This window comes from Apostichopus japonicus, chromosome 8 (genome assembly GCF_037975245.1).
Source record: "Apostichopus japonicus isolate 1M-3 chromosome 8, ASM3797524v1, whole genome shotgun sequence".
Lineage (NCBI taxonomy): Eukaryota > Metazoa > Echinodermata > Holothuroidea > Aspidochirotida > Stichopodidae > Apostichopus > Apostichopus japonicus.
This window is the reverse complement of record NC_092568.1, coordinates 5341506-5470186: the sequence shown is the minus strand read 5'-3', so window position 1 is coordinate 5470186 and position 128681 is coordinate 5341506. Positions and strand designations below refer to the sequence as shown.

At 37.0% G+C, this 128681-nt stretch overlaps 7 protein-coding genes and 1 long non-coding RNA gene across 20 annotated transcripts; 2 read left to right on the top strand and 6 right to left on the bottom strand.

Moving 5' to 3' along the window:
- Positions 1 to 21252: 21252 nt before the first annotated feature.
- On the bottom strand, positions 21253 to 28622 carry LOC139970400 (uncharacterized). 2 transcript variants are annotated; one of them, XM_071976046.1, is made up of 2 exons: positions 28343 to 28622; positions 21253 to 25504 (listed from the first exon to the last, which is right to left on the bottom strand). In XM_071976046.1, the coding sequence occupies exon 2, from the start codon at positions 25470 to 25472 to the stop codon at positions 23931 to 23933; it is 1542 nt and encodes a 513-aa protein (XP_071832147.1). In that variant the 5' UTR covers positions 25473 to 25504; positions 28343 to 28622; the 3' UTR covers positions 21253 to 23930. The 2 variants fall into 2 exon arrangements, with proteins under 2 accessions (XP_071832147.1, XP_071832146.1); XM_071976045.1 differs by having other exon boundaries at positions 28338 to 28621.
- A 1926-nt stretch (positions 28623 to 30548) lies between these two features.
- Positions 30549 to 34556, bottom strand: LOC139970401 (small ribosomal subunit protein uS12m-like). Of its 2 annotated transcripts, none has more exons than XM_071976047.1 (4): positions 34416 to 34556; positions 32885 to 32973; positions 32181 to 32362; positions 30549 to 31510 (listed from the first exon to the last, which is right to left on the bottom strand). In XM_071976047.1, exons 2-4 carry the CDS (start codon positions 32964 to 32966, stop codon positions 31268 to 31270), a joined length of 507 nt encoding a protein of 168 aa, XP_071832148.1. In that variant the 5' UTR covers positions 32967 to 32973; positions 34416 to 34556; the 3' UTR covers positions 30549 to 31267. The 2 variants fall into 2 exon arrangements, with proteins under 2 accessions (XP_071832148.1, XP_071832149.1); XM_071976048.1 differs by lacking the exon at positions 34416 to 34556 and adding an exon at positions 33923 to 34226.
- A 72-nt stretch (positions 34557 to 34628) lies between these two features.
- Positions 34629 to 39053, top strand: LOC139970402 (sperm-associated microtubule inner protein 10-like). The gene is made up of 3 exons (XM_071976049.1): positions 34629 to 34946; positions 36076 to 36169; positions 36621 to 39053. Exons 1-3 carry the CDS (start codon positions 34909 to 34911, stop codon positions 36843 to 36845), a joined length of 357 nt encoding a protein of 118 aa, XP_071832150.1. The 5' UTR covers positions 34629 to 34908; the 3' UTR covers positions 36846 to 39053.
- LOC139970399 (uncharacterized) lies at positions 37146 to 62456 on the bottom strand. 2 transcript variants are annotated; one of them, XM_071976043.1, is made up of 23 exons: positions 62358 to 62456; positions 60592 to 60657; positions 59289 to 59322; positions 58433 to 58515; positions 57651 to 57719; positions 57424 to 57522; positions 56657 to 56712; positions 55858 to 55975; positions 55460 to 55594; positions 50783 to 54858; positions 49757 to 49941; positions 48805 to 48914; positions 47956 to 48052; positions 47057 to 47164; positions 46320 to 46407; positions 45626 to 45779; positions 44798 to 44959; positions 44254 to 44348; positions 43724 to 43783; positions 42873 to 42976; positions 42189 to 42289; positions 40485 to 40604; positions 37146 to 39629 (listed from the first exon to the last, which is right to left on the bottom strand). In XM_071976043.1, the coding sequence occupies exons 2-23, from the start codon at positions 60636 to 60638 to the stop codon at positions 39524 to 39526; spliced, it is 6207 nt and encodes a 2068-aa protein (XP_071832144.1). In that variant the 5' UTR covers positions 60639 to 60657; positions 62358 to 62456; the 3' UTR covers positions 37146 to 39523. The 2 variants fall into 2 exon arrangements, with proteins under 2 accessions (XP_071832144.1, XP_071832145.1); XM_071976044.1 differs by lacking the exon at positions 62358 to 62456 and adding an exon at positions 61991 to 62306.
- A 3573-nt stretch (positions 62457 to 66029) lies between these two features.
- Positions 66030 to 85876, bottom strand: LOC139970645 (presenilin-1-like). 7 transcript variants are annotated; one of them, XM_071976512.1, is made up of 11 exons: positions 82096 to 82230; positions 79627 to 79763; positions 78004 to 78245; positions 76732 to 76873; positions 74913 to 74980; positions 73428 to 73648; positions 72969 to 73067; positions 72584 to 72694; positions 71684 to 71896; positions 70883 to 70995; positions 66030 to 70102 (listed from the first exon to the last, which is right to left on the bottom strand). In XM_071976512.1, the coding sequence occupies exons 2-11, from the start codon at positions 79735 to 79737 to the stop codon at positions 69947 to 69949; spliced, it is 1476 nt and encodes a 491-aa protein (XP_071832613.1). In that variant the 5' UTR covers positions 79738 to 79763; positions 82096 to 82230; the 3' UTR covers positions 66030 to 69946. The 7 variants fall into 7 exon arrangements, with proteins under 7 accessions (XP_071832613.1, XP_071832612.1, XP_071832614.1 ...); XM_071976511.1 differs by having other exon boundaries at positions 79627 to 79876; positions 82096 to 82215; XM_071976513.1 differs by having other exon boundaries at positions 78004 to 78242; positions 79627 to 79876; positions 82096 to 82214.
- Positions 85877 to 87367: 1491 nt separating this feature from the next.
- On the bottom strand, positions 87368 to 107659 carry LOC139970983 (sodium-coupled monocarboxylate transporter 2-like). Of its 4 annotated transcripts, XM_071977098.1 has the most exons (17): positions 107503 to 107613; positions 107035 to 107127; positions 106119 to 106322; positions 97127 to 97346; positions 96676 to 96793; positions 96010 to 96077; positions 95352 to 95506; positions 94907 to 95047; positions 94248 to 94333; positions 93648 to 93704; positions 93323 to 93381; positions 92374 to 92462; positions 91368 to 91510; positions 90832 to 90985; positions 90303 to 90408; positions 89479 to 89618; positions 87368 to 88790 (listed from the first exon to the last, which is right to left on the bottom strand). In XM_071977098.1, the coding sequence occupies exons 3-17, from the start codon at positions 106244 to 106246 to the stop codon at positions 88718 to 88720; spliced, it is 1737 nt and encodes a 578-aa protein (XP_071833199.1). In that variant the 5' UTR covers positions 106247 to 106322; positions 107035 to 107127; positions 107503 to 107613; the 3' UTR covers positions 87368 to 88717. The 4 variants fall into 4 exon arrangements, with proteins under 4 accessions (XP_071833199.1, XP_071833200.1, XP_071833201.1 ...); XM_071977099.1 differs by lacking the exon at positions 107035 to 107127 and having other exon boundaries at positions 107503 to 107659; XM_071977100.1 differs by lacking the exon at positions 107503 to 107613 and having other exon boundaries at positions 93323 to 93378; positions 107035 to 107202.
- Positions 97401 to 104817, bottom strand: LOC139970984 (uncharacterized). The gene is made up of 4 exons (XR_011794275.1): positions 103793 to 104817; positions 102217 to 102326; positions 101290 to 101405; positions 97401 to 100042 (listed from the first exon to the last, which is right to left on the bottom strand). It is a non-coding gene; the product is annotated as an uncharacterized lncRNA (long non-coding RNA).
- A 5004-nt stretch (positions 107660 to 112663) lies between the features above and the next one.
- LOC139971651 (putative sodium-dependent multivitamin transporter) lies at positions 112664 to 128282 on the top strand. Its single transcript, XM_071978312.1, has 16 exons — positions 112664 to 112949; positions 113388 to 113524; positions 114189 to 114408; positions 117771 to 117888; positions 119050 to 119117; positions 120211 to 120365; positions 121124 to 121264; positions 121517 to 121602; positions 121909 to 121956; positions 122487 to 122551; positions 123045 to 123133; positions 123579 to 123721; positions 124546 to 124699; positions 125620 to 125722; positions 126833 to 126972; positions 127506 to 128282. Exons 2-16 carry the CDS (start codon positions 113397 to 113399, stop codon positions 127585 to 127587), a joined length of 1740 nt encoding a protein of 579 aa, XP_071834413.1. The 5' UTR covers positions 112664 to 112949; positions 113388 to 113396; the 3' UTR covers positions 127588 to 128282.
- The last annotated feature ends 399 nt before the right edge of the window (positions 128283 to 128681 follow it).

Here is a 128681-nt window from a genome sequence, read left to right as displayed (position 1 = left end):
GAGCAGACATTCTATGGAGATACGACTAGAGCCGGGCACATTCGCCCAAAAAAGCTTTGGCGCACGATCCTTTGCCTTTTTTTGCACCTGATGTATGGAATGCACTCCCCAATGACATCAGGGCAGCTCCATCATTAAATGTTTTTAAGACACTCCTTAAAACTCTCCTTTTTCGAAAGTATTATTCTTTTTAAATCTCCAGTCATATTGTTTGTGTTACCATCTTGCCATCTTTTGATTGTTTTATATTGAAATTTATTTTCTATTTATGTTTTGATAGTCTTATTGTTGCTAATTTTCGGCTGTAATGGTTTAGTATTTTAGTTTTATTGTATGCTGTCATATTTTATTGCTTTTGTCTTTAATTTCTGAATTTTCTTGTGTTTTCAAAATTATTGTTAAGTTATTTATTTCTGTAATTCTTAAGATGCAATATTTTTAGACTGTAATATTTTTAAGCTTTAATATTTTTTAAGTTGTATTATTTTATGCGTTTCTGTGAAGCTGCTTTGAGATCATTCTTTTGATGTAAAGCGCTATATAAGAATAAATTATTATTATTATGATTCGTTGGGAGCATCAAAGTTTAGCTTCAATTAACCAGCGGTGTCGATCCTAAGGGTCTAGGGTGATGGGGGGGGCGAGTGGGGGGGGGTAAACATGAGAGTAGGCCAACAATCATCTGGAGCTGGAACCCGGCGTACCCTGAAATGATTTATTATTCTAATTGATATGATTAGTTCGCACCCTGAGAATTAATTTGTCCTGTACAATGATAACCCTTAATTTATTGTTTACAAGTGAGTGCTTGATTATATTCACGAAATTATTGGAATAGCTTCCATGTGAAAGGTAACTTACGTTAGGTTACTGGATAACTGAGGAGGGAAGGGTGGGAGGGTGTGTGAGAGAAGGAGGGAGGCAATCAAACAGTAATTTTGTGTATACTTCTGTTCAGGGGAGCAACCACGCATATATCTGGGGTAGGCTTTACCGCAGTCTCCCCATAAAATTAGGGGAGGCTCATAGCCCACCCCACCCCCCCCCCCGGAGCAGACAGAATATTATATACAACAACAAGAAATCCTATTGTGTAAAGATCATCAATTGGATGCGCGGTACAACCTAAACATAAGAATTCTTCAACATTGTTTTGAAAGCCTATAGTGCAATTTTGCATCTAAGAACACCCATTTAAAAAAAAAATTCAAAGGACCGGACGGCAACACCTCACTGTAGACCCCCATCCTGGACGACATACTCAGTCTTAGCACTAGTACAAATGGTGGTTGCAAGCCATTATCCATTGTTCATATGATCATATAAGTGTGAAGTAGTCTATGCTAAGATCCTTATAGTTATACCTTCTCCGATCCTCAGTTTCGCTACCGACATATATATTGGTGAGATCACACAGGCGCGTAGCCAGGAATTTGCCAAGGGAGGAGCGAAACTGTAGATTCGGCAAAGCGTAGCGCCACCATGATTGGCGCGAAGCGTACAAGAAAATTTTGGCTGAAAATGCCTCCCAGATCGCTGGAAATGGCACTTCCCAGGCCTTGTAAGTTGCATCTTAGCATTTTCTCTTTTGAAAATACTAGCGTTATCATAAAAACATTAAAACAATTTTTTTTTAAATATGCTCCTCCCCCCCCCAGCTACGCGCCTGATGGGATCACAAGCGCAATGTAGCGCCATATGAATGGCATTTATATTGTATATATATACGGACGACAGGAAATAATTCTCACGTTTTTGAGGATTCCGTATATAATGAGTTTCCTCTTAATTACTGCATACTATTACTTATCAATTAATCTTTTCAGTTTAGCGATTTTGTCACGTCTTTTGTCTACACCTATGTGGTAGATTGAGAGAGAGAAAAGGGAAGGGGCATGGGTCGAAGGCAGTGGCGTAGCCAGCATTCTATTGTTAGGGGGGGGGCAAGATTTTTCTTAAGGGGGTAAGCCCGTGATGGTTGATGGTAGGAATTACCAAGAAATAAATGTATTAATGGGCACCTCGTTTGCACAAATACACATCCAATGGTTCAGTGGAACATGACACACTTTCACTTAATTTACCTCTGTTGCAGATATGAAATTGAATATAATGATCTTTCAATTCCATCGTTTCGAAATACGCTATAGGGGCCTATGGTTTAACAAATAACAGTAATGCAGCGTGTGTAAATGAATAAATAATTCCGCACATTATGAAAAGGATACAATGAATAAATTAGCTACTCTAATTCACTACATGCCCAGATTTCCACACAAACAAGTTTCACTAGGCCTATAGGGCCTATACGTGCAGTGAAAATTCTCAACGAGTGGCATCATTGGTCGCTGAAAATGCACATGGGTTGCTAGCGCTAGTTTGTAATGGATATACAACCGGCCAAATTATTGGTGCTTATTCTGTAGGACGATATTGATCAACGGTCTCCGTATGTGGGTATGATGAAGGCCCAAAATGTGTAATATCTCGGTCTGATTACCAAGTTATTATATGAAGTATGAACATTAGCCCTGAGGTATGAATACTTGTGATTAGAACTCGACAAAATGTAAAAAGAGAAGTATTTTGAATACATCACTGGATTTCATTGGGGGGGGGGGCAAGAGTGTAGCACAAAGCAAATTTGGGGGCATTCCCCCCCCCTGGCCCCCCTCTGGCTACGCCACAGGTCGAAGGATGAGGTATCTCTTCCAGAATGGAACTTTAGCTTGCTTTAGAAGGCAGAGCCGTATATTCTAAATATACGGCTCTGTTAGAAGGTCAAGAAGTGCGCCCTCACAAAGATCTATGTCGTAGAATTCGTCAACTTTAGAAACCAAATGTCAAGGATCTAAAGTTCCCTCAAAATAGATAGAAGATGGATTTAGAGCTGCAAATAATAATTATCTGAATGAGCTGATGAGTTATGGAGAGATCCTCGGAATTTAATCTCAGTTCCAAAGGTATGTATAGATCGTGTCTATAGTGTGGTCCTTGCTCTTATGTCTGCATGAAATGGAATTATATCTGTATAGTAGTGTTGCATCGACCCGCTGTCACTAAAATTTAGACTTTTAACAGAGAAAGAGAGAGTGACAGAAAGTTTGTGTAGGATAGGGTTAAAATCCAATAGTTTGGGACCACGGAAGAAAACTTTGCAAAGACTCTACACTGAACTTTCGACGATGCGTTTCAGTGTAACAAAAACATAGATTTAAATAAAGACAAAATATACATTTTGATAATTTGTTTCATTGACCTAACAGTCAGACTATTTTAATATATTTTCCTCTCCTTTTAGCAATGGGTTCGGGGAAGGAAAGCTAAGTCAAGCAATAGCGCCCTTATCTATCTGCCCCACCCTCTCCCTCCTCTGCATGGTCTATCACGTCAGTAAGTATATGACAGTGTTTATAAAGAAGTGCTGTATATGCTATAACTACATTCTACTGAAAAGACATCCTTCCTCGCAGTAAATTACCGACTACGCTGAGTGTTTCGTGACTTATGCTGATATGCGACTATACATAAATATCAAGACTTCCGGCAAAGGAGGAAGATGACATAAAGAGAGTACGTGATTTTTCGATATATCATATATATATATATATATCTATATATTTATACCATCCCTGGTTATATATTCCAGATCAGCTGGATCCTATCAGTCGGTCTTCCGTGACTGTCTTCGATAAACCATCGTTTTAAATATCTCAGACCGTCTCCTCACCATTTTCCGGGTCCAGTCGCATCTCTTCCAATTAACAAAATACCATTAATAATAATAATAATAACAATAATAACATAATTTATTCTCGGACAACTATAACTTGATTTACGACACATAATGACGAGGGAAGGACACACACAAACACACATACACACACACACACACATACAAAATGAAAAATCATAATTTCACGGATCAGTGTCAATGACCAGAAATAATTCTCGCTAATTACGATCGAATCGAAGGGTAAACGAGTAGGCTATTTCGCACCGAGGTTACCAAGGTATTTATTTCTCAACTGGCAGGACGACGAGTCCCGAGGGAGGATCCAACAATCCTGCTGGGATAACTCAACCGTCAATTTGCTTCGGCGCGTGCCATGCATATTTGACGCGCCATCTGGAGCAGGGGGCCAGAGAAATTCAAAAAGAAAGAAGCAAAAGATAGTTCTAACGCCTTCCATTGATCTCACTTACAGTTACAAATAGGAATAAACGCTACTTGTAATTTAGACTTTGTGGTTTATCGCGGTCATAATGACAGACTGATGAGACCATGTGTCCTTTAAAACGCAATAAGGAGCAACTTGAACAGGGTGACTTTTGTCATCGAAAAGTGGCAGGAGGGAACGCTTGTTATGATTGCACATCGTGGCCCACTCAGCCTATACTCCGCGCCTTTATATAAATTTATAAAAATGAAGTATGGAGATATCTTCGCATACCAGGCTAATGTTGGCTATTTAAGTAATGCCTCTACACTTCAAAATAAAAAGAAATAACAAAATATTATTTAAAGGTCAATAATTTGTTTTCTCAAATATTTCGTAAATGAAAAATATTCTGCTTTAGAAATACTGCCGTGTGATGATTTGGAAACAGATTTTCAGATGAGATTTACTTTTTTTTTGACCAACAACTTGCATCCGTCATATTTTAACCATTTCTTGTCATTTTCTATGACAAACGCACATTCTATTTTTTTTTATTTTGTTACCATCTTGGTACCAGACGTTTTAATTAAATGTACCAAGATCTCGAAAACGGCATGTAGGAATCGAATGAAAATTATACCAAGATGGCGGATGGTGTCTTGAGTTTAACAATGGCTGCTTGTTTTGAATCATGATCGACAAGTTTAGTAAGTAAAATCGCTTGAAAATACAAGCATGGCAACCAGGCTCAAAAATCGACTTCATCTTTACGAGAAAAACATATCAATGAAACCGTCAGAAACCCTACTTTATTTATGCTGATCACAGACAGTTGAAACTCAAAGGAAAGAAAGGAGAAAAAAATCCTTGTTTTAATAATAAGACATTCTTAGATAAAGTGGTTAAGTTTTGGACATTTTACTCTCCTTTGAAGTCTCTATAATAAGGTGATTATATAATATTATACATGTCTTTGTATTTCTGCATATTTCTGAAATATCGCTGGATTATGCATTAAGAGCCATACGAAATATGTTTATTCTTATTAATATGGCACTAATATCAACTATACCTATATTATATGCACGGACATTGAGTGAATAATGGATACACAAATTGATGCATTTCTTTATTAAAATAATAAATAGTTTCGTTAATGGAACCCAAGTACTTCCTTCAAGTAAATACTGTATTTAAAATTATTATTCATAAATCATCATTTTCTTTTTCAATCAATAGGCTAATTAGTCGATTTCAATTGTCTCTCGTTTGATCATAATAATTTTACATGTCAAATTACAGAAGAGAATTTGTTCACGTGGCAACAATAAACTATGAGATGAGGATAAAATTGTCAGGTCTCCTCATTTTCACAGAAATGTGTAGCAATGAAATGTAAATAAAAAAAATACCATAGCTTCACAGTAGTTAAAGGTTGGATACACTAATTACCTATTTGTTCAATCAACGTAAACTTCAAACAAAAATTCTTTGTCGTCCCGATCTAAAAACAAACACAAGAGAAAATGAAACATCTCAAAAAGCTGAGTCATGCTCTAAAACACGGCTATAAAATTTGCGAAATGAAAAGAAGATTCCTCGGTGACAGCTGTAATTTATTTGGTCACTTGAAAGAATTTTAATTAGTGATGATAGCGAAAGACTAAAGAGCAATTTATTAGCGAGGAACAAAAATGTAATTGATTCTGGGTGACCAATATATAAATACCCGCATTCGGAAGGAACATTACGAGCGGCAGGTAGAGACTTTGTAGTGATCTTAAAACCCCCATGACAGCGGCAGCAGCGTTAAAATGGCGCGCTGTAAACCCAAGATAAATTCGAAATTTATCGAGCTTGCGCAGGCTTAAATGACATATGTATTTAGCGATGATGCATGTAGGCTTCTCTTTAACTGCTCCAGTTTACTCGTCTCTCAAGAGAAAGGCATTCTTTGACTCCATTAGCCATTGAATGACAATTGTCGCATTAGTTTAGTGCACCCGAACATAAGTGGAGTGTCGAAAGGTTACCTGAGCCATTCGTTTGTCTTAACTTTTAACCAAAGCTCTCTGTTTTCGCCATGTGGGTGCCCCGTTGCCGTAACGACCAGGTATCTATGGCGCGCTAGGAATGACGCGTGTAAATAGTTGAATGCGCACCGGAGGACAAGCGAGGCGCGTAGGATGAGAAATAGGAAGAGTGATAGATTGGGGGGAAGTGCGGGGGCAAGAAGAGAGGTAAAAAGAGACGGCTAGGGATATCAAAGTAATGAAGATACATCCTAGTGAATTACATAAAATGGTATCAAAACGAAAGAGGATAGCCAGTAGACGGGAAGCTCGACAAGTCAGTCATTAAGCTTTGAACAGGTGCAAATGAATAACTCCACGCGCGAAATTGGTTTAAATAGTGTTACGACATCGATCCTCTATATAATTATGCAATGAAACGATGATCGATAACAGTATGTCAATAATAATTGGTCAAGTTTGCATATGCATTAGAAAGTTAATGAGTTAAAGTGTGAAATCTACAAGAAGTTTATTGAAGATAAGAGAATTTACTCTTGCAACTGCATAGCTATCATGATCAAGTATTCTGGTACAGTAACTCTCTCCAACCAAGGTTTTGTTTATTTATAGGTGCTTTATTCGTCCTGTCTTCAGGACATCACAGTTTTGTCACATATCTTTCTGAGGAACAAGCTAACACAATTGCCTCTCAGTTAGTGTACCTTCAAAGTGTTTCTCCTTGATTTCAGTTAACAAAGGCTATGAATATCGGGCTACGTGACTAATTGAATATACGGGGAACCTGACAGACGTTTGGAGGTACCCTCACTAATCCATTTTGTTTTTACTTCACTGTCTCGCCATACACTGCCATATACGTAGTTGTATTTGGTTCATGTTAACGGTTATATATGGCATATTATTCGTTACCATCCCGGACATAATTAATCATTAAATGATGCATTGTATTAGGATATTTACAGTCTAAACATTACTGGCACGAATTCCTCGTTTCAATGATACCAGTGTAAGCCCCTTCGTGGAATGATGATGGAATTATAACTTCCTAACCGAGGCCTCTTGGCATTTCGCTGGATTATTGTTTGGATTCAGTTTGATTTTCTTTCTCCTGTGTTGTGTATGTTGTACTTGATGTATATGCATGTAGGAGCGATTCCATCTGTAACTGCGTCACATATATACTCGGCAATGTCATCCTTGTCTGGAATAGTCACTAGCCAAAACAATCATAAACATTTTGACACTTTTGGCGTTCGACGTACAGTAGTCACTGTTTCAACCCTGCACTGGTTTTTTTTTTAATGAAATGCATCATCGTCATTCATGTAAACAAACTGATTGTACAACCTGAGAGACAATGTGTTACGTTTATTATGTTCCAATACCTCGAATGAAACATTGCGAGATTAAAGATGTCTGACTAAATAAACAGACTGTAAGGTAACGATGTCGTCGGAGGAAATAAGAAACACGACGTATAGAGACTTGAGAAAGTGTCCTTTTTGCTTCTATGGCTCACAGGATAGACCAACTAATCGCTGACATAACATTTTTGTTATATCTCTAACTGAGATCTTGCATTACTTCTTTAAAGCATACTTCTCCCAAATCCCCTGCCCCAAACGCGTATTGTATGGTGAAGAAAGTGGGAGGCTACCTCGATGGGGTGGGAGGGTGGGAGGGGTAGGGAGAAGGGTAAGCAGTGGATTCAGGATGTGAAGGAGGTGTGGAATGACAGTCCACGAATTCCGATGGGTAAAGTAGTGACAATATACCGCCCAACCCCCCACCCTACCCTATTGGTCTCCACGTCCCTGATTCCATAAACCATTCTTCAGGAATTGAAAAGATACCTAACATCGAGCAACTTAAAAATATATTCAACTATATTTTGAGTCACTGCAGTATATCTCTAGTGCATTCATATTAATTAATGCGAATACAATACACTTCATGAACAATACCTTACATAATCTTCAATTGTCATAATATGTTCTACTTATATACCTAACTACACACATGTTTTACATACACTCACTCACTCACTCACACACACATATATATATATGTATGCAGTTTTCTGCTTTTAATATATTTCGATTTATTACATATTAGCAAATATGGTTACCTTGATAATGGAAAAGTTGATACATTTTTCGGCTACGTACGTCGACCCTCATCCCCCCCCCCCCCCCCCGCTTCCATTTTTCGATGTTCCACCCTCACCGAAGTATCGTTTCCTGGTTGAATTAAAGTAGAATATAGAATATAATACATCATTTCTTATTGATAGTTATAACTTGAAGGCAGCTTTGGTGTTTCTTAATAATTGTCGATAAGAAGAGATACATTATAATAAACTGTCACTAAACCTTAATTAGCATTGTCTTGAAAACCACATCGTACAAGATGTATGTGTACATTTGTTATGGTATAGCTGCAATGTGCTTAAATTATTATAGTCCATTTCACACCATTATTCAATTGTTAGCCACCGCTTAACTTTACAAAATATATTCGCATTCACAGTTTGAGAAATATTGTTAATTTTTGTACAAATATTACAAATTTGTTCACGTATAGGCCTATATGAACAGCCACAGTAGATGATAGGCTGCAAAAATTAATACAAACAAACTTTAAAAAAAAAAAGTTTTAAAGTGAAGTAGCCTGAAGGTAATCAGTGTTGGCCAGTTTAGTATGCTAAAATATGGCTGGAAGTTTTCTGTTCTGAGGTTTCACCTTCCAAGTTTATCTCGAAATAAATGCTTAGATGGTACACGGCTATAAAAATGAGTGTTGAGGTTTAGAAAAATCTTATACGTTAGCTCTGACACTATTCCCGTTTACTGCAAAGACTTAAAGATCTGACGGGATGAGCAAGGGGATAGGAGCCGGGGGGAGGGGGTGGGCACTGGGGGCACGTTCCTCCCTTTTCCCAAAATAGCAAATGTGCCCCTTTGATGAAGAACTGTCTTTTGAATATCTTAAGCCTTTGTTTATATAATATATTTTTTTGATTGTTTATATTTAGTCTTTACATGCTATTTTAAAAATGGCATCCCATATCTTTTTGTAGCACGGTTAACAATAAACAATCTCAATAAATAGTATTGATAGCATACTAACACATCATATATATTAAAGTGCGATGGCCGGTTTGTATCGGTCTATATCATAACGAGTGGTGGTTGTGGAATGAGAAAGTGCCCCTCTGATGTTGTGCCCCCCACTTTTTGGAAGCTTCCTATCCCCCTGGGGATGAGTATAGGATACAATATCAGTTTCCCAATACAGATATAGTAAATAAATCCATATAACTGCATTACTCAGAGTAACTCCATACACATAGGCAATTCAACCAAAGGCGTTAATTACACCTAGTGTGTAAAACATGCTTCTTTCGTACATTACTATTATAGGGATATGTAATATTAAACTCAACAATTGGAAACATTATTTATCTTTTACTGAATTTGGTAAACATTTCTATACTAAACACAGCATCTTCATATTCAATCAGAGTCGTATCTCATTATGTACTTGCTAATATAAATGTGTACGTAATGCAACGGTCTAGAGGGTGGGGTGGAGTGGGTTTGGTGTGGGGGTCAGGGTGGAGAAGAGTGGTCAACCGAATTCCAGTCTTTTGACCCCATCCACTAAACAACTGACGCCTCTGCACCTAGTAAATTTATTAGGCCCCCATATGATACAAGGGATACATTTTCAAATATCCTCACCACAGCATTTTTTTTTCTATATGAAAGTGATTTCACTCCCTAATACACTGCTATGAGAAAAATAAGGTGCAAAACAATTATACGTTTGTTATCATGGTCGTTGCAAAAAAAATCATAGTAACAAAATATCATCCATAGAAATTTCTTACGAACACGTTTTATCCTTGGTGCGTTTTCATGCAAAGTTGACTCACCATTCCATTGGATATTAGATATGAAATTATATATAGATGGAAATGGTTACTCATAGCTATCTCACGTCAAAAGATGGATGAAACGATCTGGAAATATTCGATAAATGCTTCTTTGGAACAGGTCTCACGACACTTGGATTAAAATGTGAAGATAACGGAAACAATGGGGATACATTGGTTTCCATTGGAAAGATAAATCGAGATCCGTAATTCGAATCGATGACCTCATCATGACGTAACAAATCGGGATAATATGGTGGAAAACTCGGCGGATATGGCATTCCTAAGACATTCGCATGGCGTTCATGATTACTTGAGAAGGCATTACGTGCAGGAAAAGGTAGAGACGCACCTTGTGTTGGATGCAGGAAAGGGTAATCATTTCTGGGATAAAATGGCGGGAAATCCCTGAAATGTATCTCCTCGTGTTGGTTTTTGCAGTGCATCAGGACGCAAGGATAACTAGGACAGCGTCTGCCGCTGATCTCTCGAGTGGAGCAAAGATGATTATAACTGTCTCTCTCGAGTGAATTTAGTCGAAGTAGTTCCAGTTTCTCTGAAGCTGATAAATTAGAACCAAGAAAGTCCTTCACATACCTTCCAAAAGACGATGATTGTCGTGGAGTTATTGGCAGGAACGCCGTTTGACGAGGCGAACTTTCAACCGTCTTTATCGGTGGCTTGATTTCGCTTTTCCCCGGCTCTTGCCAAAAAGATGCAGGAAGACGCCGTTTCCTGAGCGGTAGTGGGTTTGTCGCTGAATCTGTTTTGTCGTTTGTCGTCGAGAAATTAGCATCCTTATCTTTAGTGCAGGGAGCTCTTTCTGCTTTAGGGCTACATGTTGCCCTAGAAACCATGTCGTCCTTCGAAACATGAAAAGTTTTATCCACTTCGAAGTTACCGGATATTTTTCTTCTTTTGCAAGGTGGAGTTATTTCGTAACCTTTTCCTTGTGTTGATTTTTCTTTTTGATAATCGCTTTGCTCAGACGACACGGATCGACCGTGACGATTTCCCATGGGTTTGACCTTAACGACATTCAACGGTTCAACTTTAAGAACTTTTAAAGGATTCGTTGCCAAAGAATCGCGATTATTAAAGTAAGTTTTCTTTCTTTCCTCCCGTACACAATCTGTGGTCTGATTGAATAGTGAACTCGAATCAGCAGAGCAAACAGCTATCAAAGATGAACTCCGAACTGACGATTTATCGATCGCTTGCTTAATATCGTTTGACGCCGAATTAACGAATTGAACCAAATTACGGACATCTCGACCGTTTTCGGATGACGGTGAAAAAGAACTCCATTTCGTGTCCTTATATAACTCTGTAGGATCATCCGTGCGGGACATTATTCCGTTGGTTGTATCCACACTAACGGTACAAGACATATTCATACTATCATCGCCATCATCTGTTTCAAACTGTCTTGCTAAGGTATCAGCGACCCTCGGTGTCGTATGGCTGTCACACGACCCGGGAAGGATGCTTCTCTCCTTTCGTTTCACATATTGATCCCTCTTGAAAGATTCACCACAAACGATCTGATCTTGTTCATTTATGTTAGAAAACCAAGAAAGCAATTTGTCTTCTTCTTCTTTCTTCTTCTTCTCCTCCTCCTCTTCCTCCTCCGCCAAGATGTCGTTGGTCAACATTGTATCTTCTCGCTTCATCAGCTGGAACGAGATGCCCGTGCTCTTGACAGTCTAACAAGCTATTTCATGTGTTAGACTGAGACCCCGACTGACACTTCGGTGGCCCCCTGTTGACGTAACATACATGTTGACATTTTGAATCACATTTCTCGACGAGTAAATTGATGATGAGTTTAATTCCCAATTGCAGAGCGACGTATCAGTCAATGAAAGGACACGGGAGCTTCGAATGAAAAGGTTACGCGGTCAAAGCCCGCTTAATGAAACAATACCAAGTCCACCCCACTGGGAAAGAGCGATTCAGCTGTTGGGATGAGAGAAGAGCTATTCTAACAGAATTACATTTAATCTTCCGTAAGATCAGGCTAAATATAAACCATATCGTTTAAGTACAGCCTTCTGGTTCTGAAGACAGACTATACGGCTGCAGGGTGAATGAGGGCTCCCGAGTTATACTTGCTTTAAAGTTCATTGATAAACAGGAACTCTAACTTTCTTCAGAGTCGTAAACGGCGCTGACTCTCCTTGCCTCAGACTTATAAAGACGGAGAAAACCCATCTATGAATTATGTTAATAAATAGTTATAAATAGTTTGTGTCATTAATATTCCGGGGAAGGGAGGGGAGGGGACTATCGTAAGTCCCTTTTTGATAATGATGAACATATTATCGGCTGCTTTAAAAAAAAACTGTTATGTATTAATACAACACTCGGTCATATTTTATGGACTCAAAGTATTAAGTATTTCCGTAGAAATATAGTCACTTGAAGATAAAATGAATCTGGGGCCGATCCAGCGAGGGAACCAAGACTTAGAATCGGGGCGGGAAATGCGGGAAGGGAGGTGATTAAAGAACCAACTATTCATTTCAAGTTTATCAAGATGTATGAACTGATGGAACACTACAACCACCTACTCAAGATTCCCTCGCTCTAGTCGTCTTGGCTATTACTGGTACCGCACCACAATTAGAGTATAGTGTACATCCGCTCGAAAGTTTAACCATCGTCAGAGAAAAGGGGTAAAAGTACCTAAGGTAATGCTTCTTTAAGCATGTTATCGGTTACTGTCATTGTTTGTTCTGCCTTTATAAGAAGAGCATAATTTAAATTACAGATGATGTGAAAATAGGGAGGATCGAATGTGATATAAACCATTTCAGAAAATCTTTGGTTAAATGCTGATGTTACTCCTAGCGAGCAGATGGAATGGTTGGGGTTCAGTATGCTAAACTTGCTCCTCTTCTTGCTCAAAATCTAAACGGTCATGATGTGGAAGTTTGCAAGTGCCATGATAGGCCAAGATCTCAGCTATCATGTGATGGGTAGGATATACCAGTTGAAAACTTCTATCTATGCTTTGGCAGGTCTTGAAAGTGACGAGTTTAGTGTGTAAGTCAATGGAACAATTAATTGTGGCGCGAGACCTACTCTTTATTGATTTTGCAACTGCGTTGACCTATTAATGCACTAAACAGTAATATATCGAGATAGCCTATACTGAATTCGATATATTATACCACAGGAAAGTATCTAAAAGAAAAAAACAAAAACAAGTTATTTAGACCGTCGAGATTGAATGCACAATGAGGTTTCAATATTATTCTTTATGCGATGATAAACTATATGATGGAGTTATTCCATTTTAGCTCCAGGACCAGATGAATCTTATAGCAACTGAAAGAAAGCAAAGAAAGACAGCTATAAAATTTACAAAAGTTTTCCACATCAGAGAAACATTGCGTGCCTAAGTTCCAATAGAGGGCGCACTGTTGATTTACACTAAAATTCGAAACTACGAGTTCACCGACGCGAGAGTAACGCAGTTTAAAGTTAATCTTTAAAACTTTTTGTGGGTCGGGTAACCAAGTATCACTCTATTTATTGCCAAAATATTAAAGAACAGAAGCGACTGAAGAGGATTGATTCGGTGTAAGGGGGGGGGGGGGGGTAGGGGAAGCACGGAAGCAATGGGGAGAAGGGCACCAACTTTAAGGGACAGTGAGACATGTGACTTGGATCTGTTGTGGCAGACTTTCACAAAATTTCTTCCAAATTTTCCGACACAGAGAAATCTTCTGTGTATTCCAGTATTTCAATGTTTTTTCAACAAAAGGGCATTTTTTATCTAGCAGAGGTCACGTCTTTAGGAAGTTAAACACAAAAAGGGGCATTTGTCAATTCTTTTCATCAACAATAATACTCACCTCTTATATTTGAAAAGCGGTATTTTGCAGTTTTCTATCCCAGGAGGGCACCATCTCCCCTGTGTCCTCCCCTCTCCGCCGCCCGTGTTAATTAGAATTGGCCAGATCTCTATATACGGCTCTGGAAATCGCCGGTTGTCACTACCCCACGAACTACACAACGTGAAGGGACTCAATTATTAATATTGGTCTACCGCCATCACATTCGTGATGTTTTCCTTGGTAGTCGACGGTAATGTCACCAGTATACCTTTGACCCCAAATGTCAGGACTTCTCCGGTTCAACGTTTCTCAGCCCTTACGACACCCTCAAAAGGCATCGCAAGCTGTTACCTATGTACAACAAATATATTATAAACGTACTTTACTTTCTTAACAGGGGTATCGAGGCTTCGTTATAGTTACCACCTTTTGGACGAAACAAACGAATAAGCCAATACATAATAAACTTGGATACACCCGTAGCAGACATAACCAACACTTGAATGTTTAAAAATATAATGATAGTCGAAAATCCCATCTTAGTATCCCTTACATCCAGATTTGGTTGATTTGATGTAACCATTTTGACTGAGTAAGCCCTCCGTTACTCAAGGAAGTGGAGTACAGTAATTATTTTGTGATGTCGTCATATCAGATCTATAAAAGCTTTACTTTCCTGACCTATAGTCGAGGTGATTTATCATTAAAATGCGGTAAATTTGGGATATTGCTTAGCTCTTTTCCGCACTAAGATTGTCATAAAATCCCATTATGTTCCTCTTTGTAGAGAAACGATTTTAATATGAAAATAAAAAACAATAATATTTAATATTTCAGGTAAATGGCCCTGTTGCCAGATGTTGTGATGATGTCGTGGGAGGGGGGGGGGGGTGCAAAACGAAACAAAAAACAAAACAAAGCAAAAGATAATTTTCCTCTGTGTGGAGAAAGTATTTCAAAATGAATATAAAAATCAAACAGATTGCAGCTAAATTACCGTGTTGCCAGATGCCATTGTAGCAAGAAGAGCGCCTTAAGTAATTACGTAATATATGTTTATATTGTGAAATCATGCTACACTATGATGATGCGGGAAATTTGTTAAGAAACCCTCTGTAGGATAAATGATTTCAATATGAAAATAAAACAACAAACAAACACATTTCAGCTAAGTTACCGTGTGCCAGATGCTATAATGATGGGGAAATTTCTGTGTGAATAAATTATTTCAATATGAAAATAAAACCCCAAAACATTTCAGCTAAATTACCGTGTTGCCAGATGGGTTAGGAGAAAAGATATGTGATCAACTTCAGCCACAGGAATGGCTTTAACAACTTATAGTTTCTATACGCTAATCTATCCCAACTTTATCTTTTTCCTCACATAAATCAGCGTATTTTTTTGTGTGTGCTTTTTGTTTACGAGATATTGATTTCATTTTCAAATGAAAAAGTAAAGGCAAACGTCAGTCGTGAATACTAAAATGACGTAGGTAGTTGTTTGTCTTCAGGGGCTTTATGTTGACCACCAAGACGTTATGATGTAATCATGTTCTCTTTGTTGTTTCAGGTATAAATTGGTTATTTTCGTTCTTTTGTTTTACAATCCTCTGCGCATGGATAATAATTTACCGTCATAAATTTCATCTGAAATAGAATAGTTAACTTTTATCGTTGAACAGAATAACTATATGTCTAACATGCTATTAGTAAAGATAAAGAAAAACTATACATTAGCGGATTTGTTGTCAAAATTAAACAGGGAGTTTACTATCCATAGTATTAGCTATACAACAACAAGTATAAGTCCCTCTACTATAGGTTTATCAGTAATCCACTCAATTGATTGGGTTCACTGTACGCCCGCGTTATTACGTAACAAACACATGCAACCGAATAGCTCGCCGCTAAATAATCAGCTCGCTATTGTTGTGAGATCTTGAGAGTGGTCAAAAGTCCAGGGTCACGGGGTCAGGAGTGCATTCAAAAGTGAAGGTTGTATAAAAGCCCTTAACTGTCGAGAAGGTGGTATATCTTCCAGTAAGATTACTGATAAATCTACTTATATACCCGCGCATCAATCACGGGCACCTATTAAAATCAAGATATGTATACGCCTTGTTAAAACCATAAATTATTTTTCTATATTAGTGATGGAAAGAGAAATGAACAGTAACTAACGAAAAACAAAAAGTTATGGATTTATAAGATCTGTGAATATCGAAGTAACTTATCTTTCCTTGACCACTGAAAACAAGGCAAACTTTTAAAGTTGGTATAATACCTTCCTCACCCCCTCCGTCCCCCTTCCTGCTCCGGGTTGATAACTACTGAAATATTACATAACTAGATGAAGGCCTTTTTCCTTTTCTTTTTAAGTTTGTGAAGCCCAACCCATGGACAGACTTCCGAGGCATTGTCACTGGTATTCATGCATATCTATATAGCAGTTCTATATTCATGTTTGATTAATAATTTAATAATGTGATTTGTTAGAAGAATGTACATGGGAAGTCGGGTAGGAAGAGAAGTGGGGGGGGGGCGGTGGTGTCTGGTAGTGATAAAGCGTGTCTTTTGTGCAACATGACTATACTGGTTTATGGACCTCGCACAAGTGCAAAGTGATTTATCAGCCTGGCCATGGGATTTTTTCCTCTACACTATAGCTGTGTCTGTCATCTAAAATACAGAAAATATGTTTATTGCTACACTCACACATTGCCTAAAACAGAATTCTACACATTTGGATATAGAAACCTACATATTCCAGTTAGAGATGGGAGGGGAGGGAGGGAGGGGAGGAGAGGGGGGGGGGTTTCCTCTGCCCACATCTTACCATTGACTAATGAATTTCTGACAGTGACAGTTGGACCTTGACATAGCAGAAATCAACATCATGTTAGCATTGTTTTTATATTCTCCCTTTATTATTCATGTTAACAAGAGCTTCCTCTTTTTTCACTATTGAGAAAGAAACTCTATTCGAAGTAAAATTCCATCTTACTTGATTAACGATGAACGATTACGTAATACAAACCACCCGCAGCAATACATGATTACTCCTTAAATATCTGGCCAATTAACCTCGGAACGAGGACGCCGATCCCTTAGACATAAGAGGTGAGCATATATCCTTGGTTCGCTCTGGGGTCGCGCCGTATAGGTCACGGGATGGACTGAAGATGTGGAAATGTAATTCAATGATTCTAAATTTCAAACCACTAAACGTTGAAGCTGAACACAATCTTATCTGTTGCAACATCTATGAAGGGAAAATTGCGTTCTGTTATAACAGTAACGGTTTGGTTGTGAACAGAGGTTGGCGGATTAAAGTCACACTAATTTAAATCTATAGCCATTGAACTGATTCGGATTCGTTTCAGTAAAAAGCAATGGATTAAATATATATTTTTCTTGGGGGGGGGGGGGTGGGATATTTGTTAACTGAGATAAGTCTAAAAATAGATAATAAACACTTTGGTAACGAATTCAACTTCAGACTGAATGGTTTGGTCAAGTATATACCGCATGCAATAAACAATGTCTTTATCTTTATCTTGACGTTCGGGAACATGAGTGACCATATAGTGAGACTTACTAGCAGATTTGGAGCTAATACTGTATCCAGTATATACACTACAAGAGCAATGGTACTAAATGATTATGTAACCCACACAGGGCCGTTGCCTTTCATTTAGGAAATGAAAATCTCACGGGGCAGCTGCCCCCGCCACCCTCGTATCCCCACCCCCCCCCCTCCCCGCAGGCTACGGCCCTGCCTACAACAACGTTTCATTGCAAGTATAAACTATTATCAGCCAATGAGCCTGTTCATGTCACGTGTGTCAAATATGTAATTCACATATCAATTTTTATGCAAATCTGACTTCGTTTAACTGAACTGATAAGAATCTCTATCGATTTGAGAGTGGGCTATTCTTTCGTCTGCGTGTCCGTATTTAATTCGATTAAAATTGTTAAGAGTGTCGCTTGTCCCCGCACCCATTCTTCAAATTCAATCATTTTGTAACTCGCAGATTAAAGTATGTTTGCTCAGCGTCTTCCTTCTAACTTAAACAATACGAACAGTAACAGTATGGCCAATATAAAACATAGCGAAATCAAGTAGGCCTAGGCCTACATATGTAACATTTAATCCTCTCACTCCCACTGCCCTCTCTCTCTCTTCCCATCCCCATTTCCGCGGTCTCGAGATCCCATGGTGGTCTCGGAGGTGTGTGTGTGGGGGGGGGGGGCGGGGGGAGGGGTAGCTATTAATTAGCGAGCCACCATTAATCGTCAAGCATCTCTTAACTGTACCAAATAGTACGCGCATTTTAATGAACTGTAATATACTAATGTATTCAGCTTCCAGTAAATTACGTAACTATATGAAGATGTGTGGCGCTGTGCGTCGTCACAGAGCCCATTCAACCAGCGGAAGATGAAAGAGTTCATACCGTCTCCCTCCTTGATCAGATAAGACGAAACAATTGTGAAAGGATTACGTAACTCTCTTACCGGTAGAACTATATACTGTTCAAATCATTCTAAATACATTGCAAGACTCTACAAAGTTGAGTAGGGCCTAACTTGAAAGTATATTAACTACTTACATCCCTTTCTGTCCCGTCCCTTACCATCATCTTCCAGGCCAGAGGAGGGCACGGGTGGGTGGAGGTGGGAGGGGAGCGGGGTCAGGGCATTCAATCCGGCGGGTATCGAGTCAATAAGGGGCCCTGAAATGAGGTAAATAATAATGTATCCTCAAATTTCTTAATATATATTCTTAAGAAATAATTGAAAACTTCCAAACAGTGGGCCAGGTGATTTATTGCAGCTGTCCCCGGGGTCCGACCTAGCTTCCACCACTGTCTGCCACAGTTACGGGTTCTTACAGAGGGAGGGAACGACTCCCTTGGTAAAGGCACGTGCTCGTGACCGTAAAGATGTCTTGAAAGATTCGGAATTAGCCAAACAAATTCAACATAGTTGAACCACTTTACTGATATCTACAGTGTATGCGGACTGTATATCGAAATCAAGGAAACACTCCGTAGTAACCGCTACACCCCATCCTCCTTCTTCCACACAGAGTGTTTAGTAGCATCTTGAAAAGAAAAAAAGGTAAAGCAAAACAAACAGGTTTTGGAGGGGAATGGGGGGGTCCCCCGGGGGAGGTCCTTTAAAAAAAGTACAAATGAGCTGTACAGATCGAATAGCCTAAACCGGTTTTACTCTTCATTTACCAACAACAAAAATAAAAATATAATCATATGAATACTAATTACTTTCGGTCTCTCAGTGAAAATGTAATATCCGATGTTCTATTTTTATTTTATTTGTTTAAAATTAATTACTTTCAGGACAAATGCCGCAGTATGACACTCATGACCCGGTATCTTAAGTTCTTAACTATTGCAGGATATGTTTGCATATTTCATCATGGTCAGTATACGTAGGTATAAGTTCAAGAAATTCAGTCCGACCGAGCAGGAGAACGGACAAATGGTAAATCTCGGAGCTCTCAAAATCGCCGGTGCGGATTCGGCTAGCACAGCAGTCCAAAAAGAAAATAATTTTTATTTAATTTAGGTCTTGAGTTTGTTAGAAAAATAATCGCTGTAATAGCTAGGAATAGCTATAAGCAGCCTAATTATTATAGCTAATGCTTACAATGCTTTAACAATTTGATTTGTTCTTTCAGCTTACAGTAGTATCCATCGAGTGCATATGTGATGATGGCACTGTTATACAATAATACAATGTTCTATTATAAATGTTTTGGCATCCATGGAGTCTCGGAAATATATCTAATTGTATAATAAAATATAGTATATGTTGGTAAAACGAACATATTTTTAATCCAAGATCACGATTAATATTGAAGGAAGGTTCCATTGCAAACTTTGGAAGATATTTATATAAGCTAATGTAAAATGAAACTTGTAGTTTTTTAATTTACTTTCAGACCTCAGCAACTGCCTGCCTGATTGGTGAAATAAATGTAAATGTACAAATTCTTTTAATTGTGACATTGTCCTCGGAATGGTTATAAAGAAAAATTAACACACACAAACACACACAAGTAAAAATAGTGTATAGTTAGAGACAGTGTAGTCTAATTCAAAAGTGACGCAATCGAAGGCTATAAGTTAGATATGTTACGTAATCAAGCGTAATCACCCATGAAAATCGAAGGAGTTTGTAAGTCTCATCTGCGAATGTTGATTATTTACCACCGATTCGCCATAGTTGAAATGGCGCGTTTTCTTGTTTCCTGTTTAGTGGAGAGATTATCTTATTGTGTGCGGAGGATGAGGAAGGGGTAATTGCGTAATAGGACGTAAAGGTATACCGAAGTGATTACGTAACATATGTGGTTTTTCATTAGCCCTCCACGGTCAAACAATAAGCATTCCAATGAGATTCTATTCTCTCTTCCAATGAATTTCCAGTGAAGGAATTCAAGCACCAGTGTTTCATGTTAAATTAGTCACATTACATGCACAAAGAAAAGGAGAACAAAGGTGACTGTGTGGAGATTCAGAAACAAACAAATAATGCAAAACAAACCCAAATAGTAAACCAAAACAAAAGCAAGACAAGTATTTCCATGGAATACTTTGAAACGAAAGTTCCTGCGGGTGGCGTGATACTTCTTTTGGACCTGGTATAAAGTAAACAAAATGTATAGCATATTTGATTCACTTTTTCTTGATACATTTAGAATTCGAAATGATCGCAACCCTCTCATTGTATTAGCACAGACGAAAGAGGCGCGAAGGGCATGCATCGAGGGAGGGGGGGGGGGGGGTGAGGGGGACCGAACTCGTGATAGACATCGCCTATTCCTTAAAATTCTAGATAAATGACAGTAGTCCCGTCAGTATCGGCCTTTTTGAAGTTTGCTTACAATAACCAATCATGTGTTAATTTGACATTACAATCAACCAGCTAGTGTGTTGTTTATTACTACTATACATGGTTATAATTAATTAATGACTCTTGTACATTGTAGCTACTAGCTAGCTCATGTCATGACAATTGCTATCCGTGTGTTTACACTACGTATTTATCTTCCAGAAAACTTCCTACACGGTTTTAACTAGTTTTAATCCACTTCCGTTCTTTTATATTTCAGGGGAGATTAGCTTTACGCTAACCGAGTTTACCCTTTAATGTTAAATAATCAAAAATATATAAAATAAATAAATACCAATAATATGGGAACATATTTGTAATTGAAATGAAAGAAGACAACGAAGATCTTGTTCGACATTTATTGCAGCGGTATATCTAGGCGTCTTCGAAATTTATTTACAATACTACCAATCTTAGTATCAAGGCGTCCTAATGGTTAATAATATATTACATATGTATACAATGAGCAGAAAATAATTGAGCGATATGGAGAGAGGAGAGTAAGAGGAATATAAACTAACGTCATAATATGAAAACAAGCTATGATCGTAATTTTGCAGCATAATTTTAGAGTTCTTCTTCAGAACATACCATCTGTAAAATGTTTCTATTTAAAACACATATTTTACCAAAGTGCAAGCAATAACAATACCTGACACAGATCCTTGTAGGATGGAAATGGGGCCGAGGGTGGGCCGGGGAAACTTATAGGGCCAAACATTTGCCTTAAACGCTGATGTATGTAAAATAAACACCAACAAACAAAACCCAAGGAAACTATAGTTATACTAAGTTAGTTCTTCCAGCATTGAATAGTTGTTGGTTTACTAGAACCAGTCAATGCATGTTATGGAAACTATTACCGATATCCTCTTTACCATTAATCTATCAAAGTTTGTATATTTTTTGGAATAATACGACTGATAACAACGATATCTCATTTGCATTGATTCAGAAACTTGGTTGCATCACATAATCAGCTTAAACTGCAAAATGAAACCCTTCAAGGGGTTTGAATTATAAGGATTCTCCCATATACAACACACTTTAGTTAACATAACTTAGAGGAAAAAGGGGGGGGGGGCAGACACATATTTTCTTGGTAAATTGGCAGAAAGCAGATCTCTCTGGACTTTTGAATTAAATAAAGACCATCAATATTGCCCCCAAATTAGCTAGGCAGTCAAAAAAACGGTCACTCCTTTTTGGATTAAAATATCTTTTCACCGCTATATCCTAAAAGCAGCCCCCCCCCCCCTCTTTGAGACATTGAATTACTTTAATCCAACTCGGTGCTCGGAATTACACTTAGATAACACTTTTGGACACATTGCTAGCATTTCGAGGTAATTGTTAATAACTTCTATCGTTTCGAACCATTCGGAACATCAAAAACAACATAGCAAATAGTGTGCACTTTTTTTTATTATAAATAAAACTTATCGATGTACAAGGTTTACGACCTCCGTAAATAAGCCACTAAATACTTCTAAATTTCAGGAAATGGCTCCGATGCATTTACAAATCGCGAGGTAATGGAATGAATTGACAAATAATAGGGAGGGGATAACATGAAAGAAGGGAAATAGGGAGCAAGAACTAGCAAAGTCATTGATGAAAATGAATATAAATATTCGTAAAGTACAACATAGCTATCACAGCGAACCCCCCCTCCCCCACCCCCCTCACGGCGACTGCTATTCTCCTCGCCGGTACAATTACAGTGGAATAAAACCATATATTACATACAACATCGTTTTAGATACCCCCCTACCCCCCCTCCCCCGATATAAAAAATATAAACTTTAGTCAATCGCAGCTAGAAAAGTTAATTGAACGTCATCTCATTCAGTTCTTATTGTAATCTTCATAAAAATGGTGCTCGAATTTGCATATAATAGGAAAAATAAAAGTGAAAAGATACAACTTGATGGTTTGATTTCACTCGATTATTCACACTTTGCAATTTAATTGTCTTACCCCACCCCTTCCCTCAAAGAAAGAATAATTAAAAATATTTAAAGTAAATAATTTAAGAAACAAACAAATACCACGTTTTAAAAATAGTTGTGTCAGTTTGGCACACTCACATCTAAAATTATTGTAAAACGCTGCATATCAATTTATATATATAATATATATATATTATATATATATATATATATACATATACATATATATATATATATATAACTGAAACTGCTCAGTGCTGATTCGTAGAAATAACAAATGCCAAGAAATAATTCTTATATTTGAAATAAAAAAAGATAAAGTGAATAGCACTTTCAAGTGAATTTCAAGTCATACTTGTACTGTGTGTGTCGATTATGTGCATGGTTTCAACGTTTTATGTCACTGTGTGCGATTGCATGACAATTTTATAAACAGCATTAGAATGGTCAGCGATATATACCAGATAAATTGTTCACCCTTGACACAGACGAGTTTCCTCACAGTCTCTGTTTGCACTGCATTATTCAATCAGTACACAGCCAGTCTGTTCAATCACGTGAAAAAGGGACACAAGCCATTTCCAAAGTTCTGTTTGATCAGCCCAATCCCCCCCCCCCCCCCGTGCCTCGAGCTAATAGTACACCTACTGAATATACCTACTGCAGCATGTGTAAAGTGGCTATAGTGTCTCAATTAGTCTTAACCACACCTACACTCATCCACCCCCCCCCCCCACCCCACCACCAACTGCTACAATTTGAAGACAGTTTGAAGACAGAATATATCCAGAATGTTGATCGAGGGAGGTTGAAGTGTAAAATGAAAACGTTACTATACCTTTGTCGGACCCTTTACGGGGACACCACTTCGCCCTCCAAACTCCCAAGTCGCATGAGAGAGCATATAGAAAAATGTTCATTCTATTTATGCAACATGAAAACGTACCGCTAAGATCAGGAAGAAGGAACATTAAAACAAAAATCAACATATATTGATAAGTTTAAAAAAATGGAAAGTTGTGCAACATTATTGGCGAGCGATTCTGAAATTCCGTCGAAGAATGGAATGTTCTACTTAGGATCCGATTTTTTCCGTTCATAAATCTCAGCTCTGAGTTTGGCTGTTTCCTCCTTCAGAGCTTTCAGTTCGATTTTCAGCCTCGTGTTCTCGTGTTCTAAAATGGCAGCCCGAATAGCGATTTGGTCCTCCTTGGCACGCCTAGCATCTCGCGATCTCTTGGCGGCCTCGTTATTTTTTCTCCTTCTTTCCCAGTAGTTGGGTGTCTTCAGAGATTCCGGGAGCTGTTGTCTTTTCTTGGATTTCTTTGACTTTGGTTCGTCCAAGTCTGTTTCGGGCGTCATAGCGATTTGTTGTTGGATGAGGGCAAGTCTTTCGGGAGAAGTGGCGTCGAGGGTGAGTTCAATGGTTCCGTCCTCATTGACGTGACCTACGGCTGGGGTACTGCCATCTGACGAGGCAATAATTAAAGGTACGTTCGTATCTTTCTCAGAGGCGTCGTCGTCGACGTCCTGTTCCTCTTTCTTCCCCTTTAAAATTTTATCGGCGGCCGTCGCTAAAGTCATGAGTCGCATAGCAGACGATGTCGTCGTAGAAGTAATGACGGAAGTAGCGGCGGAAAGCAGTTTGCCGTTACTTCCCGCGGTGGATCCGACCTGTGAAATGGTAGTCTCAGGAACACCGGTCGGTATGGTAGTCGGTATAAGAGGGTTCTTTACGTTGAGTGGTGCAAAGGCGGTTATCGGTAAAGAAGCGGTAGAACCGACAATCGTCGAAGAAACGAGAGGCCTTCCTGACAAAGCAGCTGCCAATGTGTTCATATTAGTCTGGTTAAGACCAATCCCTGCTAATAAATCACGATTTTGCGTGTACAGTTTAAAAGGCCTCATCGGTTTGGAATTCGATCCCAAAATAGTCGTGCTGAATAAAGAAGACTGTAATTGCGCTAATGGAAGTTCTGCGGCGTCTCCGGTGGGTTTCGATATTTCAGTTGTAGCGACTGTCACTGTAGGAACTTTAAACGGCAACGAATCGCCTTCTTCTTGGTCTTCCTCTGCTAGCACCGCGATAGGTTTGCTGGTTTCCACTTCTAACTCAGTGTCAACATGAACAATGTCTCCTCCTCCGTTCGAGGCTTTTGTAATAATAAGACTGGCATTATCGGCGTCTGTAGTTTCAATGACTATCTCTTCTGTGGTCGTCGCTAAGTCGCGTTGCAGAGCTGGCTCGGTTACGTAATCACTAACTTTACAACCTTGGATTATCTTTTCAGGCGATTGTTTTCTCTTTTTGGCACGTTTAGGGCGTTGCGTCGTTGGCACTTTCCGTTCAATGGTGGCGTCCCCGCCTTCGTGAACTTCCGTGTTTTTCTTATCGGCGTTTATGATTAGTTCGCTGATTTTGACTTCAAACGCCGACTGTATCATCTCTACCTTCACTGCATCTCCTTTCACTTCTCTTTGCTCATCTGAATCATCATCCCTTACTCTCTTTTTCTTCATCGACAAATCCATAACGACTTCTGTTCGATCCCCAGTGGAGACTTCTTCTTCTTTTGCTGATATGACGTCGGCGATCTCCTCCGATACTGACATGATGATCAGGCATGAACTGACCGCGAGTTGTTCTAAAATGATAAAGCAGAATCAAATGTGAAAAGTTCACTGGTAGACGCTAATCAGAAAGTTTTCAAATCTTACTTTGTTGTTGAACTTTACATGTCAATTGGCCTGACGTAGCAACAAACGGCGCTTTATATATGGGAGGTATACGTGTATTTTATAGAAACAATTTTCTCAGTTCTTGCACATTTTTCACCAACCCGAGGTACTCGTGGTTCATTAAAATCCACTCACATCGATTTTTCAAGAGGGAGGATGAGTGGGGGGTGGGGTGGGGTATGGGCTGGTGGTGGGTGGGAGGGAATGGATGGGAGAGAATGAGACAAGAGCAGGGTTAAAATCATGTTATAGCCTAGATACAGCCTGCAGGGCATGCTAATATCCAACCACTTTGCCCCATCATGGAAGGGGGGGGGGAAGGGTAGAAACTCCATGGGAAGGAAATCTAATCTTACCTATCCATCGCTGCTTTCGCTATTGTTCATTCTCAGATTCAAAACTGTAGAGGTTGAAAGCTTATCAAATCTTCCATGTAATAAATTAGGATTTTAGATGAACAAGGTAAAAACACACCATCGTCATCACGGAACAAGGATTCATATCACACAGCACATTTCTGTTCACTTCGGTCGAATTATTGTACTTATTGTACCTATTGAAACCCCATCCTTCCCATGACCAGGTCCTTCTCCCTGATAGTGGTAACCTAGGAGGGGAGGGGAGGGAGGGGGCTTAAGCTAGAATCCAATATCACATCCATTTACTCAAAATATTTCTGCAGGTCAAAATGCTGTATGTCGTCTATAATAGACTGCACCTCCCCCCACCCTCCCCTTGCAAAGAATACAAAATGGAGGGGAGGTAAAGCAGGGGCAGAAAAGAAAATGGAAGTGGGGGGGGGGTTGGGTAGAAAAGGAAATGAGTGAGGGAGGAAATATATGAAGCTTAACACTCTGTCTGTCTACCTATGGGAAAGATTCTAAGGGCCTTTTAAATATTTGATTCTTGTGAATTCTTTTCAAATCTGTTTGGGTTTTACTTGAAGGTAGGATGGCATGGGGTGGGATGTCAAGGTAGAACAATTGATTCGGATATGAGATGTCTAACTTTTTCAAGGTTTCTATTGCAAGGCATTCATTCCCCTGAAGGATCTTCAGTTTTACATAACTGTAAAAAAGGAACACTCTCAGCAGCTTTCTTGTGTGATTTTATAAACATTTCATAACAAAACAAATTCAGTAACATGACACATCATTCTTATTTTCAAGCAACTGTTAACTTTACCAAAATCCACAGCCTAACAACGTGGCTGGTTTAGCTTATATCAGACATTTACACTTTATAATTTTTTCTTTTCTTTTTAAGGGTATAGACTCCCTTCTGAATTTTCCAGGGTAGTATATATATAGGCCTAATTCTGGTTTTATTCATTTGCTTATGTGTCTCTAAAGGCTTTACTTTCTGAATTACAAGCATGATTGATTAAAAAAAGAAAAAGAAAAAGAAAAAAGGAATGAATATTACATGCAGGTTCAAACATATTATCAAACTCAACAATATAAAATGTATTTCAAACTTAAGAATAATTAACGTAAGATATTCTGGTGGTGGCAGCAGTTGTAAATGTGCCAGATCTTTGATCTGTTCTACAGTATGTCATATTCGAACTGATGAAAATTTACAGATAACATATTTTATGACAAAAAATATGAAATTTATAGTTTGGGGAAATATAATGAAATAAATGTTTGGTATCTTGTATAGTGAATGATATTATCATGGCATATGATAGGAAAATGTCTTTTGTCTTTCTATAACATACAACATTGTGAAGATGTTTGTTTCTCAAATGAGGAAACAAAAAAAAATCCTTGTAAGAGGAATTAATTTACCGTGAGTGCTGTCAATCTGCTATACAGCAACCAAGGATATTTTCACCAGTTTTGAGAAGAAAACTGTCTGTTTGGCAACTGGCAGCTTATTTAAAATTGTGTTGCATCAAAAAGTAGTCTATCATGCCAGTGTAAAATATCCCATCAAAATACAAATTCTCAAAATTGGTTTAAAACCATGTCAATTTAGCTATTACTGGCAGAATGCTCATCTGGCATTTTTCAAATACATCTGTCTGGGTTCCAGAGCGGGGGAGGGGGGGTGAAAACTAAGCTGTAATAAACAATAACCAATAAAAAAAATGGAAATGGGTCAATTAAATTTAGAATAATATAGAAACTAGTACTAGTACAGGCCAAAATCCAATACATGCCTAACATTGTAATAAAGGCCTATAATGCCGTTCCTTAACATATGAACAATTGAACTACCAATACATCATAGGTCTAAACTAGCCATTGTATTCAAGGCACCCTTTATTTGATGGAATTATTTCTTCAGATTTTCGCGAAAATTTCATCTTGTTAAATTATCAGCAACGAAAATTATTACAACTTTAAACCAATGTAGCTGCCTTAGTAGTACTGTTGACAGACCGACCGGTCTATGAATATGCAAACCAAACATACGGGTTCCTTGCTAGCTCAGGCTTTCGTCATGCATTTGAAAATGGCTTCCACCCGCACACCCGCCTGCTCTCTGTACAAATGCTGCACTTTGTGCTATGGCGTAATACTACGTAACCCAAGGCAAGTCAAAATTACGCGATCTTACGTAACATCTTTCGCACCAGATTACTTCTTTTACAGCTCATATTGATCTGGGTTAAAACTACAGCACTAACTGCAATTTTATTAGCTTCCTAACAATACCGAATTCAAACCTTAAACCTTTCAAACGTTCAACTATTAGTTGAAATTGTCCTAAAAATAACTGAATACAAACCTTACGTAATAGCACCGTAAACTAATGATTGACGCAACTCCTGGCCTTAGCCTTTCGAAAAATTCGATCAAAACACGGTATTTTTCCAACCCGAGAGCTCCTAAAAATTTGTCATGCCTGTGATAACTACATCCAATTCGTATCAAGCCGTCCAAATTTTACCGAATCCACACAAGCAAAGTTACCAAGATGAATATAACGGTACGAGTATACGCTACACATAGCAGGAAACAAAGCGCTCTAACAAAGCACGCCAACCTCCGTACTTGGCCTTGTCGGGACAATAACCTGTACGTGAACTCGACCGCGGTTTTCAAGGTATGAATAATAACAAGAGGCATACACCAATCACGCTGCTCGTTATAAAAGGTGGGTCGACCTAAGATGATAATAGATCAAATATCATTGGACGCCTCCGGATAGACGTTCTCCATCGATGACGCAATGCCATTGGCCTTGTTGGGGGAATTTTCTTTTAGCGGCGCTGACTATAACCGTGCAAACGACATATGTATAGCCGCATTATAGGCTTAAAGTCGTCACGTAGTTTCCTCAGGTGCATAATACCGGGTTTGAGTAATCCATTCGACTGTAAGTTATTTATAGGAAACTCACAAAGGAAAGAAAAGAAAACTGGTTATGAGTTGGTTGCATTATTTTGGCATCAATAATCAAAACAATAGACTACCATTGAAGCATAATTGTCAGCTCGTTTCAGCAACAGGCCTCCGTATCAAATTACAAAATTCAAGGGCAATACCAGTGAAGACCAATTTGAATGGGGTACACGTGGATAATTGTTTCGTTTGAAACATGTGGGTGTGCAGCAGGGACGTAGCCAGTGGGGGGGGGGGGGATTCAACTTCCTCTTTGGGTACCGCGAAAAATATAAATTTAAATAAAAGCAGGGAAGTATCATTAAGTCCCTCTTTTCAGTTTCTGCTACGTAATACAATACACTTATTATTGTTTATTTCCACGTGGTAGGCATTTTGGACAAACATTTCCTTTGTTTATCATGGCGCTGCGTTAAGTGTAATAATGCGACTTTGTGAGAAGTTCCCCTTTTAAAATTCTGCTCCCCACCCCTTTCAAATGTCTGGCTACGTGATCACTGGTGTGCAATATTATGATGGGTTAATTGGATACAGTGACGTATAGGCATCTATATAACGTAAGGGTGGGGGGTAGGGCGGTGTGCAGAAAACCGGTAGCAAGTTTAGGATCTAAGAAGAATTTTACTTTTGTAGATGCCACGGTGGCCTCTACAAAGAGCACACAAAGTTGTGTAAAAACATCTCCATCAGAGAGATAACTTGTTCAATTATCTTGAGGACTCATCATTTACTTTGCTTAGTGAAACCCTATATGATACATTATATTTTTAACCTACATCACATTTGATCTCTTCAAACGGTCCTATTTACAGTTCTGACATGAAAGGCATTTAACAAAATTATACGAAACCAAACCAGAGAGATTTGACTATAAACTATTTTTTGCTCAACCAAAAATGTGAAGGTTCATCCCTGACTTCTTGAAATTTTAATATAATGGCTAAAACTAAATATTTGTGATCTATTGTGGATGTATTAAACAAAATTGTTGTTTCAATATCTTTAAAGGCATTGAAGACTCGCCCCAAACCGCGTGTGGCCATCGGAAAAAGTTAACTTTCTGTTGCTCGCAAGTGACGTTTTGTTTGTGTCGCTTCAAAATGCAGACAGTAATGAAACGTGATACCTTAATTGTTATCTTTAGCTGGACCTGAGATGTCCATCGATGTATCGTTTGTATACTGTGCTGTGGGTATTGACCGCAGCTGTATGTACTGACTGCAGCTGTGTGTGTATTTTCCGGGATCGATGGTGGTATTTAACACTTCTGTTACACCTCATTCGAAACTAGGTCAAATTACCGGCATAAGACGTTTCTATTTGCGCGAGTCTTCACACCCTTTAAGCAATTTGTTTATAAGAAAACACAGTGCTATTAGTATCACAGTCGTTAATTACAAGCTGAAATTGCCCACCCCCCACCAAAAAAAAAAAAAAAAACACTGAATAGAATAGAAATCAAGCAGCTATTGGGTTTTCCCAAGAATTCTATTGGGTTTTCCCGATAGAATTCCTGATCAAAAATCAGAAATCAAGCATTATTTTAGATTTACCAGTATTAATTAAAAAATAACAGCTTACCACACTCTGCATGTGAATTCTACCTCAAAAACAATGTATTCTTTCAAATTCAAAAAATGTATCATCTCAAACATTAAAGCTTAAATAATAAAATTCATTCATGTTTTGGCATACATGACTAGGAAGACAAAAGGTCAGTGCTACAGCTTCAACATGTATAACTGCATCATGTACTTATAAAACTGTGTTATAACATTCAGTCTGGAGCTTTAATTCTTTAACTGTTAACTTAATAAGAAGTTGAGGAAAGATGATACAGGAAAATAGCAAACTAAAATGTGGGGATATGTGTTGGTTGAATGTGGAAAAATATCTTATGCCATGAAAGTTGTGGCCAAGGGAGATGGTGGTTAGGGGAAGGGGGGGGGAATGGGTGGGGATATTTCCCCCAGAATAGGAATTTTGTACTCATAAATGAAGGTTATAATTAAGCAATATTACGAAAAGGTTTTCCCAATAGAATTCCTGATGAAAAAATACAAGGGTAGTCTGAAGGTGTGGGTGGTAAGTAGAGGTGAAGTGGAGGGGGGGGGGGGAAGGTGGGGAGAGGCTTCAAACTCAGCTTAGGAGATCACTTTCAACACTTCATACACACAAGGTCTTATATGAATGGATACGCAGCCACTGTTTTGCAACTATGATTAGCACGCTCACTCCGCAACAAGACTTCCATGATGCTGTCGAGTCCAGAAAACTTTTTCATCCTTAAATGACAATATCCTTCATTTAGACTCACTTCTTCTTCTTTACAACATGACTACAGTCATATTTCCCTCTAATTATTTTGTGTTTGACCCCGATGAGGTCCTGAGTTCTACCCCCTTCTACCAATACAATGTTGTGTTCCTGTAAGTTGTGTCCTTCCCCTGGGATAAAAGCTATCACTTCTTTTCCATTGCTCAACCTCACTTTGGCGCATTTACGATTGGCCGAGTTTGGTTTCTTTGGTTTCCGTATCAGGGTCCGGATGACAACCTGAAAGATAAAAAGACCATTAATTCAGTGATTCAGATGGATTTCAGCAGATTGTGGTTGGAAATTGGAATTAAACATTTAATGAGCACAAAAGGGTACTTTGACATGTTGTAGGAGTGTAGCAGCACATGTTCAATAACATGACAATAACATTTTTGGCTGAAAGAAACGCAAATGAAAACACTTAGCCTTAATGTACTTAGTATGAGGTATCTGCATGCGCTAAGTATAACTATCCAAGCTTTCCTTCTGGATATATAGTATCTTCTTTTACAATCATCTTGCACACTGTGCATACATACCTACATAAAACCATTAGTCGCCTCGACAGCATTGTACAGCAAAGAAAAACAAGGCAACTTTTCAATTGTAGACCATAAAAAATCTGTCTCTTGAAGAAAAGCTTATAGACAAATATAGTCAAAGAAAGCTCAAGAGTGCATGAGGGTGCAATGACTCGTTAATATGATCATGGATCACTATTGCATGCGATAGCTTCATGTACTGGTTGGATAAATAATGTTTGTTAAATACTATTATCTTTCATAGAAGGATCCAATTAAAGATATCAAATAAACACAACAAAACTTTGTCTTTTGGTAATGATCTTGAGTTTGCAACTTTTTTTTGGAAATAAGAACTAATTTCAATTTAAAAAAAATTGACTTACTCCTTTCATCTGAGGTCTGTGATCCATTGGATGAGTTTTCTTGGGATTGAATTTTCTTTCTTTCCTAAACGGTCCTCTCTTATGCAGCTGGTTTATGGTTATGCTACGTACTTGCTGAGAAATTGATTTCTGTGGTAACATTGGAAAACTTACTTGAGAAAGACCACTCCACATGGACAGTCCTGAATGTGGAAGAAGAGGGGAAAAGATGACAGATTTGGTTGGTTTCATGATTCAGACGACTATTTCATTTTGTTAACATGATGGCTTTTGCTCAATCTTTGACCAAGCACAACTATGGATGTAACATTGTCTCAGACAAGTCTATATCATGTACAAGTCTATGGGGAAGGTGGAGAAAATGTGCTCAGCAGACACAAAATGGTGAAAATAAAAGCTCTAGGGATAGAGGTTATCATTGTTTAAATTATAATGAGGCATGATTTCAACTTTTGATGCTATAATGTTTCTATTTCTAAGATTGATGTCAGCCAGAGTAGCTTTTTCATTTCATAGGAGGTCAAGCAGTGAGTCGCTTTGATAATCATATACATGTTTATAATCTACTTTTAAAGATACTACTAAATTATGAGATGTGCAAGATAATCATCGTCTTCATATCACCTTCTTTTGGTTTTATGTCATCATTAAAAACATGGAACTTGAAATATAGAAATGCACAAAATGAAAAGAAACTCATTTACCCTTCTGGCTGAAATAGCTCTGATATGTCCTGTACACAAGAGGCAAGGTAGCCTTAGCATGGTGTCCAAAGATCTGCCACATTTTGAAGCTGCCAAAAGAAACATATATATCTTAGCTCCATAAGTAAACGAAACAGACTGCACTTAAAGAATTAACTTGTACATGTATGCAAACAATAAATATAAAAGTCCCCTACCTAGGGTGATTAAACATTGTTAGGACTGAACATTGCACGTCAGAACAAGCGTATTAGTGACAAGCGATTGCATGAATCTAACTGGAGCAGATGCTTGCCAATTTTTACCACAGCACAGTGCTAGTGTAGCATTGTGAGAACTAGGCCTAGTGAGAACCTGTATACTTATTGCGATATTTGCTGACAAACTGCTTTAGTGTTGTTTTCAAAAGCAGATTATGATTATGTTTGCTGCTCGCCCCAATGAAAAGAAATATAGGCTAATTTGAGGTTCAAATGATGCTTTAAAGGAGGTTTTATACTGTATTATGCTAAATGCTAAAGAAATGATGGTTGCTAAGTCAAAATTTGATGCCAATTTTTTTATGTATACTTGACAATTACAATGCGGGTTTTGCTGACGCTTGCGTGGGTCAGCAGGTTATGGTGTTAGAATGCGGGTCTAACCGGCGAATTGCGGGTCAGTTGGGAGCTCTGTTAATGCTGAAGGAAATACAGTACATTACATACAAGTAAAACATTAAAATGTCAGTGTAAATGTAGAATTACGTAAATCCTTTAGAAATTCCAGACAAACATGAATGGGAGCTCATGCTGGATGGAGGACAGTGAACCGAATCGAAAGGCCTCTGGCCATCCTTCCACCATCCCATCCAAACGTTTTTGTGAAGTGGGTAGACTAGTGAATGGATATTGACATTACGGTTTGATGGCATTACAATTGTTACATCCCTTGCAGTAACTGCATTATATTTGGACCATCCAAATTGAAACATGCAGACATAAATGTGACATGCACATTCATTGAGAATAATTTGAATTCTCATAATAATTTACCAACCTTCTGTACTTTAGTCTACATAGGCATCTTTATAATCCTTTCTTGTACTGAATCTGAATGGGTTAAAAGTCGGCAAAAATCCTACTACTAGCCTAGTACTAGAGGACATAAACAACAAACGAGCGCTTCAAAGTATGAGTTTAAGTTATTAGATAACAAAACAAGGCAGAATAGCCTATATAATGTAGAATTAAATCCATAACAGTGAGAAACAATTGTCGTCAATGCATACTCTTTATAAGACAATTGTTCGCGAACAATGTCATACCAGGGAGCTGCTAGAGTAGCAGCTCCCTGGTCATACTATATAACTTAACGTATGTACATACTGGGTAGGACTCATGTAGAACTACCAATCACGTTTATCGTGTAACAGGTACAATTAGCCTTTATGTGTTGGCAGTAACCTTACGATCGACCTATAATATTTACTGATAATAGACCATAGGTACACGAGAAAAAAATGGCCTACATGGTTCTAAATGTATCTTACCTCAAAGAAAATGACTAAATACAGGTAAAGTAAACTCAGTACAAAATGTGATTGCACATCGCATCGGAATAATAAACTATACTACACTGTCGGTCCGGCCTTTGCCCGATATAAATATTCATAAGGGGCGATAGGTCAAGCTAATCAGCTGTGTGACTGTCATGACAACAACAAGCTCGCAAGTGTTGGTAATTAATAATATCGATGTTAGTACCAAAGACTAGCCGCGGTCAAGCGAATATTGGTTCGAGCACGAAATAGGTCTTATATCACTGTTGGCAGGTTGAAAAACATCGCATTCTTGCCCATTGCACAACTTTCACAGTTATAACACCAACCTGATAATATAGGAAATGCTGTATCAACTTATCTGGTGCACGCGCTTCATTTAGTAAAGAAACGTTATTATTGTATAGTTTAGCCTAGTGTAGTATAGCTTAGGCTTCAGATTTTACCTTAATATCATTGTACAGAAATTACAGAAATCAGCAAAATGTCACAAAAGATGTCGTCAGGAGCAAGTTCACCAAGGTAAGCATCAAAAGCTGTTACCCTAGACATAACGTTACCCTTTTCTGGTTTTTCGTACATTGATCATGTTCTTATCAGTGAACATCATTAAGGACAAGAGAAAATTATGGAACAGTACCTTATGCCTAAATTTATGCTAAGCATGGCAGGAAGACTACATTTTCACCCCTGTTTGAGTAGGCCTACATAGAACCCATGAACTACAAATTAAAGTTTAAAAAAAAATGCAATCCTATTTTACCTGGTGTGTGTGAGTGACTAAGAACTTATTGTATGTCCTAAATTACATTCAAACTTGAGCAATATTCTGGATTTTGATAAATTACTTGCTATGGAAAGTGTCAAAGTGAGAAAAAAAAGAGATGGAAATTTTTAAAAAATCCTAGTTTTGTCGTAACTTTATCTCATTAGGCCTATGTTTATGTTTGTTATTGTGAAAATATATATGGCATAAAGTAATATATATTTTTTTGGTCTTTGAAACTTGTTCAATTATTTCCATGAGGTCACTGCAAACAAGCCTTACATTAAGACTAGGCCAAGGACCAGGTGTTAGTCGAATCCACTTTTGGCTCCAGCAGTCCTTTGGTTTTTGGCGTGACCGGGAGCCATTTTTCCAAGACCCATTTCTGAAACACGAATGCATTCATATAAGGCTTTACAATGTTACTTTTAACAAATAATGATCACTCAACTGTTGTCACGATCTCTTCTGTATACCCGTAGCAAATGATTTCATAATCTACCACCGACCAGCCTATTAGCTAATGTTTATGAGTTATTCCCCTCATAAGAATAGGAGCTGCCGTTGGCAATTGAAAATTATCTTATAGGAATCCGTAAATTTGAATCATAAGCTGCAACCAAATCTCCATTGACTTAAGTGTGTCGCTTAACGTCAGGAGTAACGTTGGGGGGAATGACCAGGTGTCATTTACCAAAATCAGCGTCGCTAAGTCGCTAAGTTTAGAGGCAAACCAGGGCGCACAATCTGAGAATTGCCAGGTGCCTGCTTAATGTAAGGCTTGATTGCCAATGCTGGAGCCAAAAATGATTGGCTCTTCCCTTATTTGTTTATAATTGCCTAGTCAACTTCTCCATTGTTCTGTACTGATATTTTTCTTCTCAGTATTCCACAATTTTCAAAGTTGCATCCAGTTTTCCCAAGAAGATATGTCCCAGAATGGAAGACAGATATGAAGAACAGGGAACTTATCGTAAAGGTAAGATTAAACACTGCTGCTATTTACAGTAATTCTAATTTAGTTTTGAGTTTAAAAGTTAATACTGTGGTAATGTGATAAATGTATTAAATTTCAAGTCAACAGATTTTCACCAAATCAGAAAACATGCTATACATATGAGTGGAAATGAAATATGTAATGAATATGTAAATAATGCAACTGGCATTTGTTACTAATTTTGTATTGTTAATCTAATCAGGGAAGAAGAGGTGTCCATACCTTTCAGAAAATAGTAAAATGTTTGTATATGAAGTAAAATTTGAATACGTTGCAGTCCATTGTCATAGCAACTGAGACCAATCAACCTCTCCCTGAATTTATTTTGGCCAGTACAGTTTTCTTTGGTTCATGACAACATATTTATATTACAGTACTTGCTCAGCTGAAGCTTTAATTTCTAATTTGCTTGTTTCCTTTTTGTATTTTTCAGAACTGCGATATGAGTGGAATCATTCCTAAAGGTCCTCATGATGAAAGCCTGTTTTTAGATAAAAGGGAGCGGATGAATGAAGTCGAGCCTCGTAAAAGAGTTGACGCAAAAAGACCGGACTTTCCTCGAGGTGTTGCTCTTAGACCAGAATTTCACACAGCTCAGTCTAAATATCAGAGCAGTTTAATGTTCAGAACGGACGATTTTGCGCCGGAAGATCAATAGCGATGGGCCTGCATTGACGACCAATGTATTCAGATTTGTGGCTGTTTTAACACAGGTTGAACTTGAAGCAATCTAAGAAACAATATTCATACTTGATTTGTCTGTTGATGCCAACTAACTTGAAACTTACCAAACAGCTTGTCTTGTAATTTCTGTTACCACAATCGCTAAGCTTTAATAAATTCAGTTTCAAGTTAAAATGGATTCCTTAAAACCCTGAATCAAATGGTTTCAAAGCACACTGTTTTTGTTGTCTCTTTTTGATACAAAAAACAAAGACTGCAAGTGAAGTTGCACATAGATTCTCATGGCAAGTAATAATAAAAATTTGATATGTTAATATGTCCATTACATCATTCAGATATTCCTAGCACCTTAGAATAAAAAGTTTACTGAGATTTATTTCTGCGGTGTTCCAAAACTCATATAATTAAAAGATTTTTGTATGCAATTTATTCAACACTCAAGTGAATGATTGTAATATGCATCAGATCACCAAGGAAAAGTACATTCTGCATTCAAGTCATTTATTTATGATAATATAACGACAGAAAAGCATGTAAATCTATTGAATTGATCTACATGTATCAATATATTTACAAACTGTATCAACACTCACAACAACAACAAATTATTCTCTAGCTGAAAAATTATGTAGAAAGTTAAAACTAAAATGTTCAAGACAATACTTGAAGTTAGAATTTCATAGACTGTTAAATTAACATCTTCATAACAATAATGATAATTATTAATTGGATTTAATATTATCAGAAATAACAATATTACAACAGAAACATATTACATAAAACATATTACAGAAACATATTACAACAGAAATAACAACAGAAATAACAATATTATCTGTTACTGATGAGGGAAATATGTAACAATGTGGTACCATGAGATGATAGCTAGGAGGGAATTTCTGTTGGTAGGCAACCTGAAATGTCTATGGAAGAGAAGAATATTCTACACTGTTAGTTGAAATCCCCATCTCAATATCTTGCACCCAATTCCAGATACATTTTTTTTTATATGTAACATTTGATAAAAACTTGGAATAAACACTTTGATACTCCAGAAAAGTGAATGCTAGTATGTGATCTGTGATATCATCATGAATGATGTTCTTCAATAGCTTTACTTTCATATTATAATACTGTTTGTTTATTTATCCTTGAAATGTGATACAATTGGAATGTTTACTTAGTTGACAACATTCAGTTCATTTAGAATTTTATTAACATGTATCTCTTTTTTTGTAAGGATCTGATCTTTTTCATCAGATTTTAATGCTTGAAATCTACAAATGGTACCATCGCTACACTGTAAATTAACATGATTCTTGATATGAGATCCAAGTATAGTTATGAGATGATGTTGGAAGATGAACATAAATGTTTGTGGAGAGGGAGGGGAAATGGAGGTAGGGTCAAAGAATAAGTGAGATCTGTGACCTAAATATAGATAAAACTGCTATGGAGTATACAGAATGAAAACACATAAAGTTTAATCATTTTAAGCAGTGCCGCAAAAACTAATTGACAGCAAATGTCACCTTTCTGACATAAGAAAAGCTAACAGTTTTAGTCACAGAAATCAGTATAGCTAGGAACAGATGACAGCTGTTGTCAAGCAAACATCAAGAATGTTAATTAACATATTTATGTCCATTTATGACGACAATATTTCAGAAAGCAGTGGAATAATGTTGTGTTCAAATTTCGCAGTCTATGAACTTTGTCTCTTATAAAATACTCTTGTTCCTGTGTACAAAGACTGCTACTGTATGTATCTTTAAACTTGTATAGCAATTTGACAAATTTTGCATTTTCCTTTGCAGTACCGGATAAATTATTCCCTGGAAAGGTCACCCACCTCCTAAACAGTTTGATTATTAATTAGGACTCTCCTATTTTAATACTGTATTTTTGCTATTGTTTTAATAGCTGATGGTACACAAATGCTACATATCCTTCAGCTGTGTAGTTTTGCTGATCACTAGGTAATGTAAGGCAGCGGCATTGCTTACATTACTTAATTGTTAAATTAACTAAATAATTGTATTATATGTACAAATTAGTTTTTTTTAAAACCCTAAACAGTGAAGTTATCAGTTCACTGAAGTCTTCCTGTTGATTAGGATATATAAAGGCTTGTAAATACACTTTATCATGCCTTGAAATAAAAACCAAAGATTAAATATTACTGCATTTAAATCATCAATCTTTTCATCTCTGTCTGCCTCTGAAGATCCTCCTAAGAATGAAAATCTACAACATTTATACATTAACCTACACCTTGAGATGATACTGGTCCCATCATTCAATTACATTAGTGGTGACAATCTGAAAGAGAGTTCCTCCACAAAATGTTAAACATTTCACTGTCAAATGTCCTATCGATGCAGCAAGGGACCATATTCATCGAGTCTTCTGTGTATGTCACTGGAATGCTGTGAGATAAATCCTACTAGTGAGATCAAAACCATAGATCTAGTAGCTAACTGGATGGATGTCTTCATTAGTTGGCTCAAAACAGTCACCTCCTCTTTCACCTCCTTTCCAGTATGTGTAGGTAGATTACTCAGGATATGTTGTTGACAGCAATAGGTTTCAAATGGTGTATCTTACAACTTCTTGCTGCTAAATAAAATGGGCGGTGCTTCATTACTTTAATCAGACAGTCAAAGTCTCCAGTAGTTGGTTCAAACAGTCCATTGTTCTTGTCAGCTGTCCAGGGCCTGGCTTGACAGTTAGTAACGCTCTCTGTACATCTTGGACCCTGTTGGTATGGGTAAAACTCAAACTTAATTATATCACGTTACCATTATGTGATCAAGTACCCGACTAGACAAGTACTCAAGGTAACCTGTTGGTAAGTTCACTTACATATTAATTAGACACATCAAGACAGAGAGTTTGTGAATCTATGAACAGATGGGTGTACACGGCCTAAAATTAAACCTTCAGAGTAGCGATGTTATGGGTGGCGTTTCTGTTCAAAAACTTAATCACTTTAAATCGGGAGAAGATTAAAACTAAAAATGCCCTTAACTGGTGAAGCAATATCTCCAAACTTGAGCAATGAATTGAATTGAGAGAGAGTCTGGGAATTAAATTGATTTACCAATACTTGTTCAGCATGTTTGGCAAACTACCAACAACTAAGTGAGCTTGATTAGTCAGGATCATGTTGGGAACAAAAGTTAATTAAAAGTTGATAAACATTAATCAAATAAGGAGACTTAAAATATGATGCATATAGAGCAGCATTTTCTCAACACCTAAAATTTGAATTTTTAATAATTTTGCATAATAATACCACATAATTGATTATCTAGCAAAGTGTGCACCATTTACTTCACTACAGACAACTTTGTGTCCTACACATTAAACTTATAAAACATTCTCAATTCTTTCATTTGCAAAATTTTGAATTTTTTGGCTGCATTTTATTGGTTCCTTGTGCAAAGTTTGGTGGACTAAAGTAAAAGATAAAATTTTCAGGTACATTGTCTCACTTTCAAATGTTGAGTATGGCACCAAGGTACTGTAGCAAACTGAATGCGCAATGCCACTTAAGTAGAGAGGTGTGATCATCTTTGTCAAACATGGCTGAAGGTATTCCAGTACTTACATATCTCTACCAATCTCATGTGCTGCTGTGATTGTTTGTTCTCCTAGCAGGCAGTTGTTAAAGTCAAATGTGACTCGGAAACTTGAATGAGCTTTCAGACTTGAGAATTGTACCAATAGACTAGAAGTAAGAAAAGACAATATAGGGACTTTAGAGAATTACTTGATGTGCTAAAACAATGGTAACGTTTAGAGGCAAATACTAATAAAGTCTTACAGACAATTGCGATAAACTTGCATGTGTAAACTTGTGCACATACAAACCCGGTGATTGTTGCTAATTCTCAATTGCTGAAGGTGTACCGTGCCTCACAATCACCCCTTATCAGCCCCCCTATTCACCTCCTTCCCAAAAAAACCCATTCTGTTGTATTACATAGCAGAGGTCAACCCATATACTGTTTTGTTTTAATAATTATAATCATCATAATAATATATATATTTATATAGTGATGTACATAAAAGAATATCTCAAAGCATTGTACATGGACTATAGTGCTAAATCTTAAGAAGTATAAATGTAAAATACATACAGAGTAATAAAAGGAATAAAGTGGTCCAAGGAAAATTAGTAAATATATCAATCAATACACTAATAAAGCAATCAATGATTTAAAACTAATGTAAACCAGATTTAAAACAAATAATACCAAGATCAGCCATTAAAGTACATAATAAGTAGACGAATTTTAAGTTGGAACTTCAAACAATCAAAGGTGGGTAAAAGAGACTGAGCTGCAACTAGTTATGTACAAACATAATGAGTACTCTATTGGTCCACCATTTTGCAACATGTAGCATAATCAATTCATATCACTTGGAATCTTGAATTTAAAATGCATAATTAAACTAATTGGAACACCTCATGTAACATTGTATACTAAATCTCTAACAGTAGAATGGCTTTTTCAAGTTGTAGCATGTTGTAGGTCCAATGTGGAGAAATTTTACACCTTATTTATGTGGAAGGAATGAAAACACACCCAGCTGTACTTTATCTTCTTTATCCTACTTTAGTTTCTTTATCCTTCTGCATAAATAATAAACTCTTAAATATCACTCTTAAAATGTTAGAGGGCACAAACACACATTAATGTTATCAGAGATGCTGTATGTAGGGTAGATATGATTGCTGTAAGGAGACAATACCAATTCTTTCCAGGGAGACCTGTTTATCACATTTTGCAGGAGTTTAATTTTTAGTTTGATTGCAAGTAAAAATTATAAAATTAGTTGTCATGAGTGCAAATCTTGAGTTTTGTAAGAAGTAGATATCCACCCCTGATACTGGTCTATGTACATCACATAATAAGGAATTTTGATCATGGTACAGCTGTTTGATTTTCAATGTACTAGTGTTTTATCTCTTTATGTTGATATGCCAAAATCCTCATTGTCTCATCATTGAGGTGCAATTAAATAAAACTAATAAATAAATAAATAAATAAATAAATAAATAAATAAATAAATAAATAAATAAATAAATAAATAATTAAAAAAGAAAGCATTTCCCAGATACATGTAAACATATCCCTATCAAAGCATGTAATCATTGAGTTTTGTAACCTGCCAGTATCCTTGCTGTTGCATCTAATTGGATACAAACTAGAACTTAAGGTAGAATGAGATAAACTTCTGGATAGCTGCAAAAGTAACTTCAAGATCAAGAGCCAAGAGTCTGTATTTTTCCTCTCAAGTATCTTACCTGTATTCATTGATGTCTACAAGATGCCAGAATGCTATGTTTCTCATCTCCCGTTCTAATTGGCGTGCTCTGACAACCGTCCTGCTGAGGATTTGTAGTAACTATGGAGCATAGAAGAATAAATGTGACATAAATGGCCTAAACTTGATGACTTGTAATGGACAAGAAACATTAATCCAGCGTTGCAGACATTTGCCAAGTTATGCCTTTGTATAATGGCTTTTTCTACACAAATATGAAATGAAAAGAACTGAAGCAGTAATTGAGAGATTAATAACTTAACATACACTGAACATGATAAAATCTGCCCATACGCACAAAGAAAGGATACAAATAAATAGATGGAATTCTAAAGACCTTCTGCTGGGACAACAAGAAAACGAGACATCATCTCCTAATTAATATTCATGAGAAGAAAGTGTTAGTCTTAATCCATCTATTTAAGTATTCACAGCCAAACAGCAATTTTCCATTTTAAGAATCTAGCAAGTTGCAACTTATCTTTTTTGTGGGGGGAGGGGGGCATGGGAGGAGCATAAGTGGACTGTGCTGCATACCCAAATAATGGGGTTCATCTGTCCACATTAGGGTATCTGTCTTATAAATATGACACCCATCAGCCACATTGGTCTTGACTTCATACCTTATAAGCAAGCATGAAACGATTATTTGAGTCTTACTCACCATTGGTAGGTTAGAGTAATTTGCATGCTTCGCTTTGAGATCCTCAACGTGTGCCGTCTGCAAGATTAGTCTGTGAATCAATTTGGCGATCGGACATGCAGTATCTGTAATGACGAAAGGGACAGAAAACTAGTTATCCAAATAATGACTTATGGTTAACGATCTCGTATAACAAATAATCATGGATTCCTTGCTATGAATTACTGACATTAAGGTAAGCAATCACAAAATGTAGATATACATCCATTCAGATTGAACTTCTGAAAATGACTATCAATCTATCTAGAAACAGACAATGTCCACTTAATAAATAAATACATCAAGACATGATTATTATAAAAATAATAATAATAACAATAATAACAATCAGCAGTTATTTATATGACGCTTAAGCGACCACAAATGTGGGAGAAACCTGCAAGGGCTTATTGATTACAACTTACACGTCAGGTGGCTTTCAAATTCAACATTTTAACTCAAATTTGGAATCTTTTTAAATTTAGAAAGTCATTTCAGATGGGAAAACCGTAGATTGCTCTTGGATGAAAAACCCACCTTACCATGACCCGGCCGGGTATCGAACCCGGAACATCCTGATTGCTAAGCCTCATTGCTTCAAATGCCACCATCTTTATCCACTTGGCCACAGCACTGGTATGATGTGCTATGAGAGGCCAGATATTCAGGTCTGATTAAATTCAGACATGAATCTATACATTTTCAGAACTGACCACAAGGTTTCACTTGAGCATGAAATTTGCTGTTTCCAACTGTTTTATACGTACATGAACAAGGCAACACAGATAGCTAGGGCTTAAATTTATCAAAGAAAAGGAGATGCCAAAACTCACCCGGTAAATAGCTTCTCAGAATTAACTGTGTCAATTTAGTTGGTTTGCTTGCTTCTGTGTCTAGATATAAAATGAAAACAAATTAATATTGGGGGAGAGAGAGATAAGAAATAGATCATAGAGCTAAATCCGTACAGTGAATATTAATCGGAAGTATTAATCTGAATAATAAATATGCCCAGAAGGGATATTAAAATTAATAACTTTTAGTTTAAATTTGAACAATTTATATGTAAATTGTGACGACCTATTGGATCTATTTCTATCATCTCTTCTGGAACATGGAAGAATGATAGGTGAAGAAAGACACAACAGGAGAAGCAATGGTAAAGAATGTCATTAATGTTTTATTATGCTTAATACCTGTACTTTCAGGCTGTTGGGTGGAAGGGAGGGGGGTTGGGTGGGGAAGCTGTTGATAAGGTCGCTGAGGGTGCATAGATGGGTCTTACTAACTCTTCATTAGTTTTTATCTTCTTAGTTCAGTCATTTCCAGTGTTTGACATTTCCAAGCTTTCATCTTTACTTACCGTATTCAACCGTTAAATCCAAGGACCTGTTCAAGAATGTGAAGTGTAATTTATTCCCAGAGTCTGATGATCCTTCCAATCGCCATTCTTGTAAGCTAGAAAATAGATATGAAGGGCAAACGTTTAAATACACATAATACAGAGAAGGTAAATTGATTAGTCAAATATCTTCATAGGTTATCAGTGACAGAGATACACAAATATTGACTTGTTGTTTATTCCTGCAATATCATGTGATGTCATATTAAATTGCTCTTGGTTGCTTTCCAAATTGTAATGATGTAACTTTCGATGTTTACACAGTTGAATGCCTCAGTGCATACTCAATGACGACACCAACATTCCCAGAGTAGGATGGGGGGTTGCAGGGAGAAGGGCAACTGGATGGCAAGCAAACAATTTGACGGTAGGAGAGGGATAGTGCCAAAATGCGTCTGCATAGATGTATATCACAGGCAAATTTAGAGGCAGAAAATAATGAAGATCTTTTATATTATTTATGAAATATTTTTGGATAATACTCTATAAAATGTGATGATGTTACCTGTGAAGTGTTGCAAGATTCTCTGTAATCCTGGCAATGTCTGTATTCTTAAGGCCACGTTCTTCATCAGCATTAACTCTCATTAGTTCAACCTTTCGTTCTTCAAGATGTTTCACTCCTTGCACCACCTCATCTCGTTTCGATTTTAAGGAGTCCTTCTCTCTGATGACGTAAAAAGTGGAAGAAAAGTAATAATGGTATCAAACTTGACCCTTTTTTTTCTTTATATTATTAAATGATCAGCACAATGTGTAAAGCTAAAAAGACAATTTTGAAATAACTTTACCAATTTCAAACCCAGCAGCTACATACTACAAAATTACAACTTGCATTAGTCAGGTTTGCTTTACACTATCAGCTTCTCCAGCCTTGAAAGCACACATCAGCAGTTTGAATAAAACAAAAATATTTGTATACATCTTAAACTGGTGTCACAACAGATATTAATACTTCAAGGAAATCAAGCCAAGAAAGTGGAAAGTTACTTTCCAAAACAAGAAAATAGATTACTTCTACATGCCTAGCAGTACCTTTGTCTAGATTAAGTCACACACAAAACAGTCCAAGGGATTGCTTGTAAGTCTTTCAATCCACATTTGAAACCTTGCCAGGTGTTGGGTTTAACTGCACTGAATAATTTCAATATGGCTCATTGCTTTTGAAGAGGGATAAAAGAGCCCCCCCCACCCAAAAAAAACAATAAACTATGGCACACATCTAAGGTTATATAAAATTATTGTATAAAATTATTGAAGTATTAAAGCATGTTTCCTCTTTTATCGTGTTATGATTATAGTATAGGGTTGTAAATGAAACACTGTTATTTACTTTTGCATGTTGTCTATTGTTCTTTGCGTTTCTTGATTCTGTGCTTCCCACTCTGTCTGTCGTTTCTTATTATTTACAAACTCATCCATCTCTTCCTCCGTTGGTAACGACATCTCATCAAGGTTGCCGATAGCAACATCCAAGTTGGTCATTACTGTGGTGTGACAGAAAAAATAATGAACTAAAAACAAAGATATACATATAGGGAATCATGCAAATTTGTAAAAAGGCAGAAATAGTTGCATCCTTAGTATTCGGTTCTGAACATAACTAAGCAGTGACTGCCATAACTGATATTTAATCTGAGGGAAAATGAAAGGTATCAGAGGGTGCCAGGAGAGAATCAGAGAATTGGATGGGGTGAGGTATGGGTGAAATAAGTTCAATATAATGATATTATATGAAACGTTGTTAGGTTTGTTAACATTAACCAAATGAACCCCTTCATTTCACTCCCTCCCCAAAAGTCGTGGTATCCCTTTTAACATACAGCCTCTTAGTATCATACAAAATATACCATCTCTATTCCCATTTTTCATCTTCACTATGACTATTATTTAGATTTTTATTCCAATTGAAAGTTCTTCATAAGACAATGACAATGAAGATTAAAAACTGGTACCAAATGCAAAGAATGAAAGAAAATCAACTGTTTCAAGATGAGTAATAAAACACTCCACATGCTCCTACTTACCATCCTCCAGTTCCTTCATTTTGCTTTCTATCTTGATCAGCCCTTCTGAACACTTGCTCACTCGCGGGGTTAACTTTTCAATTCCATACTGGAAAAGTAAACAAACAACAAAATAGAGATCATACATGATTTGCACACTAAAGATACTAGCATGTGAAAAATTATCTTAAATGTGAAGATACAGTCTCCACAACTTGACCAAAATACGTACTTAAAGAATCATGAAAGGGGACTACACGCAAAGTACATTCATTGGTTATCAGTCTCATACCATATTGAACTTAAGCTTCTGATAATTACTTACAATGTTCTACATCAATGTCTTGCTCCTCCTTATCTCTGCAACTTTTAATCCAGCCATATGTTTTTCCCCATTCCATTTGTTCATCTAAAATGAAGTTTCTTAACAAAACGGAAGCTGTTGTCATCCAGCCAACGATCATTCTCTGTTGAGGCTCCTGAACTTTGGAACAAACTTCCCACTGACATTAAAACAGATTCTAATGTTAACACTATTAATAGAAAACTTTTAAGACTTATCTTTTCTCAAGAGCATTTTTATTATTCTTAGTGCCACTGAAGGTAACTTGACGTCAGAGATTAGGCAATTTATACATTTTTTTGATTGATTGTTTGAACTGACAAGGCATTACTGACAAAATTGCCTCTCTTGTAACCTGTTTCAATCCAAACAAACAGCAGTCCACATCCTACAAAAAATGAAGGGTATAATTTACCTTTAAATCCTCTTCCAGTTGTGTTTTCATTTTTAAGTTCCATTCATGGAATTGATTCCTGGAGAATTTCATACAGTAACTGTGCAGATCAGATACTTCCTTAGGAATCTAGAAAAATTAAAATATAATTTTCTACAATATGATAAGTGTTTCTCTATACAAACCAGAAGCATGAGGGGGGATAATATTTTAATCGCATAGGTTCTATCAGGGTATATTACTGTGTGAATTACAAGAGTAGGTAGCACAATGTTCTTAAACAACATGCATTCCACCATTGTAAGGGTTGACATGTGACATGTGAGGAATTTATCATGAGAAATCATTCCCATAATTATCTGACAAAGGAAACCAAAAAGCTACCATATATTTCCCACTTCCTGGTGTTTCATGGTTAAGGTCACTTATCACAAACGTGTCAGTGATGAGGTAATACAATCACCAAAAAGAGTGGAAAATGTTCATTTCAAAACTTAATAAGATCAATGTACAGGATGCCTTAAATAGTATGAATGGCAAATGGCTGCCAGGTTCCACAAATATTTAACCAAGTCATTTTCAAAACTTGTTTGCATCTGGTCTACTTTATGACCACTACAAATGGCCATTGTTCTTGTTGTCTGCTCTACAAGCTACACTATAAACTCTGCTTTGGATATTGCAATGACCGAGCCCCCAGGAGGAATGACCAAAGATTTTTTCAGAATGAATATTTTATTTGAGGCTGGTTATAAACCATTAACAGACCACTCATCGTTTATACTAGGTTTGTCAGAAAATATTAATGACATAAAAATTCAATATTTGAGATAATTAGGCTCATCAAACATTCTCTTTCCTATCATACCTTACACTGTCTGACTTTATATAAGAAATTTCCAGTACACATAGTACATTACCTTATGTCCCACGGAGAGGCTTTGTAGCTTCTGGAATATTTCAGGAAATTTGTCTTTCATCATCTGTTGTTTTTGAATCTGAAGGCCACTTTGTAGTCTGAAATGAGAAGCAGCAACCAGTTAGGCTTATCAATGTTTTTACACCAGGTACAAAACTAAGATCCATGCACCTATTGCTTAACTAAAAAGAGAAAGGGGTGGAGAGGAAGAGGAAAGGAATGAGAAAAGGAGGAAGACTATGTGATATAGGACACTACTGTCATTTGTACAGGACTTTAAGTAATCAAGATGAGTCCTGATTGCCTAGACACCGTTTGTAATGAGACAAAGCAAGGTAAGAATATATCATATCATAGAGTGGAGAAACATTCCTGTTGGGTGAACTTCACATGGTTGGGTATATCAACTTACAGTATTTGAAGTATATTCTATAACTATAATAAATGATGAGTTTGCCTTATGTTGACTTTCCACAAGAAAATCATCTTTAGAAGATCTGTAGCATAGAGGGGAAATAATGATTTTATCAGTTTTTAAAGGGAAGATAAGAAAAAGACTGTTGCCAGTTTCGAAGAAAAAAGTATGTCTGTCTTGAACGATAACATCACATTTTATTTGATATTTTAGTAACCATTTTGACCTCCATTTCATGCATAGCTATTCTCTGTGAGACAATTTAAATAATGCATATAATATAGCATCAGTACCATGTGCAAAAATACATTTTGATCATTGTAACCAAAAACTTTAAATCAATAGAACTAGATGGCTGCTGAACTGTTAACACTAAATTAATGAATAACATCCACATTACACCTAGCGGTTTTGCCACTTTTGTGCTCGACTTACTTGGTCAGCATTGTCTGCAACTGTGTCAACGCCCAATCATGGATCTCTTGATCCGGTTTGATAATCAGCAAGACCTGCAGGTACTCTTCAAGTTCTTCAGGTGTCTTCAGCTTTGAATGATCAAATGAGTGTTTGGTTTGAGACACTGAGAGACGCAGATTATGTACTACCCAATGGGACTTAAAGTAACAGAATTACAGACTGTAAAAAGACGTCTTCCTAAGGTTTCTAAAAGTGGTAACTAGGACTACATTTCTTGCACCTTTAAGTACTATTATAATTTCAAATATTTCAATGCAAAGAAAATACAAGTCTTGATACAATAATATCCTTTTGGAACATTCTTGTTGGTGATAGCATTTCTTGCAAGCTGTACGAGACACAGTCGGTGCTTTGGTTGTAGTTACATCAATAGCGGTAGTGACATTTCGGATTTTAAGTTTGATAAAAAATGCTTGCTTGCTACCTCAAAGTATACATAGATTTTACTTTAAGTTTAATACTACCAAAGCTCCAATACATTTTATCAATTATAGCATACATGGATTCAAGCGAGAAGTTAAACCTACATATATGAGTTAGAGATATATGTATACATACAGGACGTTGTTCTCTATTCTTTAAAAGAACATTTTTCATGATAACATGTTTAAAGGAATATATTTGGTGATTTCTAATGCAGTATTTCATTTCTGTAGACATAGGTGTTCCTTTATACTCCAAGCATGTACTGCTCTGATCATTTCACATGGTTATTGGGGTTATATTGCTACATTTTCTGGTACATTATCCACATTTTAAGCTGCATGGACTTTCAAATAATTACCTACTATTTTTCCACTCTCTCTAATCATTTAACCGTAGGGTATTTCTAATTGGCTTCTCGTGGACTAGTTTATTCTCAGCCAAATCTGATAAATTGACAAATAAAATGAAAATCATGATTTCTTACATCAATAGGTACAAGAGTCTCTCTACCAAACTTTGCATCAACCAGAGCGTCGTCAGAATTTTGAAATAAATTGCAAAATTCTGCAACGGTTAATGTGTCTGGGATGTCCATCTTTTCTTTTTCAGAACTAGCGCCCTCTATATCTTGCTGAGGTTCTGGGACAGAAATGTAACTACCATCCATAGCTGAAAATAGACACAAATACGTCAAAAACAAATCATAATAATAATAATGAAAAGAAAACTTAATATGAGTAAATTTCCAGGAACCTCAACAGTTTTACCTCGTTTCAGTGAAGCTTATGGAAAATATGTAACACCATAGACCAAGAGGTTTTTTATTTAACTTCTTTCGTACAATAAAAAATATGTTATTTTAACCTTAAGGCTATCAAAGGTATCTTTTCCTCTGCATGTAAGTATTGAGTCTTCACTTAAATGATTCAGTGCAAAGAGCTGACAGTTAGCTATAAAACTACTTCAACAGTGAAAAAAGTTTTCCTTGCTCCATATTGGAAAAACAGATGTTGCTATTTCCTTCAGATAAGTGGTAACCCAACAAACAAACACATAAGCAAAATTACAAAACCACAAACAAAAAATGCATTTTGGATTTGTATGGCAAGAGATTGTGAAAAGAAATAAGTGGCCTCATAATTTCTCATTTAAAACTTTATGAATTTTGGCAAATAAAATGGTATTTGCTACACCAATTCATTTTTACTTTTGTTAGTCTTTCATGAATTTACACAACTGTTTATGGATTTCTGTCTTTGCAGGAAGGCTACTACCTTAACAACTGAGTGTACTAGTGGCATATATGTATACATGCAAAATAAAAATAATAAAAACAAGTCGTTTATTTGTTCAGTAAGTATGTCAAACAGAAATAAAACTGCAATGAAAAAGAACTTATGAAACTTAAATTCCTGAAAGTTTTCATAATTCTATGGAAGAGATTCAATGAATGCTTTACACGGACACAATGTTGGCATTCCAGCCAACAAATGAATAAATAATAACATACCTTTGCCATTCAAACTCAAAGGCTGTTTGCCCAATTCAAAGCCTGCTAGGTCTTCCGTACATTCAGGACTTTGGAATTCTTCTTCCATGATACCATCGAAAGAACCATCATGCACCAGTAGACTGCCCTCTGCCAACAAACTGAGACCTGCTATACTTCTGTTTCTCGTCTCACTCTGGTTCAAGATTAAGGATGGCTGCTCCTCCTGAACACCCATTGTCTCATTTCCTTTGTTTATCTCTGCTCCAGCAATGTTACTTGTTTCTAGAGTAAAAGTGTCAGAATTCCTCCTTGAGGAATCCCTTCGTCCGGGTTTCTCTGTCGCATTACAGGATCTTTCATTTCGTTCTTCGTCCTTTGACTGAAGCAATTCTCGTCCTCCCATTGGTCCGTTACCTACCTCACCGGAGGACGCACCGTCCGCACGTACGATACCGTCTGCTACCGATGTGATACCCTTCGGTGCTGGCAGAATAGGCTCTCCACCCTCTCTACTGAATTCACCTGACACTGGTGTTACACCTCTCTCACAACTGGGCATCGTCGTTTCTGCTGTGGTGGTTTCGGAGGAGAGCGTCTTCGTACCGGCTTCCTCTCCTACCTGAGTCGGCTTTGATTTTTTGCAAGGAGGCGAACCGTCCAGGTGATCTTGGTCTGTCTGTGCCTTAAAGTGGATGTTGGTTAAATCCATCATCTCTGTCATACCGTCCCGATATATCTGAGTCTTTTCTTGCTCTTTTGATGACACCTTTGTTTCTGCCGGTGGATTGATTGTTCCGTCTGTAGGAGGATCATCTAGTTGGTCTTTTACACAAGCCGTAAATTCCATCTTTTCTCCGTCATTGACACCAAAATGTCTAGTTTCATCTTCTCTCATTGGATGCACAGTGTGTTTCTGTGAAGTATTTAATATGGGATCAGAAACAATTCCATCTGTTTCTTTGCTGATTGGTGGAACACAGGCTGTGAATTCCATCCTTGCTGCATCGTCTGATCCAAATCTCCTGGTTTGATCCTCGACGAAAGCAGGCGCTTGCGAAGTTTTCCCAGCTGTTGTATGATCAGACACTAATCTGTCTGTGCCTTTGCTGATTGGTGGAACACAGGCTGTAAATTCCATTCCTGCTGTGTCATCTGATCCAAATTGTCTGGTTTGATCCTCGACGAAAGCAGGCGCTTGCGAAGTTTTCCCAGCCATTGTATGATCAGACACCAATCTGTCTGTGCCTTTGCTGATTGGTGGAACACAGGCTGTGAATTCCATCCCTGCTGTATCGTCTGATCCAAATCGTCTGGTTTGATCCTGGACGAAAGCAGGAGCTTGCGGAGTTTTCCCAGCCATTGTATGATCAGACACCAATCTGTCTGTGCCTTTGCTGATTGGTGGAACACAGGCTGTGAATTCCATCCCTGCTGTATCGTCTGATCCAAATCGTCTGGTTTGATCCTGGACGAAAGCAGGAGCTTGCGGAGTTTTCCCAGCCATTGTATGATCAGACACTAATCTGTCTGTGCCTTTGATGATTGGTGGAACACAGGCTGTAAATTCCATTCCTGCTGTGTCATCTGATCCAAATCGTCTGGTTTGATCCTCGATGAAAGCAGGAGCTTGCGAAGTTTTCCCAGCCATTGTATGATCAGACACTAATCTTTCTTTTTCATTACTGACCGCTGGAACACAAGCAGTAAATTCCATTGCTCCTGTATCCTCTGATCCAAATTGCATTGTTTGATTTTCATCATTCTGGTGACCGTCCTGTACCTTGGAATGACCTTCCAAACCAACTTTTGGATGATTATTTGCGGCATCCATAACGAGCATTTGTGGTCTTTCCTGTGGAAAAGATACGTTTCTTCCAGAGGATGCCATGGAAGAGGGAAAGACATTCTCTTTATCAAGGTTAGAATCTATCTTCTCGTTCACACATGATGTGAATTCCATATCACCCTCGTCATCTGCCGAGAAACGTCTGGTTAGGGTATCATCTGGGTGGAGGGTAGCGGGCCTGGTAGAGGTTTTGTCACCCCTCACCGTCTCCTTGGTTTGCTTATTGTAAGTAGCCGTCACTTCCACGGTGGCCTCAATGTCACTGTGGTACATCTTTTTACCACCGACTGGTGTCTTACTTTTGTGGGACGACAGTGTTTTGGCGGTGGGTCGATGGACGGTACTATTCAGTAGATCATCGTCCAGGGTCATTGATGAATACCTCATACTGGAGGTAGTGTTGAGCAGCATGGATGGTAACTCGCTGGTGACGTCACAAAGCCTGTTTTGTTGTGAGGAAGAGACTTCCGGTAAATTTGCCGTCTCTTGTATTCTTTTCCTCTCATCTGCGATCTTGAGGGCCTTCTTTCCATCATCATTGTGGCCATGACTCGGAGTGGGCATAGAGGAAGAATACTTGGCAGATTTTTCCTGGAATAGACCGACCTTGGCTTTGCTCTGTCGGGACCCATACATTTTTGCTTCCCGAGATGACAGTGCCTGTAACGCCTGTCTGGTTTTCTCGGTGCTACTGTTACTCGCAAGTAAGGCGTTGATGCCTTCCATTACTTTCCTGGTTGATTCCCTGCAGGTGCTTGTATTAGCTGCGTTCATGGACGTTTCGTTCTGCTCCTCACGCTGTTGTTTCAAGGCGGACGACGGGAAGAAGGCCGATCTCCTTCCCAGGTGTTCATTTTGAAAGATGTGAGTACTGTCCAGTGGCCCGCACGGCAGCAATGATATGTCTCCCAATTCTACCGTTGGCTCTGGCATCACCGCTAGCATGTTTTCTTTGTCTCTTTCATCCTTGACTCGACTAGAACTTGTTGGAAGATGTTGGTCTAATCCCTCCAATTTTGGTTTTCTGTTTCCTGCTTGAAATGACACACACGATTTGTCATTTTGCTTTTGATTCTTGTGCTGACTTTCTTCGTCTTCCACTCCTGCATCTTGGTTCCCAAAGGGCATCTCGCCTTGTTTCTTTGCTCCCGCAGACATCAACGACTGGTCGATCTGCTTGGACACACTTCTGGACTGGACACCAGGGTTTACACATTCCGTCATTTCCATCTCCCCACCATCGTCTATTTGAAATATTTTTGTTCGGTCTATCTTGGAAGCCACAGACATACCTTCATGAAGATGCTGCCTTGAAATATCACCGCTAGTTGCAGGGCAGTGGTTCTCCTTATCCAATGGATAGACTTGTAAACATTCCGTCAATTCAACATCTCCAGAAGTACCACCACGGAGATCAAACACGACCGTTTTGTCATCCTCCTGCTTAGCAACCGCAGGTAAGACTTTCCCTGAAACATTACAAACAGATGTCATGTCCATGGCACCAGCCTGATCATTAGTTTGGAAGATCCTGGTCCTTTCTTCAGCACTGCTTTTAATTTCTCTTGCAGGTATTGGTTCAGTGAATTCCATCCCAGCTGTTATGTCTCCATACACTCTGGTGATTTCTTCGTATCCAGTACCACGGGACTGCTCAGATAATCCTAATGGTTGTCTGTCTCTCGTTTGGTAATTCCTCTGATCGGCATCGATACATTTCGTCATTTCCATCATCCCAGTTTGGTCTTCTTGATTAAATACTCTTGTAAGATCATCGCTTGCAATCTTAACCAAGCTGGGATTGTTCACTATCCTGTCATCCCGTCTTACGCTTTGAGATTTGATACCGTGAACCTGGGTCAGCTCCATGTCAGCACTTGCATCTTCCAGGGTGAATACTCGAGTAATATTGTCAACTTCCTGCGGTTTATCCTGAGAGCCATTCCGCATCCTCGTCTCTCTGGAACTCAAATTACTGATGTTGGCAGAGTTGTTTACAGAGCTGTTGTGTAAACTGCTTGTATCTGACGACTCGTACGCCTTCATGCGACATGTGTACGTGGGACCGAGTAAGCCTAAATTATCAAAGTAGACTTGTTGCTTAAACTGTTGAGTAACTTCTGTCTCCTGATGGATGGTGTTGTCATAGTTACCAGTCATCTCCATGTTCCCATCGTCAGAGTCTTTACTCTGTTTGAAGAAGATCGTTCTCTCCGACATCTCTCCACATTCAGCTTGATCTCTCGACCTGGCAAATGAAAGTTGAATGCTGAGCAGTTTTACGGTTTTCAGGGTTGGGATTGAAGCTTTATTTCTTAACTCTTAATAATTCATATTCTAACTCAGGAAGATTCAAGTTTGATTGGTAGTAGCAACAATGCAAGGAACAATCAGGAGTGAACTGTAAGCTAAAAAAAAATTGGTGATGTATCACTTGGCCTTGAAAATGGCTAAATATTTCTAAAAGTTTATTTCCAACCCATTGAGGCCAAAGAGCAAACTTGTAAGAGTATGTTTGACTCCATTAAATTGTGACTGACAGTTTTTTTTCTTCTTCAGAAATCGCTTCTTTACCACATTTTGATCCCGAAAGACTTAATTAAGGAGCAAACATGACAAATTCTGTGAGTTCTGCTAGAAATAATTTAACATGTACAATCGCTGCTAGAGAAGATCAAGTATAAAACAGAACAAAAGGTAACAATGAAAACAGAAACATTTAACATAATTTAACAATGTTACATTTTTTGGCTAATATCACCTAATGACTGATACTTTTCACATAGCAACTAAAGCAAAGGAAAGAAAAGAGCAACTAAAGCAAAGGAAAAGATAGGAATTGAATTTACCTAGCTGGACGGTCAAAAGTGATTCTCTTAAAGAAATCGGAGGGAGCGATACTAGTTGGTTCTTCACGTGCTGGTTCAGGATCAAGATTTACTTCTGGGCTTGTCTTGTTTTCAACAGAGGTTTCTTGTTGTGCCCTGTAGTGGTGATCACAAAACGAATTAATGAAAAGTTCATAAATATACAGAAAAGCAATAACGTCACAAATTTGTTTAGAATGTTTTAAACCGCAGTATAGCATTGAATCCATCAAATCTGGCTGTACCAAACTCGACTGTGAAAAGGAAAGGTAACATTCCTTTAAAAGCGAAACAGCTTATCAATGAATATGCCACAAACAAACCACTTTTCTTATTCTTCCCTGAGTCCAGGGACGTTCTATTTGACATAAGTCACTCACCTGAAATTCTTCATTATCTTGGAGAGGACAGCATCGACACCTTCGTCGTTCTGACTCGGTGATTCTTCGGCCATCTGCTGTTGTTGTACGATAGGTGCAGTCAATAGTGTCTCCAGACCTGATGATGAGAACCAGAAAGCAATCATTTGAAAAACACCTTGTTGCTTTTGATTACTAAAAATCACAGAGCCACATTGCCAGCAAACAAGAGTGACTCAATTAAATAGTATAATGTTCTGAATTACATTTCCATGTAATTATGTAAATGTCTCAAACAAGTGGTTGTCAGCTGCAACTGTTTATCATTCCAAATTTGCCCCAAGTTTACGTTATTTTTCATTTCTTCTGGTTTGGTTTTTCTTTAGAGTAACAAATGTTGTAACTATTAGTAACCTTTCAATAAAACTTTGAAACGGTAGTTCACATTTCATCAACTACACACACAGACACACAATGAAACCCAATTATAACAGATTATCTAACTCTAAGAGGTAATTATTACACAAGAATCCAAACAGTAGCTTAAATATAAGAAAGGAGAGAGAGAGAAAACAAAGGCACAACACTTCATACCTATAATTTACTTATTGAAATGTTGACTACACCCAGTGTTACTTTGGAATTTCTCTACAGGATCAACTTCACAGCATTAAAATTGTCTTTCCTTGTAAACTGCTGCAGGGATAATACGATGGAAGATCCAGTTGTCTGACTTCATGGACTCTTCAAGGGCAACTATCCTGATGCCAGACTGTCATCTATTCTAAAAGTAAAATAACCCTGAACTTTCATTCCTCACCTGTTATATGATGCCCTGGTCCAACAGAGACTACTGGTGGTATTTGTGATGTTGATCTATGTTGAAGAGTAGACAAGGAAAGATGTATTCAAACAGTACAGAGTTAATGGTCACAAACAGAATATTGTTACAAGCAGTTACAGGGAATACATTCAAGGTGTTCAAAGTTTATATGTACAGTAGCAGTTTTGAATGTTCTAAACTTACGTCTCATATAAAATACTATGATTTGCGGTGTGTAAAATCTGCTACACACATCTTTGCACTAGTATAGCAAGCTGCCTTATATTACGATACCGGATAAATTGTGCCCTGAGTTAAATGCAACGTTTTGTCAAATCTGCTACAAGGACAATCAAAATTATTTTACTCTTTTTAAGGCTGTTTCTGAGAAGAAGAAGGATGTTTTCAAATAAACTGACCTACACCTTTCTTTTGACAACAAAATCAGCTTGTCCCAATCTTCTTTCATGGAACAAAATATTGAGCAGGATCTCAGGAGTATTAAAAAATAAAATGATACCCCCAAAAATGGTGGCTGGTAACTTTGTCAACACTTTATTCAGCATGTCAAGTAGCAAGTTCTTGCATGAAAACTCTTACAACTTCTTATGAATTATTGTCAATTCTGATGAATCAGAAATGGAGCAGTTGAGTTGATGAAAAGAGATTTTTGACAGACAAACATATATGAATTCAACTGAATACTATGTTAGGTTTGAAGAAATGTTGTTGAATGTTGTACGAAGGTTGTAGAGTTGTCTTACTCATATGAATGTCTGTTGTCAGCTTGCATGACAGCACTACTATCGGCAGATACTTCAAGGATTCCAAGAGTTCGGGCATCTTTTTCAGTCAAAAACTCTCTGAAAAGTAAAAGAAATGTACCAAAATACTGATGAAACTGTTGAGATGTTATAATACTTTATTGGCAAACACCTCATTTTTATGGTCTCTGTTACTTTTGATATTTGATTGAAAGAGATATACATACTTCACTTCATGTGTATTGGCAAAGCTAACACGCTTTGATGAGCGCCTCCTCTTTCTTCTCTCAGCTTTCCTATTTAAAAAAGGAGATAAAAGTTTGTTTATTAAATATAAAACTTTTCATAGACACCATGGGTTTTTTGTTTAATAATATATGATATTTACTTAAAAAGGAATAGCCTCATTTAACCAAGATATAAAATACAGAAATGTAGAAAAGAAACTTGTTGGTACTTGGGCTTCCAGCTGTATAGCCTAATCCATTATAATAAGAGATTATAATACTTGTACATTGATTCAATTCAATAAGAACAGAACACCAGCATGAAAAAGAATGTCTTTATTTTGACCTACTGTATTCTGTTCCAATTTTGACTACTTAATGATTAAACCTTGGTATTTAATTTCTTACAAAGTAACTTGATCATACTTGAACACCTGCTCACAAAATGTCCCTGCTGCAGTTGCGTTATCTTGATGCGTTGATAGACTTGCGTATTATATTCTCTGTTAGGTATATTTTCTTCCACTGGAAGATTTTCTACCTTTCATTTACTAAATAGAGCTATTTCCAAGTTAATATGATATTGGGGTTTTAATAAGTGATACTGTATCATACCACTGACTGCCTTGCACACTTTGGGTTATGTATTTTCTGTATAGACCAAAAACAAAGGGATTAGGACTTGTGTGAACCAATGCCTCTTAAAAAAGCACGGTGACAATACAATCAAGTAATTTCATAATATTTATTTGTGAACATAACATATTTCAAAAAAAACTCACCCAGGATTTACAATATTGGTAACTTCTCTTTGATTTGCATCCACATCAGCTAATGCTTGTCTAGATGGAGATGCCTTCAGAATCTATCAAAAACAAAACATTTACGCTGAAATTAGTAGATTGATTGTGTCGACTCAGTGATGGGGGGTTTAATAAACAAGACTTGTATCAACTGTCAAAGATATTTACAATTGAAAGAACACCCTGCCTTCCTGACATCACCCCGAACAGAAGGCCCTATGCTGACATCATAAGAAAGCAATACCACAGAGGGAAGAGCTGGAAACTGGTAAATCAAAAGTTCCTGAGGTGTTGGTGAATGAGAGTATCCTCTGAGATGGGATAGAGAGATTACTGATTCTTGATGAGAGATAATTTAAAGTAGATTGTACAGACAAAGTGGAGTATTGTGTTACAGACTTTTTGTAATTTCTTCACTACTTTCTTAAGGGGGTGGGGGGAAGTAGTCTGTAACACAATACATCACTTTGTCTGTACAAACTACTTGCAGAGATGCTTCCACAGAGATCAGCTTACTGGAGACCAATGATAATGATACCATCTGCCAAAGTATGTATGTCCATGAAATGTGATTGTACTAAACTATGGACAATTGAAAAACATTAGATATCTGGGTTTAGTAGTCCAATATTTTTGTGGACAGCTCTGGGACATGGTATTGACATTTCAATATCTTGATTTTTAAGATGTTATCAAGATAGCTGTTAGTATTATATGACTGGTCTGTCACATAACTTAATTAGTTTTGTAATTAAAGACACCATTGCAAGACTAGTTGAATTAAATTTTATGGGATGTGATGGTATACTGCACCGCATTGTGAAATCATACTTACCGATGATAAAGATATTCTCTTACGACTCCGACTCCTGCAAAAATTAAAGAAACACAAGCTTCATTAACCCTCTGACCTCAGCAATGATAAAACTTCAATATATAAATAAATTTACATAAAACTACTAGGGTCATCAAGTGTTTGAGCAACAAATTCAATTTAACTTGCCACTTTTTGTGGGAAAAGAAAATTCACAAGTGTAACTGCAGAGCTAAGAACAGACTTTACAAGATAATATAGATTGTACCCCACAAAGTTTACATGCAGGAGCAAAAATAGTGCTACTTGAGTAAACAAACAAACAGACAAGACAAGAGAAAAGAATAATTATTTTAGAAGAAAATAACCATAACAGAAATTATGGATATTAAAAATAAATAAATAAATAAATAAATAAATAAATAAATAAATAAATAAATAAATAAATAAATAAATAAATAAATAAATAAATAAATAAATAAATAAATAAATAAATAAATAAATAAATAAATAAATAAATAAATAAATAAAATATATAAAGTAGAAATATAATTTCCCGGCTTCAAGCTCTCTCTGGTTGTTGACTTTGATAACTTTTCTCCCTGACAGAGTTTGATACAAAGTCTAAAATCAATGCAGTTCATTAACTTGACTTAGAAAGGTTATCTTTCATATTGTAATTTTTCTGGAGTGGATGGGGGGGGGGGGGAGGGTCGAGAGCGGGTAGAGGAGTGACAATTGTAATACTCAGAAGAAAGAATAATGACATTATCCCTCCCGATTTATTATCCAGCCAAAAAAAAACTGAAGAAATGTAAATGAGTTTAATTCAAGTTAAATACCTGCCTCTCAAATTAGTTCAGACTGACAATTTTACCAAAACTATTTAAAGGCCAGAACATTAAGGTTTTTTGTTGAAAAAAAGGAAATAATTTTCTTCCTTCTCTAGATATGCTATTTGTTTAAAGTGTAGCTGCTAATGCTCAAAGATTCTATCAAAATTGCAATTTGGTTTTGAAAAAAACACCAATTTTCTCTGGTGGTAAATGATTTGCACTAAGGAGAAAGGAAGATGTGTTCAACTATTTTCTTAATGACGGTACATTCCTCTGTGGCAAATAAATACATAAAATTTCATAAATACTATAACATCTTTGCTGAAAAACATGATACCAGGATCAGATTCTTACAGCTAGTGGTGCACATAGCATAGTTTTTGGCAACTTATAAGAATCACCCGCTTCCTGCCACCAGAATCTCCCTTTTCGACAGCAGTCTCTTGGATGCAAGCTCAACAAAGTAAAAATAAAGCACATATAAGTACCCTTTAAAAGTGGAAGTGATGTCCTCAGCTTCTTCCATGATATCCATCCTGAAGCTAGGAATGTTTCTGCAATATAGTACAAAATATGAAACATTATTCAGATCAGAAAGAAAAAACTGTTAAATATTAGTAAAATGAACATGTGCTTGTTGTTAGGATCATTCCTATGATATTTACGGATAACCCACTGAACCAAACACACTGGTCAGTAGATATCACATCAGCCTTGTAGCAGTTCAGTGTTTGTCAACTCAATGAGTACATTTTCAATTTCATACTGTGAAAAACTGAGAAACAACTGGGTATAGTACATCATTTCCAAACAAAATGAAACTAAGGTCTATTGGTAGACTATAATTTAAAGAGTTAAGAAGAATGTAAATCAAAACAAGCAACCTGAGAGAAATTCTGCATGCAGCTATGTACACTTTAAGTTTAAAACATAAATTCGTCTCCTTGAACTCTGGCCTTCGTCACTTGTTAGGTCAGATAACAACTTTTTGGTACAAGGCGATCCAGTAACATCTGAAGACCCTAGCCTACTAATTAGGTGAACTTGGGATTGCTTTTTTGATCAAAGTCTCTCTCTGAATCAGGAAGAATATAAATACTGTACCTATGAACCCTGGCAATGATGCAGCCAGATAATACCGATGCCCTGAAATTTTTATTAAAGCCAGGGAGGAAAACAAAAATCAGCTGAAGGCCTGGCCAATTTAAAAATTGTAGAACTTTAAGAGGACGCAAACTGTTAAATCCTGTAACTGGTGGTCACACAATTTTAACATTCAGCACAACTTTATTTAGTGTTTTCAGCTTGTAACACTTGAGCTGCTGTCAGAATTTTGGTCTAGGCTAGGCTATGTTATTCTCTTACATGTTACATCTAACCTTACAGTATATAGCAAGATATTAACATTTGAATCAGATAATGCATTAAATTCCTGCCACAGAAATGGTTTACAACCCATTATTTCATGGCAAATTGGCAATTTTTGTCATGATGTTTATTTCTATTTGTGAAGTTTGTGCTGCTACTATTGGAGTATTGGCCTAATGCCAATTAGCCTAGAACTGAAATTACTGTAGACCAAGGCCTAAATAATACAGCTTTAATTTGGCTCCTTTACTGTGCACTTGGCTTCTTGAGCAGTTCAAACTTTATTTGGTCCAAGTTGATGTTATCACCTGGCAAACTGTTCAGTCCTAAGAGTAAGACTTTAGTTTGTACTTATATTAGGTAGCCTAGGCTATGTATTTGTTAGAACATCATTTAGCCAAACTGTTATTAATATTACCCAACTTATCTTAGGACTAGCTTTATAAATGATACCTTTGGTAGCCTAGGCCTAGCCTATGTATTTTATTTTTAAAAGTTATTACACCTACTAGTACTAACCATCTTAACCGAGGGCTAGCATTATATCTATGGTATGTTCATATCTTTGTTAGGCTAGATGTTGTAAATGCAATATAACTTAGTGAGGCTGTCAGTATAGCGTAGGCGTAAATATTAGATAGGACACACGGCAGTCTACTGTATAGCGTTGCCGTTAGCTGTTGCAGGAGTAAGGTTCTTCCATGTAGGCCTATGCCAAACTGTTACACTATGGGTAGCGTACGCCGTTAGGTTTGTCTTAGCAAATTTCGCTAGGCCGTAAAGCCGTTCCTATCCGGTTCGTTTAAGCAAAGTTTCAGTTAGTAGCTCTAACAGTAATCATGTATAATAACACGAAGTTACATAAAAATATTCATTTCCACTTAACTGCTCAAACGATTCACTAAGCAGACAGCACGGTCTTGTCTCTTTGAATCCGTTTTCTATAGCAAACGTTGAATGTCCATGTCATAATACAATAAAAACAAACGTTCAAATTCACCCGGTAAATAAGGAGGGCGCACTTTTGAAACTGTCTCCGTAAATTTCTATCATCAATTTGAACATTCTAAATTAAAAGACAACTTTTGTTTCCCCTCGGCCTACCCATTTGATTGCCACTTTTTCAAGCCATAGAGTTGCATAACCTTCACCTACTTCACTCCCTGGCTAAGATCATGTGTAGTTTCTGTTCCCGTTCTGGGGGAATCGTGATACACACCTGACGATGATCACACAGTCTCTATGCAATGGGATTGAGAGCGGACCAGTCGTTCGGTAGTTTGGTTTGCGTGCCCAGGTTCTTTCCTGGTGACTTTTCTTAAAAAGTACCTTCTTCACTCCCTGGTGCAGTCTCGATCCTCTACTTGCAGACTAGCTTTATAGACAGAAGACTTAGCATTCTTCATAAATCGTATTTCACTTTTGCCTACGTCAAAGGATGACATATACGGTTCTTATACTCTCCGAAGAGTATTTTTTTTTACAAGTTTTACTATTGCGTGAATAATATATATGGGCATGTGCCAGTGGCGGAGATTTCTTGTCAGAAGTGGGGGGTTGCAGGCCATTGATGAAATAAAAAGTCATAACTGCTGGCTCACTATCTAAGTGGAGCGCCACCATAAGTTGGCGCGAAGTGCACAAGAATTTTTTGGCAAATATTGCCTCCCAGATTGCAGTAAATGGCACTGCCCAGGCCTTGGAAAGCTGCATTTAACCAGGGGCGTATGCAGGATTTTCTAACCCGGGGGGCGCGTATTACTATATAAGCGGAGCGCCACCATTGGTTGGCGCGCAGCGTACAAGCAAATTTCTGGTTTTGGTACCCCCAGATCACCGGAAATGGCACTTCTCGGGCTTGAAACTGACCAACCATATGTACACTTTTGCCTGAGAACCAAGTTTTTTCCAAATACTTTTTTTCTCATCTATAACCTTTTTGAAGATTGTCACCAGTCACACATCATGTTCGACTTCATCACATATCCTGTGGATCATTGCTTTTGTAGGTGATTGTTCATCGCGGCCCACAATATCCGTCAGCCCCACTGTTCAGAATTTGAAAATTCACAATTCTCGTGAATAAATTCACTTCAAAACATACCCATAATGTTGCACAAAATATCATCTATGGACAACCGGTATAGCAAAACCTCCTTCAAACCCTAACAGACGGGTCAAAATTGCACGAGTATGATGAAGTATGATGAAGAATGTTGGTTAGGGAATTTTCGAAAATTCAGACGGCTACTAAAAAATTTCGTTGAAGGAAATAAAAATATACCAGATATTTCCGAAACCGAACACTACACACATCGACAGTTTTGAGCATGGGTGCAGATCAGTCTTGGATAATGGTGGGGACGCATGTCTGTTCTATGAAACTATCTAAGCGGAGCGCGACCATGGGTTCGCGCGTAGCGTACGATTTTTTTTGGCAAATATACCTCCCAGATCGCCGGAAATAACACTTCCCAGACCTAATGATGCTCCTAAACCTCCTTAAGTTTTAGATCTCATGGCTTAGAAATTTAGTTTGGAGAAATACATGGGTGTCTGCAGAAAGAAAATCAGGGGACAAATAATCCAAGTAGACTTTTGTATATATGATGGGTCTGGGGTCCTCTCCCAGAAAACAAATATAGACTGCCGCAAATGCGATTTCCGTCCTATATTTAACAACTGTGCAAAATGAGAACTGCTGCATGTCATTTGCACAATGCTGGATCAAACTGCGCCAAAGTTCAATACAGGGGAACTTGAAATGCAGCTATTGGTCAAGACAAATTGGTGGGGATACGGTATATCATGTCCCCACTACTGAAAAAGTTGGTGGGGACGCGTCCCGCTGTCCTCACCAGGATCTGCGCCCATGGTTTGGAGGCTGTTTATCGTGGAACGCCATTTTCATGCTCACTGATATGATGTGATATCTGCTGTTTGCTTTACAAATTCGAATAATTTTGTCACTGTTCCTTTTTCTCTTCCCGTTTTCTTGCCGTATTTTCTACTCCATCCTTTTCTCCTTTTCTCTCTTTCTTCTTTTTCTTTTCCTTCCTTCACCTCGTTGAAGTTGGCAAGTGTATACAGTTCCAAAGCTATTCAACAGCAACAAAACGTTATTTTGTGTATGTCTGTTGTGGGGTGAAGTTAGCGCTATGAGCTACAAGTTCCAATGCGCAAGGTGGGGGAAAGGGGCTAGAAATAATGTGTGGGTCAATTCTAACTCGGTTTTCGGTTGTTAATTGTTGATGTAGCCTACCAGGTAAAAGGTTGAAATGACTTTAACAATTTCAAATTTAATAATTTGATTTATTATGCCATTTGGAGCACATAACATAGGCTATAACAGAACATTACTGGCAAAAACTAGGGGGGTTGATTGTGTGGGCCAACCCCCCCCTCTTCAAAAAGTGGGGGGTTAAAACCCCCCAACCCCCCTGTTTCTCCGCCACTGGCATGTGCCGATGTGCGCGCATATAATGCGAAAATTATACAAGAGAATAGGGTTTGAATCGTTCCACAGAGTTATAGCGTTCTACCCAAGCCTAGTATTTTCTATTTCAGGACAGGGACTATTCCTCAACATGCAGGGGTTTGGAGGGGCATTGGGGTTTGGAGGGTAAGAGAAATGTGAAGATTGCGATCCTTGGTACAGTGATGCATTTTTCGGTCTGTACATTCTGTGCCTTTACTTTCTGAGTGGTACCTTCCCACTACTTTTTTTTATGAAAGGTGACATATTTATCGATCTGCCAAGTGAAAGACCAATTAAGAAAATTATAATAATGGTACAGCCAGAATGCAAACATGCATTGTGGTTTCGATCTGATGTAATGTATAGTGAGGGTGTACATGTTTACAATTGTTTCACAATTTGACCCCTGGTGACCCCAAATGACCTTTGACCTCCACCAAAAACAATATATATTTTGTACTCGATGTGGTGCTTCTACACACCAAATAAGAATTTGGCATGACCTTCCCTTCTTGAGATATCGTGTTTACAAGGTTTTCACAAGTTCACCCAGGTGACCTTTGACCTCCACCAAAAACAATAGGCTTTTCATACTTAATGTGGTACTTCTACACATCAAATATGAAATTGGTCTGATCTTCCCTTCTTGAGTGTCGTGTTTACAAGCTGGATGTCACAAAACGCACTCACACACACGCATACGCCATCATGAATGCCAAGGTTATGATTATCATCAAAACCAAAAAAAAAGGAAGAAAGCTAAACATTATTCATTATATTATTATAACCGCACGATTTCTCTGTAACTATCTAGTTACTGCATTAACATGGATAAGATCTCGACGGCAATGACGTTATCAAAATAGTTCTGTTTTTATTTTTTTGGGGGGGTGGGGGGGGCAATAGTCTTCAACAAAACAGTTGACATATTGATATCTAGGGTGTGTGGTGGGCGAAGCAAATGTTGAAGATACATTTTACAATATGACATTTTTTTCTCACTCCGGATGAAAACTGGCTACAACAAAACAAAAGGATTCCATTTCTCGTTTCGAGAACAATGAGGTACAAAAACGTCTCTTTTTCCATTTCTTCAAATTTTTATTTTGAAAACGGGTTTTAACAAAATTGTGACATGAAGATTTATGTACATAAAAGTTTGTACAAAGAACATAATAATGCCATAATTAAACTTGCACGTGGACATTTTGAATGGTACATTAACCCAGTCACATTCAACTAAAGAAAAGAAACAAAAAAAAAGAAGAAAAAACGACTTTCCTGATATAGTGACGTTTTGACCATACAGATGACTGCTCGTCTAAAATTATCCCAAGGATATCGGTCGACTGATTCATTAATCCACTATAGTATATCACTGTAGTACGATCAACAGGTCACTAAACAGTTAAAGGATTGGTTCAGTTGTCATACATGTTTATGTTATATGAAAGAGGACAATAAAAGAAACACAATGGTGAAAAAACTGTTCAAATATCTTTTTCGGTTAAAGAGATATTCAAGTGTAAAGTTTTATCAGATTGTGTAGAAACTGCTGAAATCTGACTAGCTGTGATGTCACATCCTCATATTGCTGCAAAGTCTTTGTTTTTCTCTCTAAATATTTTGTGAGATTTCATGACTTTCAACCAAAAGATATGTCAGGAGATCTCATATTTGTCAAAGTAAGTATTTGAGATTAAACATGTGAGAATTTTTGATTATATTATTTTCAAATGTGTTAAAAATGTAAATAATTTTTAAAGAAATATATTCACAAATGTTAAGGAAGTGAGGATGTGACGTCACACCCTCACAGTAAGTCTTTCTACACCAGTCGTTTTCAAAGAAATTTTGATATCTTCAAAGTGTCATATCTCCTTAACAGAGCATGCTATCATGGTAGTTCTTCACTGTTCTTTTTGTCTTTTTGTGCTCTTTCATACAAAATAGACATTTCAAACACCTGAACCAATCCTGACTTAGGGCAGACATTTTGTGCTATTACTCAAACAACAAATCCAAAAATAGGTCTGTTTCTTCACCTTCATATTGAACTATGTGACTGCCCTTGACTACCTCCAGGCAAAGTTGATGATAATGTCAGCTTCTTTAGGAACAGGCTTAACTGTTAATGTTGATCCATTGTTTTTGGTAATTCTACTAACTCTTTACAAAGAATGTTCCTCTAGCCGACATATGAAAAGCAGAGCATCTGATGACAAATTCAACACCATTCGTTCTTGAGAGGTGTGCATGGCAAATCTGCATTTTGAGTAAACAGAGGTTGGAGATACACCCATGATTTGTTAGTGCTTTCAATGTTGCTTCCATGAGATGTCTTGTTGTCTGGATGCTAAGCTTACAAGCCAATTTGAAGCCGGATGAATCAATGACCTTTGATGAAAGGTGGTATGAAATTGCAACCTGCACTGATAGTTCTTTATAATGTGTAAAAATAAGTTGGCCTGACGTTTCGATCCTAGCAGGATCTTCTTCAGAGACTGAATGATTGAATCCTGTGAAGAAGATCCTGCTAGGATCGAAATGGCAGGCCAAATTACTTTTGCACATTCTCCTACATAGGCTCGTTAGTGGATAAGCAGTTTGCTAACAGGTTTGTTTTATTTTAGTTCTTTAAATAGTCTGTACCATTGAAAATTTTAACTTTTATTTTTTAATGCCATACTATTGTCATTCACTAATCGGAAGGAACGGTCAATAAACCTCTTTTGTTTCAACAGAAACAAAAAGGTTATGACTTAAACTTAGAATAATTTCTTTTTATGTCTCATAATAGATACAGTCAATTAAGCTAAACATTCTTATCTTTATTACAAAAATAGATATCAAAAACACATTAAGCATTAAAAATAAATTTAAGAAAATGGTATAAAGAAGTAAATGACCTAACTTAACAACCTTAGTCTGCAAAGACCTAATTCTAAACTAAAAAATACACAACCCAAAACAGTGAGCAATGCTACATCTTAACAGGTGTTAATGAGAAAAGTAATTTATTCTATGATAAGTTTTTCATACTAACTAAATTTCAAAAAAAATCATAAAATAATATTATTTGGCAACTGGCCTGATTTTTGTTAACTCAAACAAAGGTAAATTAATAGATTCATGAAAGGAAATATCTATTTTTAAGCTTTAAAGTAAATCATTAATCTGAAAAGAAACATTCTTGACTAAGGACAGCACAAAAATGTGGCAAGCTTTATAAATCTGGACCAACTGCAACTAAGATCCTGCAAGAATAACTGACCAAGATTTATAACCAATGCTACCCCTTTAAGTAGGGCTGAATTGAAAAGGTCTGTCAGAGCTATGCTAGACAATCAGTTGTACCGCTGAAATAAAGCTAGGTTCATTTATATTTGTGATTTATATTTAGTTGTCTAATGTAGTGTGCAATCATTTTCTACTCATGAATGAACACATCTAACTTTAGACCAATGTAACATTGCAATGGCTTGAGGATTGTCCAATATGGCTAAAAGAGAGAAAATGGCTGGCAAAATATTAGTTTCAAACTGTTTGACAGAAAGATTTCAGATAAAGTTGTAAATATTTTAGAGGTCAAAAGGTATCAAAGTGAAAGAAAACAAAAGTGTTTAGTGGTACCGAGTAAAATAACCTTTGATCAATTTTTATTTTTGCTTCTGATTTTGTGTAGTCTGAACATCTTTTTCAGGTTACCCTTTTTTGAGGTTTACAATGGCAAAGTCAGTGCTTCCATCTTGCAGAGAAGCAATATGAGTGGGACAGTAAGGCAATGGGGAGAGGGGGGGTGGGAGGGAAGAGGCGGTTGATACGTAATAGAATCTGATCATGTGTAAGACTAGCGGTAGAAGCCAAGCCATCACATATAGAAGTGAAGCCCTGCGATGACCCACCCCCTGAGATGAACAGCCCGTCCTAGACACCAAGACACCCTAAGACGTTATTTTCTCCGAGTGGCAAGCCATCCAGAGAGCCAACCTACCCCAGAGATGTCCCCTACTGTGTGAACTACCTCGGAAGTATCCCAAGGAGATTTCATTTTCAATTGTATTTGGTCGAACCGTGCCGCCATTTTTTTTCTTTTTTCGTTGGGACTTTTAAGCATTTTTCTTCCCAATACATCGAGTGGAGTCCTGATATGATGTAAGAACTCTAAGAAGATCTGTAAGTTACCCATTTATATAATTTAACATTTTTCTTTAAGTTTAATTGACCCCATTGTTTTCAATACAAGATCCATGTGCACAGTAAACACACCACTTTGCCTTAATATATTAATTTTTGTGTGCGCATTCCGCCTTTTCAAGTTGTCCCCACGATCTTAGAGTTAACTGGGTCCTACCTTCATGGGAAAGTGTCACATGTAATTTTCACAAACCTAAAATTATATCTATGCCTGGTCACTGTGTTTTTGTCTGGCTACAAATGCATTTAATATACCCGACTCAAACTGGAGCATTAGAATCAGAACACACAATTCACATGAATTTGAAGACACAGTGTCTGAGCTTCAGGAAACGTATTCAAATGAGTGTTTATGGTAATCTGATGTAATTATCGTCCTTACTAGGAATCTATTTCAAATGTGGAAAAGACTTTGTGTCACAGCAGCCTCAAATCACCAGTAAGCTATAAATCTTGTGGGCAAGGGGGAAGGGTATTTAACCCTAGCCCCTTGTTCCCCTTATCCTTTCTTGATATGCTACACATACATTAGGAACCTAACTTCCAGTAGATATTAAATCTCTAGACTCACTTGATTAGTTTAAAAATCATCTTAAAACTCATCCATTTACTTACACATTGTTATTAGATGTTTTCTTTTTCATTCTTTCTTTCGTCTTCAACTGTAAAACTTTGATCAACTTTTATTGGATTCTGCGCTATTATAGCAATAATTAATATCACTATTAATACTTTTTTTCTGTTGCATACAGCTGATTCCAGATTAGCGGTTATGTCCTGTTTGGTAGCTTAGACTGCCATCAAATAAATACCTGCTCCTGAGCGCAAATATCGGTGAAAGGAAAGACAATGTAAGAGGTTGTGAAATAAAAGGTCAGACCGAACGCTATTGAGATAGGCAGAGCTGGTAACGCTTTCTTGAAGATTGCCAAGAGGATTAACGTCAGACACAGACCCTGCGAAGAGAAGAAAAAAGGCCGTAAGTCACCGCAGATGGTACTTGATCTTGACAGCCCATGAAAGCTATCTGTAACCTGATCAAACTTTCCCACTAGACACTTTCGGTGATAGAAAGTGGAGGTTGACCAATGACTGGTTGTGCCTGGTCACTGTAGCAGGTCTGTGCTATTACTGTGACCAGTAAACAATAGACATGGTTCAGCTAGAGTACAATTGTTGTGGGGAGACAGGTAAGTGACACAGTGTTATTTCTGTACGATTAAATCAAGGACCATAAATTCAAAGTCAATGATTCCGTGTTGCTATTTTTAAGTTGCATTTTTGTTTGTTTAAATTTCCAAAAAGAATATGTCGTACATGTATGTTATTACTGGATACATTAAGGAATGATTTGAGGGCTTAGCAGAATCAATGTATTTTGTTTTTCATGGATTACAAGTAAAATTAGATAAATGCACAGAATTTTCCATTAGAGGGTGTTGGAGAGAAACCTTGAAACAATCTAACAAAGAAATATAATTTTTGGATATCTCTCAATCTAACTAAGAGATCTGTGTGTTTATACCAACATTTGAGGTCTCTTAATTAGCTAGTTATACATCGCATTAAGGCACTGCCCTAAAATGTTTGCAGGGCACTTACTTTCATTTATGCTTGATTATATCATTTTCTGCCTAAAGTACCAAAAGTTTCTTATTTCTACTACTGGAGGCAGAACAGATTACCAATAAACTTTCTACCACATTCAACAGAAGTTAAGATTTAAATCCACTTACTACAAGTATGGCAACAAAACATGCCAAAGTTGTTGTCCAATCACCATAGAGGGAGGCCTTGCCAACCAAGACACTATAAAATATAAAATCACCCAGACCAAGCTTTACACCACCTAAAAGGAAAACATGAGAGAGAACAGAAATTTGTAAAAATAACAGATTTAGAGGAATATAAACAACAAAATAATACTCCCAATTTGTAGTAATAACAGAGCAGCTATGATGGTCTTCTTAAATGTAACATCACCATCAACCACCATCTGTGAAACAAACATCATATATCGACAAATACATATATATATATATATATATATATAAATATATATATCAGCTCCCTCCAGCCTACATCCCTGTATATGGATATATCTTTCAATATCCCAATAGCCTCCTTTCCCCTATATGGATATAAATTATTCAGCTCCCTCCAGCATTCATCCCCATATATAGATATATCTATATTCATCTCCCTATACTCTCCATTCCTGTATATATATATATATATATACATATATATTCATCTCCCTATACTCTCTACTCCTGTATATACAGTAGATATATATCTATATTCATCTCCCTCTACTCTCCACTCCTGTATATGGATATTTATTCATCTCTCTACTCCTGTATATAGATATATATATATATATATATATATATATTCATCTCCCTATACCCTCCATTCCCATATATAGATATCTTTATTCATCTCACTATACTCTCCATTACCATATATAGATATATCTATATTCATCTTCCTATACTCTCCATTCCTGTGCATATATATTATTAATTCACACATACGTTCTTCGTCATCCTCATCATCTGTTGGAGGTGTTGGTCGGGTGGATGGGGCTGCCCGCCCTCCCCCTCCTCCTTCTCCCTGCCTAAGAGCTCTGGCTGCTGCTCTTGCATCTTCTGAATTCATGCTTTGAGACCGCTCTGCATAGTCAGTCTGTCTCTGTACAAAGTTACTGTCAAAACCGCCATTCTCAAGCTCAGCATCTTCATCTGCTCCTATTAAAACAAAGTTGAAAAATGTAAAAAAAAAAAATTGTAACAGAAGATAAAAAATTTATCAGTTTCAAAACTTAAAAATAGAATTCTGAAAGAAACTTCATATTTTTGCAATACTTCAAAATATGTATTTAAAAATGTTGGAAGGTTCATCCAAAGAACAATTTCAGTATCAAAGAAAAAGCAGTGACATTTTACAATAGAGGAAGCTGCTGGAAGCCTAGGTTTTATGACGTTGCCATCTATCCAATAACAGTTGGTAAAGAACCAAAAGTACTCAGTCAAGCTAGAATTCAACAAATATCTTCAGTAAGTGCTAAAACTACAAGAAAGTTATTCATACAAACGACGTAATGCGACTCTATCTCAGGACAAATTATAACTTTTGATTGGCACAATCTCATAAATACTTTACTTTCCAGATCAATTTTATCCTTATTGGCAAACACAAGTAAAATCAGTTCCTTTCAATTACAAACAAATCTCTTGATATTTCAAGGAGCTAAAAAACAACAACAACAAACACAAAAGAGCTATTTATCTCTCAACTGGAAAAAAGCCTTGCATTATCTTACAAATATATATATGTAAGTTAGAGAGCCTGACATCTCTTATCCTAGCAGGTTCTTCTGTAAGGCTCTCAGACTTTTATACAAATTTTCTTGAATATACTAAAGTAGTTCTTACCAGTTTGGTTTGTATCCTGTAGAGGCTCTTGAGAGCTACCCTCCTCGGTTGCAGGACTATTCTTTGGTTGAGGGTCCACATCGGCCATGGAGACTATCCAAATCATGGTAGCTGCAGACGAGACAGGAAAAAAATCAAAAACTGTTTCTAAAGAGCGCAGCAGATACTGTGGTGCACAGTTTTTTGTATCCTGAAAGAATGTTTGCCCCACAAAATCTACAGAGGAATATGCAAATCACAACAGAACAGCCGTACATTTAAACACGCTGAGGGAAATGGAAGCTTTGCACCCGTGGAGCTGCATATACCCCGTCGTTCTTCAATGTTTAAAGAGAAATAAATCATTCAAAGTTGCTTTGTGAAGAATGGAAGAGTGACCACTTACAGGAGTATATGAGAGCTGGAAAGAGAGTCTCGTTTCTATCTTGGGCAAGCTCCACTAATATCTTCAACGGTCCGTGAGGTGTAAGTACAGCAAATAAATCTGCAACGATGATAATAAAATTATAAAAAATAGACAGGGATTAAAACCAATTATAAAACCACCCTTTATCAACATTGCTACAATTAAGTCAATAAATTTGTTCTACTCAACAGAGCATTTTAGTCATTTCAACCGAAACTGGTAAAAGCAATTTTTATGGGGGATTTCCCTTCTGAAATATCTGAAACTAGTTGTATCTGGAGGTTACCTCTATGATCAAATTGGATGAAAAAAAATTGAAATTCACAGAGTCCCTCTTTGGCTAAGGATTAAACATTGAATGCTACCATTGTGACCTTTGACCATTGGAATGCATTGAGAGGAATCTTGGAATGCAACATAGACAAACATTGTACTAACCATACAAGGCTATGGCGCCTAGTATCATCCACAAGGTCCATTCAGGAAGGTACTTTATGAATATAAGAGCTGCCATAGCTGAAATAATGATCAGATAGGCCTGCTGGACCTTAAGGGAACCTTTCCAATGGATCGCTACCATTCCTCCGACACCGAAGTTCCACATCACAAAGGATACTGTGAAGTAGTCCATTGGAACGTTAAAGGCAACCAGTAGCTCTCTGTGGAAGTGGGTAGAAAAAGAAAAGGGCTTAAAACAAAAGGGTTTGCTAACCAAGGGTAGTTTACACCATGAAAGCTTGTCAGGAAAAAAGAAAGTTTTATTAAAAAAGCTTTAGATTAGCTTCCCTAAAGAGACCAGAAAAAGCTCTCATCCAATAATTTTCTTATTAGTTAGAGAAGTTTAACAGTGTTGACCATCACTATTGTGAGCCTTATTTCCTCGTCTTATTGTGACAGAGTGACAGACAGACAGACTAACATTCTTCTTTCATCGTATCCGCTACTTGCTCAATTCAGATCACAGGGTATAAACGCTGTATTACTGCCACACTCCTCCGGTCTAAAGTTATGGATAAACAGAGCCAATGATGTATGAGTCTGTCTACCAGCAGAAAGCATCCATCAGATAATAGTCAACAATTTACTTGTTATTCTCCAGACAAAATTAATTTTTAAGATGAGATCACTCTATATAATGCATCTATGATCATGATATAAACGTGATACACAAACAGATTCCATAGGGACTGTAATATCAGCCTGTGCATATTTTAGTATGTACACTATGTTTAACAGCAACATATCTTATGAAGCTTGACCAGATTGATCAGCACAAATCTGCTATATCAACCCTCAGATTTACCATCTATGACGACTGATGCAGTCACCCTCCTTGATATCCTCTCGGATAAACTAGATTAGTATCAATAAATCAATTTCGTTTGGACTTTAATCTGTCAGATAATTAATTAAACCAAATAAGCAGGCTAACAAGCTATTATTAACTATTCGTTTGTTTAGCAACTGGAATCGAAACGGATAAAAAAAAATATCAGGTTGATCATCAAACTGAATGTTTTCACTGAAAATCCACTCCTTGAAATAACACTGGATTAGACTTTTCATAATTAACCGGATATTAATAAGTAATTAATCAATATAAAATGCAGACAAGTTAATTTATGTTAAATTGGAATTTGCTTTGTGTGTTGTTTTTGCAGCTGGAATTGAAACAGACTATACATTTCAGGTTTGAATATCAAATGAGAATGTTTTCTCTCAAAATCCACTCTATGAAATAACATGTGATTGGACTCTCATACGTCAGTATGGGAAGTTCCCGACACGTTTTGACCGAGAGCCGGTATCTTATTTGTTCGCAACCTGGAGACGGTAGTATTTTCATCTGTTAACAGCAAACGATCGACTCCTTTTGAATCTATTACATGTAGAAAACTGATCAAATTAATTACTGATACTTACTGCAAATATATTAATGAGAACACAAACAGCAACATCAGGGAGGCTAGAATTAACCATCCATGGATGAACTGCAGAGAAGAGAATGAAATAGTAGAAGAAAGAGGTTGACACTACCAGTAATCCTTACACGGCATGTTAAATGTAACATGGATCTCTCCAGCATTTCTACCTAGGTCACTGTCACATTGATTCCTACCCGCTGATCTATTCAGAATAACATGAAGGCATGACTAGCATGACACATCGGATGAACTCGCAGATAGACACGCTGGCTGACAGACTAGTTATAGCTTCAATATGTGCAGTTTCCCTGAGGGATAATAGTGATTTAAGAAACTTTAAATTGAGGTCCTTCAAACTATTCGTTTGACATGAAACACTCTTTCAATGATTATTAATGTAATCCATTCGATACGCTAACGATCGGAGACTGCAGCTTGTTAATTAGATGGGACTGACATGACATGCGTCCTCTGTTGATTTGGGGCAAGGATGGAGAGCACCATTGGTTGTCGGAGAAAATACATTGCTTGGCATTAGAGGTCGGAGGTTATGGTGGCTGATTCATTTATCCAAAAGGTTTAATGTAAATCAGTAGTTCTAATGATGACCCACAGAGGTACTGTGCTTGGGGGTGAGAGTGGGGTGGTAGGTTGAAATACTCCCCCTACCCCTCCTAAAGTTTGCCTGAAAAAAGGACTATTAATATCTCCTAATGATAATGGTGTCTTACACAAACATATTAATGTGTGACTGTGGAAGTCTGGACAACCAGATGAAAAGCATCTGTTTGTATTACAGGACAACCAGATGAAAGGCATCTGTTTGTTATACTGGACAACCAGATTAAAGGCATCTGTTTGTTCTACAGGACAACCAGATGAAAGGCATCCGTTTGTTTTACCGGACAATCAGATGAAAGGCATCTGTTTTTTTTACTGGAAAACTAGATGAAAGCCATCTGTTTGTTTTACCGGACATCCAGATGAAAGGCATCTGTTTTTTTTACCGAACAACCAGATGAAAGGCATCTGTTCTGTTTAAGTTGGTTTTGCATTGGTTAGTGAACTTCAAATATTTCAACAATCCATTCTTTATTTGTAGCTGTTCTAGTATTCTATGTTCGAGTACCACTCGAGTATCCTACTTAAGTATTAAGTGACAGTAAGATACATTTCCAGGGTTGTGATGCACTGCATTCACCTGGTTGATTAATTGGTTATATATGCAGGTATGTGGTGATGCTGTACACTATTAACGGTACACTGTAATTAGAGCGATAGCAGAACAAGCTATGGTATTACATAGTGTTAGCATCTCACACACTGAAGCAGCCTGCACAAAGATCATTACGCTCATCTTGCTTTAACTACTTGGAATTTAATTTGCAGGATTTGTACATGTTTTTCAAGTCTTTCTGAATGAAGACAAATGATTTGCCCCAAAATGACCATTTCATGAATATTCACATTATACAACAGTGTCTAATCAACCAATAATTTAAATGGAAACTTTGGAAAAAGGAAAAAGTTTCTGGTTGGGAATCGATAAGCTTCAGTAATTACGTGTGCAGTAATCTACCAATAATTTTAAACTAAAACAACTTAACGGTTTGGGAATGGATAAACCAACCTTCATTTACCTGTCTCCACCACTACCATTGCACTAGAGATATTAAATTTTAGTTACTGCAACAGCATTGACCCCAATCCCTGGTCACATCCTTCTCCTCAGGATCAACTACGGTATTTGGTGCAGCAGTAGGGTGGAGACAGGTGAAGGGGTTTGTAGGATGAGGGTTCATTATACGTTACACTACCTTATAGCATCTGTATTTGTAGAGGACCACCAGAAATACTGTCATAACCATTACTATGCTTATCAAAATGGCCGCATTCGCCAAAGCTTGCCAGAGTTTTGTGCCGGCTTGATCTGAATCTTCATCAAAAGGTGTGTAAATTCTGAAAACAGGAAAGTAAAAAAAAACAAGCAAAACATTATTACTATCTCACATATTAAAGAAAGCTGCTGGAAAAAAAAAATATTTAAAAGAAATCTGTCAATTTATGCCCCCCTCCACCCCCCCCCCCTCCCCCTCCAAAAAAATAGTACGTTTAGGATATATGTAGCATACTGTTAATTACAGTTTAGATACATAAAACTTCCCTCAGAATATTAATCAAGCTTCTGCGAAACTTTAAAGAATTTGATGAAACAATCAGAAATTCAAATCACAGAAAGCATTTAAACTGAGCATAAAGAAATAATTGATATTGTTCAGATAATAGTGTCACTTTTTCTAATATTATGTATTAGAATATTTGGGCAATTTGTTAGTTTTTTTTTTATAGGTCACAAAATACTTTCGTACCCTTGAGTTGCATGAAAATATTTAATCTAGGAACACTTGTGATGAAAAAAAAAAACATGCATGTACTTTGGAATGAGCATTTTCTGCAACCTTGAAAGATTGTAAAGTATACGGACTTCCTTTGTAGAGTATCAAATTTAGAGCTGTTTCTAGGAAATGCCCAAGTAGAATGTTAAATGATATTTTTGTTGTCTCAATAGATTGCCATTACTTTGTGAACCATACACCAGGTGTTCAAACCATATTGAGCTTGTTGTGAAAAGCAATCTTGTAAATGGGGAGAGTTGTAGGTCAGGTTCATACTCCAAACTTAAACCTTTTGGAATATGTCTTATTCTTGAGAACTCGTTCATGTCCCTTATAGCCACCATAAAGACAGTGCCCAGGTCTACATGCATCCCTAGGAGTGTCTACACGTATGTTCTCACACTCAAATATAAATCAAGGATTTAACAAATTGATTAAATACAGTGCAAACATGCATAAGAGATATTCATGGGGGCTCTTCCTCTTCCTCTCCAGGGAGTTTTCTAATCGCTAAGCTCACAAGGGTATTTAGATAATTTACATTCACATCTGTTATTCTTATTTTTTTTTACTTATTCTTTTGTACCGTATTGTGGGAAAAAAATGAAAATGAAATGAAATAACAGGTCAGGTCAGAGAGGAATGAAGTAGAATAAACCAAGACATAATATTCATGACTGATGAAGAACTTACAAGTATACATCTGATGACTGGTAGTAGGACACTTTTGATATGGATGCGACCACCAGCAGCATACAGAGAGAGACGGGTACGAAGAGCATGATGACGTGCTTGGCGCCGTACTTGAGCATCTCATCCTCTTCCTCCTGCTCCCGATTCTGCTGGGTTTGAGATGAAGGCCGCTGCCGTCCAGCGGCCTGGTTGCCCTGGTTCTGAATAGAGGCATCGCAACCCTCCCGGTTCACCGATGACTGCTGAGAAAGAGCACAGTTGTTAAAAATTGGCTAGAATGGGATTGGAACCTGTTATCTCAGAGAAGAATGCCAATCATTTCAACAGCTGTACTGTATGTATATATTTGAACATCCCAATCTGATGAGTTTATACACAAAGAGTTTATGCCATGGATGTGCCAAATATCAGCGATATGAATATTGGAAGATGCAATGAATCCTTCAGTGACAGAATAAACCAAGATAAATCCCAAAGAACAGTGATCTTTTTGGATGTTTTATAGCAGCGATTGTACACACCATGAAATTACAGTAATATTGAGCTGGCACAACAGTAACCATAACACAGACTAAGATACCACCACTACTACTATGATTGATCACTACTGCTATAGACCTACAGTACAAGGTCATACCGTACAAGCTAATCTTGATCCACGGTTCAACATAAACCAATTTGGCTGAACTAACTGAACCTTGTATTAAGTAGGTACAGGTTGACGCGGTATCCATTGCGTTAACCCTGGTAAAGATAGATCTATTGCATCTCGTAGAATCATAATGAGGAATGATTTCGAACGACACGTGAGGATTTTAAGTTATAGTTGTTATTTATACATGGACCCTACACACTATTTCATGACAGCATGCAGTCTTGTCCGAACAATTTACAAGAGAGAACAGTAGAAACAAGATTAAAGTGGATTTTCTGTGGTTATACTGTGGACGCAAGAAGGAATTATTCAGAAACGCAGGTCTTACATCTTGATATCCTGTGTGTTGGTCATCATCAACTTGCTGACCCACAAAAACATTTGACATTTCAAAAATTTGCTCATTTTCTGATTAAATTTTTATCAATATGTGCATGTATATCAAAATGAGACAACTGACCCCAGGAAGTTACAAACCAATTCCTGATCACTTTAATAGCTACTGTAGAAAGGGGTATGAACCTGTGTCCTTCTGTGCCCGACCAATGAATAAAGACAGAAAATCGGAAATGTTACTGTGGTATTGTAGATATTCAAAAACAAGTTACAGAGTATTTGAAGCTTACAAGTTTGCTTGTAACAGAATCTGAACTTTCAACAATTCAAGATAATGTGAATCCCAAGAATTTGAGGAGCATTTACCTACTGTACAGTAGATGCCAATTCTGATATTACAGTATACATGACAGGATACATTAATCTTTGAGGTTTTACACTGAGGGAGAGAAGTTTTTACTGTAGTTACTCTGTTATCCTGGAGTTACTCATTTACCTACAGTAGATACCAATTCTCATATATTATACATGACAGAATACATTAATCTTTGAGGTTTTTCACTGAGGGAGAGAAGCTTGTACTGTAGTTACTCTGTTTCCCTGGAGTTCTTCTGAGCTAATTTAAGACCTACCTGACGATGAATCCTGCTCCCATTTTTATAATATCTGACCTCCTCTTCACTATCTACAAGTAGAACAGCACACTCATCATCCTCAGAACCATCGTTGGTTTGACGAACCATTTCAACATCAGGAATGTGTGTTTGTTCTACCGTGGATAAATTTTACACTGTCAGTGACTAACATCCAGACTCTTAAAGTATCAGGCTAACACTGTAGGCCACAAAGAGTTACCATCCGAAATTAACCGTCGAAGAAGACCTGCGAGTAACCAAAATCTATTATATACATGATCTACAGTAAACAAATCAAAATGGCCGTCACAAAACCAGTAATGACACAAAATAGCAAATCAAAATCCAAGGGAATATATTCCACGAAAGCCATAAAACGAACGGTAGTTTGGTCAATAGAAAAATGACACTCGTAATCCCACACAGAAGATGAACCTTAATCAACATCATAATTATCGAATAAAGGCTGGCGTGTCAACAACACAACGATCGAGTGACTCCATAGTATCAATGGAACAAACCTAAACTGGCAAAGGACTAAAAAACTTCTCAATACATAAAAAATGACAGAATAAAAACAAAACAAAAAAACCATCTCAAAAACAATACTTATTAATCAAACTGTAAACAACTATACATTCTGGATGCCGAGATGGTGAATGATTCTTTTGTGTTCGCACATGTCTGATCAATTCTTTACTGCAGAGTTGATGTGCTTGAGTACAGTGTTGATAAGCTTGAGAGCCAGTCCTTACCAATTCAAAGTATCATTTTGCAATGGCTGCCTGGCTGGAGCAGACAAAAAAGGCTACCAGCAACATTTTGTATTTCGGGGCAACACTGTGTCACAATGAACCAACGCGCAGTTACTTTTATTGTTCACTGGGATCAGCTGTTTTACAATATATTCATCCAGGCACTTTGTTTTAGACTGTACTGACCTTTGCAAAAATTTAAAGCTGGCAGTTTTCTTTCTTCTACATTGTATACTGTACCCCAGAGTGTTCTTAGGTAAGAAACATTCAATTATCTCAGAATGGGGCCTCTACTCTATTTACACTTGAGAATGAGGGCAATGATGAGAGACCTATGCTCCTGGTACAATTGTAACTGTTTTTAAATGTGGATTAGACCCCCGCCATTTGTCTCACACTAGATGTTAATTTGTTATCATGCAGTAAATAACTTCTATTGTTGTGTACTATTACACATGTAATTTGTAATGATAATTGTACACAGTAGGCACTGGTAGCAGTACTGTACTTCACGACACAGCTGACATGGTTTCATTAAGTGTTCCACAAAGTCACGAACCTTAGCTCTCTCTGTCAGGTGATTGCGAACACAGCCTACAGGTAGATTCCCAGCACAGGGTTTTATGTAAATGGGCAGAGGTGCAAACTCAATTGAACTTGTCTTAAAGTTGAACATGGAGCGAAGAGATGGCCTAAAGTGTGCTAATCGCTCTTAGAACACAAAGTTATATAATCACAGTTTAATTTGGTGATGTAACAAGACCATACAGTACCTTACCAACATAAACTAACATCCAATCGCAAAAATGAATGCTTTCCAATGGTGTAGTCAACTATGACATCACTGACAAAACATGAATAAGCATGAACAATTTATACCACTCAGCAATGCAAACAAGCTATGATTGGTGGATCAAATTGCTTCATGATTCTAAATTTGACACGTTATCCCTCTTTAAAACTGTATATATGTCTGAAGTGTCTGTAAGACAGAACGTTATTTCTCTGATACGATATAAGGTAAGATTCTTTGTTCTTGTCATCAACCTTAGCAAATCTCGACTAAATCACAGTCTTTTCTTGTCTGGGTAAACCAATGCTGCAGAATAGTAACAATACCTGCACAGCCTCTCTGACAACTAATCTAGCCGTTTAAGAAACATATACGACTGATTAATATGCTAACTTGATCACGGTGCCAACAAAATCATTATTTTTGACATAGAAATGAACTCTGGATCACAATCCACAAAAAACTCCTCATGAACTTTGACGCAATGAAATTTCGACTGAACTTGTCTATCTCCGATAGCATTCCAGTCAAGTAAACATACTTAAACATACTGTAGGATACATAGCTAGAAGAAAAGTGCTACAGAAGAACCATATCAGATACAGTAACTAGTGCTGAAAGCATGTCTTGAATGCTTTCTGGGCCTGTGCTCATATCAACACTAAAAGACTATATACTACAATAGCAAGCTATTGGAACAGCAGTTATTAGAAGAATCACACATATTTCCAGAGCAGCTCAGTGTCGCCAACTGACACCTTAAAGATCAAGGTACAGTACAATCTTTAAACATTTTCCAGACTTTTTCGATTATTCTTATAACGTGATCCAGAAGTGACTCTCCAAGCCCCAAAAACAACAAAATCACTGAAACACCTTCCATCAACCTTGTTGATCATAAAATAAACAAAATATTACCAAGCCTCCAGAAAATACACAACAAAATCCGTCTGAGATTTGACAGTGCTATTTTGGTTCTGCAAGTTTTTCACACTTTTAACTAACAATCAGTGCATCTAGTACTACTACACACCTGAGTGGATTGTCACAATGACTTGTGCTATAAGCCTATATAACCAATTGTACAGACACGTTACTTGCTATATCAGCACTGCAGATACACCTACCTATATTAAACTGCATACCATTCAACGAAATCAAAGAACAAACAGTACTTTGAACCCAACAGGATGTCAGCAATGATACAAAAGACCTGTAGACCAATTCCCAAAAATCAGCAAGTTTGTGAAACTGGGAAATCCTCAATAACAAATAAACAGACAGATTGAAAAGGAATTCTTTTAGATCAAAAAGCAAAACAAACTTGATGTCAAAGACAACTGATTTTTTTTTCATTAGTAATCATACGAGTGTTATAATGTTGTCTCACACATATTGTATCACTGGTGGTTATTATTTATTCTATATTGCTGCAGTACTTGCTACTTAGTATTTTAAATTATTCATGATGTCTTTCAACTTCTCCCCTCCCCCCCCCCCCGGCCAGCTCCACCATCTACACCTTTTTGTCTTATCTACAGCAGAAAGCATTTTCTCTTCTCTGGTTCCATCACTGAGAAATCTGTTTCCATTATTGTAAAGTCCCAATAAACCATGCAAAACAAGCGCATAATATATCAAGTGGAGAATGTCTAGCACTCCAACTTTTGCAACTGTCACAACAGTTACCCCCACCCCCCTCTTCCCCCACCCACTGACCCAACTTCAGAACAACATTCCTCATATATGGTACTAGATAGAAGCATCTTTAGTAATTCCAGACCTCTTGGAAGCTGTTTACTAATTAGCTGTACATACCAAGGTAACACTTCTATTAACGATTATACAACCACCAATGTTACAAGTAAATATTGAGTTAGCTAAATTGAGGTAGTGTTAAATACTACAATATTTTGTGAACTTTTGTGGTTTTCATTTGTTACTGCATCACAGTTCATGGTAGCGTCGAGTTGATGACTTGATCAAATATAGATAAATATATATATATGTGTATATATATATATATATGCATGTGTCTATAGAGAGATATCTAACTTTATGAGGGCAGCATACTGATATATGTCTGACACAATGTCACCATTGTAGTTAACCACAGTGTTATGCATTTATGTGCGGTTTATACTGTAGTAATAAACAAGACCATTACTTTGCTTGTTTAGTTAGTGTTGATCCATGATTTCCTCAAACCATTCATAGCTGTCATTGATGTCATTGATAACATCATCATGAACAAGAAAACACATTTCTCCAACAGTCCAACTCCAGGTTAATATCAGTGAGTTTCTGCAAATCAGATTGGAGCTTTGACTGATCATGACTCATGTACATATGAACAAGAAAAACAAATGAGATCATTTTAACATTGTCTTATTCTAAATGACTTCCAGGCTATTCTAGCCTGTCAGCTGAAAACAATGCAGAAAACTTCTAGCTCATTGTTTTCAATGCATACATGTAACATGACACATGGAAATCTATATCATGTAATAAAAAATATACATTGTATTATACGTTGTTTTCTTAGGAAAATAGAAGGGATGCCTTGGTGCCCCTTCAGATTTTTAAGACCTGCCTTGGTACCCTTTTGAATGCTGTATTTCTTTGGCATCTTCCTTTGCAATAAAAATCAAAGGCAATCTCATAAGATTTGGGAATGGGGGGGGGGGGGGCATCAATCTTAACATGTATTATTGGGTGTATACTGTACCTCTGAGAAATCTTACTTCAAAAGCAAATAATTTTGTGCAATCCTTGAAGAGAAATAAAATACATGTGTGCATGCGAACTAGCATACTGTTCAAACCCAAAGGTGCGTTACTGTTGATTATTAAATACATTACAGTGTGGCTAGAGGCTTGTGGTAAAAAATGACAAAATCTACAACACTGCCTTTCTTGTTTATTTCAAAGAACAAATGCTGAAAATTCTACATATTTACTACACATGCCACATTTGATGATGGCCTTGAAGATATCATGCAGTAGTATGTTGCATTGCATCTAAGTTTACTGAATTACAGACTCAAACCTCTTTTCTCAAGGAATCTTAGTATTAAACAATTAAACGGCATAATCTTACATTAGCTGAAGAATAAACCGTCTGATAACTTTAGCTTTGTGAATCGTGATGCTACTGTAGGAGCAAAACCTTACTTATGTTCTCATTAATTTTGCACTGGACATTCTAATTCTTCAACCTGTATGACAAATAAACACTGATATAATGCTGCTCGGAACCTGAGTGCTGGAAGAAAGCCCAGAGAAGGTCGTCATCTTAATTGCGTGTGTGGATACGAGTTTTGAGCCATCGTTTGCACTGTTCATTATAATAAGATGAACCTGTGTGATCATGTCACAGGGCTTCACTTAACTACACAAGTGTCTGTCAAGGCTAAGTCTTTTTAGAAACAGGCCTCGAAATTGGGCTATTTACTGGCTACATACCAGTACCTATCTCGATTTTGCCAGTAGATAATAAATGGCACCAAACAGTTTGGGTCAGTAGACATTAAAAAATGAAAAACATGGTTAGTTGGTTGATAATCGTCAAAGAATTGGTACACGTATGACTTTTGTACCAAATTGCTTATTATCAGCAAATGTTTATGGGCTACTCCCAAAAGCCTGTACACAGTAACTGATATGTGATTTGCAATTACAGAAAATGCCTGTAAGAACTTGATTTTAGTGGGTAGACTGTAGCTGTGGGATTTTTTTAACAAGTGGCTACATTTTCTTTTGTAAATAAAAAATTAACCACATTCTTGGTCACTCCCTTCCAGAAAAACAATATCAAAGTAAACAGAAGGAAATCTGTGTCCTGTTCTAAAGCTGGAAGTCCATTGCCAGTGACATTTTAGCCTAGGCTATTAATTCAAATGCTGCTGAATTTTGTGCTGTTCATTTTTGTGCTTGTGCCCCCCCCCCCCCCTGAAGGCTAGGCTAATATGGAACCTGAAATAGGGCAAGGTCAAGTCTAATGATGTAGAGAAGTACCCTCATCTCAAGTTGATTCTATCAGACTACATTAAAGAACTCTGTAAGAATTATTGTCTTGATTTGTCTGCATTAGGCCCTTAGGCTTCATAATGTCATGAAACTAGTGAATTATAGCCTGGCTATCCTTCAATTTTAATTTTATGAGTTGAAGAGTGATCCTGGAAATGAAGAATGTAACTAAGCATAGGCTATGTACTAACACTTAAAAGTATTACCCGAACCTACTTCTGCGTCCTATCAAATTTGTTACAAGAATGAGTAAGTGGATATACACTGTGGGTACCTGTTACTAACCTAAATCAAGACGTAGCATTGTCAGTAGTAACTAACTAAGGCGTAATGTAGGCTAATGCAATTTAGTATTATAACTTAAAAGCTAGGACTCGGAACACTGCTAATTATTTACAACACGCAATACGACTGCCTACGCTTACTTGTGTCCCATAGGAAGGCGAACGGCTATTCTGTTTGTTTCGACCATCTTGTGATAAAGCACTGGGTCGAGAAGGGGCAAATTCTACCTGCGTGGAAGCCATTAGTCCAGAAGTTTCGTCTACTTCGCTGTCGTGTTCGTCGTCCATGTACGTAATTACGAACAACAAGTATGATTCACCGAATTATTAGACGCTTCCGTTTACACCGTGATCGTAGGTCATAACATACACGGATACAGCAGTTACTGAATTTGCAAAGATGAAATTGAGGGCGCTACCACCATTGATCCTGCAGATATATTACACGGCTCTGTTATCCTGCGATACACCTTGTTGTGTGAATCAAGTTTTATAATGGGTGGACCGCGGGCCTAATCCGGCCCTAAGAAAGATATCAATCCGCTCCTCGAAAATTATAATAATGATCTGTCCAGAACCTTACTTAGTCGAGTATGCGGACCCTTGAGACCTTACGCTGAATCACTCATCAACATAGGCGTAGTGATCGAGATCCAGTGCCGTCAGGATTTCTGTTAATAGATGTCCCCTGGGGGGGGGGGTGGTAGAGGGGTGGAAAACTGGGGAATAGAAAGTAGAAAGCGCCGAATGGTCACATACCCAAATTTCAATAAAATTTTACTGCCACTTCCACAAGATTTCCTCATGGCTTACTTCCATAGGTATATTCCATTTCAAATTCTTACTAACCTGCTATTGCCGACCGCACCCGACCTCTCATGGGTCAATTTGTTTCTTTTCCATACAATGGACTACATATGGGTCTGAAATGATTTTATTATGTGCAAATGCGTTTGTTTACTATTTCCAACCGACAATCAAAATCTAGTACGCATACGGATCTTGGGCAGAGTTTTTCATTTATAGGTAGTCCATTACTAAAAGACAGAAATGTGGGGAAGGGAGAGGGTGGGAGGGGGCTGCTTCCCCACAAGAGGTTCCCGGAAGTACTCATTGTTAAAATTTGTCTGAAAATGACCAAAATATAAACGTTCAAGTCGCGCATTAGTATGTGATAAGTATATTATAATCGTATTATACCTTGAAGGTTGCAAGGTTAGAACAAAAACCAACCCAAATCTAGACCTAAATTAATAATATTATAATTATGGTCCTATATAACTATAATTCGATGAACTGTTTTCGACCAGACTCGGAACGATTCAGTAAAAGAAATACATCAAACCCAATAGGACTCTGAATCAGTGATACCATTAGTGATCTTGAACCCCGGTTACAGCTTCTGAACGACCCCCGCCCCCTCCCGGGCCACCAAAAAAATGTTTCATTGTCACAAAATAATCAATGGTGACATCATACCACAGTCATGGTGTAACCTTCGTACGTTCTTCCTCCCAAAAAGTTCGCGTTGAGATAAAGTACCTAAAATAACCACCGGCGGTGGATGTTCTTGTTTCCAGATATCATCATTGTTTGGGAAACTTGGAATGATATATCTCCTGCAAGGCCCATAATTAATGACTATATTAGTTCGACTCTTTAGTGTGAAAGTCATTGTGGAATCCATATATTTGGTATGCTACCTATCGCATAGAATTGTTGGCGTTCGAGATCACGTGTGCTATGATGACGGTGTTTTCTGTAGCAAAACAAACCACAACCCCCCCCCCCCTAAAAAGAAGAACCCGAAGAGGTCGCCTATTGGTGTGGTACAGGGCCTTTGTGACGAATTGTTATAAAATATACGAAACAGAGGAATTACCATATAAATGGGAGAGTCTTCCTTTCTTTATTATAATTTGTATGATGCACCTCTATAGGTTCTAGTTTCGTAATGTTTGCAAATACAAACGCAGATTAATACAATTTTACATACTGTTATAAACACAATCGCCCCCCCCCCAAAAAAAAAAAAAAAAAACTAATCCGGAAGATAGCTAACAAAGATTCAATATTCATATATGCACAACAATAATATAACAAGAACATAACACGACAAGTCTCAACCTTTACCTTGCTATCCTTTTTCAGAATATTGTCAAAAATGATATCGTAATTTGTTCCCGCTCTTAAATTATGCCATATAAGCCCTCTTTCTTTTATACGTAGTAGTGTGCAGACGGAGCAGGGGTGCAAGGGGTGGGGTGTAAGCATAGGCGTAGGAGCCTAATTTGATTTGGGGGGGGGGGGTGGGCTGTAACGACTTGCCCGTTGTTACCAACATTTTTCGCGCGCTCCGCGCACGTTCAACATGTTAATGTGCATATCATATAGGCATTCATCGGTTATTACATCACATGCCAATAACATACATTCATTTTACGTGTTATTACCCTTCCATATTGGTTAGAATAATAATGATAATTAAAATATCATTTTAACCATTGAAAAACACATTGCAAATTATTTTTCTTTCAGTAGGTGCCCGAAAAATTTTCAGCATATTGCCCGAATTTTCACAATTTTTTTTGGTTGAGGGGGGGGGGGGTGCAGCCCCCAGCCGACCGCCAACGTCGCCTATGGGTGTAAGGGGGTGGGTGTAAGTCGTTTAATCCCTCTGATATACGATTAGTAGATACCGATCCACATCTAGCGTTTGTCACTTGATTAGTTTAATTTTTTTTTTATGCACAGTAATCAGTAAACAAAAACGCTGAATGAGACTGTCCATCAAGCCTACGTTGTCTTGTAGTCCTGACGTCTGTTCAAATACGGTGATCCAATGACGCTACCTATACGGACCTAAAATAATGCTATGTACATGTTTCGATGGAGAAGAAATAATTATAAAAACAAAAACACATTTGTGATGAAACGAGTTATCTGTGTAAATTCATACAAGAATCACCAAATCATTAGTTCCAAACTTTTATAAAGATTTATAGATTTTTATAAAGATATATGTAAAGTTAGAATTAAGCTGAAACAGTTTTAACTACACATATAGAAGTATAATAATGCGCATTTGCTTTTTGTTGTTGCTGGAACTACCATAAGCACAGTCTGTCACCAAGTTGCCCGTCATAAGAGATCCTATCTTAAAAATACAGCCAATCCAGCTCATTAATATTCATGTTCTCACTTCAAGAAAGCATCAAACAGGAAGGACTATATTTCAGTTGTTATTTTGTCATTATCTGTCTTGGTCTCGACTTCCGATACATTCCTCACAAACTTCGGTCTGAAATAAAATAAAAATACAGAACAATTAAAATACAATACAATAACAATAAAGTATAAAAAAATAGAATACACTAAAAATACAATACAATACAATAAATATAAAGAACAATAAAGTACAATAGAATACAATAAAATACAATATAGTTAAGGTACAATACAACAAAAACACAATACAGAAAAAACCTTGTTTATCTGGTCACATCGTGTACGATGGTTTTCTGAACTTAAAATCATTTGATTATTCCAATTTCCTATATACGACACCGTAGCCTCCATATTGTAATGGAACCTTTACAATGTTCATATGATGCATATACTGTGAAATCTAGTGCTGGAAAATGCTTCAAGATTTAATCTTTTGTGTAATTTTGTGCTGTAACTGAGTGCAAATTTAAATAAAACTAAACTGTCCAGTATTAAACAACATTGTATGGTATCATATGGCTCCTTTATGTCTAGCTTTACCATATCAGTATACATATACAACGTTATTTCCTGCAAGTGATGCAGTTTACCATAATACAATAAAAAAAGGAACAAGAAATATCCTATACTGTACTTCCTCAGCCAAATGTCACTTTATGAAAACTTCAAATAGGCTACGATATTATCTGAAAGGCATGCGCAGTCCCAGTTAATTTACGCCCAGGCTGTTGTCATGTGATCATGACGTATTTGTTACTAACCTAACCCAGGCACAGAGCAACTTTGGATCAACCACTTTATTTCTCTCCTTGGGGTCCAGAAATCTGATGATTTCACTTAGTATGACAGAAATCGTAATATTAGTCAATATGGTGCACATCGCATACCACAGGAACGAAAGCTGTTGGGTCGGAATTATATAGATGAAAAATAAACAACGTTAGATGAATTATGATTATTCTACCTTCATTTGATTCCCACAAAAATTGGCGAAACAGGCGCGAAATAATGGGGGTGTTACAGCTCTCTCTTTCAATCCGGTAGTTATTAGTATATGAACTTGTCTTTAGACCTAATTATATATATACCTAAAACATATTTTATTTGGCGGGGAGATTGGGGGGGGGGGGGGGTGTGGATCGGCTTCAGAACATTCGCATCCAATTCAGTAACGTATAAGATTAACATGGTGATACATAATCTCATGTATGCTGTTCTATATCACATTCCTGCAGAATAACTAAAACTCTGTTTGTTGGCGGTATAAACTGCAAATATCAGTATCGGCCTAACAATTACAGGATGCTGTATAAAATTCGCTACAAGTTCTAAAGTATATTGTCCTCTAAGCTATGTCCTTACACAATATTCCCAGACCATTAGGTACACATTGGAAATTTTCAATGGGGAAACCTTCTTACTGTAAAATTTTCTCTGAAGATTTTGTATGACCGACGATCATATGAGTATGTACCATATTATCAATAGTGATTAATCTGTTTGCCCCACAACACAGTAAAGTACCGTATTCCATCATACATTATTACTATTATTATTTATTTATTATTTTTTTGATAAAACTTACTCGATATACGACAATGACATCCTCCAAGCGATCGGCATTTACGTAGGATCCAATCACGATCCACAGACCCAGGATAAAACTGGTCAGAGTTCCAACTAAGACTGCCCTGTAGCATAAATGATATTACATAATTTTAGTTTTTAGAATTGTTATTTACCTCCAATAAACCACATCAACTATGAACTGATGAATTACATCAGAATCATAAACTTTTTCATCTTTTTTTGTAAATCTATTTCTGTTTTCAATATAAGAATTCCAACAATGCTTGTTTCCTCTCACCGATCTGTGAATTTCTAAATCAGGTGAAAGTTACCGAAAAGTGCTGACATTTCAAATGTCCAAAAATATAAATCAGTGAGAGGAATTAGGTTAACAAGGTACTCTTTCCTCATAACCATGGCAACTACTGGCAAAGACTGTTTTGAAATTCAGTACGTCTTTGTACCTTAGTAAAAAAAAGTGATTTTTAGCTCGAAAATAAAAAAAATAGCAGATCAAATAAATATTCTTCGTAAGTACTCCAAACCTTGAGTTTGCTCTGGGCCACACCATGCCGAGTGTAAACGCAGCCAGAATAGGACCTCCAAATATACCAAAGATAGAGTTTACTAGGGTAACCAGAGTCCCCAATCGAGAGGTCAATATCGCCAAAACAATGGTAAGTAGGCCAAAAATTAAACCTGCATGCAGAAAAGATAAAGAGATATTCAGTAGCTATCATACTACTGTAACGCTACTGTATAGGATTAGTTTAGTTTTAGCGTTTACATATATATTGATATACCTAGTCGCGAAATCCTTTGTCTGAATCGTTTAACCTACTCACACACATCTTTCAAAATCAACTGCTGGGTTTTCTAACATTTTGGTCACAATTGCAGGCCGTTTTGAGAAACCGATGAGAGTTATCGAACCTTTCACAAATTACCCAAAATGTTTCTTTAATTGCACCCGATACACGATACCCGATATCCGATACCCGATCAGGGTATCAGCAAGGCATTTAGTCTGAATAAAAGATCCCGCGAAAAGTAGGGTTTTCTAGCTTTTTTTAATCATTACTTAGAATTTTTGAGAGTCTGGTGTCCTTCTTATCATCTTCTTCTAATTCTTTGTTTCTCATTTTAGCCAGCCATCTTCTCAATGGTTTCCAGATATCTTCCATTGTCACGGCAACCATAGAGTTGATGCCAGATGATACTGTGCTGATTAACAAATAATATGAAAAAAAAAATTAAATCGATATCGAGCTCTAACTTAAACAGATTGTCAGTACAAAATGTCATGTTCGATTAACATATGAATATGATATTATTCTGACGTCATAAAGGTATCACAGCAGACCAAATTAAAACTTAACAGTTTCATTTAGTTCAGGATGCACTTAGAATTTGATTAGAAAGGGACATTTTCAATCCATGCAGCAGTGATTAATTTTGAAACGAATGAAACCGTAACTCTGTTCAATCGATTAGATTGAATTCAATCTACACGGTGAGTTTAATCATTATAGCAATCTTTCTTTACATCGCGCTATAGATAGGGACCCGGAAAGCCTAAAAAAGACGTTGGTTTTCAAACATCGAACCTAAAATAGGGATGTCAAACATTTGTCAACATGTGCATGTGAACGTGTTTAGTTTTCGCCTTCAGGCTCTATTTTTGCTAAAATTGTTTTAGAAAAGGATGTTAGTGCACGTGAATTACGGTTCTTTGGCATTTTTTTGTTGGTTACGTGTGTGCCTAGATTCCACTGAAATAATGGATGACAAATTTCCGACATTCTCGCACAAAAAATCCCGTTGCTAGTTAAAGAAACAAAAGCTGTTTCGTGTCTTATCGGGAACGGCCATGGCAAGTAACTGGTCTTATATGAAATACAATATTATTATTTATACTGTCCGTTTTTCTCCTCCTGCACGGGAAGTAACTTAATGTAGAAATCGTATTTATTCCAATCTACAAAAAATTACCACTATGTTAATAGTCAGTAATTGAAAAGGCCTGAATATTGAAAAGGAAGAGCTTTTCAAATTCACTCTCAGTCTATCAAGTAAAGGGAACTTACCTTAAAGCACCTGCAAATATACAAGATATGAAGAGACCTTGGTATCCCCAAATATTACTGAATTGCTGATTCACGAAAATCATTATTATCTGTAGAAATCGGAGAAAGGAAAAATGATGATAAATATGAGTACACGTCAGGTTATATGTATTATAAATTAAGAGAAAGTCTTTACAATCTTGAGTGATTTTCCACAGTGGTTTCCGACAGGAAGGAAATTTAACGAACATAAAAATCGATTGTAAAAGATGGCGTTGTCTATACGCGACATTCTACTTGATGGAGCTCTGCAGTAAAAATGCTATTTGTGTGGAGCTCTGTTTAATACTCTGATTTGTATGGACAACTATTTACAGATTTGTATATAAAGCTATTATTAAAACTCTTATTAGCATGGGGCTATGTTTAAAACTTTTATTTTTTATGGAGCTATGTTTAACACTCATATTTATGTCTAGCTTTGCTTAAACTAAATCCTATACTCCACTCTCAAGTTGAATAGCTGCTGTAATAATTTCTTATTTGTATAGAGTTTGTTAAAGCAAATATCAAGAATAGATTCAGCTTCTAGGATATCGCTAAAAATTATTCACGACTGCATGCAAAGAAATACAGGCGATTATAAACAAGGACATAACGAGTCACAATAAAGTTTGCAAAATAAATAAATATTAATTTTGTTTTAGTATTTTTTCGGCCATCAAAATATTCTAAACAAAAGAGGGTTTGCCTAACTGTATGGTACTAACCAAACAGTTGCTCCGAACTTAAAGTTTATTAAATCTGACAAATAGTACAGTAAAACTACGATGTCTAAACTGGGACACCAATTTTGACTCCTGCTTTCAAAAGTATCAAAATGGCTTCTGGTTTCTAAAGAGAAACATATATCTCTTTACATTTGAACTTCACACCATGACATTTCTAAGTAGTTCATGAGGTACTTGACCTGATCTGGTAGGGTGTAGTTTGGTGGTTGGTGGACGTAAACCGGAGGTGGGGTGCCTGCTACAGGAAAAGGACAAAGATAAATTAACGTTTCATTCACTGCGGTATGAAAAAAAAAATAGTTTCGTTGATTTTATACACAAGACTACATGCTGCAGTCAGAAGAAATTGTAGTGCTGAGTATGAACAGTTCTCCTATACGTTGAACGATAGGTTAAATTGACATTTACTTTATTCAGTGAAGCACTGTAAAAATAGACTGCAATAAGGAGAGACAGAAACAGGAAAAATAATGAGTTTCTGATGACTATGATCATGATACTTACCGCATCCTCCAGATGTTTCGTCACAATAAGATGTCGGAGAAATAGTATCATCTTCGGCTGTAATAGTAAAAATATTCAAAATACATTTTTTTGTTGTATATTTAGTCCAAATACGAACTGTAATTGGTTTTATTTAACAGAAGATGCCTACGATAAACTATTCGTGAATCCGTTACCCTGTAGTGAGACAACACTCTAGTTAGGATTGCTGGCAGGATTATAATCACTTAGTCACTGTTCGGAGATTTTTTCTGAAACATCAACTATGCTGTGCAGATTATCCTTGAAAAACATTCTCTTCATCGCAGAATTGGTCATCTTACATACATTGTGCAGTGTCAACGTAATATGAACGCATGGTTCACATGCTTCATCATGTGATCATGTGATATATATATGTATATATATATATATGTATATATATATATATATATAAATATATATATATATATATATATATATATATATATATAATATATATATATATATATATATATATATATATATATATATATATATATATATATATATATATATATATATATATATATATATATATATATATATATATATATATATATCCCTCACTTGTGTACTTACTGTGGTAGAAAGCGTATAAAACTATCCCTTGACATGTCGCTGCACCGGTTACGAGTATAGAAAATGGTAAGTTTATCCACAGCGATCTGATGTGAAGAAAATATATTTGTTTTTTCAAGGAACAGCAATTGCATAAAATATAGATATATGCATAATCGATAACTGGTTTATCGAGAGAGAGACGAAATGGTTGAATTTGGTAAGCATATATAACTGATCTTATAATAGAGAATATAGGCAGGCAATTTCTAACAAGATTTCTACAGGACCTGTGTGACCTGCAAAAAAACACGTTTTGTTAGAGCGGGAAAATACACCAATTCAACATAACAATTAAAGAAAGAAGAAGAAGAAAAGTGAGAAGTGGCCACTAAATATCGGTACCACAATGTACTACAAGGACATTTGTATCAACAAAAACACTTTTCCAAACCCTGGAGGAGGCATGGACGAGATCACGCTCTGCATATGCATTTGATGTAATTACGTTCCGCCTCTCGACGAACCATTATATTATTTAAGATACTAAAAACAATATATAATTCATATAAATGCATTGTTCATGGTATTTTAAGTATTACTAATTAAAAAGCGAATGACAAAACACCGTAAAACTGCTTAAGAAATATGGCAATATCTATTATAGTCCAAATCTATACCTTTTTGCATCTTTCAGAGTTCTGGAGGACAAGAACCGTTGAACAGCTGTTTGGCTGACACCCCAAATGATCAAATTTGAGAAATAGGTCCCCAAAAATACTGACGAGAAGGTCATTCGTTCTGTCAAGTCCAACGGGAAGCTAAAGATTTATGAGAATAGAGACAAGAGCAAAGTATATATATTCCTTTAAATGAATCTGTTGACATAATAGTACCTTGTACCATAGCCTTTACTTGGTCAGAAGAGTTTAAAAAGTTGAATATTTTGTTTAATTAATTGAAACTGTACGAAACCGGACGTATACTGCATGCATATCCAACCACTATATGCTTTAGTGCTCATATATAGCTCATTGGCACTAGAGTTTATTTTATTCGAGCCAAGGCGGTGTGTATTACAAGTATAAAGTTCAACCAACCAAGATGCTGTTACTATTTGCTTACGTAAATATATCAAGTCTGCCAGCTGCGTTGTTGATATCCCAGACTTGTTTGACTCCACCGGCCATCACTGTACATGATATTATGATTAGTATGGTTGTACCGCCTATCACAATCACAAGTACTACGTCAGTCCAGATGACAGCCTTAATCCCTCCCTAGACGTAAAAAACAACAGCAACCCCGTAATGATAAGTACTGAGTCATCACATGGATATTAAAACAAAATCAACAGCCGATCATATCTTTTCCGTGATGATAACAAACGAACATTTTTTAAATGGATTTTCACATTTCATTTATTCATTCGAGTGTAAATATAAAATTCAAAAAGAGGAGTCATAAAATACGTTATCAGGAAGAATAAGTAATATGAAGGGGGGGGGGGGGAGGTTAGATGGTAGCTAGGATATGATATAAAATACATATACACATACAACGATATAACAAACAGATTACAAAAGATTGAATGTATAAAGCCACACGGTATAAACAATACATGCCCATACAAATCCCTCACCCTATTAACTACCCTCTATATTACCCACACTGATAATTGGCGTTCTATTCGCGTCCAAATTCATGAATATCCCTCTGTTAAAAACACGTTATAAATTGATTATTATAGGTCTACGATTCCGGTACTTAAAAGACAACTCACCAATGCAGAGTAAAATGTACATACGAGTCCTGTAGTTACGATTATTACCCAAAGATTCAGATTAGTAACTGATGGAGACAGAAAGAGGAATTAAAATATGATATATAGATTTGGAAAATGAATAGGACAGTGCAAATTCATTCAGCCTCGGCAAGAATTCGGATCCGACCCCTCTGGTCTTTATACGGGTATGCCATAAATTGGTGGGATATGAACCTTAGATGTCATGTGATTTGATACCAGTCATATGTCCTATTTAAAGCATAAGCCATGTGCTATATATGTACCAATACTAGTCCAGTTTAGTGACGTATTTGCCTTCTTGAGAGATCATACACTCATGATGTGAACAAACAAACAAAGGAGTGGCGTGTTAGCTGTGGTTAACACCGGTGCCTTTCAATCATAAGGTCCCCGGTTCGAGTCACTCCCAGATTAATGTATGTCGTCCAGTTACAGAGTTGTTGACAATTAACAATTCATAATCATTGACGTTAAATATGAATGTGAGAGACTGGCTTCGGTCAGCTTGCGGCTTTGATAAGCCAATGAGGCTTCTTCGCGAGTTCCTGCTTGCAGGAGGATGTAATATACATACATACATACATACAAACCAGAAATCCTATGTTGAATCCTGAAGTTCCCGTACATACTGGGTATGCGTACCTGCATTGACCACCAGGGCCGGCGAATACGACACTATCGCAATATAAAATATGGTTTGGAAGAGGAAACAGACTGCTCCGAGTAATCTCATTGGGAATCCATATCGGAGCTGGAGATACTGTATATGAACGAAGAACAAACACTTTATGTATACATCGTTGCAACTTTGCAACCGATGTAACTTTGTGTCACGCGGTATTAATCACGTGATACTAAAATTGGGTATTCAAAGAATATTTTTATTATCCATTTTACAAGAATACATCATTAGCATTACAAGCCATGCGATGAATTGAGTTGATGACCTAATAGTGGCAAGTGGTCACAACTTACATTCGATTTGTAAAACATCAATCATTTCAACATTAACTCCATTTTCGTCATAGTCTTCCGACAAAAAGTTAACCTCATTATTCAAAACGTTATTACATAATTTGATTTCATATCTTACCTGATATGATGTAGTTATATCCAAGTCATAGAAAACTGGGACATACAGTAGTACAATGGTTAACATTGATGCTAACCGTTGCATCAAGTCAACCACATACTGAGCTCCATACACATAAGTTTCTGCAGCATTTCCGAGAAGTGTTACCGGAGATATGAAGGATGCTAAAAGGGTTAGCGCCACTGGTAAACTGAAGACGCTGCGATCGGCTAGGAAGAAACTGTAAGACCGGGATGAAGATAGGATGTAGTTCTTTTTATTAAATATGATATTTACTAAGGGAATCTATCCAACTTTCATTATTTTTAGTAATAATTACTTATATGTAGGCGGTCTCCAATTTTCTCCAAATATTACATAATACGTTCAGTACCGGTAGTAATTTGTTAAGTTTCGAGATATAGCTTAAAACCACTCATTCTGTTAAACTGATGGTTATAATAAAATGTTCAATCATGTTTGACAGTTAAATATTCATTACACTCTTAAAAAGTTGGGTAAAAATATTGACCAACTTTTAACCAACACTGGGTACATATGTAACCGCTCAAAAAATGGGCAAAGTTTGCCCAACAGCAGTTGGGTAATGCATTTACCACATAGTTGGGTAAATTATTTTACCCATTATTGGTTAATCCATAAAGTTAGTTGGTCAATTTGTTGCCCAAGATTGGTTAATGAATGAAATTGTATTGGATTGTTTTTACTCAATATTGGTTGATTGTTACAATTAGTTGGGTAATTTGATTTATTGGTTAATGAATCTAATTATATTTGAGTGATTTTACCCAATGTTGGTTAATTGATACAGTTAAATTGGGCAATTTGTTACCCAATATTGGTCGATGAATGAAATGAAATGTACACTAGGGTTTAAAAATATTAACACATAAAATAGTATTAAATTCTCATTTTATTGATGAAAACAGCTTCAAAAAGCTTCACTAGAACTAACAACACATAAAATGGTTTCAAAGAATTTAGCAACATGGTATTGTTGGTTGAAGTAATCTATTAACTTACTTTATATCATATTGTGTCAATATGTTCATCATGAAAATGTATCAATGTATGCTTTGCAAATTTGCTTTAGGACTTGGAACATGAATATTGACATACAAGTTAATCATTAAACTACAATCTATTCTCTTCATGGAAAAAATTAACCTTAACATACACAACATTGTTTGGTTCTTGCCCACTGACCAATTTGTAACAAGTGTTGTTTACAGCTGAGCCTTTTTTGCAGTTATAGGTGATTGTTTTCACTAGACACTCCATTAAGTGCTAAGAAATTTGAGCACATAAGCAAGAAGTGCAACAGTAAATGGCAAGTCCTCATAATTATATCATGATAATTATATAGATAAAACTAGTAGTGGAAAACAAATATGGCTCAATGTTAGAAAAGGAGGACTTTTTATGATATATCAATGGTTAAATTCCAACATAAGCAGTCTTGTGCAGCTACACATATTCTTCTTTTTTAAACATATTACCTATACAATGCAAACTGACTTGAATGGAACACACATTGTATCACACATACAAACCTCTCATATGTCTTTAATGTCTTAATTGTTTGTAATGTGAGCACAATTTGTAAGTACCATGATATGAAATTTACAGAAATAAAAGGAAATGTCAATGATGGTGCAGGTTTACCTAATTCTTCAAGCCAATGCACATAGTAAACATATCAAAGATTGTATATTTCACAGGCACCTAGAAATTTTCACACATATCAAATATGAATCCCTAACCAGTTCTCTTTATAAAACTTATTTTAATGTTAAACATTGCATACAGCATGAAAAAGTATGACAATCACAACACTGTTTGAAATCTAGCCCTAGTAGTTAAAGTGTAAATTTTTGATTGCCTGTTTCCCTTCTCAAGAATAGTCAGATCTGTACATTTGTCTTAAAAAAGCCCCTCAACTCTGTCATAAGAAGGATCAAACAACATCAATGTGTACATGTTATCGAAAAAAATGATAAGATGAATTTTATAAGCAAACGTATACAAACATTTTAAGTCATATTTAAGTAAAGTTTCACATAAAGACACATACAGTCAGTGCATGTTTATGAAAAATGATAATATGCAAAGAAGTACAAGAATTTTAAGTTACAAAAACCAACTTAATTATTGAACCAATGAAATGAGTAAGTCATAACTTTTTGTTTGAAGAAAAACTGTAACAAACAGATTAAACTATCCAGTACACTGAAAAGTCATTGCTTGGAAGAAATAAATGCCATAAGATCTCTGGTGCTGCTTGAAATGTTTGCGTCCAAGAATTCGTATATGAAGGTTTGAAGACACTTCCATGTCAGCTTGCAATGTTGCTGGAATTCAATATCGAAAATATACACAGCCTTATGCATTGAAGACTCGCCCCAAACCGCGTGCGGCATCTGAAAAATTAACTTTTTGTTGCTTGCAAGTGACGTCATGTTGGTGTCGCTACAAAATGCAGACAGTACAGTAATAAAACGTGATACGTTTTTATCTTTAGCTGGACCTTAGATGTCCATCGCTGTATCGTTTATACACTGCTGTGGGTAATGACCGCAGCTGTATGTACTGACTGTATACTAGTGTCTAATTACCGACGGTAGCAAGCTGTGTGTGTATTTTCTGGGATCGATGGTGGTGCCTAACATTTCTGTTAAACCTCAGTCAAAACTAGGTCAGATTGCCGGCACTAAACGTTTCTTTTTGCGCGAGTCTTCACACCCTTTAAAGCAAACACCTATTGCTTACAGTAGGGATGGTTGTGGCAGAGCATGTCTCTCGAGAATAACATAGGCCTGGGATGGTGTTAGGTGGGTGCCTCTGCACACTACAAAGGGCTGTGGCATCATGTCCACATCGATAGTCCTTTGCGTATTCTTCTATGTCAACATCCTCCTACAGGTATAAAAGAAAAGGTACCATTTATTCCTGATTGTGACTGTATTTTATTCCTATCTGTGACAGGGATATTTCAAATCAAAGAAAATGCAATGCAGAATATGACTGTGACACCTTTTTACTAAGTAGTACTAACCTTAGTTAGACAGGACAAGAAAGAATGTAACTGCTGAGCACACACAGCTAACAGCATCTCTGACCAGATTCCAGAATAGACAAATTATGTGAACGTGGAATTTCCGTCACATGAAGCACAAGATATTTTCTCTCATAATAGCCGTAAATTCACATTCATAAAATAAGTGACCTTGCAACTTTAAACAGATTCATAATAACCTTTTGGTCATGATGCCATTTTAGTATTAATTTCATGTAGCAACTTTAAACATTCATACATTACAGTAATCTTACTAGTTTTTCCTCAACCAAATACTTAGACTCTGCAGTGAAGGTCAAGCGAGACATCAACATGCCTAACAGTTTTGGTATGACACGGCTGGGATTGGAAATTGAGCTCCCGCCTCCTGGCTGGCACTGACCACTCGGCCTTTTTTCCCCATTATGTAGCTTATATAGGTGAGCGCGGGACATGATACATATTTTGGTGGGGGTGGGGGTGGGAGGGAAGGTTTCCCAGCATTTCATGACAACAAAGTTCCCTGATGAATTTTCAATATTCCCTGATGATTAGTTCAACCTATTTCTAGTGTGATATGTCTTCGCACTGTTTGGACATGAGCCAATATATTAGACTGACTGCTCTCTTGGGCTAATCAAATTCCCTAGCTTTTCCCTGATTTTTGAGGCATTTTTCTCTAATTCCCTAACTGGAAAAAGGGAAACTAATTTTCAAGGTTCTGCTCTCATCCTCCAGGATGGCTGGCAACCCTGCTAACCAATCTGCCCGCACAGACCCCCCCCCCACACCCAGGAAAATAATTCTCAATGACCCCAGGGTTGAGAAACTATGATTTAATTGTTGTGTCTCTTTATTCCCCTCTCAAAAAAGGATGTGTACAGTGTTTAGATCCTCTAACTGGAGAAGTTTCTTAAAAGTTGGTCATGAAAGGGAAATACAAATAACATAAAGTTTATTACTAGTTGACTACATGATCTCTGTCAAATTATATATAACTAATTTGCAATGGGAATCAGATCATGAAGCAATTCCAAATTAAGATCACAAAATCCATTGATTCATGCATGATTCCCACAAATTTTACCTTTTTGAATAAACTACTTACCGGCTGAACAGTGATGAAGCTTTTCATGGATTGCTGTGCTGAGCTATGGCCCCTTTTACCCTTCAAACCTTGTAGTATTATTGGTAGCATGAAGAATGCAAGGTTCTTCTTTTGATCTGTGAATAAGAGCATATCACATTACCAGTGTTTGTAGGTAGGTACTTAAGTTTTATGGGTCATTTTTCTCAACAAAGGTTTAATAATGCCATCCACAGCTTTTCATCCAGTTTTGGAGTGCTAAAGTTTCCCTGTTACTTATCTCCTTTTCCCTGTTCCAGTTAGTGTGTATTACGTAAGAACATGTAACATTTCTCAAAAGAGCATTGCATGTACATAAATTGGACCACAGTACCTGTAATGGGAACAAGGCCAAATTTAAATATAAAACCTAGAAGTTTTGTAATTCCTTGGCACATAAAATGGGTTATTTACCCTTTTGTTTTAGGTAAGAACATTCATCACTATAAAATATCTGATATATGTTTCTCCACATCATCAACAAAATTGCCTATCAATTCTTTTGTGTCACAAAAAAATGGTCTGTACAAGTGATGATGGTATATTTGAGGCTTTCAATCTCTCAATGAAAATTGCAGCAGGGTCATTACTTTGGTCAATTTCAAGATCTTTATCTTCTATGTCACCGCATGAATATGCATCATCGCCACTCTCAGTTTCTTCCATGAACATTGTTTTTATTTACTGTTAGTTCAGATGGCAAACTATGTTTTGTGAGCAGATGCCTTTTTTAACCATAGCATGTTCCAAATTTTAATTTACAGTTTTCCTGACTACAAATAGTATTTGACCTATGTTGAGCATTAATGCCATGGGCATGTTTCAAGTGAAAGAAATAAGTCCTAATGTTGCCATCTACAACCCTGAGACACTTGAAAATGTATATCCCATTTAGTTTCTTTAAAGTACCTTCTGTCACCAACCCTTCAAAAATTTCATCCTGGTGCCAATCTTTGGTATGAGCTCCTTTATAGTACCTTCATCCAACAAGGACAATGCAGCATTGTCTATCTCATTCTCTGAAATAACAACAACAAAAAACTAGCATTTAAAGAAAATAGCATAAAGTTTTAAAATCAAAACAGTGCCAAAAAGCAATAAAGGGAGGAAAGAATTCATTAAAAAAATTGTTGCACCTTCGTCAAGTAGTGATTTTTTTATGTTTTTCAATGTAAGCAGATAGAGTCTTAAAATCTACATGACTGTATGTGGTTATTGTGAAGAAAGTTAAAACCGTTTTTCATACCCAAATGACACAGTTTGGGCCAAAAATGTTTTTTCAAAGAACTACATTACCCTCCATAACACCCTTCTAAATGGAAATGTTTTTTTTTTTTTCATTTCCTGACTATGATACATGATTACCACCGGTCAGATATTTGGCTGTGAGCCAGCAAAGTGATGAAATATATAAAATATATCAATGCAAAATTACCAAACAATTTTTTTATTATGCCAAACAACTTGGTTAACCAAACCAAAAGGTCATCGAAAGTTCATTATGGTTTTAATATTTTGGATAAATGCATACACCTAGCCTTAGCATCTAGGCCCCTTTAAGTTTAAACACTCAATTCATTTATACCTGAAAAAGAAAATGATAGAAGGAGGAGACATATTTTTACATGTCAAAATCTTGTCTTTCTGATCACATATATAGTCTCGGGCCTACAGATACGCCTACTGTACCAATTTTGTGGAAATTTTGCAGACGTAGGATCTACACTTAAACCATAAATTTATGAATATTGTGAGCCCCAAAAAAATCAACATTTGTAATACTAATTAGGCGGGGTATAAATTAGTAGTTTCTTGTCCTGCCTGCATCCTTTTGCCCACTGGGTCAATTTCCTTCCCTTTTTTAATTTTCAAATTTGAACAACCAAATTACCCAAATTTTTACCACAGAAATTCCACTTCTGGTCGCACTCTCTGTAGGTTAGTTGCCTGCACCCTCACTTTTTCTGAACAGTTAGGACGAGAAACTATTTATACAAATGTGATCAACATGGCCCAGGCAATACTAGCATTTATTTAAGTTATATTTGTAATATATGACACAACTATATTTGTAATAGTAAGTAATATATGACACTCAAACTAGGAATTTTCTGCAAGCTAGTATGAAGTGGACTAAGTTAGGCCTATCCTTAGTGACATCTTAATAGTTTTCTTAACTTTGTTCAGAAAACTGACAAATGTGAGACTAGGACTGGTCAAGTATCATCAATATTACTTATCCCACGCCAAACACAAGCATAACGTTATACCTCCGTAGCCTAACGTACACGCGAAGCGCGCTCTATCTTGTGCAGCAGAGTTAGGCCTAGCCTACACACGGGCTAGTCTGGGCTAAGAACACAATATATACTGTTGACCTAACGTTTGGAAATTGCCAAGTATGTAGACGGACACAGCCAAACGTTAGGCTAGGCCGAGTAATACTAGCCAATCCGTTTGGGGGTATGAATACATTATACTATACCTTCAAATGATTCCTTCAAGTCTTCTACCCCCAACTTCGTTAAAGTGTCAACACATCACCATCATCAACCGGCGACGAGAAAGACATAATTCAAAATATACTCATGAATATACTCAAGAATATTCTATTGCAATTCGATCGTATGTACCGTATCTAGTAGAAGTGTGCTGTTATAACGTCGTAGCGCGCAACATGCCTTCACTAGTACTCCAGCGTGGTTAGTATACGGATGTACGTACGCAATGATCACATTGCAGTGCGACTTGTACGACAATATTTTGGCGGGAACATTGCTCAGACGTTGGGCAAATGGACTCGTATATATGCAGGATAAACGTTGGGTAAATGTTTCCAACACCATTTTACCCATAATGGTTAAAGAATTAACCAACATTTTCTTAAAACATCTCTACCCAACAAATTTTTGCCCAACGTTTTAAGAGTGTATAAAGTAGGACACTAACTTGACTAGTTCAGTTTCATCTCAATTTCTCAAGTAAAGATGAAAACTTTTGTTTTTCCCTTGATTTATACGTTGGACTATATAGTAGCGTTCAAGAACTAAAATCAAGTTAGTGATTGAAACGCTGTAGCCAAATTGCAATTTATTACGTAATGAATGTTGTCAATTAAAATTGGAATTTTATCAAACGATCAGCAAACAATTTGGTCTCTAATAAAGTCTTCATTCTCTATATTTCTCTCTCTTACAAATTTGCCTAAAAAACATGTTGTAGTATTGCTGATGCAAATATTTAACATAGATATATTTATCGCTATCAGTTAATATGCTATATCAATAAAAACAAAGTTTGTTTTCTAACATCAATAAGCCTGGGTAAATGTGGAATGACAACATGAATATTCAGTATTTATCTGTGTATTACTCAACGTTGATTGGCTGTCTTCTCATTTGATGTGATTTGACGTCACACGACTATGCGTTACAGGTTTAATACCGTATTCCTTCCCTCATACCTGTGTCTTCCCCAGAGTTATGTATGAAAATTAGAATGCTATACTAGCAACATTTGCTTCAGGATTTAATAATCCAGATTTTATAAAGGAGGGGATCAGGCCCTTAGTCAGCAACGGGAAACCCCTCCCCCATGCAGACTGCCCCCCCCCCCATCTGAGCCACCATGCATCATATATTCAAACACTTCACAAGTTACAGGAGACAGGTATTGTGCCCCTGCCTAGATTGTTGGTATCCCTCCTAAAATTGGTAGGGTTTCTCCAACTCAGAATTGCTGGCTCGGGTCAGGAGGGGATATAGCCCATGGGGGAGGGGCGGGGGGAGGGAGGGAATTGAAAATATGTCAAGTGGTGCATTCTGACTAGAGGCATATTTAAATTATAAATTAGATTTATAATTAGGTCTACGCGTAACGTTGAGCTACTAACTACGTTTGAATTTTAAAGTCAGGTTGAAACTGGTGGCGGGATGGATGTACCCCCACACCCACCTCGATCCGCGCATGACAAAAGTAAACTCTTTCTGGAGGCATAGTGCAAGGTGATTTATGTATGCCATTTTAATTAACCGAATTGAATTGTTAAATTATGCACGTAAGCCTGTGTGCATAGTTCTGTAAACTTACAACATGCGCCCTTCAGAGATTCAGGACATGTACACATTGAAAACTGGTTGGGTCGTGAGTTGTTTCTCATATACTTACAAATTCAATATTTTTCTGCAAAATATCCACTTAGGCCTACTCACTTCGAAGTTATTAATTTGACGCTCTACAGAAACTTGATCATTTGCTTATTTTGTTATGATTTGTCTCATTAATAACATCCATGTTTAATGAATGCAACCTGTTTAGGGAATTGTTGAATAACTGTCGAATAATTGTTGAATAATTGTTGAATAACTAAATCTCTGTAACTGTTGTGTTACTGATTCGCTGATGAATTTTGCAGCAAAACGTTGAACTTATGAAATATATTAAGAAACTAACTTAAGCACGACTTGCTCACTTCTCAAAAAGTCAAGAAATCATCAACTGTTGACAAAAGTTCAAATAATTCAATTTGGTTAAAATTGATAAAATATTCACTAAAATATCATGACATTTTTGCATTCCCCTGTTTCCACAACTCTGACGTAACCTAAACAACAATGTATATGCGTGTAACACTATACATTGTTTATATGCGCATCCACTAATTTATTTATCGTAACATTGTTATAGTTCACATGAACACTGTACCGCTTATCTCAGATCTGTGCATAGTACAAGATGTTCTTATATCCATCTTCCATACACAAGTGTAGGATTGATAAAGCTGTATCAACTTATTTTTTCCAACATCTTACCTCCTTGTTGTGGTAGGTCTTCGTTTGGCCATGCCATGGTATATTCCCATTCCGATTAATAGTATAAGAAGCAACGCTAACACGATGTAATCCACCACACTCAGTGGATTCGACTCGTACTCGGCCATCTTGATATTGAGATGACGTCACAATGTGGTTAGACAATTCTGTCAGGCTATATATGCACGACAGGATCAGAAGAGGCTGAAGAAAGTTTAGCAAACGTAGAACATGTTGATGACCATGCTATAGATGTTAATGGATATTGCAAACTTCTGTCCGAATTCTATAGGAATTATAACGTTGTGAATGTGTGAATGTGTGCGACGTGTTTCTCCTTATGTTTCTACCACGAGCGTTTGTGTATAGACTACCTTTATGCAGCGATCTTAAGGGCGAAGTATATACTTAGTCCCAAACGTTCAACGCTTCATAGCAGAGACGTACTTGGCAGTACAGCTTGTTGAAGAACGCATAAAACATGAAAAACGTGTACAACTATAACTAAAAAACACTGTAGAATAGGTTATCAGGCAGTCTGCGTCTATATGTAACATAACCTACCACGCATACGTTCTAAAAGTGTACCAGGACCATGTAGTACCTACATGGATACAACTTATAACCAAGCATATGAAACCCACTCTTTCTGACTAACTGCAATGTCTGCCTCTTACTTCGACAGATTATTAAAATCTGTTCAACAGGATCATAAATATTGCTACGAAGTCGAAAAATCAGACAGCCATTTTGTAAGTGCACTCATACATGTATAGATATACACACAATTATATACATGTTCTCAAGCTAAGTAAATCACCATCAAATGTGTTAGTCAATTCCTAAACGACTGCAGGAAGAAATATTTCTCTATACGACTGTCTGCAAACTATAGACTTAATAGCTATACACTTACATGAAGAATACACCGTTCCGAGTCTAAAACGCTTGATTTGGTTACTGCAGCTTGATTCGTCTCAGTTGAAAGCAGTTACCAAAGAGACTTATGCTAAGATGTACGGTGGAAATAGTTTATGATATAACACAGTTGACTGGCGTTTGTTTTTATATTCATGTCCAATATAGTTATACATATATATAAATAGAAACAATGTCTGAACCATATACACAACTTTTATAACCGTTTAAAGTGCAAACACGTTTGAGATGATAATACTAAAGATTCTGAGATCTGTTGTTTTTATTGACCTTATCACCAGTAATCTGACTTTAATGAATCTATTATAAACAACCGAGAAACAATTGTAACCAGTTTCTTTTTATGAGTACGAGTCTCATTTCATCTTGTCAGATTTTTATTGTTGATATATTTGTTTTTATGATATATGAGAAGATGACTCGACAAAAATTAAGACTAACTTACCGGTAAAGAAAAAGATAACTTTCAATGGTACGATATTCTCTAGCTTCTGAGTCAGTAAGTGTACATGCATACAAACATAGCATAGTTATGTGTCAGTTCCACTTCCACTATACAATCACCGTTTTCATGAACGACAGCAGAGTGATTTACCGATTGGAGAATATTTCTACCGAACCATGTCTGTATAGATCATACATGTGACCTTTAGCTGCTTTGATTGTTAACTTTATCGAAACCTTACGACATAAAATACCGGTTTGAAATCGTAATTCAGACGTAGGCCTATATAGAGACGGTGTTGTGACAATGATTCACGACATATTTAGGTTCGAAACAAAAGAGAATGGAATTGGAATTGGGGGAGGGGCGCGGGAGGTGGGGGTGGGGTGGAGGAAGATGTTGACATTAGGTACATTTCGGCATGAGGTGCTGTGTTTTCAGCTTCCCGGCGTATCGTTTATGGCACTTTGAGTTATGTGTCATTTGTCCTTTTCTCTTTCTCGAAAGTATTCTCGTGTAATGTTGCATTATAGCCAAGAATATCATCATGGTGAACGTATATTATACACACGCATGCGCACAAGGGAACATGTTTGAAAACTCATCTATTTGTTTATCCTTGGCATACCGATTATCGAAGTTAGCTACATGCTTAGTATACTATATGGCTATATACACCTACACCAATCTGTGTATGCAAATGAGCTAATAAACGTCCGCAATGAAGGCTAACAGATGAAGCTATCCATTTCATACACTGTAAATAATGTCATGCCCCTGTTTGTCAAACCGCTCTGTTGTTTTATTTCGTAGATCGTTAATATGCCACGATTACGTATCCTTTGGTGATTCATAGCCTAACGTGTCAACTCATGGAGATTATGCTGATAAAGTACGCCTATACTCTAAGATAATACATATAAATGTGGTATATACGACTCGATCATCAGAGGAAGCCAGTCGTCTGTTTGTCTATAATCTGTCAGTCTATCTATCCGTTTAGCTATCTTTATGTGTGTCTGCGCAGTATTCTTTGCTCTCTTCACTCGTGGAATAAAAAAGTCTTCTTCTTCAGCTTCAGACAGGCTTAAAGGGATCGTACGGTCAGAATTTTAGGTGGAGTATATTCATTGATTTATGATGTCGATATCACGATTCCGGTGAAAAAGCTTTATTTCTGCAAAAACAACAACAAAAACAAACAAACAAAACGGTGAGGTGGCACGTATCAATATAGGCTATAGTTTATTTGCGTAATGAGCCGGTGACATGTGACAAACAATAACCATTTGTGGTAGTGCTTGTGATGGCATTGTGTCAACTGAGAAGTATAAGGATCCGATCGAAATACGCAACATTCTTCAAGAGTAGTATGTATTGACTTCATGACTCAGCAGTTGGGAAACAACGTTTCCAATATCTCTACTAGTTTGTCAATATCTCTACTAGTTTGTTCTTGTCGCATGATGACTAACTATTAGACGGATCCAGAGGCAAGTGGGGGTGGCGGAACGATCCCATTTATCGACTTACTGAAGTTTAAGAGACTGACTAGGTTTGACCTCTATTTCGCAACGTGCAAGTTTGGCATCAAACGACTGTCTTCCGTTTAAGCAAGAACAGTAATATAGCTAGCAGTCGCTTTAATTAAAGTGTGTCTTTTAAAGTGTTCAAAATGTGGTACCTGTATATTATGTACCATTTATGTAACTTTGTGAGTTCTGTAATGTTTTTTCTTCTTGCTTCTTTGAAAACGCTCTAGTTTCTGTCACTTTATACTCCAGAATTTCAAGAAGGTTGATATATATATATATATATATATATATATATATATATATATATATATATATAAATGTGTGTGTGTGTGTATTCTTATACTTGAATGTACTTGTTAATGAACAGATTTACAATCAATATGCTCTTCACCAGACTCTTTATGTGACTAGTATACCGTTTAGCTTTGCATTACCAACACATCCTACTCCTAAGTCCCAACTCTTACTACACTTTCCTCTTATAGTTCCGCACTGTAAAATTTTAACTTAATTTACGCTCTGTGCATTAAACTTCATTAAACTTTTCCAGATTTGTCTTATATAGTGTCTTAAATCCGACAGAATCGTATCCATATACTGCTCTCTTAAACCCCCGATACATCCGAATATCTGAAACCAGACGAACAAGTGCGCCACCAGTTGAAATATACTGACCGACCGCACCACAATTAGAGTAGTGTACATCCGCTCGAGAGCCATTGTCGGAGAAAAGAGGTAAAAGTACCTTATGTAATGCTTGTTTAATCATATTATCAGTTACAATCATTGTTTGTTCTGCCTTTATTTGAAAGAGCATGATTTAAAGTACAGATGGTGTGAAAATAGGGAGGATCGAAGGTGGTATAAACAATTTTAGAAAATCTTTGGATGAATGTTGATATTACTCCGAGCGAGCAGATGGAAGGGTGGGGTTCAGTGTGCTAAACTTGCTCCTCTTCATAGCTCAAAATCTAAACGGTCATGATGTGGAAGTTTGCAAGTGCCATAATAGGCCACTAGAACACAGCTATCATGTGGTGGGTAGGATATACCAGTTGAAAACTTCTATCTATGCTTTGGCAGGTCTTGAGAGTGACGAGTTTAGTGTGTAAGTCAATGTAACAATAAATTGTGGTGCGTGACCTATACAGTGGCGTCACCAGACTTTTCAGTCTGGGGGGCACCAGCATTTGATGGGGGGGGCACTTAGGTAGATACGGATCAATGTCCTGGGGAGGGGTCTAAGGGGAGGGGGTGCCCCTCCAGGCGCGGCGGAACGGGAAAATTATTGGGGGGGGGACTAATGTGCAGAGACAATCTAAGCGGAGCGCCACCATCGGTTGGCGCGGAGCGTAAAAGAAAATTTTGGGTTTTTCAAACCCCCAGATGGCCGGAAACGGCACTTCCCGAGTGTTTTATGCTGCGAATACCTAGCCCTAAAATATGGGTCTCAAGCCTGCAATTTCTCAGATTGCACGTAAAAGTCTGTAAAAACATTGTAAGTTGTATATTCGATGGTGTTTTAAGAGAGTAGCTATTACTCGTAGTGTACTCGCAAAGACGTTTTTGAGTGTAGTAAGGGCCCCCCTTGGTTCCGCCGCCACTGCCCCCACCCCTCCCCTTTGGAAAATTTTCGCATACGGAGGATGGGCTAGATGCAAAATGCTGCCACATTTGATGCTAAATTCGATCTGAAGATATCTCCAGAAATTGCTATTTTTGAGGTAATGATTTTAACAAGGCGCAGAATTTTGCAGAGGATATGAACCACATGCTGTCGATATTATGCCTAACCCTATCAATAGAACCTACATTTGTTGAATTAATGTGTGCATGACCCCGACTCCTTTCTTTTCCTTCTCGTTTTCGCCATTATCTATTAAGATGTAACAGGTTCCAGCATCGTTATTGGCTCCTATCAGGGATCTCACCATGCAATCCAAAGTTTGATCACACATCGAGTATGGCTCAGTATGCAGGTGTGAACATTCGCCATTTGTTCCTACAAGCATCTGACCTCAAATGACCTCTGGACCCCCTACACAACAAGGTTAATATATGAGTCCACAAATATATGTAAGTATGGTGCCTACGGACCCTCACATTCTCACATTTCGTCAGCTCCTAACCTGTCAACCTCAGACCAAGGCAACATATTGCAGTACCCTCCCTTCTCACAGTCATGTAGCTCGCGAAGCGGACTTGTATATCCGCTGGTATGGCGTGAGCACTGACACATTCAATGTAAATATCGACACCTGTTGTGATGGCGCGGGTTACGACTTCGATACCCGACGTTCAAGGATAAACTTGTTCATTTTTTCGCAGCTCATTTGAAGAAAATACGAATTACTGTGCTTCTTTGTCCTTATGAAAAACCAACTCAGATGATGGGAGTTGAATATAACAAATGTATATATATTTTTTTACCAACCCAAATCTCAGATGGGGGGCACTCGGGGGGGGGCACCAGGTTTTTAGGGGGGCACGTGCCCCCCTGGCCCCCCCCCCCTTGGCGACGCCACTGGACCTATATAGGAGCATATGACAGTCAACCGCCTGCGTAAACCATTACCAAGCTTTGGCTTAAATGTGTAACTAACCCTGTAGACGGCATATGAACCCAGATTAGGCAATTGTTCACCCAGCTGATAGCAGAATCCACCCACCTTAACATTAATTAGTAAAATATCAATTAGGATATCTTCCTTTGCTCCGGAAAGGTCTCCAGAAATAAAACTAAAAGTTTTGAATACAATTATAAAATAATGTGTGTAAATTTATGTTAAAATTTAGTTCCTTTGACGTATCTTATAGGTACCGTCTCCAAACTATAATAAAAATCAATATAGACTAGTTCCATACTTCTACTCATCTGTAAATAAATACATGATGGTACAATTTAATATTAGTTATCATCTCCAAATTGCCTCATTTTAATTAAGTAATTATTCACCGCCTGCCCATCCACCAATATATAAAATTATGTTAAAATAGCTTTGTTTTTATATCGAGGAGTATAAGTCCTGTTAGATCTTATCTATCCTTCGAAAAGTGCAATTTTTACTCCTATAGACGACAACGAATGCCAGATTCCTCGTTTGCCTGCCGCGGGAAAACTTCTCTCCAGATTTATGAATTGTGTTAACATAATTCAATTTTCTCTCAGAAAAGTAGTTTTGTTTATATTATGTCGCTGTTCGCTTTCAACATTTCATGCCCTTTTAAGTATTACGCTTTAAAGTTTATTGTTAATATTAATTTGCGTGAGCATTCTTCTGCTGTCACCATCATGACCCCAAATGAAGTCTCGATCACTTCAAGTTTAATATTTGTATCACAATGTTTACAGCCTGAGTTGATTCCAGTATTGTTTTGGTACAGCATCGTTTGTGTGTGTGTGTGGGTGTGTGTGTACAATCTCTTTATTGACAAACTCGAGTCCCCTTTGGTGATGCTCAGGTTACGGCGTTCAAGTCCTTCAAAGCATAATCGATGGCTTTATCTTTATACATCTCCTATCACATACAATTTATTTACTTTACCGTAAACTTTTATAACTTTTAAATAAGATGGAACGCTAAAGATAACTTATTTTGTGGAGTTAGAAATGATTCAATACACACAATGGCCCAGCCAGGGTTTACCAAACAAGTAGAATCGTATACAACCAGCTTCTTCTTATGACAGACTATACTAGGTTGGTAAACTGCACGAAGCTCAATATACCGTTGTAGATCGGAGCCGCGTAACGCCATTTACAGCCCGCAAAATACGCAGCTCTCTCTTCTTGACCACCACAGAGAACGGGCTATATGGGTGATGATAATAATGCTCAGAGTGCGCTGTTTAAGTGACATCACAGTTATTAATCGAATAGTGCAGTATAGAGACCTCAAACAGTTCACATAGGTAAGGTATATACATACTTTTATTTTAATTTACTATTATCCATTTATAGCTAAAATATTACAGAATATTACAACATAACAATTATCATAACTCGTTACGGAGCAGTTTTTAACCACATTCGGGCCTTCTACCCTACTCCCACTTCAATCCCACATGTCATATCTTTCTTACAAGCTGACAGCCGCATTTATAGTTCATCGTTTTACGAATAAGCAGTAAAATAGGTAGCAAATTAGATGTAAACTTATAGCTACGACGGTGTGTTGCAACGGGGGCTTCTGTACTGAATTACAGCTACCTGGTAATAGGCGAGCGCTTGAACCTTCCCCACCCGCCCAAGACACATAAATGTCAAGTCATCTCCCCTTCACTAAACAGACATAATTTTCCAGAGAAGGCCAAGAAATATGTTTTATTTTTAAATGGTGATTTTCACAGATCACCAAGATGGCTGGATCTTCCTTTAACTCTCTTAGTCCGGTTGATTACGTAGTGATGGCATTGATGCTTCTGATCCTAACTGGAATGGGAATTTATCACGGAATGGCGAAAAGAAGACCCACTACTACCCGAAGGTCATACTAGTTACATCCTTGTACATATTGTACGCGTTCATTCGCTGTTTCTGAAAATAATCAACTTTTTTTATGAACTGTTTCTCTCCGATACTCTTTCTCTTTCTCTCCGATACAATATGGATGCTCGTTAGTTGCGGTTTTTGGTCAAAGCAAAGAGCGCCATACATAGAAGCACTGCTTAAAATTATACATTAGTCAATGTAATACTATATATTGTAATCATATAGGCCTAAGTAAAACGTATGAACTATTTGAATCCTATTTTTTTAAACTACCGGTACCTTAACCGTTTGTCTACTTTGTGAAATACCGCCTGTATATTTTTACCAAACTCATTTAAGCCTCGTTTAGAATAAATTCATAATTTACTGTAAACACATCTTCCAGCTTCCTCGTCTGAAATGATCAATTGATGTTTAACGTCTTGAAACGTGTGAACACACCCCCGGGTGTACATTTCTACGCCCTTTATACTTTTCTGCCTTCATATATACGTACGCTCCTTAGGCTTCAGTGCGCCCATGCATACGCCCCAAGTTATAGCTCTGTGTTTACTAAGAATTATCTTGTGATGGGTGAAAGTATTCTCTGTGCTGGTGAATCTTGATTGTGATAGGGCCTTTGTTCTCTAGTAACTCTCTTTTCTCTTAATTTATTATAGTTTCTTCTTAGCCGATCGCAGTATCTTCAGTTTGCCGATTGCACTGACTATTCTGGCCTCCTTCATTTCTCCTATTACCTTGTTGGGTTATGCAGCTGAGACCTACTTCTTTGGAGGACATTATCTACTCATTGGGTTACAGACCATACCATCTACTCTGGTGATATCTGAAATCCTCATACCGGTATTTTACGGTTTAGAGATCACCACTGCATATCAGGTGAGCCTTGATATCTGAAGCCATCATATCGATATTTTATTGTTCTTAGATCACAAACCGCATATCAGGTCAGCCTTGATATCTTAGCACATACCGGTTTTTTACGGTTTAGAGATCACCACCGCATATCAGGTGAGCCTTGATATCTTATCACATACCGGTATTTAACGGATTAGAATTACCACAGCATATCAGGTGAGCATCGATTTCTCAAGTGAATATGCTTAGATGCGGAAATTGGCTTAAGAAACAGAAATTGGATAATACATTACTTTTATATAAATGAATTTTAAAGATCTTTGTATAAAAGTGTAAGCCTTTACTTTAAGGGGCGTGTCTTCCTGAAGAATTTTAGACTTAATATGTGTCATAGTCCAAGAAACAAGACACATTGGAGTGCTGGCAAAGTTTATGGAAGGCTCCTTTAACGGTAACTTGATGATGACTTCGGCTCCTCAGTGCAGCCAAAATTGTTAATTTTCATCCAATGTTTTGTAATTTCTAGAACTCAACCGAACCCTGTTCTTTTATCTTCATTTGTACAACAGGGCACCCTTAAATGGCATTAAACACCCTTTGTCCTTGTCCAAATTGATTAAACATTGTATACTTGTCATTTGAGGCCATAACGTTGTATGTTCTCGCATCGAGTTGTGTGTTTCTTCTGAACTGACCACCTAATGGTGTGTGTATTAGACTGTATGTTCCAGTCATTTTAATTGATGAACCCCAATTGTTTAAACAACCGATCCACACTGAGATTTCAGTTACTATTGTACCACATTAAAAGCTGTATCGTGCTCATGCATAAAAACTGATAAATCGGTAGTATGTGCTATTAGGATTACAGTAAGAACTGAGGATATGTTGTATAATCCCAACAAATACATCAAACTTGACTTGTTGGGATTACACATATCAAAAGTTCTTACTGTAATTCTAAATAGCACATGCTACTGATTTATCAGCACGATCCAGTTTTACTTTGGTACAAAACTTTCAAGATTTACAGTAGATACTGTGTTTTCTGTGTGTATCGGGTGGCTTAAAGGATCAATTTGCCAAAACTTAAAAGTGGAAGAGAAAATAGCATGGATTGATAACAGTGGTTCAAACTGTCCACATATATCAATATCAATTTTGTGCCTAAATCACCCTTTAAAAAAAATATCACATTCAAACACGTATTTTATCGTACCTGGTTGAGTAATATATATAATATAATATTCTCAACAGAACCATTTAATTTGAAAAGGGAAAATTCTTTCATATTCAGGAAGGCTAGGATTGCGCACTATGAACCCTGGTGATATAACTGTAACCTGAACGGAGCCAGATATCCCCACACAGTGTGTTGAACTCTATTGTACTTACTAATAAATTGGATGAACTTTGACCTTCGGTAATTTAACGTTGTACACAAAAATCGTTTGCGCCATATGTTACTATCAATAGACATCAATGTTTATGATGAAAACGTAATCAGCGATATTGACGAATATGTCATAAAAAAAATACATCCAAATAAAATCCGTCTTTGGTTAATAAACATCTTAGAGTCAGCAAGGTGGGAATTTTATCGCTGTAATTTTTGTTTTATTAACTTTGAAGTATCAGGAAAATCATCGCTTTTTCTATAATACCTAAACAGGAGGTAGAAAAATATTAGTTTATGAATTAGTTGTTATCATCGTGTTAAACCTTGATCGCACTCAGATTTAAAACAGAGAAATTCATTCCTCTTTCTTTTGGTTAATTATTATATATTGTTAAGGAATGCCAAGCTAACAGATTTGAAATGAAAATCAATTTAGAGTCAATTTGACCATTTCCCTGTCAATACTTCTGTTTCACACGGAGAAGAACATATGCTAAATAAAGTTATAATAAACTTCATACCCCCTCAACTATATGTTGTGACGTCAGAAAATTGACGAAGGTCGTTGTATTTTCAATGTAAGACACATAGAGTACGTGGTTGGCCGGCTCAGAAAATAAAGAGATCGTGGGATATGTTTGTGAATCCGTGTATACACATAGAGTTCAGAGATTTCATAGTGCTCATGTAAAAATAAGAATGGAGTATAGTCGTTTTTAAAAATTATTTATATATTTTGCAACAAATTCGAACTTGTTATATTGACCCCGAATCCTGAATCGTAATAATTTAACATGTAAAAAGCTGTTTGTTTCCAAAACATGTCATAAATTAGAAACAGCCTACCATGCTATAAGTATGCATAAACAAAGGCCTAGCATATATTTTGCCTATAAGAATTATGACTGATGCGTATTTTTCTTTCGTTCATGAACTATAATATATTTATTTATTAATAAATTGCACCTTTCTGGTGATATGACATACGCCGTACAACATTTGTGGACCATTGGATAAAAGCATATACTTAAGATAATATCTCATGCAAAGTGAGAACTCACATTAACTGTAGTGCCCATTAACTTGAAGTGTATATTTGTTCAAACATTCATAGGTAAACTAAAGGGAAATAAATTATCGGTGGATGGGCTTACCTCGCGATACTAGGATCATCAATGCATTTAATTATTTTTATAAATATATATATATTTTTACACATGCTCCTCCGCAAAACCCATATTTGAACAGATAGTTTAAACCGGTCTGCGTGAACCCTACTGCACGATTATGTCTTAACCAGTCTAAATTTCAAAAGAACAAAATTGTAGATACATTTATCGAACGCAGTGTGTGCAAATGTAACGAGTATTAGACACGCCACCTTTAACATTTTCTGACACCGACATTCCATTAAGATAAAACTCATTTATCTCTAGTCAAAGTATATCAGCTGAGTTAAGACCTAATAGACTGTAAGCGATAATATGTTTTACTGTTGATTGTAATATACATGTGTGGCTTCTCTACATATCTATGTGAATCATCTTCAGCAATGAACAAAAATCACTTGTGACTTCAAGGAAATGGACGACTAAGCGCGTATAAGTTTCTATTATTAAAGTAAAAGAAAATGAAGATTGGTGGCTACACTAAGAATAACACATCAACGTTCTGTACAGTTAGTTTCATGAACTCCTGATGAAGATAAATTTCCTTTATTGCTCGTGTCGAGCTTTTAGTAACTATAGGGATATGCAGAGGCAGTTACACGCATAATCGCGATATTGATTTTAAGAAGCGGAACAGGGCGCACATTCTTGCAAACACCTATACGGAAAACATTGCTTCAATTTTCCGACGCGAAGTTTCGACTAAGTAAGCTAGAGGGTATCTCGCAATTAATAGCTCAAGTTAAAGAAGATGTATAGATAGATGTCGTCGTCAGTTAGATGATGAATTTTGGTTTTTATCTCTTTATTTTCAGTATTTCTATTTACGATACGGATTTCCGATGAGGTTACTAGGAGCGCTCTGTTTTCTTCTACAGACACTGTTTTACGTTGCTATTGTGTCTTACACACCAGCACTAGTAGTGAACGCAGGTATGATGATCTTTCATGACAAAAAAGCACTGTTTTATGTTACTCGATGCTCCTCACCCCCCAGTGCGGGTTGATGTCTTGTACGTTATTACATGGAGCAGTTACATAGGCAGGGACCTATGATGTCCTGTAAGTGCGAGATAAGGTGATGCTGGTTTAAGAGTGGGGTGGGGTGGAGCAGTGGCAGAGCTAGGGGTATTGGTCAGCAGGGGCGAGAATGGTCTGTAGGGGCGCTTTCGACACTATCTAAGCAGAGCGCCACCACAGGTTGGCGCATAGCGTACAGAAATTTTTTGAGTAAAGATACTCCCTAGACCGCCGGAAATGACCCTTTCCGGGTCTGGCTAATTTGCAGATAAACGAAGAATAAATAGGTGTCATCGCGAAATTACACCAACAAAATGTGACAAATGTCAATAGGTAGATATGAGCGCAATAAAAAAGTCAATAATCGCGAATAAGTAAAAAGTGGTAAAGAGCTGAAAAGGGCGCCAGCAGTCCATTTGAGTCCGTCAGGGGGGGGGGGGGCATCCGCCCCTGACTGTACTGACGCTCCGCCACTGGGGTGGAGGTAGGGGTAGGGGTGGAGTGGGGTTGAGAAATACAAAAGAACACTATTGGAAAAATACTATGTTTAGGTATTACACGCTTCAAAAGTTATTCAAGACTGCTATTCGTTATGCTAATCATATACTGCTTCAACTCACTAATAACATTTACGGTATAGGTTTCTGATATATAACATTACGGGACTAAATGTACAATGGCATGCATACGAGATGGTGTACAGGATGGTGGCGGGGCGGGGGGGGGGGAGTGGGTCGACCCTGTCACTTTAATAGGTCATCATACTGGCACAACACGGTGTTATGACTATACATTGTATCACTCACCGAAAAAGTACCCCTGTCACCAGAAGAATCTCCTCTGTGTGTAACGTTTGAATGACTGTCCTACACGACTGAGAGTGTTATTCTCACCTGAACAGCAGCCCGTGTATTAACCGTAGGCCTACCGTGTAAATAACTACCCTCCCTCCCCGAGAAAGTTCCCCTCTTACCTAAACAAACACCCGTGTATTTACATGAATGACTTATTTTCTGACGATTTTATTCTGATGATCACGCAAAAGAGAACTCGAGTTTATTTCTTCTTTTTTAGTAACAAATCTCAACTTGTGGATCGTGATTGTAACAACAGGTCTCGTCTGTACATTCTACACTACTATGGTAATTATCTTTACAAGTTCAATGTATTTCCCTGTGACAAGAGTATCGATTATCGATTAATCTTAAACTGATAACGAGGTGTAATATCAAAAAATTATATACTGCTCAGCCGAAGTGAAAACAAACGCATTTGTCCAATGCCTATCTAAATGGCTTGTTCCTAGCTTTGTTAACATAAATTTTCGAAAATTCACTTGATTTGGATAAGTACATTGCCCCAATATTGTTTTTTTTAATTTATTTATGGTTTGATTTAGCTTGAGTTACTCTTATTTCGTGTGTTGGTATGATATGGTTTATTGTTTGCATTGACTGGGAAGTTCTAGTCTGGTTTAGTACGCTGCAATGTCGATTGGTTTTCTCTGAATTAGTTAGCTTTGATGACGTCAACCCTTGCTCGAACGGCCACTTAATTTCCCCGTACGGCGGACGTCAGCACACGCAGACCACTTTCTATAATACTGAGATAGGAGAAGGAATCAGTTCAACATCAAAGCAGTGTAGCATAAAAAATAAAAACAAATACAAAATAATAACTGAAAGTAACTAAACCTCATTTCCAAATTTCTCAAACCTGAGATAAACAAAGAGCCACGGAAGTCTTCGCTCCACACCACTTGCATATTATTACAAAGTTTGTGTGCCAAGAGAATTTTGTAAATTAAATATTGAATCTACTGAATGCTTGGGCAACAGGAGGGTGTTGATGTATGGTGGGGTTGAGGGGGGGGGCGGGGTGCTCTAACCGCTGTTTCATGTGGCTTAGTAAGGTGATTTCATATTGGATTGGCTTGGATGGATAAGTCTGAGTTGCTTAATGGTTTTTTCTTTATTTTGGCTGGTTTTGCAAGAGTTCGTAGTTTGCAAGGATCTACCAAACAGCAGGACATCACTATCGTTATATGCAAATCTGAGTTCAGGCAATCTATATTCTTTTGTTGAAACGTACATAGCTTATTTATATATATATATATATATATATATATATATATATATATATATATATATATATATATATATATATATATTAATTGCAATTCCTATATACCAGAATCACCAAGGTAACTATAAAAGTGTTATTTTTTATTCATAGGGCGGTATCAAGGCCGTTATTTGGACTGATGTTTTTCTGGCTATAGTAATGTCCGGCACATCCATTCTGGTTATTGTGTCCTGTTTAATCGAAGCCGGAGGATTTGGGAAAGTCTGGGAGATAAATCGACAGGATGGCAGATTCGAAGTCTTTAAGTAAGTCATTCAAATTTGTTCGATTATTTTATTTCTCAGATTAGCCAAGAGAAGTCGCTGCATATAATCTACCCCTTGATGTCTCCATGAAGTCCTTCTGAACACTTTCAGTCGTATTATCAGTTTGGGAGGGGTTGGGGTTGGAGTGGGGTTGGGAGGGGAGGGGACAGAAAGGCGAGGGAGCTATTCTTTCATTGATGCCGGAAGAATACAACATGGATGTGATAGGGAAGGCATGGGGTGGGGGGTAGGTATAAGTCCAGACTGAGAAAAAAGTAGTCATTTTTTACCCATCGGATCAAAGACTCGTTTATATAATGTCTGTATTTGCTAAATAAACCATAACTGGATTGATTGATATATTGCTGACATTGTGAAGTTGTTCTGTTTATAATGCATGATTCGTCGATAGATGATGCTTTAGTTATGATGTCCCTCGACGATAACTTGTTGTACTGTGTGGTACTTTTCGTTAACTAAGGAAAATCATGTTCTCTAAATGTGTATCCGAAACGGCTTTAGACTAAGTATATACGTTGTTTCGCAGTGTTCTATGTTGTTTGCAGTCAACGCTAAAACTAAACGGGCATGCAGTTGAAAGGATACCTGACAAAAATAATCTCACGGTTTTGAATTGAAAAGCTCACAAGAACAGTTTAGTGAAGTGTATGGTTATATCCATATTTGACGCGATAAAGCAGTTTGTTCTGTATCATATTATTAAAAAGTCATTAAAAACGTATTTTTTCCTTTTCAAGTTTTCCAGTAGATCCAACAACACGGACAACATTTCTCTCTGTTGTTATCGGAACTTTTTGGTCGACTTTGTCGATATATGGCATCAGTCAGACAGCCGTGCAGAGGTTTTTATCAGCAAGGAGCGTGAAAGATGCTAAATGGTAAGTGAGAGCAGGTACATACATTCAACTGTCAGCTAAATGTCCCTCCAGGGGGGGGGAGGGGGTGTTAGATAAATAATGACGTTAACATCTCTCATCACTAGTATACTTAGGCCCAAACTTTACACTTCAGTCAAATATTTGTTTTAACGCTAATAAATTGAAAATGAACCGATCATAATTATGCCATTGCGTAACTATATACTCTGATACTTCATGTGTTTTTACTGTATTTTCCCACTATTTTTCCAGGTCAATGTGGCTTAATGTTCCGTTTTCTACTATAGTTATTGGAGCTGCTACACTTCAGGGCGTTGTACTGTATGCATTTTACCACAGTGAGTTCCCTATACCTTTCAGAAATATCTGAAATCTTTGAGGTAAGAAGGGAGGTTGGAGGAATGGGGGAAGAACCCCCCCTTGCCCTTGTACCCGAGGGGTAACCTTTTAGTAAGTTGTAAGTTTATAGTATGTTGAACTCAGTTTAACCATTTCTTAAAGTAAAAATCAAACTATCTGTCTGTAATTTTTTTACATACATTCTTTGCTTTAAGCCACCATGATATGATTTCAATTCTATTAAAACTACAAAGGACCTTTTATTTTCTGCGTGATAACTTTCATCTTACTTCATTCATTTGCAGCTAAGACAGATGTTGTGTCACCAACGATGTATTGTGATGAAGACTGCAGTAAGTGTTTCAATAACGAAAAAATAAACTGAAGGGAGAATATAGTGAGGGGAATAATGTGTCGTCTCAAAAAGCATCACATTTTGCTTTTTAATTTGCTATTTTTATTTGATATTATTTAGCCAGCTATTATGTAAGCCTCATTATTGTCATTACGCACAACAGGAATTATGAGTTTGAAGATACATAAATCATAAGTTGGATTCGAATGTATTCTATTTATATTGTTTCATAATGGTTGTCCGTTTATCTTCATTAATCGCATGAATTTTTTTTTGTGAAATCATGAATAGAAATATTTAGTATTGCTAAGTCATCTTCTACACACGAATCGCCGTAATTTGTAATTAAAATTCGTAATTATAATTAAAGGAAGTAAAACCCAACCATGATCTGTGGTATACTGAAAAAATGTAAATGTTTGACCATTAATTTGCCTTTCTAGCACTTTCTAGCATATTTTTGGGGGAGGTATTAATGACTTAGAAATTGAATAACTTCGTCGAAACCATTTTCCTTCTTCCAAACAGCGTCGCCACTCGAACAACCTGTGACGTATGTTAACCAGCCACCAAACTTCACGTCTCCTGACCAGGTACTTTCTTCAGATATGAAAATATCACGTGATGCTCTTAAATTGATTTATTTTTGTTGACTTTTAGTCCCCGAATTCGCATTTAATCTTAGCCTTTCGAGGAAAAATATGGAAAACCGATTGGAAATGCTTAGATTTTTTTGCTTCGGTTTCAACTTAACACACAATTCTTTATCATCATTTATAATGGACATTTTGATTATCCGTACAAAGTATAGATCCGTCGGAGTATATATATAACAATGGGCATAAATTGTGGCTAGGAACAGGGAAATCATATCATTCGAAGTTGCCAGAAAAAGTCCTCTCATTGGTAAAAACTTTCTTCAACATTGTTTGGATGCCATAAATGTGCCAATTACAAATATATATATATATATATATATGTTTGCCTATCTGTATCAAGAATAAATATGAATTCATATAATATCATGATACAAATACTTATATATGATAAATATTTGGCTGTTGTTTTATTTCTTATTTTCGATAGATTGTGATGATCTTTGTAAATCAGCAGTTCAGTCACATTCCTGGTTACCAAGGAATATTTATATCATGTATCTTCGCCGGAGCTTTGAGGTAAGAAAATCCATATAGGTATAGGCCTGTCACACTTTTCAAATATACATTACTATTTACAACTCCATACCGCTATACACTACTATGTGCCACTAACATAACACTATGTTGCACTACCTTATATCCACTATATGAACACCACTATACAGCCTATACCACCATTACGGCTGTACATCATTAAATGCACCACTCAATACTATACCACCTACCACTCAAGTATACACACCGCTATGCGGTGCGTAAAGCTGCGCATTCGTCAGTATATACTGGACAGTGATTCAACATATTAAATAATATATTAAATTAAACGAAAAAAAGAGGGGAAGCTTGAAATAAAGTAAGTAAAATGTATTGAAATTGCTGGTGTACATTCATAACAACGTAGTATTTATACGTTAGTTATTGTGTATTAGTTATCTATAGCTTACTCCACTTCGTTACACAGCACAATATCATCCGGTATTAATTCTATGGTTGCAGTGACTATTGAAGACATCTGGAAACCATTGAGAAAATGGCTTAAGGATCACCACCAAATACAACTACAAGATAATGACGCAAGGGATACAAAAATATCAAAAATACTCTGTAAGTTTTCATTTCATTTTTACACCTTTGTATTGTTACATCCCTACAGGGCAGCTTCAATGTAAACAGCACTAATGGACAATACATGATTCCGTTCTTTCAATTCTCTTTTGTTTTCTTTGTTACTTTATTTCCTACAAATCTAACGGATGCAACTAACTGCACAAATAGACGAATAAACGGAACATATCGTTAATATCGTTTCGATGACTTCACTGTTTTTCCACGACATTCCGTTTCATTTTGAAACATGTATCGGCACTTAGGCTACGTTCACAATGTTTTCGCAGCATATATATATATAGGCCTAACCTACTTTGCATATAGAAATCGGGCGGAATTGATTTCGCATTAAGTAGCGGACTACGAATACTAATTATCCATTCATTGTCCCTTCTGGGAAGAGAAGACACACTGTACAACGCTAGGACAACATTACCATGTTCTTAATATTGGGTGCGAAGATTAACGTTGGGACGTTCTTAGATAATTGGGTGGGCTCGGTTGGCAGTGAAACATTGCCAGATACCTTAATTAAACCAGTTAAAAGTGGAACATTACCAGATACTTGGAGGAAACCCGTGTGAAGTGGAACGTCCACTGCATTATCTAATTGATGTGAGACACAGCATACAATCAAAGAACGATTTGATATATACATCGTCGAGTGACATCGAATTGTTGTATGTTATGGCTGCTTTCTTTGGACCAATGCTCACCCATAGCAGCCATCCCTCCCCTTTCCCCTCCCCCACCCCGCTGGTTACAGAGTATAATCATGACCAGGTTCACACATTATTTCGATTTCCCTCTATACTTTCCAGCGGTTTTATTTGGTCTTCTGTCCATTGGTCTGGCTTTCTTGGCATCTCGTCTGGGCACGCTGGTGACTATTATTAATTCTGTTTTGGGAATTTTTGGAGCTCCAATTCTCGGTGCTTTTCTCGTTGGAATGTTATGGAGAAGAGCCGTACCTAGGTAGGTTATAGAACTTTGATATGTGATAAATGGAAGTAGTAAGTAAATCTACGTAAAAATATCCTTTGTTTGAGGCGTGGTCTCGTTTAGAAGCCCCCTCGCCCATAGTAACTTTCTTAGCAATAATTTCATTTTATACATGATAAATATTATATTATATTTATATTATACTACTACTAATATATATATATATATAAATATATATATACATATTATATATATATATATATATATATATATATATATATATATATATATATATATATATATATATATATATATTGGTAGTAGTATAATTAAGTATATTAAGTAATTTAAAAGTGTCTCGTTACCAGGATAATGTACTTATATGTAATGTTTCTTATCAATGAAATTTTAGCATCGATTTGTGAAATGTAATTATTCGTTGGTTAACAGTTGTGTTGCCTTCATGAATATATACAAATAATGCAGTGTTAGTAAGTTTCAATGTTTAAACACGTAATGTTTAAACATTTTTAATTTTCTCTTTTTGGGGGCGGGGTAGTACGTAATACCAACTCGATGACTTAACAATAGAGCAAAGTGACTAAGAAATAATGATGAATAGAAACAAGGAGATAAAGGAAGGGATGAGTGTTTCATTGTAGTGTGTATTTAAAACAGGTTCTTCCGCCTTGAGAATTCACACTAACTCAGCAGACAGACAGACTGTGCCTTAAGCCCTAAAACGTTCTCACTCAAAGGACATCTTTTATGCCATGTGACGTGATTTGGAATAAATTGCAGCCATTTTATGTATATGTGAATTTTGTGACCTTGGTAATATTACTTCATACAAATACCGTAACTTAAATCTTCATCATGACACGAGGATATATGAAACACTGGTTAAAATACATTTGTAAGGTATATATAATTATATATTCATCTCCCCACAGAGCCGTATTTTGTGGGACCCTCCTGAGTATATCTATCGGTGTATGGATTATTGCAGGGTCTTACGCACAAGCTGGGAAACCAGATGCATTTTATGCCTACAGGGTATAAAGAAAATGTCTTTTCTTATACACTTCACTTTCTTTGACTCACACTCTAAACAAAATGAACTTTTGGCGGTATTTTTTTTCTCTCTCTTTAGTTTACCAACAACAGGTGCAGACATATGTATATGCGTGATCAAGTTTGTTTAAAACCATATGCATTTTCACGTCTTGCACAACACTTCAGTGGCGGGCCCAGGATTTCCCGGAAGAGAGGATCAGGGAGATAGGTAGAAATCGAAATAATCAATCGAAATAGTCATGCATAATAAAGTCTCCAGTGAAAAGTACAGAATACCCGCGCGCGAAGTGTTGCTATATATTTTTCAATGAAGTAAACCTCCTATTAAGCAAAATTTACGTTTGCAGTTCATTTTCAGTGCCTAAAATATTGGACGGGCACACCTTCACACTGCCCCCCCCCCCCGCCCCATCCGACACACTCCTTGGATACCCCCGATCTTTAATTCAACTGTTAAAAATGAACTTAACTTTTTGAAAGATTCGAATTTACCTCATCTCATATGCAAATTGGTTTATTAAAGTAGAACATTGTCTAGTTGACTGACGTCACTGCGCGATAAGATACGTGTCGATCATATACAAGGATTGTATGTGCTATCGTACTAAGGGACTGCTTTACCCAGGAAGTCTAATATCTTAATTTTGTGGCCTATTTCTGAACAAAACTTCAACGTTAGATTATGTATATAAAGTAAGTGATAATTCATTCTAAAGCAATATAGCCTGGATGACAATGTCTTCATAGTCTCCCCTCGCCACCCCTCCCCTTCCCCTTCCCCTCCCCTCCCACCACCCAGATTGTAATAGAAAAAACAGCTGCAAGATTGTGCACAGAGGTGATTTGAAGAGGGTAACTGTGACGAAGAAACCTACATCATGGATAATCTTGTCCAATATTAAAACCCTCGCTACCCCCTTCATTTTTGTCTCTTTTAATGGAAAGACCGATAATCCTTAATGTAATTAAGTGTGTTTGCCATTTTACAAAATGTTCACACATTATTTATATATTTATTATTTATTTTTATTTATTTATTATTTATTACATATTTTTTGATATTTCTTGTTTGATTTCTTCACTATTTAGATTTCGTTTTTCTGGTATGGCACTATAACTGTCCTGACAACTATGATAGTTTCTGTGTTACTCGGGGAAATCTTAAAGCTCGTTAATATGGCCGGGATAGAAAAAGCTGTGGATCCGTCGCTCCTGTGTTGGTTTTTAAGGTATGAATGAAGAATAAATATAAAATAGATTTCATTTTAGAAATTATCAGTATTTTACCGCCAAAATGCAGAAGACAATAAATCACTAAAAGGTCTGAAACTAGTTCTGTCGCTTCTGAATGCTCGCTGACCCTGGTATAGCTAAACAAGAAGGTTTAAATGTCACAGTGAGCAAAAACGCTTAGGGCGGGGGGGGGGGGGGGTGGGGGTGTGGAGTTGGCGTTTTCGTAAATATAGAGTTTATGCTATCTATAGAATACTGAAGAGGAATGGAGGGAGGGGGGGGGGTTATGTGACATATATGTATACGGTTATCATATATTGATACTCTCTTGTAGGTAATGGAGTGGATCAAGGGAGGGTAAAGTAAAATAAATTGAAAGGGAAATATAAATGACATGAGTTTAGTCATGTTTTGAGTACATTTTGCTTTTGTGAGATGAATGTCAGACAAGTTGGTCACATGGTCTACCTGTCTCTTTGATACGCTACGGTACATTGATGTGTGTACATGTTTCTTGTTTCATCCACAGACCAAGTGAACCCCCAGTAATGACAACAAGTATAAAAACCATCTCGGCGGAGGTCAAGAAAATTGAAACAAGCGAACTGTAACTCTGATTTCGGCAGACATCACTTTATGTTATCGTAATTCCCTCATACGTTGGACTTTCTTGAATTTTTCTGAACGTAATATCAGAACGAGCAATTTGCTAGGAGTAGCAAACCCATACGGTAGAACTTTAGGTTTATGGAAAGCACAATTGCATCTTCTCTGGATCATTATTTTGCTAATTTTTTTTCTCCAATTTACCCAGCCAAAAATGGTTAACAATGTACAGGAGATTAGTGGGGGTGGGGGAGGGAGGAGTGGAAGGGGTGGGGGGAGAGGAGAGTGTGGAGATTTCCACTTTCTTTTTAATTAAATCTTGATGCATTTTATCGGGATCTTTCCTGTTTTCCTCTTGTTTATTTGAACATATTTGTACCAATCATTTCAATGTTAAGTATTGAAATGTTAATTATTGAGGAAACCCGAATCATATATGAGTTTATCGCCGAATGGGCCATGACGTCACGTACTACTGTGTACCAACCGTGTCTAGCTATCCTCGGTTTTATCCCAAAGTTCTATTCCATTTAGAAGAAGCCACAGACTTGATCAAGTCTACAAGTCACGTGATGATGCCACTAAAACTCGAATTTTTAATGTCTTTCTGTATCAATTACTTTTACATTTTATGTTTTAGAGGCGGTTTTTCAAATTAATGATAGTAAATACAAACAAAACAAAACAAAGCACTCCCTACTACTACTATTTTGTCACGAACGAAACACAAAGAGTCACCATAAGACCAATTGGTTTATCATATTGCTGACGCCCGCTACCTCTACCCTCTCCCCCCCCCCCCCACACCATCCTTACTATAAAACAAAACAGTTACCCCACATCATCGTTTTTGTTCTTATTTTGCGGGTCGCGGTTCTACAACGCCTGATGGGTAAACATCCAACACCTCGCCCTCCCCACCGGCCACAGTCTTATTGAGTTTGATACTTAAAAGAAGTTTAGTACATTCAATTTAGTATCAGTCTTCGCCGACAACAGTAGAAAGCACTCGGGACAAATCAGCAAAATGCAGAAGAAAAACAGCGCCACCAAAGCATACATTCAACACTTACGCTGACAGTTTAGGATCTATCGGTCG

Excerpts from the sequence above, each read along its gene's own strand:
- LOC139970399 (XM_071976043.1), bottom strand. The coding sequence starts at position 60,638 with ATGGATATCATGGAAGAAGCTGAGGACATCACTTCCACTTTTAAAGG. Across the intron at positions 59,323-60,591 it reads ATCACTTCCACTTTTAAAGG|GAGTCGGAGTCGTAAGAGAA; the intron begins GTACTTATATGT and ends TAATTTTTGCAG. Across the intron at positions 43,784-44,253 it reads GGATTTAACGGTTGAATACG|ACACAGAAGCAAGCAAACCA; the intron begins GTAAGTAAAGAT and ends TTTTATATCTAG.
- LOC139970401 (XM_071976047.1), bottom strand. The coding sequence starts at position 32,966 with ATGTGGCAGATCTTTGGACACCATGCTAAGGCTACCTTGCCTCTTGTG. Across the intron at positions 32,363-32,884 it reads GAGCTATTTCAGCCAGAAGG|GACTGTCCATGTGGAGTGGT; the intron begins GTAAATGAGTTT and ends TTCCACATTCAG. Across the intron at positions 31,511-32,180 it reads ACAGACCTCAGATGAAAGGA|GTTGTCATCCGGACCCTGAT; the intron begins GTAAGTCAATTT and ends TTTATCTTTCAG.
- LOC139970983 (XM_071977099.1), bottom strand. The coding sequence starts at position 106,246 with ATGGCCGAGTACGAGTCGAATCCACTGAGTGTGGTGGATTACATCGTG. Across the intron at positions 97,347-106,118 it reads AGACCTACCACAACAAGGAG|TTTCTTCCTAGCCGATCGCA; the intron begins GTAAGATGTTGG and ends CCGGTCTTACAG. Across the intron at positions 96,078-96,675 it reads GGCCCTGGTGGTCAATGCAG|TTACTAATCTGAATCTTTGG; the intron begins GTACGCATACCC and ends TGTCTCCATCAG.
- LOC139971651 (XM_071978312.1), top strand. The coding sequence starts at position 113,397 with ATGGCTGGATCTTCCTTTAACTCTCTTAGTCCGGTTGATTACGTAGTG. Across the intron at positions 121,957-122,486 it reads GTATTGTGATGAAGACTGCA|CGTCGCCACTCGAACAACCT; the intron begins GTAAGTGTTTCA and ends TCTTCCAAACAG. Across the intron at positions 124,700-125,619 it reads TGGAGAAGAGCCGTACCTAG|AGCCGTATTTTGTGGGACCC; the intron begins GTAGGTTATAGA and ends ATCTCCCCACAG.
- LOC139970402 (XM_071976049.1), top strand. The coding sequence starts at position 34,909 with ATGTCACAAAAGATGTCGTCAGGAGCAAGTTCACCAAG. Across the intron at positions 34,947-36,075 it reads TCAGGAGCAAGTTCACCAAG|TATTCCACAATTTTCAAAGT; the intron begins GTAAGCATCAAA and ends TTTTCTTCTCAG. Across the intron at positions 36,170-36,620 it reads ACAGGGAACTTATCGTAAAG|AACTGCGATATGAGTGGAAT; the intron begins GTAAGATTAAAC and ends TGTATTTTTCAG.
- LOC139970645 (XM_071976509.1), bottom strand. The coding sequence starts at position 85,777 with ATGGACGACGAACACGACAGCGAAGTAGACGAAACTTCTGGACTAATG. Across the intron at positions 70,996-71,683 it reads TGATGAGGATGACGAAGAAC|GTGGTGTAAAGCTTGGTCTG; the intron begins GTATGTGTGAAT and ends TTTTCCTTTTAG. Across the intron at positions 70,103-70,882 it reads GTTTTGTTGCCATACTTGTA|GGTCTGTGTCTGACGTTAAT; the intron begins GTAAGTGGATTT and ends TTCTCTTCGCAG.
- LOC139970400 (XM_071976046.1), bottom strand. The coding sequence starts at position 25,472 with ATGTCAGTATCGGAGGAGATCGCCGACGTCATATCAGCAAAAGAAGAA.